Below are 144,179 nucleotides of genomic sequence, written 5' to 3'. Positions count from 1 at the left end.
AAATAGAATAGCAGCTCAGCCAACCAGATTCCAAGAGCAGCTACTGCCGTATACACAGTGAGCCAGTGAGCCAGCTTTTTATTTTCCCCAATGTTTTGTCTCACCTGGTGTAACACATAACATTTTTGTTGTGAAAATGGAGAGGTAAGTGTTAAAAGGGCCAGAGTGTGGCCCCTGGAGAGAATGAGAAGCACCAAGCATCAGAAGTCGTCCCGTCGGGGTCTGTGCTGAGCCGCACTCTACACGCCACTCAAAGGCTGGCCTCTCAATCTCTCAATGGGCTTTATGTCCCCAAAGAATAGCCTTGATCTGCTAATGTAAATTCTGGAGGAAGCATCAAAACCTTAAGGCTGCAGTATAATTTTAAATTGACCCGGAATTTAAATATACAATGATGAAGCTCCTAGCTGGGAAAATGAACAGTAGAATGAAAGGCTAGTTTTGAGGATCAATTTTGAAGGAAACACGAAAAATTGTTTTTAAAGACATACTTGCTGCAGCTTTTGTCTTTCCTTTTACATTACAGTGAATTTCTTTTCTCACAGTGGGATTTTAAATTAATTTGTAATTATACACACTTGCAGGGGATGAGAGAGAAGTGACCTAATTATAGACCAAACGCATGCCCTCTGGCTATCCCGCAATCCGAGCTGGGGTGGTGGCCGGGCTTTGTCCTGCTGTAGTGGATTCAGTGTTAGCCTGGCAGCGAGTCTTGAAAGCGGTTCACATGGCCCACAGGGTAATGTCCAAAGTGCGCAAATTATTTGGATGAAAAAATAAACAGGTAAAACCAAAACTAAGCTTGAAAAGTGATTGTAAAACTGAAACTTCTCCTGCCCCGAACAGATATACGCACAAACTCCCTGATCAAGGGAGGAAAAAAACAAGCCAAGGGTTTTACTGCTGTCTCTGTATCTAACTAGATTCTAATTAGTTACAATTAAGCTGCCAGGGATAACAGCTACAGTGACATTGAAGAAGAAATTGCCTAGTTCTGACATAATTCCCACCATTTCTTTAGATTTCTCTTTCTTGCTGAGATTTAGTTAGAAATGGCAGAGGAAGCAGAAGGTCTTAACAGGTATCTAACAGGGTCACTGAAGCAGCAAATTCCCTTTCAGTAATTCCCCAGCCTTCTCCCTCTTGCTGTACACTCTGCAGCACGGGCAATAATTGCTTTTACATTGTGCACTCAATTCTGTTCCCTTCTTCCAACCAAGGGGGCATTTTCCTGCCTGTTCTCTCTGTACCAGCCCCAAACAGGACACTTAACCTGTGATTTGAAAAGAGCCATGTTCTTTGTCTAGTTAAAAATATTCTGGCTGATGCGAAGTTCCTAAAACCCACATGAAACGATTAGAAAATGATAGAAATGACATGTCACTGAGTGGGAGGAGAAAGAGAGGTAGAAATGTACTTTTTATGCATTGGGAGAAAATCGACAGAGCAGAATACTGTCTTGGTGTGTGCAATGGCTACACGGACCATATCAATGAGGTGAGGAGATTGTGGCTTAGGATTTGTGATATGTGTACTGACATGGACGTGATGGTGCGTCACTGCTGACTGCAGAAGGCAACTCTTGCATTTCAAGTAATTAATTATTTGGGGCCTTTTTCTATGTTTTCTGATATGTACAATGGGATTATCTAAAGCTGTGGAATAGTCAATATTTAAGGGATGAATATTTTTATAGAATCAATGATACATTCATGTGGTTTTGTTAAACAAAACTATGTAACATTCTTTTAATGAAATTATACATATTTTAGTGAGAGCTCTCGGTTAAAAAATAATTTGTCTGGATCTTCCAGCTAAAATTCATGCAGTACTCTTTCTTTTGGAATAATAGAAAATATTTTCAAATGTTTACTTAAGTCTCATCACTTGAAATCATGAGAGATTCTGTTCTCAGATTCCTATATAAGGGATATATTCTAAAGAGAAGGATCATTCAAGCAAAGCAGAGACATAGTTACTTACTTCAAAGAATGGGAGAAATATTGAGATTCAAATGATGGCTTTAGCTATAACAAAATGGAGTGATCTGAAAATATGAAAGAGTAATACGAGATGAAAAACCTTCACGGAACTAAGCAACTCCATAGAAGCAATGAAGAACAAGTTGGACATCTCAGAAAACCAGATAGGTAAATCTGATGGCTATTCATCTACACAATATTCACAATTATTTATTGTGTGCCAAGTGTGTGGTGGGAAAGGCAGAGCGTGGAGCTTAGAGTCTGTAAGGTGAGATGACCTCAGACTCTTCCAACACTCACACGAAAAAAGATAGTGATGGAGACCATAAGACAAGAAACACAGATTCTGGTTCCATTTCCATGTTGCTAAATAAAAGTGCAAATAGATTTAAAGATGAAATAGCAAGTGGAATAAAAATCGAAAATGGAACTTCCGAATCAGAGAACGCTGGAGTCAGATCGCCCCGTTCCGCTTCCTGACTCCACCGGTTACGAACCACTCTCCTTGGGTGGCTGTGAATTGTTTGTGCATCAGTTTTCTCCTCTTTAAAATGAGTATAATAATGGTACCACCTTACCTGTTGTGAGTATTAAATGTGTTAGTATTTATAAAACATTTGGAACTGTACTTATCTTATTGGAAACCATTTAATAAATGTTGGCTGTTACTGTTACAGTTAGGGGAAGGACAAATTGATTGGGCAAGAATAATGATGCTTGGCACGTGGGTGCTTAATAAATATTTTGAATGATCTAACGAATGAATGTGGAAACATACAAGAAAGTAAACAAGATATTTGAATAAAGAAAAAGATAGGAAGACGATAAAACAAGCAATTATTGACATAAACATAAGTAGAATATATTACTCTATTAAAAGACAAGGACTTTTATATTAATAGAAAAAGGTTCAGATGTCTTCTGTTTTTGAGACACGGCTCTTGAAACAAAATGAAAGAGTAGTGTTAAAAATATAGGACAGACCATGCTATATCATGCAAATGAAAACCAACAGAAAGAGATAAGCAATATCAAAATCAGACAAACAAGAATTGGAACTAAATACATATTAAATGGAAGAAAATAATGTTATCTTAAGATAGCAGACATGATTTGCCATGAAAAGGAGCAGAAGTGTACTCTTAGGAACCTAAAATATTATACCATATTTAAAGGAAAAACTCATACAAATATAGGAAGAAACTACAAGATCTCATGGTAAGAAGATATAAACACACTTGTCTTGTACTTTACCAATCAAGTGGACAAAAATGATTATTAAGCAGTGATTCTCATAGTTTTAAAAATCAATGCTTCTTTTCGAGAAATATAAAAATTTCACACCCTGTTACTAAAATTTCAAAATAAATTGGATTATTATTAAAACAAAATTAATGGTAGATATAATTTTTCAAATTATAGACACTGCACAATTCAATGTACTAAGTAGTGATTCTTTGGCCACAATTTGAAAAATCAGTTGTGTAGTATCTGAATAATATGGTCAAATTAATTTAATAAATATGCAGATAACCTACTTCGCTAACAAAACAGGTTATTTGAAAATATTTATGAGACATTTACAAAAATTAATGATAAGGAAAACTGAATACATTCCCCAATGTATAGTTTGAAACATACAAAACTGTAGTTTTCACAAATCATAAGCAACTTCACATAGACCAACCCAACCAGAAGTAGACATCCTGTGTCCTGTTACCCATGGAAACAGAGATGCAAATTTCCACTCGGAAAATATTTTTTAAATACCCTGTAAATGTTTATTGATTCAATGAGAAAACAAAAACTCACATTTCAAGCCATTGGGAAATTCCCAGAAGCGGGAGCTGCAGAGGCGTTTGTCTCTAGTGAGGGCTGACTGTGTGATTCCAGGTCTGCTCCAGTCTGTTTCTGCCAGCACATCTCTGCCCTTCTTCTCTTGTATTAAAGCTCTTGATAGCAATCTGTTTGAATAAAAAGTTCCAGTACTGAGAGTCAACTCCAGAACCTAGAGAGAACAATTTATTAATTTAGAAAGGAATAAAACAATAAATATAGGAAAAATTAATTAAAAAGGAGACTAAGGTAGGGCTGATAACTAAGATTCAGAGTTAGAAAAAAACCAAAAAAGCCAAATCAAAATTTATGTTCCAACATCAGGAATCAGATTATATAGAGATCACTAATAAAAAGCAAATATTAATTTAAATATTGGACAGATATATTAGCATGTGTGTATGTTGTGAAATATGTGTCACTAAAAGTAACGCAATAGAGGTAAAAAGAAAACCCCCAAACAAAACAAACTAGAACAAAATAAAGCACTCCAGAGTACAATGAAAACTATAAAGAATGAGAAAAGTCATGAAAGAACTACCCCCAAAACTTTGGTTTTAACAATGAGTTCTGTCCAGTCTTCAAGGAACAGATAAATTCTATGTTATTAAGATAGTATTGAAAGCTTTTCAATTTCCTGAGGATGGATGCTTCTAAACATCAATATGATAACACAGAAAAGAAAACCATAAATTATCCTCCCATATGAATATAGATGAAACATTTTTAAAAAGTCTTTAGCATGTTGAACCAGATATTGTGTTTGAAGAATAATACGTAATGCAATTCAGCATAGTTATTGATGTGGCAGGACACACGCAAGGCTGACACAAGCAGGTAGACATAAGATATTGGAGGTGCTCTGTTCCTAGACCTCGTGGAGATTTCTTGAGAGTTCTTTTTGAGTTATGTTTTATAACTTACACATATACTACTTACGTGCTTTGTATGTATCAACTATTACCTTAATTAAAAATAATGGAAGACAAAAGAAAAGAAAATTATACATAATAGAGTTTACCTAGTCCAAGCATGCAATCTCATTTAACACTGCAAACAGAATAATGTGATTCCTCATGTTAATGAGACAAAAGAGGAAAATGCATGGCCACTGTGACAAATTAAAAAACAAACAAACATTAGATACAATTCAGCATCCATTCTTATAAAAATTTTACAAAAGACCAAATCCGTGGTAAACCAGGAAGAGTTATGTGCTAAGATGTTTTATCTGAACCAAGAGCAGACATCCTGCTGAAGGGATGGATGTGCTCACGGACTTGCTATCATAGAGAAAAATCTTGCATGTGACTCATCAAATTATAGGTATTATGGTATTAAAAGATAAGATAGTATTATGACCCATAATAAAAAATACCAAAAAAAATCCATAGGCTACTAGATGCAAATTGGTGAATATATGAACCATGTTCCTGAGGAGTAGATGTTCCTATGCATGGCCAGCTGCAAAACCACAGGAAAGATGTTCATAGATTGGCAACAACCATAAATAACAAAACTGTTAAATAAAAAAAAGGAGATAAGACAAAAAATTTCAGAATGGTGGAAAACCACTATAAACAGAATTAGAAAGCAAACCACAAATCTAAAAAAAAAAAATTCCAGTGTATATGATAGGCAAATGACTAATTCCGATGTGTAAGAATTTCTTTCAACTCAACAAGGAAAAGAGGAACATCTTAATGGAAAATTGAGCAAAAGATATAGTGTGAAATTTTAAAAAACGTATAAATTGTGCAATAAACTGATAAAAAGATGTTCAGACGCAATAGTAGGCAGAGAAATGCAAATAAAATCGAGATATTTTCCATCTATCATATTTTCACATGAAAATAATTAATAGTGGTATAATCAGGATGCTGGAAAGTAGCCAACCTTCTTTTTTGTTAAATTTTTAAAATTTAGGTATAACTGGCATACAACATTATACTACTTTCAGGTGTACAACATAATGATTTGATATTTGTCTATATTGCAAAATGATCACCACAATAAGCCTAGTTAACAGTCATCACCACACATTGTTACAGAATTTTTTTCTTGTCTGGAGAACTTTTAAGATCTTCTCTCTTAGGAACTTTCAAATGTGCAACACAGTATTATTAACTACAGTGACCACACTGTACATTACATCCCCAGGACTTAATTAATTAATTTAATTTAATTTTTTTGAGGAAGATTGGCCCTGAGCTAACATCCATGCCCATCTTTCTGTACTTTATATGTGGGACGCCTGCCACAGCATGGCTTGCCAAGCAGTGTGTAGGTCCGCATCCGGGATCCAAACCGGTGAACCCCAGGCCACTGAAGCAGAAGGTGTGCACTTAACCACTGCGCCACCGGGCTGGCCCCCTTAATTTATTTTATAACTGGCAGTTTGTATCTTTTGGTTCCCTTCACTCATTTTGCTCAACTCCCAACCCCTACCCCCTGCCTCTGGTGACCACCGGTCCGTTCTCTGTGTCTACGAGCTTCCTTTGGTTTCAGATTCCACACGTAATGAGACTATATGGTAATTTGTCTTTCTTTGTCTGACTTATTTTCACTTAAGCATAATGCCCGCACGTTCCAACCATGTTGTCACAAAAAGGAAGAATTCGTTCTTTTTTATGGCTGAATAATTTTCCATTGTGTGTATACACCACATCTCCTTTACCCATTCATCCATCGATGGACACTAAGTTTGTTTCCACATCTTGGCTGTTATAAATGATACTGCAGTGAACATGGGGCTGCAGACATCTTTTCAAGTGAGTGTTTTCGTTTTCTTCAGATAAGTACTCAGAAGTGGAATTGCTGGATCATATTGGTAGTTCTGGTAGTTCTGTTTTTAGTTTTTGAGGAGCTGCCATACTGTTTTCCATAGTGGCTGCACTGGTTTGCATTCCTATTAACAGTGCACAAGGGTTCTCTTTCCTCCACATCTTTGCCAGTACTTGTTATTTCTTGTCTTTTTATAATAGCCATTTCAACAGGTGTGTGGTGATATCTCAAACTTCTTTTGTAAACTGATGAAAGCTTTCTAAAGGGCAATTTAAAAATAAGGATAATACTCATTCCCTTTAATCTGGCAATTCCATTTGTAGGGATTTCTCCTAAGGAATGGTCTCCCCAAAGCCTAAACGCATGAATGTACACAGTAGGATATTTATTATAAAGTTTAGATAGATAGATGGATAGATAGATGGATTTATATATATATGTTAAGGAATCATAAATAATCTAAGTGCTCAATAGTAGCAGTTTGGTAAATAAATTGTCTTAAAGGTAAACAGTGACCTAATATATAATCCTAACAGTTGGAGATGATGAAAATATGTCAATGGATAGAGGTGAACAAACAGATTATAAAACAGAGTGCCTAAAGGATCTCATTTTTATAGGAAAATAGAAATCTCTCTCTCTCTGTGTGTAGCCATGAGGAGCTTGATGGCATCCTTAGGCCATTTTGTCACTGTACAAATATCCTAGAGTGTACTTACACAAACCCAGATGGTACAGCCTACTACACACCTACACACACACCATATAGATGGTACTAATCTTATGGGACCTCTAGTGTATATTTGGCCCATTATCAATTGAAATGTCATTCCATGGCACGTGACTGTACACATGTGTAGGTATGTTATGGTCTGCACTGTGCCCCCTCAAGATTCATGTGTGGAAGCTCCAACCCCCAGAACCTCAGAATGACTGTATTTGGGGACAGAGCCTTTAAAGAGGTGATGAGTTATAATGAGATCATTCGGCTAAAATCTGACTGACATCCTTATAAGAGGAAATTTGGACACACAAAGCAACACCTGGGATGCACACACACAGAGAAAAGACCATGTGAGGACACAGTGAGAAGGGAGCCGCTTGTAAGCCAAGAAGAGAGGCCTCAGAACACACCAAACCAGCCCAGACCTTGATCTTGGACTTCTAATCTCTAGAATTTAGCAAAAATAAGTTTCTGTTGTGGTATTTTGTCATAGTAGCCCTTGCAAACTAATGCTATATGCGTGTATGTGTGCGTATTTGAAGGGGTGGGATAATATATCCCACAATGTCATTAGCGGTTATTCCTAGACAGTAATTTTATTTTTTAGTGTTGTTTAAAGATGTTTATAATTAGCATGTGTTTTCATAAGAACCAAAATAAAACCATTTTAACTTGCATAAAAAGAAAACAAACTCAGTACTCAATTGATTCTTGTTTCTCTTTTATAATATCTGGTATAGTGCCTTATGCATACAAAAATAAATATTTATTGATTAAAGCAATTAAAGACCAGATCATAAGAACTGACAGATTTCTGTTAAATGACTCTCGAAAAGACAACAGATCTTCCTGGAGACCCAGTATCTCCAGATTCTATTCATGTGCATCCAGGCTGATATTTTCCCAGTGTTCTCTCCCTTTCCTCTCCAGGAGGCAGAAATATAGGACTAATATTTGGTTCTGAAGTATGTTTACTTCTATTTTTCTTTTGAGCAGTTTCAGTTCTTTACTAGTTATAGATTCTATTTTTAAACTTGGTTGTCCTCACTTTAATTTTTTTCTGACATTTGATTTGTCTTTTTTTTCTGACATTGCATTTTGGTAGACTATGTGTGGTCTTGGTCAAATGGTTCCCCGACCTTCAGGTTTCTTCTCCATCATCCCTCTGTTTCAGCTCTGAAGCTACCATGGCATATTGACAAGTGAGGATGGATAAAGCCCCAGCGTCTATCAAAAACAGCCTGCAGGGGCGAGCCCCAGGTCCAAATAGGTCTTGTTAGATCTGTATAGACACTTTAGCACTCCTCTCTCTGAACACACATTTAATCATTGTACAGATGCAAGCCGCTTTCCCTTTGCCCCTAAACTCTGGATCCTGAGACCACAAATCTGTACCTCCTGCAGGCATATATCTTTTATTAATGGAAACATCAAAATTCTGGTGCAGCTTTGGCAACTCAGTTTGCAGAGAATTATTAAGCTCTTTCGAGTGCTCCGGAGAAGTAAGATGCATATCTGGAGTTAAAAACATCATACAGATAAAGAAATTCTAATCAATTGTATTTTGAAGGGAGAAACAGCCTTTGCATTTTAAGTTATTAGTGAAAGTATTTAATAGAAACGAGTTATGTCTATGTGTAATAGAGACATTATCAATGAATAGCTCCTGGGTTTTCAGTATCTTCTATCTAAAAAAATTCTTTGTCTTTGGACTTAGACTCTTAAGTGTCGCCAGATGAATTTATTTTCCCCTTTTTGGGCTTGAACATTTAAGCTCCCTCAAAAATACATTAGATAAGGTAATGCAATCAAGGCTGTTCAAGGAAAGGGAATTCTTAGGTTTCTCTGTCAGTTCGAAACAGAAACAGTACAACTGATGCCATGTATCTAATAATATCCATTATTGAAATTCATGGACTCTGGGCTGCTTGATGCAGTTGGGACTGAAATGGAAAGATCTCCTCTTGGGGAGTGTTGTTTCTCAGGAGTCTGAGCTCGGCACTTCACAGGAAGAGGGAAGCTCTGCATGTAACATGTGCGACTGCAGGCATCATGTTCTGAAAAGTCATATTTCCCCAAATATGACCTGAATTTGTCTAATTTCCCACAGCCTGTCCGGGTGGTTTTGCTGGAGTCACTGTCTCTGCAGCTTCATGGTCCAGCATTGATGGGGTTTCGGTTCAATGGCTTCACTGATGTGGATCCTGCTGTACTAGACTTGCCTCTCATTTTGGCATAATTAGTGAAAAATAGGTATTTCCAATTTTCTGTTATGTCAGAAAGAAGACTGATGGAGATTAAAATCCTAACAGCTTTTATTAACAATGTGGGAGATATGAAATGGAATGTTTTAGTTTGGAATAAAGACAGGTTTTCTAAATGGGAGCCATATTAATGAAAAAAGTTCCCTTAGAAATATCCTGGGAAATATATGGTTAGGAAATTTACACTGGATCCTCTATTCAATCTAAATACTGAGGCTTTGAGCCCTGATGGCCTAGTGGTTAAAGGTTGGCATGCTCTGCTTTGGTGGCCTGGTTTGTTTCCCGGGCGTGGAACCACACCACTCGTCTGTCAGTAGCCATGCTGTGGCTGTGGCTCACATACAAGAACTAGAAGGACTTACAACTAGAACACACAATTATGTACCGGGGCTTTGGAGAGAGAAAAGAGAGAGAGAGAGAGAGGAAGAATGGCAACAGATATTAGATCAGAATGGATCTTTCTCAGAAAAAAAATAATCTAAATAAACAAATATTGAGGCTTACAGGCAAAACTCTTGTAGTAGGTGACACTAAATGCTTACTGTATGGCTAAGATTAACTACCTGACATCACATAGTTAATTAGTGATGGAACCAGGTTTGCACTTGCTTAGTCTGATCCAGAGCTCTGTTAACTAAGTTGTGTGATTCCCTTTTAATACCAAGTGAGGTGAGATAGAAAGCTACTCAAGGCAGTGAGTCATGAACATACCTCCTGGCCTACTAGAATCTCTTTTAGACCTCAGAGGCCTTTGCCACCACATAGCTTATGTCTTATAAAATCATATTTGGGTCAAATGTACAAATAGATGTGGCATTATCACAAGCTAGTGTGGATGGTGCAGAAATTAGCCAAGGGGAACAATTTTTAAAAATTTTTAAGAGGTAACTATAATTCCTTTCTTTCTTCCATCCTTCCTTGCTTCCTTTTTTTTTTTTTTTAACATTTAACATTTATTCACTTACTATGTGAAATTGAATTGTTCATTTCACCAGTGTCTCTTTCTTTCTTTTTTAGGAAGATTAGTCCTGAGCTAACATCTGCCCCCAATCCTCCTCTTTTTGCTGAGGAAGACTGGCCTTGAGCTAAGATCTGTGCCTGTCTTCCTGTACTTTATATGTAGGATGGCTGCCACAGCATGGCTTGATAAGTGTTGCGAAAGTCCACACCTGGATCTGAACTGGTGAACCCTGGGCCACTGAAGCAGAATGTGAGAACTTAACCGCTGTACCACCGGCTGGCCCCTCTAATTTTCTTTTAAAAAAATCATTAGACTTTATTTTTTTAAAGGCAGTATTAGGTTTACAGAAAAAAGTGAGTAAAAAGTACAGAATTTCTACATAGTCCCTCCCGTCCATCCCCAACTTCCCCTATACTTAACATCTTGCATTAGTTATGGTACATTTGTTACAATCCATGAGCCAATACTGATACATTATTACTAACTAAAGTCTGCAATTTCCCTTCCCCTTGAGCGTGGACTGGATGTGGAGATTCACTTCTAAGGAGTAAGGTGTGTTAGAAGTAATGGTGTGTGACTTCCGAGGCTGGCTTGTAAAAGGCACTGTAGCTTTCTCCATGCTCCTTCTCTTGGATCACTAGCTCTGGGGGAAGCCAGTGGCCATGTCACAAGGACACCATATCAAGCAGCCGTCTGGAGACATTCACAAGGCAAGGAATTGAGGCCTCTTGCCAGTAGCCGTGTGAGTGAGCCATCTTGGAAGTAGATCCTCTGGTACTAGTTGAACCTTCTAATGGCTGCAGCTGTGGCCAACATTTCAATAGCAACCTCATGGGAAAATCCCAGCCAGACCGCTTAGCTAAGCTGCTCCCAAATTCCTGACTCATACAAACTATATAAGATGATAAATGTCCATTGTTATGTAAGCTTTTGGTTTCAGGCTAATTTATTTTACTGTAATAGATAACCAATATGCAAGGAGAGATAATTTTTCAGAAGAATTTCTTCTAACTCTTGAAATATCATAGAAAAGGGGGAAGATTGGAAGAAAACAAAGAAATAAGGTCTGCAGTGTGTCGAAGCACAGAAAGAGATGGAGCAATGGAAAGAGGAACACTGGCTTCAAATTTAAATCATGTCAAAAGATCTTAAGGATTAGTAACATTGATATTCTAGGCAAAATATTGTTATTTTAGGCTATAATATTTAAAATTTTAAGAATAGTTTTCCTTGCAAACTTTATTGGTGTTTAGATTATCTAAGGAATCCATCCATCCATCTAATTTCCCAAGTCATAAACCTGGGAGTCAGGTCCACTCTGTCATTTAACTTGCTCTTTTTTGCTAATTGGACACCAAGTGCTGTTGATGTCACAACTTAATTATTTTTAAATGTCTCCTCTCTGCTCCTTACCTCTGCCGTCTGCTTTAGACCCAGCACTCATTACTTACACTTAGAATTCTGCAGTAGCCTTCTGACCACCTCAGTGTGTTCTTCATGGTGGTATCAGAGTAGTCTTTCCAGAATACAAATCTAATCTCATCACTCTCTCAGAGTGAGGTTCAAACTCACTAACTCATTGTAGAGATGCTTCATGATGCGGCTTCAGACTGCTTCTTGAGTTTCATGTCCCAGTCTTCTCACAGGCTCTCTTGTGCTGCCAGATCTAAAAACCTGACAGTTCTCTTAATGCAATTAAGGGATTGGTTCACACCTCTCCACAGGTGCAAATCCTGGCTCTGCTGCTTACTTGCCTGTGCCCATGGGCTCACTCCTTACCTACTCTACCTCTCAGTAGGCTTGTCTATAAGACAACGGTAATCATGGGATATGATCAATAGAGCTGTTTTGATGATTAATGATATAATACATTACACTATTTGGATGTGTGTCTGATGCACAGTAAATGCTTAATAAATGCCTATTATCAGCATAAGGTGTTCCCTTAGCCTCCTTTCTTTGTATGGCTCACTCCTACTTTCTTTCAAGACTTAAGATATCAGCACCTTGGGAAGCCTTCATTCAATGCTAGGTTGATCTTGTTTCTATAGACCGATTGCCATGATATTGACCTAACTTTTGTTTTTATTATTTCTTTATTGTCAAGCTCAAGCTCTCTCAGTGTAGTTCTTATTATATTCACTCCCTAGCATCTGCCCATAGTATATTTAAGGAAAATGTTTATTAAATAAACGAATGCACTCAGGATGACCAAATGAAACGAAGCTGTCTATACTTGTACCTTAATTTAATTGTACTTTTGTGTTCTTAAAGTAGATGAAAATCAGTAAAGACTTACTGGAAGTACACAAAACTTGGTTTGAAAACATGTCTAACATAGGTTATAAGTTCTTGTAGTAACTATTATTAATCTACCCTGTATGGGGTATTTGACTTAACAATCCATCAAACAAACAAACTGGATGCCAGGAATCCAAACTTGAAGGAAATAAACTAATAGTCAAGCAACTATAAAGTTTTTCCTGTTATATATACACCTTAACATTAGACAATGTGGTATGGTAATTTATCTATAATATAAACGACATTAGCAATATTTTATAATGTGTATCATAACTATTAGATAAAAACTAAAAGTTTGATTTTATATAGAATGGTTTCATTTGTTATACTTTCTGAAATAAAGTATTTAAAATTGACAAAATTAAATAATCTTGTGTAAACAGTCCATTACGTTAAGTCTCTGTTATGTATGTTTATACGTAACTCAAAACTACTTACTCCATAGGTGCTTGTACCTGTACTATCCAAATATACTGAAGTGGCTGAGGTGGTGTGCGATCTTGACCCCCTTCAGAACTAAAGCACTCATTCCCTTCACTGGAAGACCCCTCTAGGAATTGCTGTTGGCAGAAGAAAGCTACCTTTCCCAAGGTCATGCCCTGACCCAGGGGTTGACCTGCATTCAGTGATTGTTTCAGTCAGGGGTCTAACATCTCAGCTCTCTCCAATTCAAGTCAATTCTGAAGGACCATGGCAGCTTCAGAGCAACCAGCAGGGTCTATTGAGGCCCTTGTTGTTCCTGCAATGCAGTCCCACCCAATCTCATGTGGCATTCTTCCTTTCCCCTACAGGTGTTAATCCCCAAAACTCTTCCTAATAAACTTCCTCCATGCTGATCCCTGTCTGGGTGTTGTCTTCCTGGGCAGTCTTTCCTACAGCATGTATTAAATCCTCAAATCGTTATTACGATTGCGTTTCTATAACAACAACATATTTGACTTTTTATAACACACATGCACTTATTTGAGCACACATTCCATCACTCATGAAGTCACTCACTCACTAATTCATCTAATGCATAAATTCCATAATTCATCTCTTCTTTTGTGATACTACCTTCTGTGGTGTTTCTAAAAGTATGTACAAAACCATGTAATACTACTTGGCTAAAATCAGAATTGCTCTATTTTGTTCATTCCAAAATGAACTCTTCTTTTTTTCCACATTGTATTTTCTCTGCAGTGAGGGTGCTTCTCATAGCTGATGACATTTCACCATCCCTCTTGGCCAGACAAATTCGTGTGGTGGTTGTCATTGCCTGTAAAAGTACACACCTGATTGCTATTCTTGGTAACAGACTAGACAATTGAACTCCCCACCCCCAGTAATTTAGTTGATGTATCATTTAGAGACTATTGGAAGCAAGATGAATTCTAATTGTAGACTATATACCTTTTTTGTCATTTTTTGATAAGATCAAGAAACCATCAGTATCAAAACTTACAGTATGATTTCTAACTTCTAGTATAATATATGATTTAGGCAGAGGATATTGATGAATACTAAAACTGTTATACAGGAGATTGTTGGGGAAATGTAATATTGACAAATCTTAGAATATGTCTCAATAGATAGTTATCAATTTTTAAGGGGAGTATTACCTTTATAATGGGGATTAACCAAGTAATTAAGCTTAACAATACCAATAGTGGATCAAACGGACAGTATTTGCCTCCTGAGGTGATGTACTCAAACATGTATGGCATCACCTATGTGGCATTTTACCAAAAATATTTAACCTGAATACAGTCATGAGGAAACTTTCAGGCAAATCCATAATGTGAGACATTCTGCAAGACGATAGGCCTGGACTTTCCAACACTGTCAATGTCACACATACACCCCCCTACCCCCAGAATATGTGGAACTATCCCAGATTAGAAGGGACTCGCAGATATAATAATCCACTTGACTGGACCTTGGATCAGTGGAATAGAAAGCCACAGAAGCCTGTTTGGGGACAATCAAGGAAGGTTAAACATAGATTGTATTGAATGCAATGTAAATTTTCTTAAATAAGATAATGGTATTGTGGTTATGTTGGATAATGTTCTTATCATAGGAGATGCACAGTAAAATATTTAGGAGTGACATGTCATGATGTCTATAACTTATTTTCAAGTGGTCCCTCAAAGTTCAAATGGAGCGGGAAAGATAAAGAAACTGAGCTATGTATGCAGTATATCAGGGTTTATAGGTGTTCATTGTACAATTCTTTTAATTTTTCTATAGGCTTGATAATTTTCAACATAAAAAGCTGGAGAAAAATACAACTGTCTTTGTAGAAGATACACACAGATACATACATGCAAACTTGCAGAATGGGTGTCAGCAGCTTGCAAAAATATCCTGGAGACAATAGCGGAGCACTCCCAAGAAATATTGCATCATCAATGCTCTTCCTGGTATGGAGGCTGATATTGTGTGTAAAATCATAGACATCAATAACTCTTAATCAGACCAAGAGGTAAAGAATTTTCAAGAACATTTTAACAAATCTATTTTGTTTATATTTTCATTTTTGTGTATGCTTGAGTGTTACATGATAACCATGATGTCTAAGTAATCCTAAAAGAGCTTTTAATAAAATAAAATATAAGGAAGCTAAAAGGAAAATAAAATATAAAGGGATGAGAGAGCATTTTGAATAGTTTAATTGGCAGAGTTCTCTCTTAGTGATACATAAACTAAGAGTGTGTCTTACAGTTAGTTGATAGCATCTTAGATTGGATAAACTCTGATCAAAGAACTCCAATGTACAATTCTTCTCAAATGATATTGGTCTATGAAATACTGGCCTCATGGATGCCATAATGACAGAATATTTTACAGAATGAATTGGTGATGTTAATCTACGTAACTACATAGACAGCATCGGTTGCCAAGCTGTGATTAAATTATGTGGCAGGGGTTATCCATATGCAACGGAAATTGTGATTTTTTATTTTGAATGAGGAAAAAGAATTAGCAAAAGGAAAACATAACAAAACCAAAAAGAGAGAAAACCATAATAATAATAGAACCCATCATTTCTTATATTTAACATTTTAGTGTGAACATTTTAAGACATGCACATTTGTAGACAGAACAGAATAATTAAATCCTACGTACATCATCCAGCTCTGACAATTACTAATATTTATCCAAAGTCCACCGCCTCTTTTGAAATGACTCAAGAAAGTGGCCTACTTATAAACAGGCGTAGGGTCCAAAGACTTCTCAAAGTTCCTTCTGGATCAATGATTTTTAAATTTGTTGCCTTAGTGGATATTGAATGACTATGTATTTGCAAGATATGCATAAATATATATGTCTACATACATATATGCTTATATGGCTATAGAGATGAAGACATATAAATATAACCACATACATACCTATGTGTATATGTATGGTTGTATTTATATTCTGTGGGTCCTATTTTGTTGTGAGAAGCTGAAGAATGGAGATAAGTTGGTCTAGGGAATTAAGATATCTAAGCTGGATTTAGAATTATGACCATTCTAAGCTTTCTTCCTTGAATTTCCTGAAATCAAAGGCAATGAAGATAATTCAGAGAAAATCTTACAGTAAATAAGAAAATGGATAAAATAAAGATATATGAAAACGGAAGCTTCTGTCGAGAGAGTTAAAAAATCTGAAATAAGCAGTCATTACCCCTTGCTTGAACATTCAAAACTGCTGAGTGAAGGCCTCGTACAGTCGAGGACATTTTACTCTGAACGGATTGACCTGGTTCCACCTGTCGCCCTCTCCCTCCTAATACTTAATGTGCTTTCCTCTGACTCCAATTACAAAGAGTCTATAAATTCATTTCTGGTTATCTGGATTTTTATTCTTGGCCCATTTATATATATATATATATTTACCTTTGCCTTTGTACTATGCTCTATTTGGTTAATATGCATTCTTCCATCTCAAGGGAATTATTGATTTGGATGTAGTTAGACCTTTCCAATATGAGTCAGTTTGAAAATGCTATTTTTATACAGATTAAAGAATTTGGAATTCAACAAGTCAATAGCATATGGAGGATGTCAGGCTGATTTGCTCCCTGAGTAGTCTTTTCAGATACCCTGGGGTGAGGGATAAACTGCGTATAGATTATTCAGGTCTGACTGCACAGCATCTATTTTAATTCCACTTTACATTAATAGCTGTGCAGAACGGCTAAGAGCAGCAAATCAACTGAACTACAAGAGATATATTGAATCATTGATTTTGAACGCAGCAGTGCTAGTGCTTTGCAAGACATAAAATATTGATTAAAACAAACAAGCGATTTTCTCTACTTTCTTCATTTAAAGTTCTTTAACATTTTGATTTCACTAGTTGGATGAAGATGTGCAAAAATTGTGAGATATACTTGAGACTATTTTGAGACTCTTTCAGTGTTCATCAGTAAGAACCTATGAGACTTTTATTAATGTTTCAAGAATGACTTTTTCTAAATGTTCAGCTTTTTATTGATGAGTTGTGCAGAAATAAGGTCCCTATTGATACTTATTTGGCTCTCAGTCTTGGCAGAGAGTGGGGTCTATTAAGGTTACATTAAAAAACAATTCTTAAAAAACTGTCACATAGAATCATAAATCACAATTTTCTTGACAGTTTCACAATGTAGTGAAAGAGATTGATTGTTAATCTTTACATATTAATGGAGACGTGCATCTATAGAATGCACAGTTTTAAAATTAAATTGAAATCTTCAAAATAAGCACACTATCAAAATAATTCCAAGTGTTTTAGAGACATTGAACAGAGGTTAAGGCCCCCAAATCATTTCAGAAACGATAGTTTCCTCTTGGTCCGATTAGGCACCCTGAACGTGGTTGTGTTGTTGTGGTTCTCAGGACCCTAAGTGCGCATAAACTCTCACTCCAAATCATAACACATGTGCTATTTCTAAGTCTTTCCATGCTAAACAAAAGACGAATTATTAAAATGTGATGAGATTTCATGCAGAATTGGCAGTCAGCTTAGAGGGCAATAATTTAACACTTGCTCCGTGAAATTAAAACTTACCTCCACTCAGTGTAATTCCACTGACCAGCAGCAGGCAGTTGTATTTTTACTTTATTTTACTTTTATGAGAGCAGAGAGATTTAATGACTCCAGTTTAAACAGAATAGGCTGCCACTGCCTATTGACAGGGCCTCTGGTGCTGGGCAAATTATGGCAGATAATGTTACCGTTCCAATGAGCTTCCTGAGGGGCACCCTGGTCTCTGCTCTGAGCTGAGCTGAATTGAGGGCCCCGGGGGCAGCGGCTTGGGGCTCCTGCAGAATACTCACCTTTGTGCTAAAAAGAAAGGTGCTTTGAGGATCAGATTTGCTGCTCAAATCTCCTGCCTCTGTAATCTATTGCTCTCCCCTTTTGTAAATTCTTGCTTTTGATTGAAGACAAAGTTTTGTCCCTTTTCTTTGTTTGTACAGAGTAATAATAAGAGTAAAGTGTAATTTCCTCTTAAATGAGAAATATGGACAGCTAAATACACATTTTTTGTTAGAGGAAATCAATCATAGCTTGGCTTTATTTAGGATAAGAATGGTCAAACTCCCTCCCCCAAAACAAACACTCAAGCAGATTTATGGCAGTGTATTTTAAAGATTCCTTTTTCCCCAGTGGCTTTTCCTGGAGTGGTGAACACTGTCTTGATTCCCAGCTAAACATGAAGTCCAGATTTTATTACTGTTGAATTGATGTACAATTCAGATTACTGTGTCTGAGCAGAATAATATGGAAAGAATTACGCTCACTGTAAGCATTTGCTTTACAACCACATATTAAAAATAAACTTTAAAATGTATAAATGAATACCATTATGTATTTACTTTTTAAATGAGTGATACTTTTATAGAAAAATACAGATGAGGGACCTTGTTTCCCTCTATCTGAGCGAGTGACATTTTATTGCTTCTTAGCTATTCAGCTGTTCGAAAGGTTCCCCCAAGGCAGCGTCATGGGTGTGCGACCTGTGCAGTCACACAGGGCCCCGTGCTTTAGAAGGCCTTCACACTGGGTTTAATACTTTGCTGTCCCTCTCTTGAAATTCTTAACAATTTTTGAACAAGGAGCCCTTCATTTTCATTTTGCACTGGGGTCTGCAAATTCTGTAGCGGGTCCCCCGTGTCCCTCACCGTGTATGAGCTCACGCTGTAGTTCACAGGCTTAATTTTTCCCTTCTCCTTACTCCAAGTGTGTTGTATGGTTCTTGTCTGGGTTATGGGGTTTAGCCTATTTTTACCTTTCTGCACTGCTTCTTATGTTCCATTTTCACAGTGTTTAGATTACAGCAGACACGAACTTCCTGTGTCTCAGTGCCGACCATGAATCAGGCTGGGAGCTGGGACCACAGGGCTGTCAGGGAGCTGCCTGGTTCCAGCTTTAAAATAACAAGTACTTGACAGCTTAGTTTACATAACTGCAAAAATTGTGGCTCTATTCTACAATGCAGTTACATGTGACATAATAACTAGGGACTTAATTTATTTAGACTTTTTCCTTGCAATATAATTTCCAGTAAATAAATCTCCCAGGGGTAGGAAGACATGGCATTTCACAATGCTCACATTTTCCTCCCTGAGTTTCGACCTGCTTTCCTTTCTCGGTAGTTAACAACATAAATCCTACACCTCGTAATTCCACTGTTACTCCACTTGCAGCAGCTCATGTGCGGGGCTTATGAGACTGTATAGAGTTTTCGTGACTCTGTTAGAACAAGTGTCATTTCATTTTTCATGTTTTCTTTCTGTTTTATTCCAATAATTTTTTTCTGAGTATCCGAAGCAGCGTTGATGATGATCTGCCAAAGTGTAAGAGAAATTAAAAATTTCTTTAAAGCTTTATAGCAATGTGCAGAAAATTAGGTTTAATTTGTACATGCGTGTTTTTTGGTTATTTTTAAATTAAAGTTTTTGGTTGAAATGTGTAAATGAAACGAGAGGAAGGTGAAAGTAAATAGTGGAAAACATCCCCTTCCCTCTAGAGGAAAGAGCAGTCATTGTCTTGATATTACTTAATATTTATATGAGGCAGAGACATCTAAGGCCAAGCACAATGGATGAAGTTGTGCCAAAGATGAACACAATCCTGCCTTGAGGTGCTTTCTGCTTAGGGCTGGGTCAAGAGTGCATTCAGAGGAAGGAAATGAGCTGAAGAATCTAGAATTCCACTATGTGGTGACTGCCAAGCCACCTGTGGGCTTTGAACAATGGCTTTGGCTGGGAAATGTTGGAGAAATTCTTATGCAATATAGAAAAGTATATGGTAAGACTTGAAGGTTAACAATTATAATGAGTGTGTGTGCCTGTGAACAAGTGGACAAGGATGAAGTTGTTGTTAGTGTTTGACAAGTGCAGATTCTTTGGGCAAGAAGTTCTTAAGATACTGAGAGAAGGATCCTGTGGATAACCATTAAGATCTCGAGCAGAAACCTAACCAGGGCTACTTTAGTCAACCAGACTGCAGTCTCTAAGCTGAGTGAGTCGTCAGTCAGTGAGGTCATCAGTGAATATTCTAAGGGTCTGAATTTCTCTACAAAAGGGAGCTCTGTGGGATTCAGTTTTCTTCTCGAATTGTAACCTTGAGGCTTCTATGTGGAATGAATCACGTTAGACTGAATAAAACTTTTCCTTTCTTGTCTCCATATTTATAAGTGCTTAAGTTATAGAGTGGATGAAAATTTTGGTGGTGGGAAGAGAAACAAAGGCACATAAGGATAGTTTAAGTTTCTGTGCAGCTCTTCCATGTGTACTTTGTTGTCATTGGAGATACTCATAATCAATCAGTGCAAGATGCCTTAAGATGCAGAACAATATAGTAAGTAAATGGTAGAAAAGAGCAAGAGAGAACAATTTCTGGATGCATAAGTAATTGTCCGTTAAAGAAAATTAAGATGTAGTATAGGAAGAATGATAAATTCAGCTCTTCAATGCAAGGGTTGGATACTTTGGGAACTCTCAATGGATTCTTAAAAAGTCATTCATCCTAAGGGAGTCCTTTGTCTACTGTTTCCAGTCCATACAGTACCCACTAATCTTATTGATTCTATTCTGGGTATTCTACTTGGCAAGAAGTAACAGACACCTTCTTCTCATTACTTTGCTAAGTCTGCATCTTTTAAAGGTTCTAATTCTTTACTTTATTTTTTTTCTAACACAGTGCATAGTACCAGCATATGTAGTTTCTGAGTACACGGAAAATAGTAAAAAAGGATACGGGTAGAATAGAGAACAGATATAAACTGTTGCATATCTGGTCAAAGGGTTTTCAATGAGGATGCCAAGACTGATCATTCAATGGGGAAAGTATAGTCTTTTCAACAAATGGTATGGGGAAAACTGGATATCTACATACAAAAGAATGAGGTTGTACCCTTATCTTACATTATATACAAAAATTAACTCAAAGTGGATTAAAGATCTAAATATAAGAACCAAAAACTATAAAACTCTTAGAAGGAATCATAGGGGAAATCTTGATGACAATAGATTTGGCAATGATTTCTTGGCTATGACACCAAAAGCATGGGCAACAAGAGAAAAAAAGAGAAAAGTTGGACTTCATCAAAATTAAAAATGTTGTGCATCAAAGGGCACTATCAAAGGGCACTATGTCACAAAGACGTCCCACAGAACGGGAGAAAATATTTGCAAATCATATATCTGATATGGTATTAATATCAAGAATATATAAAGAATTCCTACAACTCAACAACTGCAAACAAAAAACCCAATTAAAAAATGGGCAAAAGACTTGAATAGACATTTCTCCAAAGAAGATATGCAAAAGGTCAATAAGTACAGGAAAAGATAATCAACATCACCAGCCATAAGGGAAATGCAAATCAAAACCACAATGAGATACCATTTTTCATTCATAAGAATGGCTATTATAAAAAAAAAGAGTGAGAAATAAAAAGTGTTGGCAAGGATGTGGAGGGATTGGAACACTTGTGCATTGCTGGTAGGAATGTAAAATATAGCCACTGTAGAAAACAGTATGGCACTTCCTCAGAAAGTTAAGCATAGAATTACTATAAGATTCATTGATCCCACTCCTAGGTCCACACCCAAAATAACTGAAAGCAAAACAGACACTTGTACGTCCGTGTTCATAGCAGCATTATTCACAAGAGCAAAAACATGGCAACAGCCCGAACGTCCATCCATAGGTGAATAGATAAACAAAACGTGATATACATATACAATAGAATAATATTCAAATTCATGGAGACAGAAAGGAGACTGGTGGTTGCCAGGGGCTGGAGGGAGGGAGGAACGGAAAGGAAAGTTTTTGTTAAATGAGTTCAGAGTTTCAGCTTGGGATGATAAAAAATTTCTGGAGACAGTTAGTGGAGATGATCACACAACATTGTGAATGTACTTAATGTCAACAGACTGTATACCTAAAAATGGTTCAAATGTTCTAAAAACTAAAAAGGGGTCATGGGAAATTTTCTTGGAGACATATTTCTGTTTTTCTTGCGTTGGAGGTAATGCTGATCTGTCCACTTTTTATTGTTGTGAGTAGGAAACCGGAGCTGCATATTTGACCATGAGACCATGCTACCTGCTGTAACCATATTGATTTTATTGACTAGCTTACCAATCCATAACCTACATTAAAAATAAAGCGAGTTCAGTTAAATAATTAATCTGTACATTTAGACATAGCCTGCAGATCTTGACTGCAGTTTTAGGACCAATTAAGTCTAAATATCTCCTAAAACATAACAGTATGTTACTATTGACTGCTCATCAATGTTGGATTGAAACGATAAGATCCCAGGCAGTATGTGAGGTAGACGTGAAGAGAGTGAAGAGAGATGTGTCGAAGAGGTGATTTGACATTTTGTGTGTGCAGGTCCTAGCTCCCCAACTCGACTGTGACTTTGCTGAGGGGGTGTATGGCAACATTTGGGATCCCCCACAGAGTTTAGCACAGAGCTTTGAATTATTAAATATTCCTCACTCATTCATCTCCCCACCACTTACCAAAGAATTTTCTGCTCAAGGTGTTGGATGAAGGATAGGGAAACAAAAATGAAAAGACAGAAAACAAAACCTACAAACCCCCAAAGCTCCTGCTTTACTGGCAAAGACACACAATGACAGTCCTATTGCTATGGAGAAGGGGTGGACAGAGGTGCTACAGAAGAGCTCTGCTCAACCCAGAACATTTTGGATCATAGTTTTCCTCAGGGATGTGGGACCCAAGCAAGTTCCAAAGGACCAGCAAGTCTAGCCAAACAAGTGGAGGTAACGAAATGAGCCACAGACAAGTTATGGTTACCCAGGCCCATGAGAGAATCCCGCCTCAAATTTCTGCTTCCCGCTAGAGTGACGATTCATCAGAAGTCTGCTTTGAATAACAGTGATGAAACGCAACCACTGAACACAGACTACGTATAAAAGGGTTCTAAAATTTATCTTCAAAAGTCATTAATTGAAATTGTTAACAGGGTATGCCCTTTGCCCTCCCTTGCCTTTTTAATGCCTGCTTTAAATGTGGTTTCTGTGTCCCACAGTGCCACCTGGTTAAACGTGACAATCAGCGTGGAGGAAGAAAGGAAGCAAAGGCAGACAGTTAGGGGTGAACTGACAAGTCAGAAGATTGGCGGGTTGTATGAGATGTGTAATTATACTGTTTTTTCACAGGGCTTTAATGAGCTAGGCTGTATTTCTTCTTTACTAATTCTTTTATCATTAAGTGTTTACCAAATTACCAAGTTGTCTTCTCCAGAGAGGAAATGGCCAGGTCTAACCATAAACAAATCAATGCTTGCCTGGACACGAGTGAACAGCTTCATTTAACAACACACAAATACATTCACATATTGCTCCATAAAGACCTTCAATTATGAATATTGGGTATTGTGGCATAAATCTCTTGGATAAATAACCTAGAGTAATTTAAAGTATGGGTGGGCTCTGATAAAATTTTAGATAGGCCATGATGTACTTATAAATGCAGGATTCCAAGAACACATGTGGAATTTAATGTTATTTTGAAGAAGCTACTTGGTTTGAAAATAAATGAATGGATTAAGGCGATATGCCACATAATTAGAATAAGGATACCAAATATGGACTTTGAGCTCCTGGCATAAAACACAATGAGTCTTTTCTTTTTATCCGTTTATTCAATGAATATTAACAGGTACCGTGCTATTGCTGGGGTAGCAAATGTGAATGAGATGCATTCTGGATTCTGGGAGAGACACTAACGCAAATATGTATATTACAGTATGGTATGAGTAGAATAAACAAAGCACGTAAGAGAGGACAAAGCTGATTTGGTAGGCAACCCAAAGGAGACTTCTCCAAGGATATGGCATTTGGGCTGGACTGTGACATGTTTCTAAGAAAGAAGAGAAGGGAAAAAACATTGCAGTCAGGAAGGAGGTGGATCTTAGAGTTGCCGTCAAGAAACTATAGCAGTTTATGCCTCAATAATGGTGTTGATGCTGCTACTGCTGCTGAACTATGAGAGTGTTTACTGATAATTTCCTATATGGCAGACACACTTCGAAGTATCTTATATGTGTCACCTTTTTTTAATCCTCACAATAGCTCTGTGAATTAGATGCTCACCTCAGTTTTCTATTGTGTTCTACCCCAAAACTTAGTGGGTTAAAACAACCACCATTTGTGTCGCTCTTGATTCTTTGCGGGTTGGCAATTCAAACTAGAAATGATTGGGTGATTCTTCTGGTCTCTCTGGGCTCCCTCTTGAGTCTCTGGTCAGCTGCTGGGTCATTTGGGGGCTGGCTGGTCTAGAAGGTCCTCAGCTGTGTTGTTTTCTCGGCTCCGTGTGGTAACTCATTGTAAGCATTCCAGCCTAAGCTTCTTCACGTAGCAGCTGGGCAGATTTCTATGAGAAAGAGTGGACAAACCCAAGATTATTGAACCCTATGTACAAAACAGGCAAGTGGTCATATCTCCTGCTTTTCTACTGCCTAAAGCAAGTCACAAGGCCAGCCTCAATTCAAAGGGAGGGGAATAGACTGCACCTATTTGGGAAGGGTTGATGGGAAGGATTGTAAGCTCACATTACAATGAGGCAGAGATCCAGGAGGAGTATTGTGACCAAGTTTACAAATAACCTTCCATAGCACTATTATTGTTTCCACTTTACAGACGAGGAAATGGAGGCCCAGCCAGAGAGACTATAAAGTAGCTGAGCCGTGAATTAGGCTTTGAGCTACCTAATACCAGAACCTGGGCTCTGCTATGAAATGAATTGAAATAATACTATGGGCTGGTGGATGGAAAGAGGGATGGGTAAATGGACAGATATGTGATAAACCAAATAGTGTATAATGTTAACTGGAGCATTGAGGTGGTCAGTATCCCATGTAAAATTGTTTCAACCTTTTCATATCTTAGAAAATTTTCATAGTGAAATCTTGGAGAACAAAAACTTAGACTCTGGGTTTTGATACTAGGATTTGAAACTACGCTCTGGATTTGAATCCTGGCTCTGCTACTCCCTAGCTGTGTGATCTTGAGAAACTTCCAGAATGTTCTCAAGCCTCAGTTCCCCCATCTGTAAACTGGAAAGATGTTGACATCTAATCCATAAAATTGTGGATTAAATCGACATAAACATTCAAATAACATGAAGATGTAAAGAGCTTTGCACATTGTGTGGCAGACATCCGGCTAAGAAGCTCGCATGCAAGCGTTTCAATGCATAATGTCTTCAGTGAGTAATAACTATCATGTGAGAACATGAAACATGCCTGGAATGCTTTCAGTTGTAAAAGTTTCTCCCAGAATATCCATAATAAATCTTACCCTATTGATTCCTTCAGGAGAACCAATCCTATTGAACAAATAGTCATTTTTATTTTTACTGAACATGTAGTTCTGTTGATTGATTTCAGAAGGAGAGGATGTCTTACTTGACTTATGCATTATATTTTTAAAGCAACAGTTAGCAAGATACAGAAAAATTTAGAATGCGAAGAATTTAAAAGCAACATATTTTTGAAGAACCACTGTATACTGAGATGTAAGATACTTAATAGAATTTCATTTTAAGCCATTTAATAAGGAGACAAAAGCGAATTCAAATCTAGATACTGAAAAAGGCTTTCACTCAGCCACTAAAAGAAATGAAGTACTGATACGTACTACAACACGGATGAACCTGGAAAACATTGCGCTAAGAGAAAGAAGATAGGCATAAAAGATCACATGTTACCTGATTCTATTTATATAATGTGTCCACAAAGGCAAATCGGTGGACACAGAATATAGGTTAGTGGTTGCCCAGGACGGGCGGTGGGAAGAAGGGATGGGAGGTGGGGGGCATAGCTAAAGGTATGGAGTTTTGTGTTAAGGTATTGAAAATGATCCAAATTTGGCTGTGATGAGGGTTGCACGTATCTGTGCATACGCACATGTATAATAAAAACTATTGAATGGCACAGTGTAAATGGTCATGGGATACGTGACATATCTCAACAAAGTTGTTACCAAAAAAGTCTTGGACCAGAATACATAGCAGTGAACATTATAACACGTAAATGCTCACTCTTTTTTTGGTTCACATGTTTTTCCTCAAAAATTTATTCTTATTAATATAGTATTTCTCTGTGGCACTCACATTTAGTAGTAGTATTTTAAGGGAGATAATCTTTTCCCTATTTCACTAATATATTGTTTGTAGTTCAATCTACTATTCTAATATCAATTTGAATTAACCTATACAATTAATATAAAATTCTAAAGGTTTCTTGTGAAATGTGACACTAATTTGTGCTAATTAAAATGGAAATACAGGAGGAAAAAAACCCATCCAGTTAAAATGGTGATTCAAAATGACTTCCATTTTAAATTAAAATAGGCAAACCCCTCAAACATAATAATTTTAAATATAAAAAATAACATAGTATTTTTATGTATAAACCTTTCAATTATGTTGGCTGACAATACATTTTCATAGTTTAAAATAAACAAACTTAAATTTAGATTCTTTGCTCTTCCATACCATAATAGAAAAGTATTTATTTTAACAAAAATAAACAAGGAAACTCTGAGAAGGGAAAAAACCTAGAGAAAAGATAAAACAAAATATGGTTAACTTATTAAATTATTTCTCAATAAAGAGACTAGAAGTGTAGGAGGAAAGGAGGGAATGGAGATTTCTGCAAAATTCATCAGCATTAAGCAAGTCTACAAATACCGTAGGCTCAGTACCCCAGACGGTCAGCTTGGCCTCCAATCTTTCCCCTGGTAAAGCTTTTCCAAGGTTTGCTGAGTGATGTCAATGCAAAGTTTTCCCAAACTTCCTGGAAATTTTACAAGCAATTCACTGGAGATACAAAAAATATCTGGGGCCTTAGCCAAGAGCATTCCTCTCTGAATACTGGCTCTTGGTTTGCTTCTTATTTTTCTTAATTGGGGTTATGCAATCTTAAAGATTTACAGTTAAGGAGACAAGCAAAATATAAGATTTAAAGAAGAAGTAACAAATATGAAAATGATAATCCTTTTTAACTCTCCTGTGGACATGGTTTTTATATTCCTACGTAGAAACAGCCTGGATTTTTCTACACAAGCGCCCTTTTAATTAGCTCTAGTGTATAATAAATTCCCAGATTAAATCTTATTGAAGCTTATTAAAGGAATGTTTTAATCTAATGGGTTAGTGAGCAAAATGTAATTAATGTCATTTAAGAAAAAGGGCACATTTCCTGAACTGGGAGGAAAAAAGGTAAAAGAAAAAATCATGTCATATTTTTCTCCAAAATTCAGGGTTTTTAAATCATCAGCATTTTGTTCACTGGTTTTCCTTCTCGTGTCCTCTAATTCCATTGTCTGGACATGTCTCACTGTGAGTACTAAGTATGAGACCAACTAGGCGTTTGCTGCCCCTCAGACAAAATCTTATTCTGGGTTATTAGACAGTGTCTGATGATGCCGACTTCTTCTCACGGGCTTAGCAAGCACGGTCTCTGGGAAAGGCTTTTTTTTGGGGAAAGATAGCTCAGGAAAAATGCGTGTCCTTCTTGACGAGTCGTTCCAGGTTGGGCGTCCCTGAAAGTATATGGAGGTGGCGTCCCTTTAAGCACAGGAAAGGGCAGGTCCCGCTGTTATCCTTGACCCTCTGACAAAATAGTCAGGCGCTGTTTGTAAAAGAGCCAAGTAATTAAAAGTATCCCAGGGTTATGGTGAAATAGGGCAAGTAAAATACGCTCCTGGATACCAGCTCTCTTTCAGGACCAGCTCTTTTGTATTTTCTCTTTATTTTGTTTTCTTCTTTATTTCAATTTTTCATGGCACAGTTTCTCCTCTCCTACATTGTTCTTTTCTGCTGTCACTGGTAAAATGATAAGTACCATTATTACTGCTTATCTAGCTTGAGGTCTATCTGGAACTATATGCTTCCAACCCCCAAGTCACCCCCAAACTCCTCAGCTGTATTTTTCTTTTTAATTTCAGAACCAATTATTAATATGAAATGTAATGTGGAAGGGTACAGAAATAGAGTGATTCAGTTACTCAGGGAAAGGATGAGATGATTCTCATAATTTCCTATGTGTTTTCCTTTATGATGATGTTTCTAACAGAGAGGAAGACCCAGGGCGCGCTCCTTGGCTATCTCTAGGTTGACCATACACCCCAGTTACCCTAGAAGAATCTGGGTACACACCTGGGTATATACAGGCACATGTCTGTCGTGATGGCTTCATTATTAACAGTATATCTTTTCATTCTCCAAAGCGTTCTGAACTAGATGATAGACTGTGCAGTCATCCTAGCTATCTCTCTTGTTGAACTTCTGAGTAACTGCTCAATAGTAGAGAAATTAGTTCTAATTTTGTTTAGAGAGTTCATAAAGCCATTCTCTGCGTAGTCACCCCGGCTTATATTGTCAACTACTATTTGTAGTGTCATAATTTGAAATGGAAACAATTTGTTACTGTTCAGATATTCCCCATATTTCTAAATGGTATTAGGAAGGAGAAGAAAACGTGGGCTTTGTCTCAGGTAGGATGGGTCGGAATCTGTTATGCCACTCAATGGCTGTATGACCTTGGGCAAATCATTTAACTTCTCTGAGCCTGTTTCCTTTTCTGTAATATGCACAAAATAATTTCGTCTCTGGCTTATCATGAGGATTAAATAATAGCTGGTTATAGTTATACAATTACACTGATACACATCCACCCCTCCATCCGTACAGATATTTTATGCTTCTATACATTATTTAAGCGCAATGCCTGGCACTACAACACAAAGTGGTTTAAAATAATAAGAACGTGTTATGTTGCTTAAACAAAGGTCTAAATTTAAATAATGCAAGGTTAATCAATTCATTTTCTAAGTCGAGTTCATCCTGAGGCAGTTCTAGGCATCACATCCACACGCAACGACATCCAGGGGCAGGAAGAAGTGCTGCCTCATGCCTCTATCTTAAGTCTTTGTGGGGAAACCTCACCCAGAAGCCCTTCAGTGTACCTCCTCTCCCTCCTTCTTGGCCTGAATTACACGGCATGCCAATGTACTTACCTATTGCTGGGAAACGGGTGGGATCCTCAAGGTAAGCTGGCCGAGATGGCCCTCCTTGGCTGAATACAATTGGGCGTCTGACTGAATCGGGGATCTGCATGCTGGCAGGAGGGTGTGCATGTGCCCAGGGTGGATAGAGTATGCACATCTCAATAGCTGAATTGCAGCCAAGGATGCACATTAGACCGTTTCACAAACCTGAGAATGTTACTTTACCATTCAGGCTTCTATTTACCTGTGTGTAAGATGTGGCATTGTCTTCCTAATTAGTGCAAGGTCTCTTCAACTATTAATATTCTGTTTGGTCTATTCAAAAGCCATAGTCCTAAATTCACGTGGACAGCCTTCCTATTTCATAATCTATTTCAGATTCACCACTGAAATTTTAGTGTCTGATGAACTGCTAAGGACATTAGAGTAAGAGTTAGAAGACCGGGTTTCAAGACCTGGATTTACTGCTTAACAATACTGTGACTGCAGTTCACTAAAGAGAACGCTGTTTGTAAGCTATAAAGAGCTATACAAATCCAGAGGGTGACTACAGTGCATTTGACAAACTACTATGACTAAACATCTCCTTTCTTTTTTTAAAATTCAGGGCCCCTTTTGGAGTTTAGCTTGTATAACTAGCTTGGGGATGGTAGCCCACTCAGGACTGTACCTTGAACTTCTTTCCACATCTGCTTTCTGTTCCTTGCTGAGAGGGGATTCTATATAAAAGGAAAAGTGGAACTTTTGCCTAATCCACTATTCTCAACAATTTCACTGTTTACAAATTAATTTCATACACTAAGTTCAATCCTAGAACATGAAAATGTTTTCATGACTCATATAAAGTTATAAAATTAACAAGTGGTTATGACATAACCTGTTGCCAGGTACCATGCTCTTTCTACCACTCTTGTGTCATTGTCCTTTAGTGCCCAAGTTTAGACATGGCATTCATGAAGTGACAAAACAGACATCACGTTTCCTTGGAAGACTTCCCATGGTGGTGTTTCTTTTTTCCAGCAAAATCAGAGTGAAGAGGGAGCAAGGAGTGTGATGCTGTGCAGGAGCACATGTCTTCCCTGGTGGAGCTCTGTGGAGTGACAAAGTTGCATCTCAAGAACTCCTTTAATTACCATCTTCAGGAGACTCACATGGGGGCATGAGCACTGAGGGATGAGTGCACTGAGGCGAGGCGCTTTAAAAAGTCTCTGAACCTTGGCTTCCACATGAACGATGTGTGTGTGTGTGTGTGTGTGTGTGTGTGTGTGTTGGGTGTAGACAGGGGTGGAGGTGGGATATGAGAAACCAGTAGATCTCTAGCTTTATTCTAAAATGTTAGGTTCTTTGAAGGAGCCGCCCTGTAGAGGTGTTGCAGAGGTGGAGAGAACTGTATTTGTGCAGAATCCAGAATGTGCGTGATCAAATGACAGCTGGAGTGAAGGACAGGCGCTTGAGAGCTGGTAAACACGACCAGTGGGCGCCACCACGCAGGGCAAGTGGGCAGCTGCTGAGAGCTGCACACCTGCGGGGAGGCTGCCCGGGGACCACACACCCGCTGGAGGTGCTGCTGGGGGGTCAGTGACAGGAGCCACCTCTGAGACTGTAACTGGGATGTCACAGAGGGCAGCAGATTGAGCTCATGCCAGGGAATGCTGACGACTTAGATGTTTTCAATCGTTTACAATTTGTTGTCTTTCTAGAAAGTGCCAAGATTCTTCTTTATGCTTCATCTTTCTTTCTTCTGATTTTGAATGCCTGAAACAATTTTTAATAAGTGATCATATTTTACCTATCTTTTTCCTATCCTGGTGGGGGAGGGTCTTGAAAAATAAACCTTATTAAAAAATTAAACCACTTCTATTTATTCAAGAAGCTCCCTGAGAAGGTTAACAAGTGGCAGTCAGTTCTCAGCTGTCACATTCTTTGTTATTATCCTAGTGCTTTGGCTATTTTATCCTGTTTTCCGTCTTCTGGTCAGTTTTCTGCTCATTAGCTACTTGAGCTTACGGTGGACAAGAAATGAGATGGAATTTTAAACCCGTCAAATTGAAGTCTGGTTAACAGCCGTGTGGAGGTACAACGGGCAGAGAGAAGGAAATAAATTCTATGATTTGGTAGGAATAGAAGTTGCAGTAGAAAAATCAGTCTTAATTTACTTTTCCTTCCCTCATATTAGTGACTGACTGTGACACGGTCTCCACTGTCTCTATGGGTGACCTTTATTTTTGAAAATACAAGTTCAAAGAATTATAGATAACAGAGTTCCAAGATGGCATGCCTATCAACCAAACTTCTTGATTTATAGATGAGGAAGCTATGACCTAAAGACATAAAGACACTTATTTTTAGCTATTGGAACAGTTGCCATTTATTGAAACCTGGTGAGGATTGAGGTCAGGGTCCAAAACCCTAATTTCCACCATGCTACCTTGATTTGCTGAGGGTCAAAGTGCTTGTGACAAACCAGGACCCAATTGAAGCACATATGTTAAAGGCTGTTTAAAGCAAAATTCTGCTTTTTGTAAGTTTTGTAGGCTTTTTGTAAGTTGTAATTCCTGTTGGGGTAAAAAGGGTGTCGCTAATCTCTGTGTTTCCAGGGCCAACCATAGTTCCTGGTATGAAGTAGATTCTCATTAAATATTTGGTTACTTAAATGAATATTTCGTGTCTTCTTCAGTTAAAGATTTTTAAACTATGTACATATCAAGATTTCATAATTAAGTACACCTAGAATTAGAAATATTTATATTTTTAGTATTAAGAAAGTCAAGCTGTTGCATGGATTGTCCTTTTTGATGATGCAGTTCTGTCATTGTGTATGAGGCTGTGTCCTTGGTCCTCCCTGGCGTGTTACGGTCGCGCCAAGACTGCTCTGTGTAGCACTGTCCCCCCGCAGAGCAGATTCACAGCATCATTCATGTCGTTTTGTTTTACTTTTATACCCAATACTGAAAATACTGAAATAAAAATACTGAAAGGGCGCCCAGCACCCTACCAACAAGCTTTTCTTTGGATAACGTCACCATCATGATTTTAGTATTTAACTGGCATTACAACTCTGTGAAACAGTCATAATTTTTTGACATCATTTCATATGCTACTCTAAGAGCATCATGGTGTGCTAGAAATTGCACAGACTTCGAACTGAAAACATACTGGCTTCAAAGTTTTGCTCTACCACGTACAGGCTGTGTGCCCTGGAGGAGCCTCAGTTCCCTCCTCCGTAGAAGTGGAGGCTAGACCCATACTCACCCCAAGACCAGAACACAGTGTTATTTTGAGGATTAAGTAAAATAATCACAGTAAGTCTTAGAAACATACCATGAGGCATGCTGCCTAGCACATAGCAAACACCTAATAAATGTCTGATGAATAAATAAATGGTGCTCAATAAATGCTATTTCTCTTGTCTTCCTCACTTTTCCAAAGTTCTTAAATTGGGTAGCAATTTGGCTGCAGCAGAACCTACCAGATAAAGTACCATTTTTTTTCCTCTGCCTCTAATCCAGGCAGGTGAGTGATCCCTCCCCTGTCAGCGATGTTAGGAGGGAATACAAACGTGAAACACATTCTCCATTTAGCCTTCACCCCAGCTGGGCTGGGTGGAAATGCAGCCTGGCTTCTGGGATTTTGCTCTTTTGTCAGACCCTGGAGGAAAGAGATGAGTTTGACATCTGTTCTGGATGCGGTAACGTTCGGCTGAGGAGGCGCATCTCCGCTGGAAGACACTTGGGTCTTCTGGCTCTCGGTCAGAACGGCTTTTCCTCTGGATGCTCAGTTTCACCCTGGAGACTCATGCTTGAGATGCTGCTTATCACAGATGTGAGAGTGAAAGCAGCTGATGGAAGAAGCAGACTACAGACACTCAGGACCTCATATCCCCAAACAGACTCTAATTGCCTGATGAAGAAGGATGGCTGAGCATGCTAGACGGAACATCTAACTCCTCAGCACCTGGCAGGGGCTCCCTCACCAGCTGGGCAGCACCAGGCACAGCAGGGCCCGGAAAATGGTTTATGCTTCAAGAAAAAACTAGCAATGGCAGCAACCTCCTGGTAGCTCACCCAAAAGCCTGTGTGGTTTTTATGGGGCTCTCTTGGGGTTTTAGTCGAATGTAGTCAGAGTGGTTGGACGTCGAGTCCACCTTTCAGAAAGAGTATCCTGCGCATCATGGAGGGAAGAAAAGTGGAAATAAAGCCATCTGAAGCCAAAGAAAAAGCAGGGGTTTTCACTGCGTTCCAAATTTGAGACATGAGGCAGAGGATGGAGCTGAGCACTCGCTGCCTGGGGCAGGACAGGGGTAATTGGAAGAGGCAGGCTGGGCTGTTGCTGACATTCCCCTCTGTTGTGTAAATCCCAGCCCGGCAGAAGGGGTCCTGCGAGACAGAGAGGCAAGGGTGAGAAGTGCGCATGAGAAGCCTGGGCACTGGGCTGTTCGGCCTTCTGCGGAATGGCTCCACTGGTGCTGGCGGCTCCATGGCTGTGGGGGGACGAGGTGTCCTCAGCCAAGACTGCTCCTCACAGCTGCAGTGAGTGCCCCTCCCGGCCTCCCCACCTCTGTTCCATTTCTTGCTGGAGACCATCTGAAAGGGGAGTTTAAATTACTAAATGTCTTTTGGGTAAAGAACTTTTACTTTTCCAGACGGAACTGCCAAAGACCTTAAGGAAATTAAAGAAAGAAAGAAAAAGTGAGCTGCTATGTCTGGTAAATGGCATTTCTCTAATTCTGTGGCTGGACGGTTATTAAGCTGGAGTTGTTGGATATTCTGAAGTGTTACTTATTTACCTTGGCACACAGAGTTAGAACGCTGAGCAGCAGTGTGAATATGGTGACAGGATATGGGTAATGAGAGGAAGCAAATCCATTGTAAGATAGCTGGGTTCTGAAAATCTTAGAGAATTTGTTTCCTCAGAGGAGGGAAACAGGAATATTACTTCACTGCAAAACAGTCATTAAAACATAATTGAGTGCTCCACAGATGACAAAAGCTCACAGTTAACAATGTTTAACTTCATTTTTGGTGAAAATTAAAATTAAAATCGATACCCTGATGCAAAGCAATACCACCAATTAGAGAACAATACCAGAAAGCTTTTCTGGGAGGATTTAGAATACACTTTGGTTAAAAGGATGAGAAAGGGGGTCGGCCCCATGGCTGAGTGGTTAAGTTGGTGCGCTCTGCTTCAGCGGCCCAGGCCCAGGGTTTCATCGGTTCGGATCCTGGGTGCAGACATGGCACCACTTGTCAGGGCGTGTTGAGGCAGCCTCCCGTATAGCATAATCAGTGGCACTCACAACTAGAATATGCAACTATGTACTGGGGGCATTGGGGAGAAGAAGAAGAGAAAAAAAGGTTGGCAACAGATGTTAGCACAGGTGCCAATCTTAAACAGAAAAAGCAAAAAAAAAAGAAAGAAAGGAAAAAGAAATCCTTACCGTTACTCTTCATAGAGTGTCGTCTTGAGCAGACGTATCTGGAAGGGGGCTTGTTAAACAGAAGGTCTTCCTGAGATAGATGCAGGGGATCTGCAATATTTGTGAGCTGCGAACTTCTGGCCTCTTTCCCTCCTTCCTGCAGACTCCGCATCCCCACCGAACTGTATGAAACTAGAGGAACCTGGAAGCAGCAGTATGCGGTCTTATCCACACATACACACCATCATTGCACACCTTTTCAAATGTGTATCAAAGAAAAAAGGTTAAAAATAGTTTTTAAGTAAATATTTATAAAGCACATATTACTTTCAGAGTTAACATCCCTGGATATAGTTGTGGGACTTGAATGGATTGGCAAAGTCAGTATTCTTCGACCAGCCATAGAGGATTAGCTAATTTGAGGCTGTCCTTTCCTTGGTCTTCTGTGATCCTACCCCATATTTTCTGACTGCATTGGTCATCCCTCAGTCATTCATTTACTCCCTTAGTGAATGTTGTCAAATGCCTGCAGCGTGCCAGGTTCAGTGCTGGAGGAAAGACAGTCTCCGCCTTCCCGGGGTCTGTAGGAGACGGGGGAGGGAAACATCACACTGCTCAACGTGTAAGCACAGAAGCCGGGGCTGGGCCCTATGGAAGAACGTAAGAGGGCCCTTAGCTGGGCAGCAGGAAGGCTCCCCATGGGAAGCAGCCCTTGTGCTGCACCCAGAGGCAGAGCAGAGCAGAGCACAGCTTCAGCAGAGGGAGCAGAGCTTACAGACAGGACACAGCACAGATCCAAATGCTTTACTGCAGGTGCTGGACAGACACCGCATGATCAGACTTAACCATTACAAAGAGTATTACATCTGTTTGGAAATGTTCTTGCTGAACTTTAAATTACCTGGAGGTCTGGTTAAAATGCAGATTTCGATTCAGTAGGTCTGGGGTGGGTCCTAAGACTCTGCATTTCTGATAAACATCCAAATGATGTTGCTAATCTGAGGACCTTTTGAGTACAGAGGGACCAGATAACCCAAGCACCTCCTGCTAAAATACTTAGAAACTCTGCATAAAATATATTTGAAAAAATACTTTTAAATGTGTAGCTGAGCCCCCAAGAAAATAAACAAAATCCTCATGGATCATGAGATAGAGGACAGAGAGAATATGAGCTAGAGAATGAAAAATCAAAGCAGAAGCAAGCACTCTGGCAGGGTTTGCTAGTCTCTGGGACCTAGGAGACCTGCAGGCAGGAGCCAGGCCCTTGGACCTGCCTGGACTGAGTTAGTATCCTCATGTACAACCAGGACCTCTGAGGGGTTCAAACATCTGTCAAAGTGTACACGGGAAAAATTTCCCAGGGATACAAGGTATAAAGAAAACAAAGAAAGTAGCTCAGCTTATTCTGTGTAGTGTGTGGGTGGGGGGAGGAGCGGGGAAGCTTTTTCTGAGCATTATAGCTGTTGCCTTTGCCTCCCATGGTTTTGGGTTCCAATTTGTACACCCCTCACTGTCTTGAAAGCCCAAAGCTAAGAAATAACATAAACATGGTCCCAGGCCAGTGATACCCCTGAAGCTGAAAGCAAGCCTCACTTCCTCAAGTTAGGCCAATGAGAATCCAACAGATAAAATGTAAATGTCACTGAAGATGAACTTACAATGGGAAAGTTATAGAAACTTTGAGTAGGTGATATAACAGGAGCAAGAGCCAGCAAACAGTAAACAGCAGGATTGTACCTGCGAGAACTGCAAATAATAAAGCTATTTGAAGCTGTAAAATAAACATGTTTAAAAGGATTAAAGACATCCAAGAAAGAATAGAAATATGAGAAAAGAACTATATACTATGTTGTTAATATAGATATGTTTGAAAAATAACCAAATATAGTATATAGAAGTAAAAAATATAATTGTTGAAACTGAAAAAGATAATTGTAGCTACATTAAAAAAATAACTGATTAAACATAACTAAAGAGAGAATTATTGTGATGGAAGACAAAGCTAAGGAGGCTGAGAAATTGGCAACAGGAAGGGCAGACTGAATGTTTATATTTTTTGTGTCTGGGAGAAATATTAGTTGAGAGAGACTGAAGATGCAGAAAACGAGAAAATACCTGATGGAGCAGAGACCCAAAGGAGGCTGGCAGGTCGGGCTCCAGATACAGGTGGAAGGATTAAACTGGGTCAGAAGAGCAGTGCCTTCCAATTATACAAGAATAAAGGAAGCAAAATTCAGTGTGATTTAGATCATTCATAGGCAGAAATTGAGGAAATTCTTAAACAATGGCTTCACTTTTCTCAGTGAAGTAACAATAACTTATTAAGCATGAACAATGTGTCAGGCACTTTTCAAAGTGTTCATTACATATTTTCCCATTTACTCCTCATTCCTAACAGCAGAGACAGATATTGCTATCCTTTCCCTTTTACAAGTGAGGAAACTGAAACCTGGCCAGGTTAACTAAGGTGCTTGAGGTCCCACAACAAGTAAATGGAAAAGAAGATTGACATCTAGTGAGTCGATGGTGTGGAGAGAAGATGCCAGGCCACATGCTGAGAGGAGAGCCGGGGCAAGGGAGGAAAGAGAGGGTGGTTTTGTCTGCCCAGCTGTGTGTTCTTTCTACAGTACCCACTGATCTGTAGTGGAGTCTCAAATCATGTGGTGGAAATGTGACTCACAATCTCGCAGTCTTCCACCACACTCTCCACTTGCAACCTTTCCTGGAACCACACCATTTCAGCCAAATGGTTGCTCTCATGCTGTACCCAAATTCATTTCAATCTGTACACCTCTCTCCATTTCCTGCTTTGATATTGTCCAAAACATCATCCTGTCTTATCTGGACCCAAACAATAGCCTCCTTACTGGGCTCTCTGTTTCCACACATTCCCACTTAAATCCACAAAGAAGTTCGCCTGAGCTTTTAAGAATATAAACTAGATCAAGACATACTCCTGCTTGAAACCCTCCCATAACTTCGCATCACATGTAAATTAAAATACACACTCCTTTCTCTGGTCAATCAGCCCGTGCTCCATTTGGTTCCTGCCCAGTCTTCAGCAACAGTTTATCATTTTCCAGGCATACAGGCTTTCCTTCTGTTCCTCGGAACTGCAAGCTTGTTCTTACCTACAGCCTGGATGAGGTGAGCCAACCAGGCTCCAAGGGCGTGCCATTTAAGGAGGCACTCACTCCAGGGGCTGCCCCTGTCCCTGCACAGCCCTGCGAGTCAGTGCTGCTGAAGATGGAGATGCTGAGGCTGCAGAATGAAAGCAAGTGCTGACTCTCAGCCTGTGCAAGTGCAAGCTCAGCCCCTGAGAGTGAGTGCCTCTTCGGGTTGTATATCCTCGGTGCCTCGCCTCCCTCCCCTGGTCCTGGCCCTGCTCCTACCTCAGGGCCTTTGCGTCTGTGTATTCTCTTCTGGGATACAACTCCTTCCTCACTGTCACTTTCCTGCCTGCTTTCTCATGAAAGCTTCCCTAACTGTCACATCTTAGTTCAAATGTTAAATGTCATACCCACCGACAGGCCTTATCTGATGTACTCACATGCTGTATACCATCATCCATGTGTGTTTTTTTTTTCCTTCAAATGCCTATCACCATCTGGAATTGTTGTTTTATTTATTTAGGTGCTTGTTCCTGGCCTTCTGACTAAAAATAGAGAATGGGCTGACATGGAAGGTTCAGTTTCAGGGAACCAAATTGGAATACTGATTTCACGGAAGTGAGGGTTTCAAACCCTGCACTGGGGGAGGATGTGATATTCCAGAAGATGGTCCGGTTGGGGGAGGAGCACGAAAGCTGGCAGGTGGAAGTCTGTCCCTGGTCTCTGCGTCTGGCTGGGCGGGGCTACTGAAAGGGAGAGATGCGCCTGCTCTGAACACGGGAGGGTGACAGCGGAGTTGGCAACCTTCATTTTATCCTAGAGAATTTCGGGGGGTCGTGGTTTGGAAGTTAGAACTAAATTAAGAGAAAAGATGGCCTCAGCGATAGAAAATGAGGAAAATAAGAGTGTCTGAATATCTTAGGCGTCTCAGAGCAAGGAGGTGAACAGCGCCACCTGCGTCTGAGAGGGGCACCGGGGCCTTAGCGGGCAGGAGTCCAGGCCCCTGCGCCATATGCACTGGACTGGGAATTCTCAGAGCTCAGGGATTGGGCGTGTGTGCGCGTGCGTGTGCGTGTGCGTGTGCACGTGTGCTTTTTCTCCTGAAAACTACCTAGAGAACCTGGAACTCTATTAGCACCTTCAGAAAGCCCTAAATATTAAAAGAATTGTGGTGTCCCCAACATACGTACCTCAAAATGATACTAAACTGTAAGAAGTAATCCCCAAATTTTCTCACGATGATTTTTTAAAATTAAACTTTATCTTTCAATAAAGTTGTAAACCCACAGTTGTAAGAAATTACAGCTTGTAATACATTTACAACATACAGTTGTAAGAAGTTGGAGAGACCCTGTGTGTTTTTATCCGATTTCCTCCCATGATAATACCTTGAGAAGCTAGAATACTGTATCACAACCAGGAGATCGACATTATACGGCCCATCGATCTGGTTCCGATTTCTCCAGGTCTACTTGAACTCTTGCGTGTGTTTGCTCAGTGCTATGCAACGTCATCACATGTGTAGCTCTGTGTGTCCACCATCATCGTTAAGATACACAACAGTTCTATCAGCACAAGGATTCCTCGTGGCGCTTAATGCTTCTCTTCGACTCTGGGAAGTTTCCTTGCTCTGGAGTTTGTTCTGTTTGAAATTAATATAGCTACTCCCACAGTCTTCTGATTAGTTTTAGTGTGGTTCATCTTTCTGCATCATCTGACTTTTACTCTACATGTGTCTTTATATTCCAAATGGGTTTCTTGTCAACAACTTATAACTGGGTCTTATTTCTTGATCTATTCTGACAATCTCTTTCTTTTAGTTGGTGTATTTAGAACATTGATGTTTGAAGTGATTATTGATATAATTAGATTGATATCTATCATATTTGTTATTGTTTGCTATTTTTTGCCCTTGTTCTTTCTTCATATTTTTCTGTCATTTGTAGTTTTAAATGAGAATGAGAATTTTGTATTATTTCATTATCTCTCCTTTTTTTTTTTTTTCTTGAGGAAGATTAAGCCCTGAGCTAACATCTGCTGCCAATCCTCCTCTACTTTGTATGTGGGACGCCTAGCATGGCTTGCCAAGCAGTGCCATGTCCACACCGGGGATCTGAACCAGTGAACCCCAGGCTGCTGAAGCAGAATGTGAGAACTTTGCTGCACCACCAGGCCGGCCCCCTCCTTTCTTTTTATTTAATTTTTTATTGCAGTAACATTGAATTGTAACATTATATAACTTTCAGGTGTACATCATAATATATTTCAAATTCTGTGTAGACCGCATCATGTTCACCACCCAAAGACTAATAACAATCCATCACCACACATATGCGCCTGATCACCCCTTTTGCCCTCCTCCCTCCCTCTTTCCCCTCTGGTAACCACCAATCCAATCTCTCTTGCTATGTGTTTGTTTGTTGTTGCTTTTATATTTTATGAGTGAGATGATATGGTGTTTGACTTTCTCCCTCTGACTTATTCCACTCAGCATAATACCCTCAAGGTCCATCCACTGTCACAAATGGTCGTATTTCATCATTTCCTATGGCTGAGTGGTATTCCATTGTGTATATACCACATCTTCCTTGTCCATTCGTCCCTTGATGGGCACCTAGGTTTCTTCCAAGTCTTGGCTATTGTGTATAATGCTGCAATGAACATAGGGGTGCAGGTATCTTTATGCCTTTGTGTTTTCAAGTTCTTTGGATAAATACCCAGCAGTGGAATAGCTGGATCATATGGTAGATCTATTCTTAATTTTCTGAGGACACTCCATACTGCTTTCCATAGTGGCTGCACCAGTTTGCACTGTCACCAGCAGTGTATGAGGGTTCCCTTCTCTCAACATCCTCTCCAATACTTATTATTTCCAGTCCTGTTAGTTATAACCATTTTGAATGTAGTGAGGTGATATCTCATTGTAGTTTTGATTTGCATTTCCCTGTTAGTTAATGATGTTGAATATCTTTTCATGTGCCTGTTGGTCAATTGTGTTGTTTTTTGAAGAAATCTCTTCAGATCTTTTGCCCATGTTTTAATTGGGTTCTTGGGGCTTTTTATTTGTTGTTTAGACATATGAATTCTTTGTATATTTTGGATATTAACCCCTTATCTGATATAAGATTTGCAAATATCTTCTCCCAATTGTTAGGTTGTCTTCTTATTTTGTTGATGGTTCCTTTCCAGTGCAGAAGCTTTTTAGTTTGATATAGTCCCACTTGTTTATTTTTTCTATTGTTTCCCTTACCTGGTCAGACATGGTATTTGAAAAAATGCTGCTAAGACGGATATCAGACTGTACTGCCTATGTTTTCTTCTAGAAGTTTCATAGTTTCAGGTCTTACATTCAAGTGTTTAATCTATTTTGAGTTTATTTTTGTGCATGGTGTAACATAGTGGTCTACTTTCATTCTTTTGCATCTGGCTGTCCAGTTTTCCCAACACCATTTACTGACGAGACTCTCTTTTCTCCATTGTATGCTCTTGGCTCCCTTGTCAAAAATTAGCTCTCCATTAAATCTGTGGGTTTATTTCTGGGCCCTAAATTCTGTTCCATTGATCTGTGTGTCTGTTTTTGTGCCAGTATCATGGTGTTTTGTTTACTATAGCTTTGTAGTATATTTTCAAATCAGGGAGTGTGGCACCTCCAGCTTTGTTCTTTTTCCTCAGGATTCCTTTGGCTATTCAGGGTCTTTTGTTCTTCCACATAAATTTTAAGATGCTTTGTTCCATTTCTGTGAAAAATGTTGGAACTTTGATAGGGATTACACTGAATCTATAGGTTGCTTTAGGAAGTATCAACATTTTGATGATGTTGATTCTTCCAATCCAAGAAAATGGAATATCTTTCCATTTCTTTGAGTCTTTTTCAATTTCTGTCAACAATGTTTTGTAGTTTTTGGTGTACAGATGTTTTACCTCTTTGGTTAAGTTTATTACTAGGTATTTTATTTACAATTGTAAATGGGATTGTATTCTTAATTTCTCTTTCTGCTACTTCATTGTTTGTGTATAGAAACACAACTGATTATTATATGTTGATTTTGTATCCTGCGACTTGACTGTACTCATTTATTATTTCTAAAACTTTTTTAGTGGATTCTTTAGGGTTTTCTGTATATAAAATCATGTCATCTGCAAATAGTGACAGTTTCACTTCTTTCTTTCCAATATGGATCCCTTTTATTTCTTTTTCTTGTCTGATTGCTCTGGCTAGGACTTCCAATACTATGTTAAATAAGAGTGGAGAAAGTGGGCATCCTTGTCTGTTTCCTCTTCTTAGAGGGCCAGCTTTCAGTTTTTCTCCATTGAGAAAATAGTCCAGGAATGACCCCTGTATAGGCTACATGTGTCCTTCTGCTGCAGCAGGATTGCCATTACTGCAGGTACCCAGGGAGCCTAGGCCTTCCCCGCTTCTGGCTGTTTGTACATCAGGTTTGGGGAGCCCCAGCACCATTTCCTGTAAGGTCTAATAGCACATTCTTGTCGCAGTTTTTCTGTTACATTAGTAGGCTCCCAGTGTAGGTGGTTACTAGGTTCAGGGGCTTACAATTGTTGTAGACCTCAGGCCTGCAAGGCTGTTGTCAGCTCACTTAGGATTGCAGCTGAGTGGGGCTGGCCCCACTCACAGGAGCACTCCATTGTTTCAGGCTTTGGAAGGGGGTGCCAATCCCCTTTGAGGCTGTTTGTGAAGCACAGGTCTTCTGCCACTGATAAGCCCCACCCTCCACAGGTCCATACACACCATCAGCACAGTCCTGGCCTGTGTACACTTCCCATCCCCCTGGAGTGTACCCATCGTCCCACTGCAGAGGTTTCCACCTCTCCACCAATGCTCCACACAGTTCACCTGGTCCTCACACAAGCCCTGCCTGACAGAGGTGGACACACTCGCCTGCCTGTAGAGGATCAAGGCACCTAGTCCATGCAGGCTGACAAGTAGACTGAGGGTTTGCTGTTTGTTAGGGCCAGTCCCTAGGGCTGCTGCTTGCCCTTTTTTGAGCTGGGTTAAATCTGTGCTCTAGTGGGTGTGGCCGACCCCTGGCCTAAGAGGCCAGGGGAAGAATTCCAATGGTGGCTGCCAACCTGTGTCAGCACGTCCATACTAGATCACAAAAATGGCTGACACCAACGTCTCAGTCTCTGGAGAGGTCTCATCTCTCACTAAGATTCACCCAGAGCCTACCAGGCAAGTCTTTTCACACCAAAGGACTGTGCACCTTTCTTTCTGGTGATTTTAGGTTGCTCTCTGAGTCGGGCGAATTTGTGTGGGGGCCCTTTAAGAGCTGGCTTTATTCTGCTCATGTCGATAGCTTTTCTGGGGGTATCCCTGGCTGCAGTTAATAGCCAGTAAAGCCAGATAGTAGGACACTCATCTCAGTTGTAGTGAGTCTGAGGAAGCTTATAGCAGTAATGTGCCCCTGCTAAGGTCCCCACTTCTCCAGGGAGGGCTGCGTACCATAGGGTGGCTCCCCCCTGGCCAGCTGTGAAGCTCCGCTGCTCACAAAGGTAGCTTTTTTCTCTCCAGAAGGAATTTCTGCCTCTTCCACCTCAGTCAGGACTGACCCTTGTTGTGGGGGTTCTTTTTGTCCAGTTTTCAGTTCTCTCTTTGGCATAATTTTTCCAAGAATTGTTGTAACCTGGTTGTGTTCATGGAGGACATGAGTTCAGAGTCTGCCTATGCTGCCATCTTGATGAGGTCCTCATTTTCTCTCCTTTATAAATATATCAGTTATACTTGTTTAGTTTTGACTTTTTTTGGTGGTTGCTCTGAAGCTTAGAATATGCATTTGGAACTAACCCAAATCCAATTTCAAATAACACTATCACCTCACAGGTAGTGCAAGTGCCTTATAATAACTGGAGATTCCTAGCTCCTCCCTTCTCACTCTTCTATCATTGCTGTCATTCATTTTATTTATACATAAGCATACATAAACATGTGTATGTATGCATATATATGTGTGTGTGTATATATATATACACACACACACGCAAAACACACTCACACACTCATTGGAATGCACGGTTGCTACTATTATTTTGAACAAACTGTTATCTGTTAGGTCAACTAAGTATAAGAAAAATAGAATTTTTTTAAATTACCTTTACTTGTTCGTTCTCTGGTGCTCTTCCTTTCTTTATGTAGTTCTGAGTTTCTGACCTATATAATTTTCCTTTTCTGTAAAGAACTTCTTTTAACATTTCTTGCAAGGCAGGTCTGTTGGCAATAAATTCTTTCAATTTTTGTTTGTCTGAGAAAATTTTTATTTCCTCTTCACTTTTGAAGGATAATTTCACAGAGTACAGAATTTGAGGGCTTTTATTTTTTTTGTCTCAATACTTTAAATGTTTCACTTTACTCTTTTGTTCCCTGCATGGTTTCTGAGGGGAAATCAGATATAATTCTTTCCTTTGCCCTTCTATAGGAACAGTGTTTTCCTCCTCTGGCTTCCTTCAAGATTTTTTCTTTCTCTTTGATTTTCTGCAGTTTGAACATGATGTGCCTATGTGTAGGGTTTTTAAAGTGTCTTATTCTTTTTTAGCATTTATCCTGCTTTGTGTGTCTTGATTCTTGCATATGCGGTTTGTGTCTGATGCTAAATTTGGGGAAATTCTCAGTCATTATTCCTGGAAATATTTCTTTTGTTCCATTTTCGTTTTCTTCTTCTTCAGATATTCCCATTACATGTATGTTATACATTTTATGGTTGCCCAACAGTTCCTACATATTTTGTGAGGTTTTTTTACTCTTTTTCTCTTTTCTTTTCAGTTTTGGAGATTTCTATTGACATATATTCAAGCTCAGAAATTCTTTCGTCGATCATGATTAGTCCCATAGTGAGCCAAAGGCATTCTTCTTTTCTTTTACAGTGATTTTAATCTCTAATTTTTCTTTTGGATTCTTTGTTGTTGTTTTTGAGGAAGATTAGCCCTGAGCTAACATCCACTGCCAATCTTTCTCTTTTTGCTGAGGAAGATTGGCCCTGAGCTAACATCCGTGCCCATCTTCATCTACTTTGTATGTGAGATGACTGCCACAGCATGGCTTGACAAGCAGTGCGTAGGTCTGCACCCAGGATCCGAACCAGCAAACTCCAGGCCACCCAAGTGGAGCATGCAAACTTAACCACTACACCACTGGGTGAGCCCCTCTTTTGGATTCTTTACTAGAATTTCCACCTCTCTGCTTACATTACCCCTCTGTTCTTTCATATTATCTACTTTTCCCTTAGAAAAAGAGGCCTTAGAATATTAATCATAGTTCTTTTAAATTCACAATCTGATAATTCCAGCATCCCTTCCATATCTGGGTCTCGTTCTGATACTTGTTCTGTGTCTTCAAGCTGTGTTTTTTCCCTTTTAATATGCCTTGTAATTTTTTGTTGAAAGATGAACAGACACACTGGATAAAAGGAACTTGGGTCAAGGGACCTTTCGTCATATATGTGTATGGTGTGGGAGGAGTAGAAGCATTCTATAGCTCTAAGATTTGGCCTCTGTCCTTTACTGAGCCTGTGGTGCTGGGCAGTGAACTTCAAAATTGCTTCTCAGTTTGTTTTTTTTTTTTCCTCTCCCCCAAGGTGAAACAGAATAACTGGAGGAGACTGGAGTTGGGTATTTCTCTTCCCCCAGGATAATGAAGCTCTGATAAAATTTCAATAGTTTAGGCTTTGGTAAAATAGTTTTTCATGAGGGCAAGCCTTGTTAATAGAACAGTACATTCTGAAGTATTTAAAAATGGTTAGTTTTCCCTTCCCCTAGCCAGAAGTCTGAGGGGATTTTTCTCTAATTTTCACTGTGAGAACCTGGTAGAGCTCCTGGAGATAAAACTCACCAAAGTGTGGGGGCACTTTCATAACTTGGGTACCCCTGGAGTTTTCAGCTCTGCAGCTTGTCCACACTGATCCTCTTGCAATTTCTCACCACACTTCTGGTTTTGCTCCCCAGTACTGGTTTGCACACAGGTTTCTGCCCGTAGCTTTTTCTCTGGAAGGTTGTGACTCTGTGTGTGCCTGTCTGTCTCTCCAATTTTTCAGGCAGCAGTTTGCCATGTGACCTCACCTTTCTGACAGATCTACAAAGAGTTATTGATTTTTCAGTTTGTTCAACTTCTTACTTTTTGAAGGAGTGGGAACTTCTAAGCTCCTCACACACTGGAACAGAAATCAGAAGTCCCTTCATTGTTGTTTTAATTTTCGTTTCCCTAGTGAGTAATGAAGTTGAACATCTTTTCGTGTTGCTATTTGCAATCCATATATCCTCTTTGGTGAAATGCTTTTTATGTTTTTTACCTATTTTCTGAGTGAATTTTTAAAAAACTTTTGAGTTTTGAGAGTTCTCTGTATATTCTTGATAGTTCTCCTTTGTTGGAGTTTGATTTGCAAACATTTTCTCCCAGTCTGTAGTTTTTCTTCAGCATCCTAATGGAGTCTTTCACACAGCAAGTTTTTAATATTTATGAGATTCAATTTATTAATGTTTCCTTTCTGTATCAAGCTTTTTGTGTCAAGTCTAATAACTCTTTGCCTATCCCTAGATTCCATAGATTTTTCTCCTATCCTTTTCCTAAAAGTTTTATAGTTTTCTTATTTACATTTAATTCGCTGATCCATTTTGAGTTCATTTTAGATAAGGTGTGAGGTTCAGGCCAATGTTTATTTTTTTTGCCTGTGGACGCCCGATTCTTCAAATTTCATTTGTTTAAAAGGCTACCCTTCCTCCAGTGAAATATTTTGCATTTCTATCAAAAATGAGTTGGACATATTTGTGTGCATCTATTTCTGAATTCTCTATTCTGTTCCATTGATCTGTGGTCTCTCCTTCTAGTAATGCTGTACGCTTTTGATTACTGGGGCTATTTAATGTCTTGAAATTGACTAGACTGACTTCTCCTTTATTTCTCTTTTTCCAGATAGGTTTAGCTATTCTAGGGCTTGTGCCTTCGCACATAAGTTTTAGAATAACTTTTTATTTACCAACAAAATTACTGGAATTTTAATAGAAATTTCATTAAATTTAATATGTCAATTTGGAAGAATGGACATCTTTAATATATTGAGTCTTCAAATCCATAAATGTGGTGTCTATCTCCATTAATTTGGGGTTTCTTGGACTTATTTTATCAGTATTTGTAATTTTCAGCATATGAATCGTCTACATTTTTGATAAGTGTTTCATGTTCTTTGGAATTATTATAAGTAATATTGTGTTTTTCTTTTTGGTTTCCACATGTTCATTGTTCATATGTAGAAGTACAATTGACTTTTGTTTGTTGATTTTGTACCTGCAGACTTGGTGAACTCACATTAGTTCTAGACTCTTTATTTTTGGTAGATGTCTTGGGATTTTCTACATAGACACTCACATCGGCTGCAAATAGGATAAGTTTTATTTCTTCCCCTCAAACCTGTATTCCTCTCATTTCTTTTTCTTGCCTTATTTCAGTTACTTAAATTTACATGGTATTATGTTGAGTAAGAGTGGTGAGAGCAGACATCCTTGCCTTGTTCCTTATCTAGAGGGCAAGAATTTTGACATTCACCATTAAGTATGATGTTAACTTCAGGCTTTTGAAGATGCTTTTTATCAAGTTGAGATAGTTCTCTTTACTCCTAACTTGCTGAGAGTTTTGTTATGAATGGGTGGTGCTGGATTTTGTCAAATACATTTTCTGCGTCAATTGATATGATCATATGATTTTTCTTTTTTAGTCTAGTTTGATATTATAGATTGCATCAATTGTTTTTTGAGTATTAAACCAACCTTTCATACCTGGAATAAATCCCATTTGGTCATGTTGCATAATTTTAAAAAATACCTTGTTGTATTGGTTGGCTATAATTTCCTTGAGGATTTTTGTGTCTAAGTTTGTGAGAGATATTGGTCTTTATTTTTATGTTTTTGTACTGCTTTTGTCATGTTTTGGTAATACTGATTTCATAAAGTGAGTTGGCACTTGTTTCCTCCTCTTCTGGGTGAGACTGTAAAACTGGTGTTGATTCCTCTGTAAATGCTTGGCAGATTTTCTCAGTGATGCCATCTGGGCCTGAGAATTTCTTTTCCAGGAACTTTCCAATTACAAATTCAATTTCTTTAATGGCTATAGGGCTATTCAGGTCATCAATTTCATTTGATTGAGTTTTGGTAGATTGTAATTTATGAGGAATTAATCAGTCTTTTCTAAGTTACCTAATTTATGAGTGTAAAATGTTTGTAGGATTTTTATATTATTCTTTTATTGACTGGAGGATCTGTAGTGATATCTCCTGTTTTATGCCTGATATTGGTGACTTGCATCTTCTCTCTTTTTATCTTAGTTAGTCTTGCTGGCTATTCATCAATTTTATTGAAATATTTAAAGAAAAAGCTTTGGATTTCTTTGATTTTCCCTATTATTTGACAATGTACATTTGGAAGCCAAAATGAAAAACATTTACAATTGAATTTTAACCTTATTGATTTCTGCTCTTACCATTATTATTTTCTACCTTCTGTTTGAGTTTATTTTGCTAGTCTTTATCTTGTTTCTTAAGATAAGAGCTTAGGTTATTGTTGTGTTATCTTTCCTCATTTCTAAGGTAAATATTGAGTGCTATGAATCTCCCTCTCAGTACTGCTTTAGTAGCTTCCCACAAATTTTGATATATTGTGCTTTCATTTTCATTTAGTTCTGTGTATTTTTATATTCCCTTTGAGACTTCTTTTTTAACCCTCATGTCTTTAAAAAATGTTTAATTTCCATGTGTTTGAAGAGATTTCTGTTTTCTGTCTTTTATTGATTTCAAGTTTGATTTCATTATGATTGGAGAACACACTCGATATAATTTCAGTTCTTTTGCATTTATTGAGTTTGTTTTATGACCAAGGATGATCCCTTTTGGTGAATATTCCATGAGGACTTGAAAAGAATATGTACTCTGATATTGTTGGGTGGACACTGGTCTATAAATGCCAATTACCTTTTGTTACTTGATGACATTATTCAGTTCTTCCATATCCTTGCTAATTTTCTGTCTGACAGTTCTATCAACTGCTGAGAATTCAGTGTTGAAGTCCCCAATCATGATGATTTTTTAAAAAAAATATATATTTCATATAAATTTCAAATTTTTTCTGTTTGCCATTCTGTTGCCAGTACCTTATGCACATGCTTGGTTGGGCTATTGGATAACCAAGCACTGATCCTGATTATAAAACCACACTTCAGACTTCCCATTTAGATAATTGACTAGTGCCTATAGTGGACTTCCAGTTTTTAACACAATTTTAAAACAATGCACTTTGGTTACATAGCAAGATATCTTATTTCTTGATTGTTTCTCATTATTTGTAGGCTTTTAACTTTTTTTTGTGTGTGAGGAAGATTGGCCCTGAGCTAACATCTATTACCAATCTTCCTCTTTTTGCTTGAGGAAGATTGTTCCTGAGCTAACACCTGTGCCAATCTTCCTTATATTTTATAAAGGGGACACCACCAGAGCATGGCTTGATGAGTGGTGTGTGGATCCGCACCCAGGATCCAAACCTGAAAACCCCGGGCCACTGAAGTGGAGTGCGTGAATATGGTGGCATAACCATATGCCACCAGGCTGGCCTAGGGTCTTTTAATTTTTTGAAGTTTTTAAACTAAGCATATTTGGTTATGTCAGACAACGCCTCGTGGAGTAAGATCAAACTTGAAGGTTTTTAATGGACTCTCCCCGATTTGATCATTTAGAAATGATCAAGCATCTTGTATAATGATTTAAGATTGTATATAAAACCACCTACATAGATAGATAGATAGAGTGGTAGATAGATATTTTCGTATACATCTATCTATCTCTATATATACCGATATCTATAAATCTACATCAGTGTTCACATCCACAGTCAAATCTTGTCTAATTGATATTCACAATACTTTGTCATTTGGTAAAATGTCTAACTTTTCATTAAGACATCACATGACTAAATTTGACAGTTTTCTTTTTAAAAGGAGTAAAATGGTTGTGCTACTTTTCATATTAATATTATAAACTTTTACCTAATTAAGGAAAAATGTTATCAATATTAACTTTAAAGTGAAAGTGGAGTTTGATAGACACACTGCTTTAGGATGATATTCTTCAACATAGTGATTTTGATTTAAGGCTGACATACACTTGATTAATGGTTTTTCAATTGATTCTAATACATATTGATCACTGGACAATATATCTGCAACATGTGTTATTGTGTTTAATAAATAACTTTTAGTCAATCTTAGTCAATTGCAGCAGCATTCAACATGTAATATTATATTTCTCATCACTAACTATTTTAACTTGTAATTTTTAACTATTTTACTTTTGGCGTGTTGGTTATTTTTCAAGTTATAAAATCCTTTTTTATCGTTTGTGCCTCCTTACTATTACTGACATGATATTCATAAGTTCTCTGACTAGAATAGAGGTTAATTTTTTGGCCAAGGAAAATCCCAATGCCTACTTGTGACTATGTGTTTATACTCCGTATGTCACCTTTACTTTCTAGACTTCAGTTGAACAGCAGAATTGGTCCTTGTGGGGATCATTACCGTTGCTATTAGTAGAATGTGCTCTTAACCAGCAAGACTGGAGTCATGGACTGTCAGCACCAAGCTCTCAGGACTGCTTTGAAAATTTACTAACTAACCCAGGTCTATTGAATCCATTGATTTTAGTATAGTCTTATGTATCCTTTTATCACGTTGTAGTTTTTATAAGTTAACTTGGAGAGAACTATTTATTGACAATGTATCATGCTTGTTTCTTAGTTATTTTGGTAGCAGAGAGATGTGGCCTCCCTTTATGCAGTGCATAGTCTGGCTGGGAGAACATGCATGAAATATTGAAAACCAACTGATTTACAAATCACATATATGCAAAGATGCTATGAAAGAGAAGTAAACGGTAAAACACAAATGAACAACCTGATCAGGGAAGTCCTCCCTGGCCAAATGACAATTAAGCTGATACCTGAAAAGTAAATGGAATTAACCGGGCAAAGTGAAGAGGACAGAGTCTACCATGTGCATTTACCATGGCAAGAGGAAGAAGAGAACATGGCATGTTCAAGGAATTGAATTCAATATGGCTAGAGAGGCAAAAGCAAAGCAAAGATGTGTTTGGAGACAGAAACAAGGCACAGCTTATGGGGCACCTGTGTAACATATTAAAGATTTTGATTTTAATCCCCAGCCAATGCAAAGTGTTTGGAGATTTTAATTTGGGAGTGTCATAATCAGATTTGCATCATCAACAACAAAATCACTATGGCTCCAGGTGAGGATTGTGAAGGAAGAATGCAAGCACAGAAATATATTAGAGATTATAAAGGCATCTGTGTCAGAGGCAATGGTGCCCTGTAGTGTACCAGAGTGGAGGCAGTGAGGATGATGAGAAGAAAGAATATTCAAGAAGGTTGTCATGAGTGCCATCGAGTTGATTCCTGTTCCTAGTAGACTCCTAGTGACCCTGAGTCCAGCAGACCAGACCCCTCCTGCCATCCTTTCACCTTCTGGCCTGTATCACAAAATACTCCACTGCTATTCACAGGGTTTTCACAGCCAGTGTTTTTGGAAGTGGGTGACCAGGTCCTTCCCCCTAGTCTGTCTCAGTCTGGAAACTCTGCTGACACCTGTCCACCATGGGTGACCTTGCTGGTATTTGAAATACTGGTGTCAGAGCTTTCAGCATCACAGCAACATGCAGCCACCACACTATGACAACCAACTGACTGGTGGTGTGGTTCCCTGACCAGGAAACAAACTTGCGCCTTGGTGCTGAATCTTAACCATTAGACCACCAGGCAGCTATTCAAAAAGGTACCATAACCAATATTAAGTGTTAGGCAGAAGGAGGAGATAAAGATGGGTCTCGGGTTTCTAGTGTGAATAATTGAGTAGATCGTGGTGCCATTTACTAAGACTGAAAACTCTGAAGAAGGAACAGTGTGGGGTGATTTGAGAGGGTAGGAGTTCAGCTGTGAAAAGTCATGACACAAATTAGAACAATTTGAAAATTTGAAAAATAATGATCACATATAAAAAGGAAAAATGTAAAAGTGCTTTGTGTTTATTTCCATCAAATATATGCCAAAAAAAGTTTACTAAATTTCAAAAACAAATAAAATTTGGGTTCCCAGGGTATTGAAAGAATGTGTGAACTTTGACAGCAGGAACTGACCTAATTAATAGTCATCTATCCTCAGGAGTTTCAAAATCAAAGCGGTTACATTCAAAACTGTTGTTCTTATCCTGTAGTACTCATTATTTTCTTATATTCTTTCCCCGCTGACTGTCTCTAGACTCCTCCCACTTCCCTTATTTTTGCTAATCTCTTCTTTTTCCTCTCCTTTTCTGTAGTCTTCATCCCCAACTTCATTTTATTTTAGAAAGCATATATCTTTTCAGCTTAAATGATTCTTAAAATCATAAATTATTTTTTGTATCTGATCACTTGACAATGAATGACCCAAATCTACATGTGCAAGTGGCGGACCCCCTCCCTCCTTAATCTACTGATTCTTTGACTGGATTAATTTGTTGATTTTATGCTACACTTTTTTTAACCTCTGTTTCTTTCATTTGCTTTTGAAAATTAACATTATGACAAAGAAAAAATGTATCCAGAGGAAAGTAACTCCTGTTCATAAAAACATTTATGTCAATGATTACCCAGATATCGTAAAATGGCCAGGCAATGGGGCAGTCTTCGTACCTATGTGGGATGAGTGGCCTGGGGCAGAAGTCAGTGGGCTGATCAGGAAACTTTTTCCCAGGGTCCATCTCTTCTGTGTGGTGCAAACCTGATGGCCTTCCTCTCCTCCACTACCAACAGAAAAAGTTGGGATTGGGGCCGGCCCTGTGGCTTGGTGATTAATTCTGGCGTGCTCTGCTTCAGTGGCCTGGTTCATGGGTTTGGATCCTGGGCGGAGACATACACCACTTGTGAAGGCATATTGTGCCAGTGACCCACACAGTGACCCACAGATGTTAGCTCAGGGGCAATCTTCCTCAAGCAAAAAAAAAAAAAAAAGAGGAAGATTAGTGTTAGCTCAGAGTGAATCTTCATCACAAAAAATATGTCAGAATAATGTGTTGCTTTTCAGGGCTGGTACAAAGTGAAGAGTTGCATGTATAAGGTATGATCTGAAGGAGCTGAGTCTCCCTCTGCTTCTTATAGTTCTGGAGATGCCCGAAATCTCCTCATTAAAGAATCCTTTGATGACACTTATCTTTCCAGAAGCTCTTTTTTTTGTGCTGGGCAGTATGTGTGCCACAAGGACAGTGGTGGCAGTCAGACTGCCTCAGTTCAACTCCTGGCCTCACCTGCTACCAGCTGAACAAAGTCGGGCAAGGACAGAGCCTCCCTGAGTATCAGCATTAGTGTTGTCATCTGTAAGTGGGGATAAAAGTTATATCCAAATTAGTGGGATTATTGTGAGAGTTAAATGAATTAAATTAAAAACAATTAAAAGAACTCAGCATCGACTACATAGCAATTATTCAATAATCTTCAGCTATCATTTATGGAAACTTTTTATATTGTCTAACTATATCATATTTAAAATCTCTAATCCTGACAACATTCTCTTAAGATAGGGTTGTTCTTTTCCCAGATGAGAAACTGAGTCAAAGTGGTATTCAGTAACTTATCCATGGTCAAACAGATGGTACAAAGCCAGTTTAAGGGTTGAATCCAGTTAAGCTTCATTCTGTAGTTAACACTTTCCTTTACCCTCTCAAATGTCTCTGGAGACATGGAACATTAAGCTGTAACCCTTCATTGTGAATAATCACATTAGATGATGTTAAAAATAGATATACATGGGGGCCAGCCCAGTGGCGTGGCGGTTAAGGTTGCACGTTCCCTTTCGGTGGCCCAGGGTTTGCTGGTTCAGATCCTGGGTGCGGACATGGCACCGCTTGTCAAGCCATGCTGTGGCAGGCATCCCACATATAAAGTAGAGGAAGATGGGCATGGTTGTTAGCTCAGGGTCAGTCTTCCTCAGTAAATAGAGGAGGATTGGTGGCGGATGTTAGCTCAGGGCTAATCTTCCTCAAAAAAGAAAAATAGGTGCACATGATAAATTTTGTCTTCATCAAATGTCCTATTACTTTGTAATAATTACCAATAATTAAATCTACTTAGAAGCCTATGGCAAGTTGCTCCTTCCCATTTTTACCTAGTTTTTTCTATTTTTAAAGCAAGCTTTTTTGAATGCATCACATGTGTCTTCTTTTTGTTTTCCTTTGTTGTAGACAACAGACTCATGACAGGTTCAATGTTGCATTCAATATTGTTGAAATTTATTTACGTGCCCAGTGAAAGTCTGCTCAATTTACTTTCTTTGATATAATAATATACCAGCAGGATTTTATCCAGTGAATCTACTCATCTACCTGATTTAAAGTCTAGTCTGTTTCTACCCATAACCACATAAGTAAACATTCAAGGACAAATGCAATGAGAAGCCTCAGTATTTCCTCTAGCTGAAACTGAAAATCATGTTAAATATTTAAGTACCTCTGAGAAATTGTATATCTATCAATTGCTTTCATTTCTTTTCAGCAATTCAGGGGACCTAGAGGAACTTGGCTAAAGATTAATTAAATTGATGTACACTTTACAACTGCTGGTGCTTTCTCAAAATGTACATTGGAGAGGAAGATTTGTATGGATGCTGTGAAGAGAATTAAAGCTCATCAAGGTGTCTTCCTAAGGTCACTGCAGAGTGAGATGAGAAGAGTGACCAAGAGTGTGTCTCTGCAATTCAAGAGAGTGAACACCAGAAACTTCTCTAGGGCTTGCTGCCTATCAGTATCCACAAGACAGATGAGAGCACTGCACCCCAGACCCCAGCTCCCAGGGTTCTCCAGCTATCCAGTCCCGTATTGATGGTATAACCTTTGGCAAGTCACTCAGTCTCCAAGTGTGCTCCCTTTTCCATCTATACAGTTTGTGTGGGCGGTGTGTGTGTGTGGACAGGGGCTGCATTTGTGGTTCATGGAAATAAACATCAAGGACAGTTTTAAGCTGTAGCTTATGTAACTCTATGGCATATGTCACAAATCAATTATTTCCATGAAATTGCTTCTATAAATGATTTTAAACTCTAGAGACCCTTATTTGGGAGAGTCTTATCTGCTGTTCTTGTAAAGCAAGGTCCAAAAAAACAAAGATGGCGATTACCTTTGGAAAGCCTTGAGCACCTCTTGGTGCAGAGGTGTGCCTACAATAATTTGTTTTGCCAAAATTTAACAGCTGAGTTCTGGTTGCAGAGAAGAGCAGAGTGAAAACCAACTGCTATTTTCCCCCATCAGAGTGAGTTTCACTTGAGTTTTACAGAAGAAAGCATAAGACAGGCAATTATTTTTACTTTTAAAAAGCAAAGTATATTAGAAACATTTTTCTTATTGATGTTTCTTAGGGAATCAAAATATCTTGGTAAGATTACAGCTTCTGGTAGAAAGCCATTTATCATCTTCATATAAAAAAACCCCCGAAAGTGTTGGATCTTTGAAAGCTAGCAAATCAAAATTCACCAGTTCTGATTCGAACATTCATATTTAACCTCTAAATGCCATCTTCAATATTTTCCAGTCCTTTAGTCTTTGTTGTCTTTTTTGTTTCTAATGTGCTGGAATTTTATGTATATGTACATGAGGGGGTTGAAGGCTATTGGCTAACAGGCCTACAGGTCAAACCCAGCCCACCTTACAGTTTCTAAGCCGTATAAGCTAAGAATGTTTTTTACATTTTTTAATGGTCAAAAAACATCAAAAGCATGATATTTCATGAAAGAGGAAAATTATTTGAAATTCAGATTTCAGCATCCACAAATAAAATTTTATTGGAATACAGCTCAATCATTTCCAGCAGACTTGAATAGCTGCAACAGAGACTCAAAGCTTGAAATACTGTCTAGTTGGCTCTTTACAGAAAAAGTTTGCTGGCCCCTGATTGTTTTTTTCCTTTCATGGTGTTTTCTCTCCTACAAATGGTTAAAAAACAAAGAAGTTAACATTAATTTGCAAAATAATTTGCTTTCTTTACTGTGCACAAAAACTAGCATGCAGAGTATGGTGTGCTGGTGTGTGGGCAGCAGAGCTGGGGTAGGGAAGACAGTAACGCTGGCTAATGATTGACATACTAAGGAGAGATGGTCTCTGAGCCTACGGAAAACCTCATGTGATGCTATTGTGAAAAACATTCTAGCCTTCTCCCTTAAACATATACAGCTGGTGCTATTTTGTTACCTGATTTAAAATACAGCATGTAATTGAAAGAACTAATACGATATATTTTTGAAAATATTCCATAATTCATATTTCCTATTCATTCAAACTGAGCATTCCTCCTAACAATTAGTGTGAATTAATTAGTCTTTGTTATATGGGTTGTACATAGTTTTCTGTCTTCTCTAAATATAGGCTGGTCATTTTTATTCATTAGTGTTCTGAAGAAAGAAAGAAAGCAGCTGTATCAAAAATTACCATGAGGTTACAGTTTATGTAATCCTTAACTAACTATATGGATTATTCAGAATGTGCTAGAGAAAAAACATTGAGAATGTAGACGATAAGATCTCAGTACTTGAGAATTAAAACCTCTGTTAAGGACAGAGAAAGATTTTATTAAAGACACAGAAGTGAAACAATCAAACAAAAACATAATAAGGATGCCAGGTGTCTGAGTTGACCAGAGCAGCAAAAATTCTAAGTCTTTAGACTTTTTTTCTCATTTATTGTCATATGGTCACAGTAGAAAATATTTTACAACTTGGCTGACTCAAAGATTTAAGTTAGTGTTGGCTTTAGAAATATGATTCGATATCCCACAGAAAGGTAATTTAATCATGGTGGGGTGGAGGTAGGAATATGATGGTTCACATCCAATCATTTGCTGATCAAAAGATGCAGACGTGCTTACTCTCCCCATTAATGTCAAGGTGACAGTTGTTTCCGTGGATGAGATTCCGCGTTTCAACAAACAGATTTGGTTGTAATCTGTTAGGAGTATCAGTGGTTTTGAATAGTTCTCAACTGAAAAGCAGCCTTCTCAGTTCTTACGCTTCTCAGGGAACTACTATAATAAATACTCCCTCTGAGGCTTTCACGATGCAGAGTAGCAATGAGGCTCTTTCAGATAGACAACTTTAAGCATTAAGACAACACAATCTGTTTTCTGATATTTTAAAAGTTACTCATGCTTTCAGTTCATTTAAGCTAGAAAACCTAGAGATATAAATATTTTATCTCTAATCCGCCAACATAAGCAACGCCACTAAAATAATAACTTTGGACTTGGATTTCCTGAGGCTTTTACTGACTTGCGCTCACGGTTTCCTCTGTCGAGCTCACTCCTTGGGAACTATTTTACTTTACGGAGTATGATCATCGCCCTGTTTGTTCTGCAGCAGAGATCTGACATTCTGTGGACTGTGTCTGCTGCTTATTTGTAACACAGAAGTATATTGTCAGCCCTTGGGCCCAAGTGATTAGGCTAGTGCCAGAGCTTGTGTGTCTGCGTGTGCTGGGAATAAGATATGAAAAATCAGGACTATGCGTGCTTTGGATCAGGTTTTCTGTTTTGTCGACTAATGAATCAGATTTGTATTTTCTAATGTTTTAAATGGAGAAATCTTGTTTTTCCAGAGTTTAGAGTGGTAGTCTTTTCACCCAATCTGAAATAAATGCCCTTTCACTCTTGAGGGAACATCTCTTGGGTTAGGCTGAGTCCACAAGTCTGATTGGGCAAAAGATGCTGTTGATTGCAAATGATCAGCCATGTGGGGTAATTTTCATCTTCTGGTTATTTGCTGTATAGTGGAATGGAGAACTCACTTGACAAAATATTGTAATAAATTCTGTTGAGTAAGTAGCCGTCTAGATTGAAGGCATGTATTCAACATAACACAATGTTATAGTCTTGAAGGAGTTCCCTCTCAGCAAAACTTGTAAGGTTACTTGGCATTCGTGTCTGAATTATCATTTCATACTCTTGATGTTTTTTCCTTTCTTTTCCACTTTTTTGTAAGCTAATCTTAGATTCCCCCTTATTGTGCTAATAAGATATTAGTTACTTTGGTCTCTTAAAAAAGGTCCTTTCGCCACTGGTTACTTGGTGTTATGACCGATGGATACTCAAACTCATCTTTAAATTCTGCCAGTTTTACCTTCAAAGTGTCTTTGCGTCTGTCCACTCCACTACTTCTCTCCATTTACCTTGACCAGACTGCTGTTGCTGTGGTGCTTGTCTGGACTCAGGTAGAGCCTCTGGAGACTGAATATCTCTGCACTGAGGTCCCTTTCCAGTTTGTTCTCCACACTGCTCCAAAGTAATATTGAAAGAAGCAAATCTGATCATATTACCTACCCTCCCAGAACTCCTTAATACCTTCCATTTGCCATTAGAATTAAAGAAAAAAACACTCATTAGAGGATTGTGTCAAGATGGTGGTGTAGGCAGACTCTGAACTCACCTCCTCCATGGACACAACAAATTTACAACTACTCTGGGAAGGACTACCCCTGAGAGAAAACAAAAGCTGGATTAAAAGAACCCCCATAAAAAGGGGCAGTGCTGACCGAGGGGGAAGAAGCAGAAATTCATTTCTGGAGAGAAAAAATCCACCTTCAAGCTGTGGCACCTCAAGGCCAACTGGGAGCAACCCTAACAGAAGAGGCCTTCCCTGGAGGAGTGAGGGATTTGAGGGGGAGCATTACCACAATAAGCAGCTTTTGGAATCAGCACAACCAAGACGAGTGTCATAATATCTGGCTTTGCTGGCTATTAACAACAATGAGGAATATCCTCAGAAAAGCTATCAGACATAAGAGAAAAAAAAATCTGCTCTTAAAGGGCCCACACACAAATTCACCCATTTTGGAAAACCACCTAAAATCACCAGAAAGAAAGGTGCACAGCCCTTTGGTGAAAAGAGACTCTCTTGATAGGCTCTGGGTGAATCTCAGTGCGTGGTGAGACCCGCACCACCGTCTAGGACCACCTCCCCAGGGACTGAGACACTGGCAGCAGCCATTATTGTGACCTAGCACAGCTGTGCTGACACAGATGCTGGCAGATACTATTGGCATTCTTCACCTGGCCCGTTAACCCAGGAGTCGGCCCCACAGATTAGAGCACTGACTTAATCCAGCTCAGCCAGCACAGGCAGCTCACTCTAGGGACTGTCCCCACCCAACAGCAAGCCCTCAGGCAACTTGTAGGCTAGCATAAGCCAGGTGCCTGGAACCACTGCAACCAGGCCAATTGGTCCACGTCTGCGGGGCAGGGCGTGCACAAGGAGAGCACCTGCAATGGTAGAGTGTGTGGATAGAGTTCATTGGGATGACAGAGTCCACTTCAGTGGGTTGGGGTGTGCACATGGGGTAGGACTGTGTTGACAGGGTGTGTGGCCCTGTGGGTGGTGGGGCAGGTCAGCTGCAGCAGACTTGTGCTTCTTAAGCAGCCACATAGGGGGGTGGCCCCACCTTCCAAAGCCTGAAACAATTGGGTGCTCCCATGCCAGGAGCCAGCCCCACTCAGTTGTAATCCTGAGAGAGCTGACAACAGCCTTGCAGGCCACAGACCCATGGCAATTGTAAGCCCCTGAGCCTAGCAACCAGTCATGTGAGTGACCTACTCACTTAACAGAAAAACTGCAATAAGAATATGCTATTAGACCTGGAAGCCAACCATGCTGGGGCTCCTCATGCCCAATCAAGTGACTGAAGGGTTCATAGCAGCTGCATGCAGCTGAGCATTACATTCAGTTGGCCAGGGGAGCAGCCTAATCTCCCCAGGCACCTGCAGCAAGAGGAACCCTGCCACAACAGAAGGATATATGTAGCCCACATAGGGGACACTCCTGGAACATTTGGAGCTGTTGATGAGAGGAAAATACACTGCTGGGCCTCTTAAGGCATCTCCTACATAAGGCCACCTCTCCAAGATTGGGAGACACAGCTGACCTGCCTAATACATAGATATAAGCACAGAGAAAGAGGCAAAGTGAGGAGACAAAGGAATATGTTCCAAAACCAAAATCAGTAGAAGGAAGGAAATAATAAAAATCAGAGCAGAAATAAATGAAATAGAGACTAAAAAAAAAAACAATAGAAAAAGTAAATGAAACTAAGGGCTGATTCTTTGATTAGATAAACAAAATTGACAAACCTTTAGCTAGACCTACAAAGAAAAAAGAGAGGAGGCTCAAATAAATAAAATCATAAATGAAGAGGAAAAATTACAATGGACACCTCAGAAATACAAAAGATTATAAGAGAATGCTACAAAAAGCTATATACCAGCAAACTGGACAGTCTAGAAGAAATAGATAAATTCTTAGAATCATACAACCTTCCAAAACAATATCAAGAAGAAATAAAGAATTTGAATAGACCAATCACCAGTAAGGGGATTGAAACAGTAATAAAAAGAACCTCCCCAAAAATAAATGTCCAGGATCGGACAGCTTCCTTGATGAATTTTACCAAACATTCAAAGAAGATTTAATACCTATCCTTCTCAAACTCTTCCAAAAAATTGAAGTGGAGGAGAAGCTTTCTAACTCATTCTATGAAGCCAACATTACCCTGATACCAAAACCAGCCAAAAACAACACACACACAAAAATTACAGGCCAATATCACTGATGAACATCAATGCAAAAGTCCTCAATAAAATACTAGTAAAGTGAATACAATACATTAAAAAGATCATACACCACGATCAAGTGGGATTCATTCCAGGGAGGCAGGGATGGTTCAATAACTGCAAATCAATCAACATGATACACAACATTAATAAAATGAAGAATAAAAATTACATGTTCATCTCAATAGATGCAGAGAAAGCACTTGATAAGACACAGCATCCATTAATGATAAAAACTCTAAATAAAATGGGTATAGAAGGAAAATACCTCAACATAATAAAGGCTATATATGACAAACTCACAGCTAATATCATTCTCAATGGAGAAACTTTCTCTAAGAAGAGAAAGCAGACAAGGACGCCCACTTTCACCACTCTTATTTAACATAGTATTGGAAGTCTGAGCCAGAGAAATCAGGCAAGAAATAAAAGGGATCCATATTGGAAAAGAAGAAGTGAAACTGTCACTATTGTTTTCTTTTGAGGAAGATTAGCCCTGAGCTGACATCTGCTGCCAGTCCTCCTCTTTTTGTTATATGTTGCTGAATATGATTTGCTAATGTTTTGTGGAAGATTTTTGTGTCTGTGTTCATGTGGAATACGTGTGTGAAGTTTTCTTTTGATGTCTCTGGTGGATTTTGGTATTAGGATAATGCTGGAATTGTAAAATAAATTGGAAATTTTCATTTTCTTGTCTAATTTCTGAAAATGAGTATGGAAAGTTGATATTATTTGTTCAAGTATTTTGTATAATTCATCAAGGACACCACCTAGCCCTGAGGGTTTCTTTTAATATTTTGGGTTTTTTTTGTTAGCATTGTTTTTGGTTTTTGTTCACGAGAGTTTTAACTATAATTCCAATTTATATACTAGAACTATTCAGATCATCTGTTTCTTCTTAAGTGAATTTTAGTGGTTTATATCTTTGAAGGAACTCATCCATTTCACGTAGGTTATCTAAATGTCTAATTTCTGAACATGGAGTTGTTTTAGCATCCTCTTATTGTTTCTCTCCAGCATCTTTAGTGACATTACCTCTTTCATTTTTGATATTCGTAATTTATACCTTCTTTCTTTTTTTCTTGAATAGTATGGCTTGAAGTTTATCATTTTTATTGATATTTTCAAACAATCAGATTTGGGTTTCAGTTTACTTATTTTTCTTTTTTTCTATTTCATTAATTTATGCTAATTTATATATTTTTTGTTTTTACTTTTACTGGTTTTGAACTTCTTCTTTTTCTAGTTTCTCAAAAGGAAGCTTGTATTATTGATTTGGAACTTTTCTTCTTTTCTAACATAATAATTTATTGCTACAATTCTTCCTCTATGCTCTTCTTTAGCTGCAGCCCACAAACCCTTTTTTATTTTTAGATATTGTATTCTTTATTTTGAAATTTAGGCCAGGGATAACCCCAGTTTTGGAAGAGAGGGTTATAACTTCTCAATCTGCTAAGAAAATAAAAAAAGAGAAACATCACACAGCACACATTGTTTTATACTACTATCTGTATTTAGAGTTCACAGTCTAGCCCAGGACAATAATTCACATAGCAGACAAACTCACTTGCCAAATTTTGGGTGTGTCTTGGAATAAACTTGCATATCTTCACTTCAAGACATTTTGCTGCATACTCTCCATGAAAGCGCTATGGGATGGCACAAGCAGAACCTTGCCCCATTTAGAAACTTGATGGTCTCTGACATTTTTCTGAGACATTCCTCAGAAAGATGAGGAGGATCTGCCATTGCAATGTCAAAACTATTTGCAATTTTTTGAGGGTAAATTCAAAAGATTATGGTAATTGTAGAAAATAAGCTCATTCCACATATGACAAATCTTTTGACAAATTCAAAGCTGGGTCCAGAAAAGTCTTCTTTCTGCACCTCCGTTTCTGGTAAACCCTGGGGGCGTTTACACATGCTAGTCTGCCTCCTTCTCTAGTAGCTTCAATTGTTTCATTTGCAAACTATAAAGTGGTTTCCTGACTATACCAAAGCTGGCTCAATTGAGTTCCGGAGGCTAGAAGTCTGAAATCAAGGAGGTGACAGGATTGGCTTCTTCTCGAGGCAGTGAGGGAGAAACCAGCCCATGTGTTTCTCTTAGCTTCTGCTGGCTCCTGGCAATCCTTGGTCTTCCTTGGCTTGTAGGCACATCACTCCAATCTCCGCCTCCATCTTCATATAACCTTCTTCTCCCTTGTGTCTCCTCTGTGTTTATGCCACAAATTTTGATATGTTGCACATTCATTTGGTTGATAATATTTTCTAATTTTCATATATTGAGGATATTTATCTGATATCTTTTTGTAATTAGTTTCTAGTTTATTTCTGTTATGGAAGTTGAGGTATTTTCAAGTTTATAACTTCAATACTCATCCTAATTTTTTATTTTGCATTTTTTTACTTGTCTCTTTTATCTGTGCTTATTGTTTTCCCTTGAGTTTCTTTGGATTTATCATTTTTTTAATTCTATTTTTCAACTATTGTTTGGAAGATATAATTTCTTTTAAATTCTTTTGATCATTGCCATTGAAACAGTAATATGCACACTTCATTGTGTCTAAAATTAATTGGAATATTTACTCTATCCTTAAGTAATACAAGGGCCTGGAGACACTTTAATTCTGGTCACCATTCCCTTTCTAGTTTTATACATTAATGTTATCCAAACAAATTCTTTAAAGATTTTTTTAAACCCAAGAAATTAAATATTATTTTAATTGACTTATATAGGCAATATTTGTTTAGTCTTACCCACATTTTTTTTCAGGATGTGTTCTTCCTTCTATTTGTCTTGCTTTTAATATTTTGGGCATTTTAATGGAGAATACATTGCTTTCTTAAATTCTGCATAAGTTTCAGCCATTATCCATTTAAATATTGCTTATTCTTCATTCATCATGACAAAGTTATATTTTCATTTACTGTTCCTTCATGCTTTCTATCCATTTTTGTTTTTTGTGTTACACATTTGATAGAATTTTTCCAGCTTTAAAAACTTCTTGTTTATAAACCTCTCTTCAGTTGTGTCTAATCAGCTAATTAAGTCTTTTCTTGTGTTTTGAATTTCACTATGTGTGTATATATATGTAATGCATGCATATGTGATGTATGTATCTATATATACACATATATATTATATATTTATAATTTCTGGACATTCTATTGTTTTGATGTTTCTAGCAATTCTGATACTTTGATAGTCTTTTGTTTGTGAATCTTCAGTTTGAGCAGGACTCAGTAAGAATACCTCATCTCCATTCCACCTGACATTGGCTGGGTCAACTAAACCAGAGCTATGGTATCTAGTCTTTTTTCCTTCTGTAGATTTTTCTCCACGTAGATGTCTCCACAGGGCAGCTTGGCTTTCTCAGAGAATTGTCTGAGTTCCAATAAAGAGTGTGTCAAGATATAAAAAGTTAAGTTCTCAGTTTCTTAAGGCCTGGGCCCAGAAACTGGCACAGCATCACCTCCACTGGCATTGCATTGGTCAAGAAATCAGAGCCCAATCTCTAGGAGAGGACTTTGCCCTCACCTCTCAATGAGAGGAGAGTCAAAGAAGTTTAGGGATATGTTTCAAATCTTCACACATGCACTGATGTGATACTATTCATTCTAGACTTTGAAAATCAGAGAAATATGGAGCAAAGGATGTTTTTCTAGAAGCTTAAAATGGATAATTAGAATTGTTAAAAACAGCACTAGCTGTTTGACATCATAGCTCTGGATGCTCTCTTTGGGCTAGGTACATGAAGAAGATTGATGTACATAATTCTATGTAGCTTCATCTTTGCCAGAGTGTCCCTCCCCTCCATTTGTCTGTTCTTAAAACATAAGGAGTGTTTATACACTTGTATTAAAAATATTTTACTTTCATTTTATCAAGCACATTTCAGTATCCCTAAGAGCTCAGTGAGTGTTTGCTGATTAGCTGGAGAAACATCAGCACATACAATACAATACGACCTTTCATGAAGGAGATCCATTGCTGAATGAGTGGAAAATGGCAATACATACAATTTGATAGTAAAGCTCATTTTTTGTCATGAAATACTTATAAAACTTTCTGTATACTTGCCACTAGACCTATTGATATATAAGGTAGTATTAAAAGTTTTGGAGGTACAATTTCTCCCAGGCAGCCATTTTAATGTCTTCGAAATGAATGGTTTTATGTCCAGATGAAATTTTCTGATTTCATCCTAGTCTGCCTTCTTTTACCATAGAACCTCTCAAGTTGAGTGTGCAAGTGCTAAATTTCATCTTGGGCTTCATGTTTCCACTAGATTTAAACATGGCTTTGGAGTTGTCCTGCTGACAGGGCTTCAGAGACACAATTATACAAAGGTCGTCAGCTGGTTACATGATCAGGGAAAGCAAAACAGGCCTTGGGTGCAATTTAAAGCTGAGCATCCTGAAAAGAGCTCTCCAGAAGTGACTCATAAATAGTTTCCAACAGGGCTCCAGTCAAATGATGACAAAAATCTTTTAAGTCACAAATATGTGCAAATGAATCCAAATGTGGCTTTGAATTATGCTTTTCCTTTTATTTGATTCATTTTGAAAGTCAGCATAGTGTCATCATTGTTTCTCTCAGAAGTAGCAAATACATCTAAACTCAGACATATGGAATTAGTGTGCTTCTGGTGGATGAATTAATCCCCCCAAAGCTTGAAAACCTAAAAGCCAAACTTTTGGCACATTTTCAACTAGACTCCAAGGCATCAGACTAAGTGGATCTTAATTTAAATTCATGGATATAAATCTAATAGAGAAGGCTATTTATGCATATTATAAATTATTAGTGAACAGTGCCTGAAATTCAGTCTGAATTGTCCATTGAAAACCCACATTCAGGTATTCAGAATGAAGTACTCAGACTTGTTATGCATTCACTGCATAAGTGTTCTTTTTCCATGGGGAAAGAAACACACATTTTCCATATGCTAATGTAACCAGGTAGAAAATTATTTTGCAGCCACACTGACAGATGAAGACTGTTTCTCCATGCACAATGACAGCATTCTTCAAGTATTGTTCTGTTTTTTATTTAGCCTCTTTCCCTCTAGTCCTCTTACATAATTTTTTGCTAATCTAATATCTTAAACTGATCATGTTCAAGATAAAACTAGTCTCTCCCATCTCTCAACTGCTTACTTAAGTTAGAGCACTCAGAGACCGGCTTGGACTCCTCTGCCTTCCTCTCCTCTCACCTATGCAGCTCATATCCTTTTGACTTTGCCTTCTAAGGGTTTTAAAGTCACTTATTCAGTATCAATTTCTTCTGCCACTGACCTAGTTCAGCCTGTTCTCACCTTCTGCTTGGAACCCATGCTTTAGGCTCCTTGCAAGTCTCCTGGCTCCATATTCTCCTTAATTTTTCAATAAATCCTTGCCATTGTGGTTAGGTTTTTATCCTTTAAAAATACAAGTCTAATCATGTCACACATTCGTTTATAAAGGCATTGGAATTTTCTGTTGCATACTACAGAATAAAATCCAAGCTGCAAAGGCTAGCTCCAATATTTCCAGTCCTACTTCCTGCCACCTTCATCTATACACCATCTCAAGCAGATTATTTGCAGTTTGCTGTGCATTTGTGATTTGGCTCCTGTTCTTTCTTCTGCTTGGCAGTAGATCTCAATTTTTCCCTGTTTGACACTGTCCTATTCATCTTTCAAGTTCAAACTCCAGTATCACCTCTTCTCAAAGTCGTTTTTGAGGCAAAACAAAGCCATTCCACTTTTATCTTTTTTTCTTACTTTCTTTTCTTTTTTTGAGGAAGATGAGTCCTGAGCTAACTGCTGCCAATCCTCTTCATTTTTTTTTCTTTGCTGAGGAAGACTGGCCCTGAGCTAATAACCGTGCCCATCTTCCTCTACTTTATATGTGGGACGCCTACCACAGCGTGGCTTGCCAAGGGGTGCCATGCCCGCACCCGGGATCTGAACTGGCGAACCCATGGCCACTGAAGTGGAATGTGTGCACTTAACCACTGTGCCACCGGGGGGCCCCCTATCTTTCTTTACTTTTAACACTCTGGTATTATATTTTCACATACGATGAATAGTATTGTCTAGCACTGTTGAGCACTTCCTATTTAATACCGTGGTGTCTCAGTCAGCTTGGGCTGCAGTAACAAAATGCCAGAGACCTCGTGACTTGAAACTAAAATAATCCATTCTCACAGTTCTGGAGACTGAGAAGTTCAAGATGAATTGCCAGCAAGGTAGGTTTCATTCTGAGACCCCTTCTCTTGGCTTGTAGGTGGCCATGCCTGGCTGTGTGCTCACATGACCTCTTCTTTCTCTCCTTGGAGAGAAAGCAAGTTCTCCTGTCTCTTCTTATGAGGGCACTAATCCCATCGTGAGGACTGTACCCTCATGGTCTAATTACCCTAATTATCGCCCAAATGCTCCACCTCCAAATACTGTCACCCTGGGGATTAGGGCATCAACATATGAATTTAGGGGTGGACAAACATCCATTCCATAGCACACAGCAACTTTATTCTACAGCTAAGGAGACTGAGGCTCAAGGAGTTCATGTATGGTCACACAGGTGGTAACTGGCAAGTCTGCCTCTAGAACCTACAGTCTAACCATTTGGATAAATTGGCTTTGTAACTTCTTCGGTATGCCTTGCCTTCTTCTACTCATCTTTATATCCTAATGCCTAGCACACGCAAGATAATTGCCCTAAGCTAGATTCCTGGGTGAAAGAATCTAAGATAGAGACTTGCATGCAGGACATTTATTGGGGAGTGCTTTTGTGACCCCTTTTGTGTAAGGGAAGAAGGAGGCAGAATTGGACAAAGCAAGGAATTGAGCTGTGATGCATTTGTAGCCAAAGCCTCAGCTTATCCTAAAGAGAGCTCTGGAGCTAAGATGGCTTTTAGGATTCATCTTACATTGAGGCAAGTGAGTTGGACTTTTCCATCCTTCCTTTGACCAGTTACTGGATGTGGGCTGTCACGAGAGACAGAGTGTAAACTTGTGGAAAGTATCTTCCTTCAAGAGTGGGCTATAAATAGCCACCACTTTCAGCACCTGAGGGAATGAATACCTCAGTCCTGAAAGGGGCTCCTGGGGCTCACAGCAGCACCCATAATAGTTACGCTTGCCATCGGTGTCTTCTCTTTTTACACTCTCAGATGGATTGATCAGGCTTCTCTTCTCTACTTTATTTCCCACTATTCGTTGGGAAATTATACATTCAATATTTTTAGTGGATACTCTTACATTTTTAATATACATACTTGACCTATTTGTGTTTGAAGTTAATCATTATCTCTTCCAACTCCCAATTGGCACAAGGACCTGAGAATACTTTGATTACCTCCTATCATTTTATGTAATATTGTTCAGCACTTTACTTCCACTGTGTTTCTCTACACTATAATTGATCATTATGATTACTATTGTATTGGGCAGATTTTCTAACATGTCTTCCATTCATCAGTTCTTGTATCTCCTTTTTCTGGGTTCAATGTCATTTTCTTGATATCTCTTTTAGTTCTTCTTTCAGCAAGGATCCACTAAATGTAAATTCTCTGCACTTGTCTGAACTTCTTTGGTTTGCCCTATCCTTGAAGCATCATTCAGCAGATTGTAGAATTCTAGAATGATAGTTATTTACTTTCAGCACTTGAGCATGTCATTCCCTTTCTCCTGGCATCTACTATTGCCTTTGAGAAGTCTTCAGTTGAGATCAGTTCCTCAAGAGGATCTCAGTGAGAGCCATCAGCCCCAACATTCCAAGTAGCTGGGGGCAGTGAAAGTCTCAATTCTGGAAGTGGATCATGGCGGCACACCATACCATCCCCTAGGGTATGTAATCTATTCTAGCGAAGAAAGTAGGGCAGGAAGAAGAGATGGAGGAAAACTCCAGCTAATTTTTTCATGTCACAGTTAGAACTTGGGTGATTCTGCAAAGGCTCTTCTGCCAGGAGTCTTTAGATCAGTGGCCAAATATACTAATTTTTAATCTTCTTTCATTTTCTGGGAAGTGCAATATCATTTTCTGCCTCATCTCTAGTATCTCAACTAGCCCTCGAAGCAGCATAGGGATTAGTTATTTACACTCTGATTTAGCACAGGGTAAATTTTAATTTCCTATAAACTCAAAAGGGAAGGCTTATGATAAGACTTGTAACCCCACTAAACTGAAAGAGGTTTAGACTTTAAGGAGAAGAACAGACAAGTTCCTCATTAGTGAAGCCTGGATAACCTCAGCAAACTCAGTGCACTTAATTTTTCCCTTCACTCCAGGAAATTTCCTTAGAAGAAACTCTAATACTGGTATCTCATTATTTCTGTGAAGCAGAATGGGAGGAAATACTTTCTCAAATACACAATGTAGTGGATGGCCACAATAGAGTAACATGACCAAGATTTGTCATATTCTCTCTTATTCTGGTTTGGTGCTATCTATATATTCTATGATCACTAACCATGAATATTTATTGAATATTACAGTACATAGAGTCTATCTTGTAACTTATACCTTTCGCTTCCATAAAGGATTTGAGACAATTTATATAAACACAGGAAGATTTTTTTTATTTCAGTGAAAGAAGATGAGAGTCAATTAATGTGATAGTTAATACTCACAAATGCTTACCCCACAGCTTGACACAGTTAATAAAGGCGAATCCCCTCACTACTCTAGGGTTCTGACAACTCATGATAAGAGAAAATCTAACAGGTACAAAATTACTCTTTAGATAATGACGTGTAGCTGTTTTCCTAGTATAGAGGGTTGTATGAAAATCTTCCATTGATCTCCTTTTCCGAAATAATATTAAATGGTTTAATATCGTACATTATTTAAGGTGTTATGCTAGAGATAGAAATTATATAGTATTTTTGCCCATAAAATAGGAACTTAAACTCTGGTTTGGCAGATAGGTAAAAGAATAAGAAAAGGAAATACAGTGACTTTCACACCAAAATGGCAAATGGATAACAACAAATACTTTCCTTTTTCTTGACTTTCCCTTACAAACCTCATGAAAGTGTTAAAATGAAAAATTACAAAAGCACTGCAAGCTTTGAGTAAATATTGTAGGGTATCTGTGGCTAGACTGAGAAAATTACGACAGCTAAGCAATTCTTCCAGTTCTATAACTTGACCTAGAACTGAAAGTGAAAATGCAAAGTGTCTTTTCTATCCATTATCACCATACATATTCCACTTTATCCATGCAGTGCCTACATCAAGAATATCTGATGGCTACTCATGTTTTCTCTTTCACCTTTCTCAAAACTCTCCATCCCTCTCTGCCTACACTCACCTGTCTTTCGATTATGTATTGCTCTAACTTCACTTTGTTGGTCTTTGCAAAGATGCCCTTGTTACTTGTTTTACCAGATCTTTCACATAGCTCAGAATGACTGTTGCAAACGTCTCAGGTCAGCCTTCAGATCAAGTTGAAACTCAACATGGCAACCAAAACTCTGTACATTCTACCCTTGCTTTTCTAATCTCATCACCTAGGATTGTTCTTTTGCAACTTGTGCTTTGACATAAATTTTTATGAAAACTTTCATGTCTCTTGGTCATTGCACATGCTGTTTCCTCTACCTGGATGTCCTTCTCTGTTGTTCACACAGCTATCTCCTACTTGTTCTTCAAAGTGCATTGGAGCATCCCTCCCAAGAGGCCTTCATGATGGCCCCATCTCAATTAGGCCTTTCTGCACTGAATTGCAGCAGTTCTCCACACATCCCTCCAACAGCTGCTACTTTCACGGTTCCCAGGTGTGTCCACTAGACCATCCCTTTCCTGTGTTTTGATACTGTTCTCTACTCCATAAGAGTTTACCAATCCATGAAGGGAAGAAAGAGAGTGAATTCAGATTAGTATTTTGGCTCTAATGAATGGTTGGTGGGAAAGAGAATCAAACTGGCCAAAACAACATTTAGGTTGGTTCTAGAATTGATTATTCCAAGTATTCCATGATTACCTTTATTATGAGTACTTGAAGGTAAAAGTATTCTCTAGTGGATAACCTTTTATGCAACTCCTGCATGTTCTCTTCTTAGATATGATATTAACTTGTTGTATCAACTTAGGCAAGTCAGAAAAATTCCCTGCTTATTCATCATTAAGTGAAAGGGTCATGTCAGAGATTTCTTCTGCAGATCTTCTTCCTCAGGTTCTGATAAGTATGCAAGTAAATTTCTGTGACATTACTATAACGTAATTCTGTAATGTATTGTGTAACATTAAAATTCTGTAACATTTCAATTAACATTCTGTACATTATCAGGCTGTGCCCTTTTCTGAAAGGATTTCAACATACTGCTTTTTAAATTTTCCTCTCACCCTGAGCATGCCTTAAACATAGGTTTAGTTTGATAAAGCCTCATGTATTTACTAGACCGTTCCATCTACCTTCCAGGAAAGAGTTACACAGGCTCCTGAGGAATCCATGCTCTACCACAATGCCTTCCTTGTTGCCATGAGGTGTGACTGGCAGCAGACACAGAGCAGCATGGATGGTCTACAGTGTCTGAGTCTCTTCTTAGCACTTTGGAATAACTCAAGGCTAAGTAATATTTGGTTTTCAATGGTTGCCATAGAAATACACTGAGATAAGGTAATTTATATCATGATTTCTGACAGGTGACCCAAACCAGACTAAATAATTAAAAATCCATTTTTATCAGTGAAAATATAGAGTAGAAAGGTAATAACTCCAGTACAGCAAGAGTTAGTGCAGATGGGCTGGATCATACTTTCTCCAGCACGCTTCTGACTTCTCTTCTGGCCTATGTCATGCTGGCCTCCCAAGAAGAGACGAGTTCTCTTTCCTTCTTTTCCTTTGTTTTGTGTTTTTTTCATCCTTTTCTTCTTTTTCTTTTCTTTACTTCTGTTCTCTTTCATGTGGGCTTGGTGAAGACGTTCTTATTTTGGATTAGCCAGACTGTTAGAATGTGAGATGAAATGTTATTTTCCCATTAGTCAGGCTGAGTCAGCATCATACAACTTTGTGTTTTTACCTAAAGATATAACTTCAGTAAGGCTATTTCAAAAATTTCCTGTGTCTAAATATATAGTCCAGTTTATACTAGAAGGTTCTTTAAAAGAAAAATGTTTCAAATACAGATTTATTTTATTTTGTCATCTCAAAGCAATCTAGAAAATGAAATAATAAATGGTGTGTGGGTAGTGAAAAATCTAGATTTGTAAATTACATAGGTTAGTACTACAGATTGGATGGTGATTCATCACAGTTCAAGCATTTTCTAATTTGGCATAAATATTTTCTAAAAACACTCTGGAGCAGTGACTAGACACGTGGATGAGGTGAAGGCAGTGGGCATTTGTGAAGCATCTGCTGTAAGTTCCAATCTAAGGCTCACGATACCCGTACAGCGCATGACAGAGGCAAGAAAGGAAAATGAGGACTGTCTTTCTCTGACCTTCTAATATTTTTCACTAAGTGTTATCATAGTTAACAATTTTGTGTGTATTCTTAGGGAAAATAATATTTTTTGTATAAAACTTTATAAGTAATGCCCATTTCATATTTTCAAATGAAATCACACTATTTGCCCCACACTGCGCCTTGATTTTTCAACTATTAAATAACAAATCTTAGAGATTTTCAATGTCAGCATACACAGCCCTATCTCATTCTTTTAAATACAACATAGTGTTTTATTTTATGGAAATAATGTATTTAATTCAATAATTTCCATACTGATGTACATGTAGGTTGTTCCATATTTTTCCTACTCTAAATTATCCTGCAATAAACATTCTTGTTCATATATCTTGAAATACTTTTCTAAGTATATCCATAGAACCAAATGCTAAAAGTGCAACGATGGGTCAAAGGATATATGCACTCAAAACTGTGGTGGACACCATCCATTTGCTTGTCAGAATCAATGTGGCAATCCTACGCTTCCTGACCCCATTCCTCATGTACTAACTCTACATCCTTACTCTCATTCTATACCCAATTTATAGATGCAACTCCAGAACCTTTTTGAAGGTCAGGGATCTAATGGTAACCTGGTTAATGGTAAGAACCCAGCTCAGCATGACTGAAAACACATCAAAAAGACACCTCAAAGTCATTTAAATTCTTAGGATTTGAAAAAAATGAAAAGGGAATAATTAGGCAATAGTATCAAAGTGCTGAATGGAAAAACTAACAAAATAATGTTAGTTTGTAAATTCAATGTTAGGTTAAAAAAATTTCTTGAGTAGATTAAAAACTCTAAAGCAAGATAAATACGGAGAAAATTTCTTTCTGGGAGAATGAAGAAGACATTGAATGGAGAAATCATGAAGAAGAATAGGCCAAAAAATGTATTCTTTTACTTGTATTTGATTTTAACCAAGTACTTATTGGGTTGCTCTTACTGTGAATGAGGCATTGTGCTAAGGGACACAGAAATTACAAGAAACTAGAAGAGGATTGTGATTTTTTATGGGTTTACAGTTAAACATTCAGGAGTCGAAAAGCAGTTTAAGAAAACACTGGAAAAGACCCCACTAATCAGTATGATTGTCAAATAAACAGCACCATAAAGGAATGCCTAGGAATTCAGATGTGAGAGATGACCTACAGAGAAGGCTTTACCAAAAAGATAAGATTTGAATGGGGCTTGAGGAGTCTCTCGACTCTGCAGAAGCTGGGCAGGCAGGGAGGGCACTCCTGGGATAGAGCGGATCCAGCCACTCACCCTGAGGTTTCACAGCGGCCTTGTTCAACAGGTTAGATCCTGCGGAACCGAGTTGCTTAGAGACACTCATATTTCTGTTTTTACATTTTTTTATTCTGCCTGGGGCCAAATGCAGAGGGGAGTTTGTTTAGTTTCTTTTCTTTTCTTTTTTTTCATACAAACATAATTTTGTGGAATAGCTTTGTAGATGAAAACTGGCAGAATTTAATAAAAATTCGAACTGTTGTTATCACAATATATTACATTGTTATGCTATGTTATATTGTGTATTTTACGTTCCATGACTTCTTTTTTGTCAGAGTGCTTGTGACTTTTATCAGCAGTGTTAAGAAAACAATGCCACATGTACTTGGCTGACCAGTGTATAAGGTCAGCCTGAAATAAAGATGGAAATCAAAGAGTATTAAAGGGCCTTCATTTATCCAAGTTACCCTTCGTCGGACTCCCATTTTTTCTCATTAGCGTCTCTCTTTGGGGTGGGAGCATAGTCTGCTAACTACAGCCCACAGTCCAAGTCCGATCTTTAAATGGTTGGAAGAAAATTAAAAGAATAATATTTTGTGACATACAAAACTTTATGAAATCCAAATTTGTGTCCATACATAAAGATTTTGAAACTTACTTGCTACACAACAGCAGAGCTGTGTAGTTGCAACAGAAACTGTGTGACCCACAAAATATAAAATATTTACTATCTGGCCCCTTACAGAAAACATTTGTTGCCCCCCAGCTTAGAGGATGGATTTTGGAAGCTCACAGTTGTACAAGACAGGGGAACGAGGACCACATTAGCATCCATGCTAAAATTTCCTGAGTCTGTGCAGAAGAAGAGATGCCTGTGTTTACATCACTGGCTTTCTCCCCACCTCCCTTCAGCCTGCTGCTTTCACCACAGCTCCTCTTGTAGGCTGAAAGTCAAAGGTATTGGAACTAATTTCCAGTCAGCTCAAAATTTCCACTCTCTCATTCTGTTTCAGGACTGGCCCTGATAAAATCCTCACATGATTAAAATCTTCCAACTTTCCAGATTTCTTCTGGGACCTTCCTTAACTGTTGGTCCTTCCTGGAAAAGCCCCTCTTCTCCAAGTTTCTTAGCCCTGAATATGCTGAGAAAGGTTAAAGCATGAAAACCCTAGACCAGAGGTTCCCAAAGCCTGGTCTGTGGACCCCTGGGAGTCTCTGGGAACCTTTCAAGGGATTCAAAAGGTAAAACTATTTGCATGGCAATGCTAAGATGCTATTTGTTTTCCATTGTGCACCTTTGCTGTGACGATACAGGAGCAACAGTGCCTGAATCAGCACAGTGGCCCTAACTGTACTAGCAGTCTATTCTTCACCACCATGCACTCTCAGTAGGAAAAAAACATCTGGTTTCTCCTAAGAATTTCCTGGGAGTAGCAGTAAAACTATTAATTTTGTTAAGTCTTAACTCTGGAGTCCATGTGTTTTCAATGTTCTGTGTGATGAAACGGGCTTTACATAGAAGCACTTCTAATATCAAAGGACAGCAGTGTCTCTAGGAGAGCACTGTGTCATTACTGGAGTTGTAGAATTGTGGCCCCTTTGTACACAGAACACCTTTTTACTCACAAGAACACCTGAGAGATAAAATATGTTTATTCAGACGTGGATATTTGGCAGCCATTTTCTCAAAAATGAGCAAAATGAGGCTGTCACTTAAAGGAAAACAACTGATAATGTTTGTTGCCTGTGATAAAATTTGAGCTTTTCAAGCGAAAATTAGAATTTTGAAAAACTTGTATCTGCTCCCATGATCTTGACAGCTTTCCAATACTTCAAGACTTTTCTAACAAGATTCATGACGATATTAATGAATGTGATCTTTTAATATTATTCAGTGAAATATGTTAATATTCAGAAGAGATGCATAACTCAGTGAACTGATATATCCCATATGGCCAACACTACAAACCATGCATGAGTAAACTTACTCCTTCAAAGTGCAAAACCAATGGATTTTGATGCAGCAGATATGCAAAATTCATTCACGTGCTTTCACATGGCATGTTGCATCTAACCTTTAACAAACTATTACTTTTTACGATTTGCTGTATTACCACAATTATCTGAAAACCGTTAAAATATCTCTTCTCATTTTCTAGGTACATATCTGTGTAAGACCAGGTTTTAATACACTTCAGCCAAACTACATGTCACAGCAGCTTGAATGCAGAAGCAGTTATGAGAATTCAGCTGTTTCTTATTAAGCCAGACATTCAACATTGTAAAACAATGGCAAGTTTCACTTATTTTTTTTATAGAAAATGTGGCTATTTTTAGAATGTTATTTATGCTAATACATTTATTATTGGGAGTTTATTCCTGATATTTCTATATAAATTAATGCATAAATAAAAACATTTTCAATTTTAATTTCCCATATGATAAATACCAATCACTCCAACCCACCTCTGAAGAAGCTCTTTGCAGTCCTCAGTCATATTTAGGATTGTAAAGAGGTCCTGAGACCACAGAGCTGTGAGCCACTGTCCTTGGGGTCGAAGAGGAGAACTGGAGCAAGAGGAAATTATAATCGCCTTACAGCTGAGGTAGACACAACTGGACTTCAGTGCAGAGTGTGGGCTGGGACAGGGTTTAATTCAAGAGATACAGAGCCCGTGGGGCCAGCTCCAGGAGAAGCTGGGATGCAAAGAGAAGGAGAAGGGAGGCAGGGGAGGACTTGGGAAATGTCTGGATGGGAACTGCCAGAATCGGGGCAGAGTAGGCTCCAGGTTCTTGTACTGATACGTAGAAAAGGCTGGTGAGTTTTAACTCACACATTTTTCTGTAGTAGTACCTCTGTGCAGGAGGTCTTGGAAAACAGCATTTTGAATCTCTCTCCATCTCTCTGGTTTAGGGGAACCAAGGTTGTAGAAAAAGATGAGAACCTTTTTTCTCGCCATCCCCCAGCCACTGTGATGTGGAAAGTATATTTGTCATCAGGGTGACTCTAAAGCAATGTTAACTTCGGGAAGATCTTACTTGCCCTTAAATTTAACCCTACAACCTTGCTCATGTCTAAAATACAAATAACATCATTTTGTAATTGGAGTAAAAAATTTTAAATCACAGGTATGATCAGGACCCTTTGACGTCCATGCTCTCTTCTTCTTTCTCCCCTTCCCCTTCCATTCCTCTTCCCCTCATCTGCTCTAGATACATCGCTTTGCATGTTGTCTCAATTCCTGTGGTGGAATGAGGTAGTCTACAAATAATAATAAAGTCAGCAAGGCAGGAAGTAACACTGCTGTGCAGGCGTTTAATCTAAACTGTAATCAATGATATTCAACTCTTTTCTTTTCCCGTCATGTATTTTGCATTTTCTTCCCTTGATGTTGGAAACGTTATGATTTGATAGTTTTGTTACAACATTAAAAACTAATATGGTGGTAAAATATTTAGGAGTAAAGAAAGAGAGGACCTTTTATATGAAAGTAATGGAGTTTGGTAATCAGAACAACAATGTATTAGTTAAGTGTTTACAAACCAGCCTTTGCACTGCAAATTTCTCCTGATAAAACCATTTGAGGATGTATTTAAATTGTCCTGCATGTGGAGGTTGGCAAGGGAAAGACAGTAAAGGTACAAGTCTGTCAGGCCACTCAGAGGAGTAAGGGTGGGCGGTAATAGCCACAAAAAAGTGGGTGTCTGCTTTCCTCGTTTTCTTCTTAGGTTTCTCTCTTCCTCATTGAGAGGATGACCAAGAAGATGATGATGCGACAAGTCCTGTGTGTGAAAGTTATGAGGAAGTAGAAAAGGGCAGGAGCCACTGAGAGTGATTGTATGTTCCTTTGAGGAAGAGGATCAGGTCATAAGAAGACCTTTAACAAGATCTTCTGATAAGATGTCATTATATATGTATATGTAATTGCTGATTGTTTAGCCTAACTTCAACATTTTGTGTGAAAAATGTATTCTTTTCAGCAAATTTCTTATAAAACAAGGTCCATTTGTAATTATTCTTTCCTATTTGAAGTTGAAGCATTATGAAATGCATCAGAGCTTATGTCTTGAGTAGTACTTTGTTGTATTTGCAGAAACTAGTAATTCACTGTAAGTCCACCGTTCAGAAAACTTGCCCATTGTGAAACTAGATGACTTCCTTTTCCTTTACACTAAAAAAAAGTTTGTAGCTCTTGCTAAGTTATATACCTGCCACATACACGTGGTCTGTGTCTATGGGATGCTAACACAAGCATTAGGGGAGTGAAAAATTGCATCCAACCAGTGATTTATTAGTTGTTTTATTGAATTCTATTTCTTTCCTTCACATTTGCGTTTACTTTCACTCTTCCTTACTCTGTGAAACAAGTTCAAACACCCAGCTTGTGTTTTTGCGATAGGACTCTTTAGAACACTGCTGGCATATTTCCCACCTTAAAATTTTTAAGTGAGTAATTGGGCTGACTTCAAAGATCAATTGATTTACCTTCTTGAGGGTTTCTAAACTGACAGGATTTCTTCCTAAAATTCAAATAAAATTTATGTGATTTCTGCTGTGCAGCAAAAACTAGGTCTGTCCCATTTGCATTTCCGTGGCTCTCCTGTGCTTATGAACGCTGTCTTGTCCTGTGGGGGTGGGAGGGGAGAAGTTTACACGCCATCACTAATGAACACCTGGCAAGGGCTTGTGAGCCAGCATCTATCTGGGCAGATCGAAAAGCTGCTTTTAAAAACATACAGTTTACAATCCAATATCCAGGGGCCTGCCCCATGGCTGAGTGGTTAAGTTCCTGTACTCCGCTTCAGCTGCCTGGGGTTCACAGGTTCTGATCCTGGGCACAGACCTAGCACCACTCCTCAAGCCATGCTGTGGTGGCATCTCACATAAAATAGAGGAAGATTGGCACAGATGTTAGCTCAGGGGCAATCTTCCTCATTAAAAAAAATCCAATATCCATTTTTGAAGTTTTTTATAGATGTAAACATTAGAAAAATGGACAGAATTGAATCTGAAATCTCCTCCATCTATCTTAATTGAACTGTGTTTTATTTCTCATATTCCAATGGCACTGTGCTATTCTAAATGCTTGGTTGCCTTTTATGCTACTAAAGTATTTGAAACCAACTTTTATGAAAAAATACAAATGTCTGGGTTTTATCATTAAAATCCCCTTAAATCATGCCCACTACTGATGTTGAATAATTGACAATTAAGGAATTTTAAAATGTTATAATTGATTTACTATCTTAAAGGAATTTTTAATATTTCCAATCTGAAAAAATTCCTAAATGCTGATGTCTTTTTGAATACAAAATAATTTGACTAATTATAGTTTAAATAAGGCTCATAGTTTGTGTAAGTAACAGTTTGCTGGAATTGTTGACTTCTAAATCGGTTGTTCTGATGTTATCTTGAGGCAAACTAAGATACTTTCAACCTCAGAATCTTTAAATATCTAGAAGATTCTACTACATCCAAATATGAAAATAGTAGAAAATTTAATTGGTTTGGGTTAATGTGACATAGAGTTGCTCATACATTTTGATTTTTTTAAGTGTTTTTTTTCTTTTGACTCAAATACGCCTTCTGGGACAAATGAATGGCTTTCATGAGTAGATTTTTACATAAACTAAGAAGGTCTAATTGAGTGACCCTGACACTGAATTGTAAGTCCTGGAGCTCAGGACTAAGTAGATGCCAGTGGATGTTGGGAGGAGCACTGAAGCCAGAATCGATTTAAAGGCTGATCTAGTTGCCACACTGGTCAAGTGTTCCCAGGCACCAAAGATCAAGAAAAATGCAAACCCGAGGACAAGAATAAAGTAACCAAAATAAAGATGTCAAAGAAGTGTAACCCCTGTGACTTATCTGAATGTTCTGTAGTTGGTAAAATCACCTTGATTGATATCTTTCAAGTCTTTGAATTAGTAAGGCTATCTTTTTTTCTTTCTTTCTTTTTATTTTTTTTGCTTGAGGAAGAGTAGCCCCGAGTAACATCTGTGCCAATCTTCCTCTATTTTGTACGTGAGTTGTTGCCACAGCGTGGCTTGACAAGTGGTGTAGGTCCGCCTGGGTTCCTAACCCACACACCCAGGTCGCCAAATGGTAGCAGGTTGGACTTAACTGCTACGCCATAGGGCCGGCCCCAAGCCTGTCTTTTTATATTGAAGACATTTAGGTTGTCCTCAAACTTCAATCCTGAAATATTTCCCTCCAATATAATGAAATATTCAACCAAAATTTACGTTTTTAAAAAAGGGAAATCCGGTTTGCATTGGTAAGTACCAGTTAAAAATGATAGAAAATTCTTAATAATTTTATAACTATTACGAGAAACTGAGTTCCTAGTTGGATACAGGTATTGACCCTTAATTAACTAATAAGCATAGACTTTACTAAAATTAAAGAATTATGTGGAGGCGACTCAATGTCATGTCATATATCTAAGACACCGTTTTTGTGGTTGAATTAATTCTTTCATATTAAAAAATGATTAAGATACCTAGATCCTAACTACATATTGTATTCTTTAAAAAACTTTAAAATTATAATTGATGATGCCTTGAGTAGAGAATAGAAATAAGACAGCCTATAGCTGTTGGCTCATTTAGACAACTAGTCAAGACTTGCCTTAAAGATTTTTTTCTTTTTTTGAGCTCCTATAGTTTTTTAAATATGCTTTCCATTTCCTGCCTTGTTTGGCTAATATCCCAAACTTTTAAAAAAATGATTTTTTACGGAATAAAATCAATTTGTATTACCTCAAACAGAACCATCCTATCTTTGTAATAATTTATCCACAGCATTTTTAATTAAGAAGCTGTTAGAATACTCAGACTTTAGGAACACAACTAGGAGAATTTATACTTTATTAATTTATTTAAGCTTATTAAAAAGAAAAATTAAGTTTTGCTCAGTATTAAGATCACATTAACATAAAAATTTAATATATATTTTGATCCTCAAATATTATTATAGCCTGAACCTGACTATGCATTTTTCAATGCTTGTTTTTAATTTTTTTTATCTAAATTCTTGTTCCATAGGTCAAAATGGAAAGGTTTTGCAAGAATTATAAAACAGCAGCTACAAATCTGTTGTTAAACTCACAATAATGAGAAACAAATGGTAGATCTCCTTAAATTCTGGAGTTCTACAATTCAGGGTAAAAAGGTGAAGATGGACATTTGGGTGCTTATTGCTGAGTTTATCACTTTTTGGAGACTAAGACAGGTTGCCAAAAATTAAAACATGTCAATTTATCTCACAATAGAATTTGATTACACATACCAACTGCTCGTTATGTGTTATAAGCGCTGTCTCACTGCGTAGTCAACTACTTATATTTTCAACATTAGTCTTCGCATTTCTGTTTACCTCCTTTCCTTGGTATGTAGTTGCTTAACAAGTTGCTTCAATGATATGTGAGACTTGAACTTAGTTGTTCCCACCTAGCACTATCTTGAGATTTTAGGAGGCTGGGCAATTAGGACCTCTTTCCCCCTCCTTAGTTAAAAATTTTGAGAGGGAGAGAGGAGAGGCAGCAAAATTAGGCGGATGGAGTTTAAATTTTCGACTGTTAAAGCCTGAGCTTAGAATATAAGGCTCTACGTATTCCACAACGGGCTTCCCAGCCCTCTGCGCACCCAAACTGCGCTTGCGCGTCGACGACAGGACAGGCTGCGCCAGCGGCCCAAGCGCCTTCTCCAGCCGCGCACAAGGAGCACAGGCGCCTGGGAGCTCTGCACCGCCCCGTGCAGAGGAGCGGAGCGTGTGTATCCTGTCCCCCCTCCCGGGCTCCCGTCAGGTCGCCTGCTGTCTTTCCCAGGGAGAGCGAGGGTGGAGCGGGAGGCCAGGCTTGTTCAGGGAGACCCCTTCGTGCAAACACAGGTGCAGGGCAGATATCAGCCTAAGAGGCCACTTCAAGTCTCTTTTTCATGTGGGCTCCATGTTATCAAAAAACCGTTTTTACCAAAGGAACTTCATTTGTTAAATAATAGATATAATTGCCAATTTTAATTAATCAAGGCAAATAAAACTAACTGCCAAATAGAGGGGATAAGCAAGAGAAAACCAATGCTCCCATAAATGAGCTAATATTATTTCAAACAAAAGCAAAGAAATTTGGCATATTATTTAGCTTCCAGTAAAGTGTCCTTTAAAATGTTGAAATGTTTCATCTAAGGTTGTGATGATAATTACCGCTCTCGGACTCCCCAGGGATCAGGGACACACTATTCCCCCTTCATCCTCAGCGAGTGTAAACAATTCTCTATTCCTTTTACTCAGGCAATTAATGTTAATACAAATTAAATGTTAACACAAAACAGCAGAGCTTCCCATTTTGCGACTTTCTTAATAAAGCCACATCCCTCGTAATAAGTAGTCATCAACCATATCACATGCTGAGTTCTTGTTTCAAGAAGATTCTATAAATAATAATAGCAATACTAATAGATATTCATTGTGAGCCCACAGTGTGGAAGACAATAACTGGGCTCTTAATATACTCTCGGTAATTTACTTCTCCAACTAAGATTCAGAGAGCTTAAGTAAATTGCCCGTGGATGCACAGCTTATAAGTAACAGATCCAGGACCCTAGTCTGTTTTATTCCAAAACACATGCTGTTTTTACTATGCTGCTATGACGTAAAGAAAGCGCTACTTCTGAATTTGTGTAGCAGTGAACTTTTAGGCTTTTTTATTGCATATATATAACAAAGGAAAGGAGAAATATTTTCTGCTATGAAAGCTTAAGAATTTTAACTTACTGTAAGTAAATTTCTTTCCATCTCTTCTTGCTCACTCTTCCTCCCAATTTTCCTTAATACTATATTTTAGTAATCTGTTAGTAATAACTTTTGTAATTTTAAATATTACTTTTAAACTTTTTTTTCATCTATCAAATTTAGATGATGTTTCCTAATACCATTATATATTTGCGTCATGATTTCTTAAACAGGTTTTTGTTTTCCCTGGTGTTTCCAATTGCCTTACTTTTTCCTCACTGATAAATGGTCTATGCCTTCACCCTACCACTAAAGTCATTCGAGTTTTTAATTATAGTATTTACTAAAGTAATTCTTCTTGGAGACATTTTACTTGGATTTAGGTTAACTGACCACTGCCAACTTGAAATTACTTTTCTTGCAATCTTGAATTAAATCTACTGTTTCTTGGTTACAGTGTTTTCTTTTTCTTCATTTTGCTGGAGGGTATTATAATTTAGATTTTTTTTCTTTCAGCAACAGTCTGGAAAAATAAACCTTCTAAGTCCTTGCACTTGCAAAAATACTCTTATTTTTCTTTCATACTTGATAGTTTCATGGGACACAGAATTTTAGGTTCAAAATATTTGCCATCGGGACTTTGAAGGCATTTCTCCATTTTCTTTTAACCTGTAGTGTTGCTGATGAGAAATCTGACAACAGTTCGTTTCCTTGTTGATAACTTGTTCTTTCTCTCTACCGGCTTATATAATCGCACTTCTTCCTCTGTGTCCCAGTGGTTGACGAAGACTCCTGCAATAAGTGTCCTTGTTTAATGTCCTGCTGCTGTCTGGACTCGCCTTTCACCAGAAGTGCCTTCCCATGCTTGCTGCCGCTCTGCTGCAGACTCTCGCCTGTTCCTTCTGCCCCTGGGCTTTTTAAACTCTGCTTTATCTATCAGTTCTTCAGTCTGAAATTCATCAAAATCTCAAGTTTCCTCATCACTTCCATTCTCATTCTCAACGCTGTAGAAAAAAATTTTCTTTTGTAAACATTACTGTCATTTCAGTAGGACATTGGGAGGAAGGCAGGTAAACTGGTGTGCCTGGTCACCCTTCTTAAATTGGCATGGGTAGGATTTTGATAAAGTGTAAATAAAGTGAGAATGAATATTGCAGGAAATTATCAACTGTATCATCAATGCCATCCAACAATTCCTCTAAAGTTGCCAGATCACTTAGGCTTCCTATTTGTCATATTCACAATTCTAAACCTTGTTCTATTTCTCAGACTTCTGACTTACACCTCCCCAAGGATTCTAAGCATTCTCCAGAGAGAAAATAAAATTAATTAAAGGAGTTTCTTTAACCTCTCGTGACTAATCTGTACCTTCCCTGTGTGCACACCATGCTTTTCCTCCTTCCATCTATTACATTGGGAAAAGATGTCCTTTCTCCTCTCCCCTGTGCTCTGGATCTCATCTCCTTCATCTCCTGGGGGCCTGGTTCCACCATCATCCTCATGTTCTCCCTTATCTGCAACTTTTCCTCCTGACTGCCTCCTTAGTGTCAACGCTTAAATAGCCTCATCTCTAATCTCAACCAAGCCAGCCCTTGATTCCACATTATGCAGCAGCAATAACCCCTTTCTCTCCCTTTGCTTTCATGACCACTTTCTAGAGAGGGATGTTCATACTTTTTGTCTCCATTTTCTCATTTCCATTCATATATATATATTAACATATATGTTTATTTAACATACGCAATATAACATATAAGTACGGTAACCTACTATACATGAAGTGTTTGCTTTTTTCACTTAACGCTATCATTGAGGCAATATGTAAAAAGCACTTTTTGACGGCTGCAATGTACTCCGTTCTACGGTTGTGATGTAATTCATCTAAGCAGTTCCCTATTGTATGCCATTTAGATTGTTTTCCATCTCATATTATTACTAACGTTAATGTAAAGAATATCACTGTCCGTATGTCATTTCGTGTATGTGTGCCTATATAGAGAGTAAACTTCTTAAAAGTGAAGTCAGGTTGAAGGTGCATTTTTAATATCGACGCATATTGGCAAACTGCTCACCATAGAAATTACTCCAGTGTCCTTTCCCACCGGCAGTGTTGAGAGAACCTGTTTCTTTGGGACTTCTGATAGTGACTCTCTTGGCTTTTACTTCTCCTCTTAACTCTCCTTTGTGGGCCCCTCTTCCTCTTTCATTAAATATTGATTTTCTCAGTGTCTCTCCTGGACCTCATGTTCTTCTCACTGTATGTGCTTTCCCTGTGTGATATCATCTTCTCCCATGGCTTTATTTCCAATCTAATTAATATATTGAAGACTCCTAAGTTTTTATCTTCAGCCAGAACGCTCTTGTGAATCATATGTTAAATTGTCTCTCAGATATCTTCACGAGGATGCTTTTCAGGCATTGTAAACTTAATTATTCTGAAACTAAACTCAGTTTTCCTCTGGAGCCGTTTGCTGTCAGTGTTCCCTCGCTTAGTGAAGGTTTCCTCAACAGCTAGTGAGGCTCCAGACCAGAGATGAATCCTTGAATTCTACTTTCCTTTATCAGTCTCTTCCCTTCACTTCCCCTTCAACATACCCCACAAAGTTCTATGTTTAGCTAGTTCTATTTTCCAAACTTTTGGCAAATCACCCTATTTCTCTATACTCCCTCTGCCACTACCCCCATCCAACCCTCCATTAACCCTTGGGATGTGATTTTTATGACCTCCTCACTACTCTCTCATTTTCTTGCCTTATAGTGCATGCTATTCTCTCTGTCTGGACCATACTCTTCTCCACTATTAAATTTCAGCTGAAATGTCATCTCCTTAGAGAGATATTCCTTGGTTTCTATAAAATGGTAGGTCTCCCTGAACTTTCCCCATCATGATGATTTAGCATTTAGCATAACACTTGCTTAATGCCTGTATTCTATTTTAGAGTATGTTTAATAATACCAAGGACTATTTTTGTCTTGCTCACCAATATGTTCCTAATGCTTACTTAGCACAGTGTCTTGCACACAGTAGACAATCAAGAAATGCTTCTTCAAATATATGAATGAACAAATGAGTAGTTTCCTTTGTTGGTGGACACAAGATGGTGAGGCAAAAAGTAAGACAAGAGCATTAAGCTGTTTTCTCAGAGATGTGGATGGAGTCATACTAATCTATTCACTTTCGTCTCCCTGTGATTCACTGCATATATTTCCAGGATGACTGGCTGGTGGTGTAGATATACAGTCTGTGGCCTTGGAAGACAATGGGACAGCACACTCACTGTGGGTAGCACCCGGGACCTGATGCTCATTAGCACGGCTGTGTAAGGAGACCAGTAGGAGTACACAGCTGTAAATGCTTTTTTAGCTTTATTGAGGTGTAACAAATTCATCTGGAAATTTTTAACTAGTACAATTTATGTAAAATTTGATGAACTCTATGCAGAAAATCATTCCTACGTGAGGGGTTAATAAATGATTTTTGATGATTGCTATTGCTAGAGTAGATTGGCCAATTTAAATAAACTGTAAATAAAGGTTCACGAAGCCTTGATGTCACCAATTCCTTTAGTAAGTTAATATTTTTTTCTTCTCTCCTGTGTGGCGCCTGCCAAGAGTGGGAGTGAAAAATCTGGATTACTTGGCATTTATTGGGTAAACAGCATTTCATTTTTACACAAACGTTGACGTTAATTAAGTCTTTCAACATCTGGGATGTAGGTAAGCGTTCTGCTAATTTTGCAGAGGAGGAAATGAAATCACAGTGGCCTGGCCGATTGCCAAGGTCACTGAAAAAGTCAGTCTGAGGACTGGGAGTACAACACAGGCATTTTGGGCCGTGAATCTTCTGTGCAACGAAACTACACTCACAAGGGAAAAGCGTACTGGGGATATGTTCCTGTTTTTATGTTTCCTATCAAACCTGAAGGCCCAGCAACCTCAGGAGAATTCTTGTTTCCAGTCTCAACTTGATGAGCAAGTTCACCATAATGAGCATCACGCAAGCATCTCCAATGTCACACATTCACGTGAGCCAGAGTTTTGAAAACTACTTTTACTTTCCCATTCCTTTTTTCTCTCTTTTCTTTTCCTTTTCTTCCTTAAAAATTTATTTTATCTCACGGAACCCTACTCTTTAAAGAAAATTATTGTGATTACAAAGCTAATGATATCCAAGTCAATGTCACACTTTCTTATTTCTAAAAGCATTTTGTAGTATATGCTGTTTTGGTCATATTGCATAAATCAAAAATATAAGAACACATTTACCCATCTTTGAAAGAAAAATTGCACCATAATTGCTTAAAAATTTGTAATTACCCTGGTAATATAAAATAAGTCAAATGTAAAATCGATCCACCCCCTTTTTTTCAGTAGTTCTTTCTGATTCATTCAGGGTTGCTGTGGACAGAGGGAGACTCACGGATGGTCTATGGCAGGGCCCGGGGCAGCCCAGCCTCTGCTGAGGGTGGCCCGCAAGCCCCTGCCGTGTCGGCCCCGGATGCTGAGTGACCCTGGCAGATCTTTTCACCTCTTTGTGCTTCACTGTCCTTGTCTGTAAAATGGAGACACCAAAAGTAGTCACCCCACGGGTTATTGTGAGGATTCAATGAGTTAGTCTCTGTAAAGCATTTGGAAAAGCATTTACGTTTAATAAGTGTAACACATTTAGCAAGATGTCCAGCACACCACTATGCTATTAGGTATCAGTTATTAATGTTGTTTGAGATGTAATTGGTACATTTTTTTTCTAAAATTAGTCTGAGATAAATGTTCCCTGCTACAGAACACATGAAGCGCTGAGGGGGAAAGAAATGTTGTTAGAACAAGAGAGAGAGAGAGACGCAGCTTGGCAGAAGGCCAGGTTTCCATTTGTAGCTTATTCTGTAACATTTCCATAAACTTCCCTGGAGTACAATGAAAATCTGTGTAAAGTGATCCTCCTGGCTTTGAAGGAACCTGCGGCACCAGGGAATTCTCACAGCGAGACTGGAGCGGCTGGCGCAGAACGTCAGCCCCTTTCCCTCCCAGCACGGATGCAGGAAGAGGCGGGCCCAGCGTGTGCAGCGTGTGCAGCAGTTTTCAGTTGCTCTCAGACAGTAGCCCATTTTGATAAACATTTGCTGGGGAAGGGCAAGCACGGCTGCGCTTTACATTTTATTGGCTCCATGAAAGCCTGATCTTCGGGGAGGAGCAGCTTTATTCTGTCACTTCGGAGACAGGGACAGCTGACGAAAAGTGCTCCTTGATAAGGAAGAAAATGTTTGTAGAGTGCACACGTTAAAACTACAGCTAGATGAGCCCAAGCAGAAGTTAAGGAAGAGAGGAAGAATTTCTTATTTAGTAATCACGTGTAGGCTTGAGAGTTAAAAATATGGTTCCAAATTTGGGGTTGCTATGAAATTTTAGCTCGCGTTTCAAGCAAGGATATGGAAGACAAACCGGAAATCTGAGAGTGTTCAGTGTGCTGGTGTATGTTACAAGTGTGGAGAATCAGGTAAAAATTGAGAAAAATTCTGTAGTGTATACTAAAGTTGATAATATTGTACGACTTTAGAGAAAAATCTAAACTTAGAGATGTCCTTCTGTTTTTAATCTCAGGGACAGATGAGCTAGTGTCCCCTTGAGTTTTCACATTCCCATATAAAGTTGTAACAAATATGGATTTTAGTGAGGTAGAACACAGTGTTTGGTGTAAGAAATAAAAGGCGTTATGTGTCAACAGAATGAAATCGGTCGTTGTGACACACGGCTGGCTCTTGCTTACCAGGAGTGGTTTTGCAGCACCGTTGAAAAAACTGGAAATAACTGTGCCTTACTCAGCACTCATTTTAGGGTTGTAAAGTTTCCAACAAAATTTTCTCCAGGCATGGAAATTTAAATGATGAATTAGGAATGTATTGAATCATCCCATGCTATCGCCTCTGGGGTTTTGTTTGCCAAACTTCACCTTCCAGATGGAAAACTCTACTCGTGAAACTTCTGGTAAGTGGGTCTGTGCTTTCAAAGGGCAGTTTGGGAGATACAACAGGTTTTCAATATGCCAATAGGAAAAACAAGAAACCTTTAACAACTGTATGCAACTTTCAGGAAGAAAACCCAATTTTCGTGTTTTAAGCATCATTCAAATTTTTAGTCATTTTGCAACTAAAGTTGAACAAATGCAACTGAATACAGGGATAGAAAGTCAATCTTTTTTTTTTTTTTTTGAGGAAGATTAGCCCTGAGCTAACTGCTGCCAATCCTCCTCTTTTTGCTGAGGAAGACTGGCCCTGAGCTAACATCTATGCCCATCTTCCTCTACTTTATACGTGGGACGCCTACCACAGTATGGCATTTGCCAAGCAGTGCCATGTCCGCACCTGGGATGTGAACCGGCAAACCCCAGGCCACCGAGAAGCGGAACGTGTGAACTTAACCGCTGTGCCACTGGGCCGGCCCCTAAAAAGTCAATCTTATCTCTTCCTGTTTCCAGGACAAGAAGACCTTTTCTGGGTATTGCTTTATTGGTTATTAGATGTTGATTCTGTGCAGCCTAAAAACTAAAACGCCTTTGAGACCTTTTCACAAATTTAGCCCAGCCTTCTTGTCAACAGTTACCTCAAATCAGTTAAAAATCCATAGAAAATCCAAGCTTTAGTTGAAAAATCTGCCCCTGTTTAGAGTTTGCACTGTTCATTTTCAGACACTGCATTGAAACTGGGTCTCTTTTGAGCCATCAGTAATGATAGGTGGTCCCTGGTCGGCACTGTTACTATCACCTCTTGGAAATGCAGGATCCTGGGCCCCACCGCTGTTTTCCTGACTAAGAATCTGTTTGGACAAGATCCCTGTTGAAGACTGAGAAGCGCTGCTCTAGGCAACTCACACCTAAAAGAGGGTCTGGCTCAGAACAGGTGCTTAAGAAATGTGTTGATCGACGAACTGACTACGTGAATTAATGGTTTCCCGGGAAACTGGTCGTTAAGAAAGCATGAGGCAAAATAAATAAATAAAAATAACAACAACATACTTCGAGGGAAAATTCTAGTCAGTGCATAAAACTTGGTATTTTATCCTGAGGTGACTTAAGTGGATGCAATGCTAATTCCCAAGGCAAAGACAATTATTGGCAGTGTTCTCTTCGTGTGTAAGGCAGGAGCTCTTTCCTACAGTCTGCTACTCAAAGCCATCTTCCAATGCCTCTGCGAGGAGGGAGAGGGGTAAGGACCCCTAAATGGACTTTAGGAGCTATCTCTAAGTAGAATGTTTATCTTTATAGTTGTATAACTCATAAACTTTGGGCATGTTAGCGTGTTTTTTTCTGCCAGGGGTGGTGGTAAATTCTGAAAATAGGTTATTTGACAATGATCGGAGCAGTAAATGAATATTAAGATAGTGTGTTGGCCTGTGATTTGAAAATGACCCTCCCAAATCCTCAGCAGGGCATATGCTTTGAGCAGCGTTTCCTGTGGGGAGACCCTGCGCGCTCCAGGACAGGCCTCCTCTCCCAGCCACTGTCTTTGGACACAGGGCCAAACTGAGGGTACAGTCAGGGCACGGAGCAGCACACTGCTAACTGGCTCCTCAGGGAGTCAGAGCCATGGCCCAGGGCTCCACTCCAGGACTCCAGCTAGCCTCACTCTCTGGCCGCACGGTGGGCCAAAAAAGGATTTACTGAAGAGATGCCAGTGTGTAAAATGGAGGATGTGAAACAGTATACACTGCATACACACAACATTACACAACTCTGTGCTGTGAGCACCATTGTTCTTTAAGGTTAGCCTGTGTCTGAAGACAATAGCATCAGTCAGTGATTCTCAAGGAGACATATAAATTCACCAAGCAGTATCATATGACATGATAAAATGCTTGTGGTTAAGAAAATGTATTGATTCTGTAACAACTAAGATAAAGTCTGTTTTTGAATGGTGAAATTTTTCTCAAAATATTTCTTTATCATAGTAATCTTATACTAATTCCCTTGTTTAAAAATATAGGCTGTTGTGAGAATCAGACAAAATAATTATATTATTGTGCTATGTCTTTTCTTAAACTACTTAGTCAAAAACTATCAAAATATTTACAGAGAAAAGGTAAAGATTTCTCTTTTGGCTATTAAAGAAGATAAAAGAAAACAAAACACATAACATGTAGCTTAGACATCATCAGTGTGTGGCTGCTAAGTGAAATGAATTTAACTTTGAGTTTGATTCCCAAAATAACATGCTTGGGCATAGCTTTTCCCTAATTAGTGTCCATGTGCAACCCTGTGTCACACCCTCATTAGTTGTGAACCTTTTAAACCTGTACCCCTCCGCACACCAGCCCCGGATCAAGCTCCTGGAGGAGGAAGGGGCTTAGCAGTGATCACTGCGTTCATTCAGGAGTCGTCACGTGCCACACATTCACTCAGCTCCTTTTATGCATCATTTCAGGTAATGCTCACAACATCTCTACATTTTTATAAAAGAGGAAAGTAAGGATTAGCGAGGAAGGTAATGTGTGCAAAGCTCCCAGCTGTCAAGTGGTGGAGATGGACATGACACTTACACCCAGGATCTGACTTCAAAGTCTGTGTCCCGTCCTCTTTATGTCACTGCTGGTCCACATTGTCTTCGCAAAGAGATGGAACCAAAGACATCCCTCTCTGTTCCAGGGGTTAGGTAGTTTTAGTTTCACTTGTAGCCATTCTTGCAATTACAAGAAAAGAATATGCTGCTCTGTTAATATTTTGCTGGATCCAAAGCCAATTCCATTGATTTTAGAAGCGAAGAGAATAGTCAATAGCATTTGTCCACATAGCACTTGCTGGGAATCTGCTGTACTCTGGGCCTGGACTAGAAACATTAAAAGCTACAGAGAAGAATCAAACAGCCCATGAACTTTGGTCCATTTGGGAAATACATATGGTAATTGATATGGTGATGAATACTATGATTTTAAAATAGGAAACAATGGGCTGTGGAAACACAGTGGAAGAAGTGACTAACTTTGCCTGGGCCATCCTGGAATATTTGAGAAGGAAGGTAAAAGTAGAAGGGTGTCTTGAAGGATGAAGAGGAATTTCCAGAGCAGGTAGAAGTGGGATAGGTTGAGAGAATGGCGTGCACAAGATGTGAGGGTCTAAACAGATGGTGAACTGGGGGAACTAGAAGCAGCTTAATCCCAGAAGGATTGAGATTTATTCCAACTGTACAGACAATTTGTGGAGAATTTAGCTGAACTGTCTAGGCATAGTTCATTTGGAAAGAAGAAGAGATACATTTTGATTTGGGGATAGGCCCGGTTGGAGAAAAAGAATCAATACTTGGATAGGAGATGGGGGTTCCTGAAAGGAGGTGGGGTTATTGGGCAGAACCCTTGACTTGTTTTGCAGATTACTCAGAGATGGTACTAGCTGGAGCCAACTACGGAATTGCAACAACAGGATCAATCTGACCCTTGTGGATCTTCTCTTTCTTTCTGTTATCCACTGAGGAGTACTCCTGCTTAGGTAAACTTCAGAATTCATCTTCACACCTGTCCCAATAAATGGTTTCTAAGGAGGGAGGGGAAGAATTTAGAGGATTTGAGAAAGGAGATCTTGCTCAATTGGCTTCTCCCATATGACTTCATAAATATTCAGTTTGTTTATGTAAAAGTGATACTGATTATAGCTGTAATGAAACACCAACATCTGTAGGATGCTGGCAATGTTCAGACTTCTGCTGTGTCATCTTATTTCATTCCTTAGTAACTCCATAACATAGGTACTAGGTGTACCCCCATTTTGTATGAGACTGAGTCCTAGAGAGGTTGAGAAACATGCCCAGATCAAGCAGTCTGTCAGGAGCAGAGCTGAGATTTGAGCTCAAGCCCAGCTGGGCGTCCAGGAAAGTAAACTTTGCTACCTCCATATGGCAGACTCTCCTGTGTATCTCCAGCTACACAGCAGCATGGTAACAATTATTCAATACCACTAAATAAATACTAAGCTTCTCTTAATTTTTTGATAAAACTGAACTCATTTCACGCAGTCATCACTTTCACAGAGTTTTGCTCACTTAGCATGGCTGAGCAAATAGAATTTAAATAGGTTGAAAGGAACCTTGGCTACAGTGGACGATTTATGACTTTGTCCAGGTTTCTGCAGTTTACAAACTGGAAGCAGCCCTGTACTCACTCAGAAACTCTTTCAATGTTTGAAAAGAGGTACATATAAAATGCCATTACTTTTATCCCTTTCGAGCTGTCTACTCATGAGTGAAAAGAACCAGGGTGAGCCTTGATCGAACAGTCTGCTTCAGGTGGAGGAGAAGAGATGGTGGAGCGCAAGGTTAACCCTGCGGACATGCAGCTCTCCCACAAAACTCTCGTGCATTTGCTGGCTAAAGTATAGAATAATAGTGCAAGCTTCTTAAATTTCCATCCCTAGATTCCTGGAAACTAATTTGGATAAAATAAGAACGCTTTCATGTACCTTTCCAGAAGGTAAAAGTTAGACATTAACTCTTTAAATGACTTTCACATTTATATTTATTTGAAGTTATTTTTCCATTTTTAAAATTTTCTTATATAGCCATGATATTTTCCCACAGTTCTTTGATCAAAATTTAGTAGAATTTATGATACAAAATATTTTGAAGCAGAAGGCAAAAACGCTGGATCAGAGTTTTCCGATTTTTGTTTATTTTCACTGGCATATGCTGTTTTGACTAAAAAAAAAAATGACAGTAGTAAAAGAAAAAATCTTATATAAGCCTGAACTTTATGAACGCATGAAGAAAAGGTCCATGAAAGGCTGCCTTCTCCTTCAACTGCAAGGGCATAGCTCCTAGACCGTGTGGACTTTGAAGGTCGCCTCGTCCAAGAGCCTAAAGGAAAATTTCCCATTCTCTTTCGGTGTGCTGCCACTCGAACAGGAAGTCTAGTGGAGGAGTATTTATTTGCAAAACAGCCTCATAATAATCCTGAACTGATCTGATCTGAGAGAAAACTAGTGCTTCAGGACAGCCAGTATGATATGTCTCAATAGTAAAACCAAACTTTAATGTATCTATTTATATGAGCTAAAAAAATATATGGCAGTTTGAAAATAAACTTTAGGTTTTATCTTGCCACAAGCTCTAAGACAATGGTGTGGGAGAGTAACTCAGTTTTCTCCATTCACCCTGGTTTGTAGGTAAATATCAGTTATCTGAACTGACGGTTATTTAGTCCCGAGAAGGAGGCCCAGTGTAGAGATGTCTCTTGGATGTTTATTTATCTCTGAATCTCTTTTACCCTATACTTTAACTGGATCCCTTTTTGGAAGCCTGCTTTAAACATTACGAACATCAGAATAGCTTGTCATGGGGTAAACATTGCTTTTGTAACGAGAGGCTCAGTGGACTTAATTCCTAACTGTGCTTCCTTACTGAAAGAGGGGGCGTGCTCTGCTGCAAAGAATGCAACTAATATCTGTTTTGAAGGGTAAAATAGAACTGTTTATATTCTAACAAAAGGACGTTCAACAGCTCCGTTAATCTACGGTTTCTTCTATATATCCTAAATCCACAAACTCTGCCAATTTTGAACACCATAAGTAAATAGAAGACAAAGACATTCTAAGTCTTAAACCGTCTGAAGCCAAGAAAAAGAACACATGTAAAAAGGAGCCAAATGCAAACATAATTATACATCCACTGTTTTCCATGTTTTGGGTTTGGAACGAAACTGCTGCACAATCCACTCAGGGAATCTTTACGTTTCTAGGTCCATCTTTGTCCCCATCTACTATTTCTATTCTATGACAGCCTACCATTTTCAGCTTAACTTGTAGAGAGAAGTGAGTTTCCTAATAACTTAATTAGGCTATATTTATCATCTACCAACCAGAAACTGACAGTAATGACAAGAATTTCTTCACCTATCTGCACTTTATTCATGTCCTTTAAGAACTTCTGCTACATTTTAAACATCTCAGCAGTGGTGAGATACACAGCTATCTATCCATCAATCTATTAACAATCCACCCATCCAACATCTAGATAATTGAGATAATAATATTTGAAATCAGAAAATGATGAAAAGAGACCACACATTTTATACTCTGAATTTATATAAAGAAAATTTGTTATGCTTAACGTTCATGGACATAGATATTCAATTCATACATATCTCTTATTTAAGGTTCATCTTTATTAGCTGGAACACTAATATACCTGCACGTTGTATCCTCCTGAGACAGTGACTAAATTAACATCATACTGTTGCTAGACTCTAAGTCAGTCCAAATTCAAACAGAGAGTTCTGGTTAAACGTGGAGTATTGACAACATGTGTCAACCGCCTCTTCCTACTAAAACCCAAATACAATGACAGGAAAGGAATTTTTCAAAAAATCTATTAACCTATAAAGACAACAGGGAGATTTCAGGGATAAACATTTACACTCATTTTGGAAGGACAGAGTTGGAGGAGTGATGTGTGACTTCGCAAAGCAGGAGGAATTATAGAAATTATAATCTGAGAGCCTGCAGATGTGCATGTGCCCACAGAACCTCTGAGAGGGTCATCACTCCAAGGCACAGGCCTCACACGGGGTGGCTGTGAACTGGACGGTGACTGAAATCTAAATACATCGAAATATACCTACTTGGAAATTATGTACCCTAATCTGACAATTCATCACTTAGGATAGTCTCTTGACCATGAGGAAAATGTTTACTTCTGTATTTTTTTTTAAAGATTTTTTATTTTTCCTTTTTCTCCCCAAAGCCCCCTGGTACATAGTTGCACATCTTAGTTGTAGGTCCTTCTAATTGTGGCATGTGGGATGCTGCCTCAGCATGGCCTGATGAGTGGTGCCATGTCCGCACCCGGGATTCGAACCGATGAAATACTGGGCCGCCTGCAGCAGAGCGCAGGAACTTAACCACTCGGCCACGGGGCCGGCCCCTTACTTCTGTATTTTTGATACAATTATTGTTTCAAAAGATGTGGATCTAGATTAAATGAAATAATGTAAAGTAATATTTATCATAATTTCATTATACAATGATAATTAGCCATTTAAAAATTAGTAAATCATAGTGATGGTTGCGTAACAGTGTAAATGTGCTAATGTCACTGAAATGTATTCCTAAAAATGGTTAAAACAGTATATTTTCTATGTATATTTTACCACAGTAAAAATAATTTAGTAAAGACAGAAAATTATAAAGAATCAAATAAGAATCAAGTTTATGACATCACGAAGGATTAAGATTTTTGTTAATTTCCTCCCAGACAAAAATATTTTCTATACTTGATAAATATTGCATATTTGGGGTCATATTGTAACCAAACTCAATGGATTCGTCCCTCGGTGAGTGAGGAGCTGAAAAGCACAACCAAGTCAGAAGCAGGTGAAGAAAGGTTTATTGCTTGCACAAGCAATGGAGAACACTGGGGGACAGCTCCCAAGGCAGTGTCTCCCTGAACAGGGATTTCAAGGGTCCTTTTAATGTTAGATCAGAGGAAGTTCATGAGTATTCAGTTAAGGAAAAGGAGGGAGATTGGGGTGTACTGCATAACAGCTATGTCTTTTAAGGTGCATGCAATGCATGTATACATGCTACTTCTTTCGTTACATGATCTAAAGATGGCTGCTTGGACCCTCCTAGAGGAGGAGAATTTAAGATGTTAATGAAGGCAGGTCACTTCAGGGCATTAGAGCTGGTGTAAGCTGGTGTGGCTATCTCGCAAGAGATTGCTGTTGGATTCTTCTTGTTCTTTTCAGAACTTTGTCTGAATAACATCTGACAGTTTCTGCTAGTTGTTAACTGTGTTCTCAGTAACCCTTTTCCTACCTATCTTCCTAGCTACGTGGTTACAATATTAAATGAAAAAATTAATATTTTGCGAATTTGTTCATAATTCTATTCTGTCCATTCTCTTATCATGCTGTGAATTCTTCAAAATCATTTTATAGACTATCAGTCAATAATACATCTGTACCATGGTTTATGTCACTGTGCCCTTACTGTTGGACATTTAGCTCTTATTTCCAATTCTTGCCAGCACAGATAGTGCTGAAAATATTCTTTCACTTACTCTTTGTCAACATCTCTACTTACTTCTGAAGTATATTCCTAAAGCATAATCTTAGAATTGGGATTATGGGATCAATATATATGATCTATTTTGGACCTTCATACGTGTTTTGTAAATTGTTTTCCAAAAACTTTGTCACAATTTACACTCTCACAGTATACTGGTGCTTGTCTCACTACATCCTTAATAGCATATAGTATTACCTTTACAAAAGAATTTATTCATGAAGTGATAAATGATATCATAGCGCTTAATTTATACTAGCTTCATCATGAGTGATTTTATATGCTTATTGGCCATTGGTCATTTTTCTTTTAGAAATTCTGTCCTGATTTTTGACCACTCTTCTGGAGTATATGCTTTTCAGGTGAATTTGCTAAAACTATTTATATACTCCAGATATTATATATGATGTATTATGCAAAAACATTTCTCAGTCTTTCCTAAAAAATTTTTGCTTATTGTACGTATTTGAGTATTGAAATTTGGATTTTTAAAACATTGTCTCCTAAATTTTAAAAAGAGATAAGTCAAGAATGTAAGTGTTTGGAAAGTATTGTATCTTGAAAACTGAATTTGCCATGTTCATGACTTCTGCTTTAGATCAATTTCCATTTTGAAAGTGAAAAGGCAAAATATTAAAAATTTTAGGACACATCCATATATCTAGAGAGAAATTTATAGATTTTTTTATTCCTATATTGGGAAAGAAAAAAATTCAATAGCGTTAAGTTTTTTTCTTAAGTACCTAGAAGAAGAGAAAATTTTACCCAAAGAAGTTGATGTAAGGATATAATATGGGTAAAAACATGAATTACTTAAAATACAAAACAAAATTACATAAAATTATAAAGCAAAAAATTCCAAAAAATGCCAGTCGAGAATGAAAGGATGTTACTGCAAATCTTTCAGATATTAAAAAGAAAATGGAGAAATTTTATGCGAATAATTGCAAGAATGTAAATGAAATAGACAAATCTGTAAAAATAACTTGTCAAAATTGACATGAACTAGAAAATCTAAACAGTCTCTTATCTATTAAAAAATAGAATTTGTTATATAAAAACATCTTCTCATAAAGAGCACAGCAGGCTCAGATTAGTCATTAATCAATTCTATCAAACATTAAGTGAAAAATAATACCAATCATATGCAATATCTTTTAGAAAAAAGTGACAGTAGAATCATTTTCCGTCTTGTTTTATGAGGCTAGCGTAACTGTATCACTTTTCTACTGCTGTGTTGTGAAGCATCACAAAAATCAGTGGTGTAAAGAGCAACGGTGTATTATTTCTAGGATTCTGGTCCCAGTCGCATGGTACTGCTCACTGTAAAGTGAGCTGGCGTCACTCCTGCCGCAGCACTCAGAAGCAGGTGGGCAGGGCTGCGAGGGCCCCATTAGCCTACCCTTCACGTGTGGGGCATTAGCAGGGATCACTAGAAGGCTGCAGTGATTTTCTCTCCATGTGCTCTCTCATCACTGAATTACCTGGAGCTGGATTCCAACAGATCGAAAGCGGAAGCTGCCAGCCCAGCAGTCATAAACAGGGAACTGGTATGGTGTCGCCACATTCTAGTGGTTAGAGCAAGACACAAGGCCAACCCTGACTGACGAGAAGGGGACAGAGACTGAGCTGCTAGATAGTGGTGGTAGCATTCATGTGTAGAAATTATAAGGGTTGGGGCAGAGATACCTGCAGAAAATTTATCATGACGACTTTGATATCAAAACCTGACAAAGACACCTCAAGAAAAAAAATTAAAAACACAAATATCTCTCAGGAACTATATGCAAATGTCCTTAACAAAATGTTAGCAAAATACGCAAATGTTGAATGCAAAAATATAAAAAAAATTACCATGACCTAGTGGAGTGTATACAAAGAATGCAAGTTTGGTTTAACATTTGAAAAGCAATCAGTATAATTCATAATATTAATAGATAAAAGGAGAAAATGATTTCAGTAGATGTACAAAATGAATTTGACGAAACAATACCTATTAATGATTTTTAAAAATTAGAGAACTAGGCACAGAAGGGAGCTTCCTCAGTATTCCACACTAAAGGAAGCATCTACAATTAACATTAGGCTGAATGCTGAAAGTCAGCATTTTCCATTTAAGATTGGGAATAAACATTAAATGTTGAAACGAAGGTCCTAGTGGGTGTGATAAAGCAAGGAACGAAACAAAATAATGCAGACTGAAAAGGAAGCAGGGAAGGTCTCTCTACTTCCAAGAGATCTGATTGTTTACATGGAAAATCCTGTGGAATCTACAAAGTAACTACTAGACTTAACAAGTAAATTAAGCCAAGAGGCAGGATAAAGAGTCAATAAACAAAAAACAATTGTATTTCTAAATACTAGAATGCTCTACTTGGAAAAAAAATTTTAATGTCATTTTCAATATCCTTAGAAAACACAAAATACTTAATAAATTTAACAAAAGCAGAGCAAGACTTCCACAATAAAAAATATAAACCCTAGCTGAGTGAAAATAAGTAATACCTAAAGAAAGAGACATATGCCACTTTCAGGGATCAGAAGAGTCAATATTGTTAATATGTCATTTCTCCTCAAATTTATTTATAGATTCAATGCAATAGCAATCAAAATCCTCAAATTCCTTTGTAGAATTGACAAGTTGATTTTAAAATTTAGGCAGGAAACAAAAGACTTAGAATAGTCAAAGGAGTCTTGAAAATTAAACAAATTCAGAAGAGAAAACACCCGACTTCAAGACTTGCTGTCAAGCTGCAGTAATCAGGACCGTGGTGCCAGGGCGAGGATAAGCAGATGGTGCCACTGGGGCAGGATGCACAGCCCGTGGGTTTGCTGACGCATGCGGGATGCACTGTTTCTCAGGACAGCCATCAGGGCGATTCTGTAATGAAAGTTCTGTCAACAAATGGTGCTGGGGGCTCTGGAGCCACAGCCTGTAGCTGTACTACAAACAGAATTCCTTTGACACGGATTATCCAAAATATAAATGCTCAAATTATAAATCTTCTAGAATAGAAGAATATCTTCAAGGCTTTCATGTAGAAAATTATCATGCGGGGCACAGAAAAAAGCAACCAACAGAAGAAGAAAAATTAATAAATTAGACTATATCAAATTATAAGCTTCATCAAAAGACATCATTAAGAAACAGAAAAGGCAAGCCATTAACTAGAAAAAGAAAATAATCTCCAAACATAATCTGACCAAAAAAACCCCCAAAACTTATTTTCAGAATAAACAACTCCTATAACTCAATAGCAAAAAAAGTAAACAGTAAAAAATAAGCAAAGATTAGAACAAGCATTTCACAAAAAGTGCTCAGCATCATTGTAACTAAGAAAATCCAAATTAGAACCACAATAAACTGCTACTACAGGGATGGGCCCAGCGGCATAGCAGCTGGGTTCACACATTCCACTTTGGCGGCACGGGGTTTCCTGGTTTGCTGCCCGGGTGTAGACCGGCTTGTTAAGCCATGATGTAGCAGGCGTCTCACATATAAAGTAAAGGAATATGGGCACTGATGTTAGCTCAGGGCCAGTCTTCCTCAGCAAAAAGAGGAGAATTGGCGGCAGATGCTAGCTCAGGGCTAATCTCCCTCAAAAATAAATAAATACGTAAATAAATAAATAAATAAGCTACTACTACACATCCACTAGAATGGCTGAAATTTTAAAAAAAGACAGTACACGAGAGTAAAGATGCGTTGCTGGTGGTTGTGTAAAATGTTACAAATACCAACGAAAATGGTTTTGCAGTTTCTCGTAAAGTTAAATATACACCTACTAAACCAATCTATATGCAAATGAAATAGCATTGTTTACATATTGGTCCATTCTGTTTCCTGTGAAACCACAGAAGAAAACAATTTAATTTTTTTCTTCTTTTGCTGAGGAACATTTGCCCTAAGCTGACATCTGCTGCCAGTCTTCCTCTTTTTCTACGTGAGCTGCCGCCATGGCATGGGCACTGACGGACAAGTGGTGTGAGTCCACACCTGGGACCCAAACCCAGGCCGCCAAGGCAGAGCGTGCTGAACTGAACCGCTGGGCCACCTAGGCTCGCCCCACAATTTAATTTTTTAAAACATCAAAATAGTTTTCTAATTTCCAGACTTTTTAGCTTTGACTTGGGTAATAAATGGTTCTGTTTCATTCTTCTTAAACTTGGATCACTTTACAGACGTACCTTACAGTGAGAGTATTACAAGGGGACCTGGACACTTTGATTGTAAATATAGCAAAGAGTAACATGAAATGATTAACACACCTAAAGCAATTCAGAAAAAATGGACTATGTGTTGGGTTATAAATTAGACAAGAGCTCAAATAGTATAATTAATGTCAAACAAATGTAATGTCTCTGAATGAACGTGCCGTGGTGGGGGGGCACTTTGGAAAGTCTGAAGACTGCTCCAGCTCACAGACCGGTGCAGCAAAGACAGACCAAACTGAGAGGTTTGTGTATCTGACCTTCCATGTGAGAAGAAACAAGGAACAGCTATTTTCTAAACTCTAGCTCCTAAATGAAATTATGTGGATGATTGCCTTTAAAATTTTTTATTCAAAAATTTATCTGCAAAATATATAAGAAGTAAAATGTGAACTTTTGCTACTATACAAAGCTGTTTCTTCTACAGTGATTTCAACCCTTGTAAAGCGAACAGCAGATTTTGGAACTCAACAGCATGCGACTTTGAGGCTTTCCCATATGTTAACATGAAATTACCAAAATGCGGAGTAGAAATTGGGCTAAACCGATATATTCTCTAAATGGTATTGGCAGTAGTCAGGCTACCCATAGGCTGCTTATATTTTAAAATAATTTTAATTCTAGGTTAGAAATGCAGAGAGCAGATGTGCCCTATACTCTACGTTTGACAGACTGGTTTGATTGCGGAGGCCCCGGATCACGTGAAGCTGGGCTTGGGACACGAGTCTGGCCCACGCCAGCTCTGCTGACACTGCAGACAGAAAGGAGAGAGGGGAATTCAGGGTGTGCTCAGGCCACAGAAAAATGATCTAGCCTGCAGCAGTCAGAAATGCGGCCTGACCCTGGGTTCTGTGGAGAGTGCAGCCTGCTCTCAGCTCACGGGAGGGAATTCTATTTTACCAGAAATCCATGTTACTCCGCTTACTCTTTTTCAGTAAAAGCAAAACAAAATAATTAGCAGTTTCTAACAAGGGAGTTGATGTTTGATGTCTTGATTTTTCAGTTTTGTTGCTCCCTAGTTTTTCTTGTTTTCCCCTGGCTGCCTTTAAAAGGGTTTTAAGTACCGATCCAGGGATCCAGGGACATACTCTACAGCGTGTGACACAATTCAGAATGCCTGCAGTAGTACAGAATAGTTGCTTTGCGTTCAACATTCCTGGGGGTTCTCTCTATTAACAAAGAATTTGTTGGTGAAGATAAGAGAAGAACACTGATATTTACTTGGCTTCTACGATGACTCTGCTAGGTGATCCTGTAACATTTTAATATTTGTGTATATAACTAAACATACAGCAAACATTTCTGGTTGAGGAAGCCATGTCAGAGAAGCCAAGACAACACAGCAAGCGGCCAAGGACTGAAACCCTGCACTCTTGTCACAGTGCCCAACTGTAAGCTCTCAGCCATTGGTTCCATGCAAGTGAGGGGATGAGCAAATGGATGAATTAAGGAATGAATTAATGTGTGGACAAACTATGAAATGCAAGAGGTTAAAAACTAAGGTGTATGGAGCCGGCTCCATGGTGCAGTGGTTAACTTCCCATGCTCCTCTTCAGTGGCCTGGGGTTCACAGGTTCAGATCCCGGGTGCAGACCTACACACACTGCTCATCAAGCCATGCTGTGGTGGCATCCCACACACAAAATAGAGGAAGATTGGCACAGATGTTAGCTCATGGCCAATCTTCCTCACCCAAAAAATAATAAATTAAAAATAAATAAATAAAACTAAGGAGTATTTCCCAACCATGAGGAGTTTATAATGTATTAGGGCATGTGAAAAATACATGCACACAACTATACAGTGAAACAGGATATGAAGAAGTGTCTTAAGACCAAAGATCCATGACTTCTCAATGAAGCAAGAAATTATGTCAAGCAAAGGTTTTATATGGGAGACGGGTGACTCTGAGATTAATAAATGGGAGGGTTTTAGGAGGCAGCACAAAGTGGGCATTTCTGGAGGGTAGCAACCTTAGCACAGAGATTCCTAAAAAATCGTGTATCATATTTCTGTCAAGAAAAAAACAAAAGCACTAATTTATGGAAAAGATTTTAAAATACTCAGAGTATATATATAAATATATAGATATAGATATAGATAGATCATATTGTGCTATATGCAAGATACGTTGAAGAAATGTAATATGAGAGAAGAACTGACAGGGCAGAAATGACATCAATAAAAGATATTAGAAATGTAATATGAGAGAAGAACTGACAGGGCAGAAATGACATTAATAAAAGATATTAGAAAGGAACAAATATCTGGTTTTCTGTGGAGGAAGTGGTCATTCATTTTTGGTGTTATTGGCAAAAATGGTATGATGGTAGCAGATATTTGTAGAACTTTACTATGTACCACATTGTGCTAAGTATTATCTCAGCCTTTAAAATAGCCTTCTGAGTAAGTGTTAGCTCCATTTTATGAAGAGACAACGGAAGCTGGAGAAGGTACGTAACTGGTCTGGAGTCGTACAGGTAGGAAGTCAAGGTCCAGGCGGGAAAGGGTTTGAGTTGGACTCTGAGAGACGGGTAGAGTTTCAGTGTGTGAAGATGGCTTGTGTTGTTCCGTCCACACTGGGGAGGTGAGGTGAATGAAGTCCTAAAGTTGAAGGAAAAATGCTTAGTTTATGGGAACACAAGGAATATTTGGGGAATAGGGAGAGAACCTAAGGGTAGTTTGGAATAAAGAAAACAAGCAACCATAACAACAGCAAAAGAAAGACAGAAAGAAAGAGCAAAAAAGGAAGCTCTTGTGTCTGGTTAAAGAATTTGGATATGGGCACCAGCCCGGTGGCACAGTGGTTAAGTTCACACGTTCTGCTTCTCGGTGGCCTGGGGTTCACTGGTTCGGATCCCGGGTGCGGACATGGCACCACTTGGCAAGCTATGCTGTGGTAGGCATCCCACGTATAGAGGAAGATGGGCATGGATGTTAACTCAGGGCCAGTCTTCCTCAGCAAAAAGAGGAGGATTGGCAGTAGTTAGGCTAATCTTCCTCAGAAAGAAAAAAAAAAATTGGATCCCTAGGAAGCAGTGACTATAAACTGGATTAGGCATGGGGCCAGTGGCTGTGTCTTATGTATCTTTGTTTCTTCTTATAATATCTAATAAAACGCTTTGAAAATGTTTCCATGAATGGAAGAATTAACAACCAGAGATGAATTTTAGGAAGCTTAATTTATAGGGGCTGTGTGCATGGATAAAAGTAGACAAGTTTTAGAGACTACTGTGTACTCCTTTCACTTTCTTAAAATTTTTCTAGGCCGAATTCACATTTCATGTCAGAAGAACAGTACCTTTGTCGTCAGAAGATGGGAGTCCAAACAGGCAAGCTTTTTGTTCATATTATTTCCCCCTAAGTTTCAAGCATTGTTTCTGTTCTTGTAAGTTCTAGTTGTTCTTAAACCAGTCCTTTACACTGTGTTATTCACTCATAAGATATTTTTCATGCGAGGCATAACTGGAGCCCTGTTCTTCTCAGGCTTGTGATATCGACATGTAATCCTGAAGGTCTGCTGTCACTTCTGCTTCCTACTTCCCTAAAAAGGTTAAGATGAATCTGAATCACACCCAATTCTGCATGAGCAAATGTTGTCTGGAAAATTCCAGAGTTTTTACATTTTCTGTGTCTCCGGCAAGTCATTTGGCTGAATTGCTCCCGAGTCCTGCCTATATCTGTGTTTCCCTCCTCCTTTCTGGGCTCGACCTGTGGGGCAGTCTTTCAGGGCCCTGACTCTCCCACAGATTCTGTTGTTCTAAAGTGGCTGAGCGGTCTTGTGCCTCAGCCTTAGATCTAGAAAGGACTCTCATTCCCACTTTCTGGTCATTATGGCTTAGAGAAACGCAGAAAAAAACCTTTATAAAGATGATTTAAATTTTTTAAAAAGAAATTTCTCCAATAACATAATATTTTGAATATTCAAAATATTGATCAGTATTACATTTGAGTTTACTGGGAATTTTGACTATATAATTCATTCAACTAATTATATTATTGTCTATTATAATTGCAACTAGAGTTTCTCTGTATCCAAATGTATTTGAAACAAGAAAAATTAAATATAAAGAAAAATTAGGGTAAGTAGGAACAAAAATAGGTTGATATAGTTTGAAGAAAGAAGAAGAAAGATACTAGACGCTAAAGATGGTCATTTATATGGTTCATTACTGAATCTGGCTTTCATTTTCCTGGCTGCTAAGTGAAAGGGAAAACATGTCATATTGCATAGATTCTATTTCCTGACAGGTAGATGCACACACATTTGTCTGCAGAAATAACATTTTTCTTAATTTAAACACAAACAGAAATTTTCTGTCTAGCGTTATAAAAAGATCTTTGAGTTAGATAGTAAATTATATTTTCCATTACAATTTAATAAAATTTTATGAATAATCGTTTTTTTATAGACAGCACAAATGGCCTACATTGCCTATTTTTTGCACACTTTCATCTGGATAATAAAAACAACTTGGAGGAAAAATATAGGGGAGTGGTTTCTTCAGGCCTGACCTGCCTTTTATTCTTATCTGCCACGGGGTCTGAACAAGAGGAGTCAGAATCAAATCTATAAAGCGATGCAAATGGAGGCTGGCTGCCTGTGATGGGGATTGATAACACCTACAGTGTAAGTTCAGTCACAGAATCATGGGGGAGTTGAGCAGAAGAGCAACTTAGGCTGGATAAGTCCAGTCCCTTCATTCGCAAGTGGAAAAACTGAGGCCAGGTGCAGATGGGACCCCAGTTTGTCCAGGGCGTTGGGTGTGCCAGTGTCGCATCTGGACAGACCCACTCCTGTCTTTCAGAACAAAGGATGGCACGGGCTCTGTTTTGGCAGGTCTCCACTATCCTACCCAACCTTACTACCCCATTCTTTCTCTTACAGCCATTGAGAAGAGATTACACATAAAATTCAGGAATTGAAATGAAGCTTAATAGAGTCAGTAGAATCCTAAGTGTACAATTTTGTTTAAAGTTAACATGACGTGTGTCCTTTATAATCTCAAATCAAACGTTCATGATGAATTTCGGGGAAAAGTCTCAATTTAATGCAATATTCTCTTTTCGTTAAAGGTGATTTATACAGTATATAACTAAAGGTGACTGACTTTTACTTATTCCACAAGTCGAAAAAAAATAATTCATCAAAGCTTATGCCTAATTCAAGTTTAGTGGTTATCGTCATGACACTTATCAGATATTAGGTTGAGTGATATTTTCTTCTACTTAATGTGAAGACATTTACATCAGGGTGCAGGTTCTCCTTGCTTCACCCAGCCTCAGAGTGTCAGTGATCTAGAGATTTCAGAATAGGGTTTAAAGGGGTCCCTGCTTGTAGTTTCCCATTTTCCTTCTTCTCATCCTCACCTTCCACCGACTCCAGTGCAAATTGCCTACAAAGGCTGTTCTCTGTTGAGGAAGGCTGTGAAAACATCTTCTCATTACCTCACCATGCCGACTAAGCAACTGGAAATTAGCCAGTTCTGACATTAAGCTTCATTACCACTTTTTAGTGCATTCTGTCGGCTTGGAGTCTAGCAATTCTTATTCCACACAAGAAAGCATGTGAGGGTTACTTGTTTAGTTAAAAACGTGACACTGAGCAGCTGTTCCAAGAAAGCCCCCAAAATAGAGAAAGCTCTGTGTGTTTGTCGACATTTCTTTCTTCTTCTTTGCCTTGCTCCTTGGCTTGCCGACGCACAGATGCTGGGGTTGGTTATTTAAGCCACTATCCAGAGGGATTATTAAAATCCTCCTGAGCCAAATTTTCAAGAAACAAATGGGTTTCACAAATGTATATTAATCTGTTTAGCTTCAGATAATGAAAACACACTACTCTGGTATGAATCATATGGCATGTGAAGCCGAAGCCGCTCCCCCCGGAATGTGACCGAAGGCGCTGAGGTGTTGGAATGTGGCCTTGCCGTCAGGGTGCTTCATGGGAGGTATTCAGAACGCAAAAGAACAGATCCAAATTAGGGACAGTTCCATTTTGGAATGACAAGCTAACTTCTGGGCTCTGTGTATCCTTAATGGACAGCAGAGGACACTTTGGGTCATGCCTGAATTTGTGGACCCAATCTTCCCAAGGACAGTATTTTAGGGCTCAGCAGATGGCTGCTGAGTCCCAATGGGCACATGCAGGGCATATGTGCCCTTGGTTCCCCTTTGTTTAGCAGCTTGCTGGGCCTCTGGTGACCACCACACACAACAGGACAGGGTAGGCCCTTGGTTCACGTGCACAGACTTGCAGCCTATTCCAGTGGGTTCTTTGCAGAGTCCGTCAATGCTCTGACTCTGAGAGTGAAGTCAGCCCTGGGACTTTGTCAATGGTTCGTTTACTGAAGGCACAGAATATCCAATGTGTGTAGTGTTTTTGTGTTTGATGAGGAGCATTTTGCCTACTCTTGCAGAGATTTTGCCTTTAAAGACTTTTCTTTTGGATTGCCGCCACGTGGAATATAAAATCTGATGGTGTGGTAAACGGCTACCCACCCTCAGTGCCCATTAACTGAATGCATTTCCAGAAATTACTTTGGATTATCTAGAATTTCTGGGAAGACACAAGGTGGAGGGAAAATCCTCCTGATGGGGGAGTCCTAACAACCGTGGTTAGGCCCTTCCCCCACCGAAAGCTGGCTGGTGACCTTCAGCAATTGACTCAACCTCCAAACGCCTGTTTCTTCTTCTGTAAATAGAGAAAATAAGTACCTGTCCTACAAATTTCACAAGACTATTCCTTTAAAATAAATAGATAGTATGTAAATTACTTTGCAAATTTTAAAGCTATAGGAATTTAAGGAATGAGTTTATACATTAAACACAATGGAATAATCATGAATATTTTAAAAGTACAAAAAATAGAAATATAATATTTTAGAGATTAAACTGACTTATGACAAAATGGATATAAATGGAAACAAACTATATTAGGTCTATGATTTAGACCCATAAAAATATTTTAAAGTACATTTATTTTTGATGACTTGGAAGATGAAATTATGTACTTTTCAGTAAAATACTGTAATTCTTATATATTTTCCACAATTTCACCACATATAATTGCTCACAGATCTTACAAACTGGTTTACACAGGAATTTCTGGTTTATCACATACTTGTTTTTCCTTTGGTTTATGTATAACATCTGCATTCCATGAACCCTGGGGCAGCAGGATCACCCACTGATAAGATGGATAAAGTTGAGGCTGGGTATAAATCAGAATGATCTTTACCCACGATAACCTCTAACAGAGCATCAACCTTTAGCCCTCTGCACAATGACTAGATCCAGTTCACTCCATTTCCCTGTAAATTCATCCAAACTGATCTGAAGGCCTTCATTTCAGAGACTTTACACTGAGGCCATTTCTCAGTTGCTTGTGCTGGAATTAAACCAAACCTCTACGTTGGGGAATGTTCAGTTGGTAAGGTTCAGGGAAGAGAGCGCCAGTGTGCAGACCTCACACCAAGTGATTACACAAGTGAGACACATGCATCAATCCTGCCCACCGCAGTCATCCAAGAAGGCTGTTGGGTTTTGTCACTTTGCTAAGTGCTGACTTCAGATCCCATTTGTAAACTGAAATGCACCAAGTGTATCTTTGCTGAGACTTTTGGAGCTGCTGCTACAGGTTTAAATATTTAGAGTCAAATGTGTCTTTTCAAGCGTAGCCTATGTGACACGTCCCATTGTGTTCGGTATTATTGGTAGTGGTAGGAGAGCTAGCACTGGTCTGGTCGTAAGGACAGAGGAAGCAGGAGGAGGAGGGGGAGGAGCACCATCTTTAGTTCAGCACCCACCAAATGCCAGATACTGTGCGAGGAGCTTCACGTTCATTACCAATAATCCCATGAAAGTTTGGCAAGATTTATTTTATTATCTTTATTTTATTGATAAGAACACTGTCAGCTGATTTGAGCCTGCATTCAAACGACTCCAGATCCCCGGCTCCTTCTAACTCTGGTAACCAACTGCAACACTAGGAGCAGCTCCACAAATACCGATGAGCCATAAACATATACCTGACTTGCGTGGAGGCAGGCAGATAATTCCAGAAGCTCGCAGGACCTGTGAAGGATGCTGCTCTCACAGGCCTCTGCGTCCTTCCCCGCCCTTTTTAATAATGCAAGGCCCTTCAGGTTGTGTTTGTGTGCAGCGTTGAAGCAGATATTGTTCCAGTGGCTGGTGCTTTGGTTGAGCCCGACTCTCAGCCCAGAACTGATATAACGTGACAGGCAAAGACCTGCATGATGGACATGGCTTCTACTTCCTGCAAGGGAGTCAGCAGTTGTGCCTCTGTGGGCCTCTTCTCTGGGTTGTGTGGACCGCCCCTGACTCCTTTCTGCAGCAGTGGAAAGCTAAGCTGCTCCACAAGTGCTCCCTGTGGCAGGAAGCCCCAGGCACTGATGGTCTTGGGGTTAAAAAGATACTAAGGAAAAATGCGAAGGAAGACAGCTCTGCATAAAACATTTGGAGCCTTACTGCTCATCACAACCTCCCAACTCTGCCTATCTGAAGGGCCCCAGATGGAATGGGGAAACCGGTGTGTGCTTTAAGATACCCAAAGTTTCTGAGGCACTGACAGCTCCAACCATCATCAGCGGGTGCACAGCTGTCATACAGCCATAGCCTTCTGTAGACAACGGTCAGAATATATTCGGGACAGAATGGCACAACTAAAGTCAAAGTCAATTTTTATTTGGGAGAGGAAGCCATGTGAATAAAGCAGAAGCATTCCTGATAACAGGAAACAAGAGAGAATCTAGCTCTACTCGCTGCATGAAGAATTAAGGCCGTTAGATTTGATTCACACCCTATTTATCTTCCATTCCAGTCTTCATGAAATCACTCTGAGAATGCAACACTGAAGGAAAAATCTGAATTAACCCTGGAAGTTGGAGAAGAAAATTATTCAAATACCAGCATCTTTGCAGGCTTTCTCCTATGCATCACCCTGGCGGGACATTAAAGAATGGAGGGCTGACCTGAACATCACCTGTCAGAAGTAGTGGCATAGCTCCTCAGAAAGATGTGAGAAAGACCCTGGACTCACAGTCTTCCCTTTGTAGCAGTACAATTTGAGTGCTGATTTTGATTATTGCCCTCACTTGGAAAGAAGTGTTTGAATCCATAGTCTTCATCGGTTGTGATGACAGTAGAGCTCAGGGATATAGGTCTTTGAAATTGTAAACAAAAAACATGAAAAATAAAAACACAATTCCCCTGTTCAAAGGCAGAAGCAAAGTAATTAAATTCTTACTTGAATATAAGAAGACGTGGTTTCCATTAGAAAAGATGTAAATGATGAGATGATAACAAAACAAATGGAACTAAACTTTGGCTGGATTAGAAACAAGGCAAAGATAAAGAGGGGGCTAGCAGTGATAAAGAAAGAATATTCTGAAATAGATCAGAGGTGAATGCACTTTTAAAAGGCATTATAGGTAGTCTGATTGCAAAGTAAAATGGACTGTGCAGAAAATAAAGTCAACAATAAAGATCCATTACCTTTATTTACAGAAACAGGCAATGGGCCCAATTGGGCCCACAGGCTTACTTAGTGCATCCTTGAGCTATACTGTGCCACAGGGCTGGTGTTTTAGATTTGGTGGTTCCTTGATGCACTTCTTTAACTGTTTACTTCACTATGACTTAATGATAGGTAACACGCATCGACTTACTGGGTTCCAGAAAAGGGGCTGAGTGTTTTAGATAAATAATTAAATTTAATGCTTGTAACTACCCTATGAACTGACAATCCAAGGGGTCCAATAAATTGTCCTAAGTGACCAATACTTGGTATCAACGTGAAGATATCATTCCACGTCCATGGGACTCCCAAGTTGAGTGCTTAACCATTGTGTACTTTATCTCCTCTTGCAATGTGGCATCTATGACAAATGTAAAACAAAGATAAATTTGTCTCAGATGGTGGGATACATAAATTCTAGTTAGATTTTCCTGAAACATAAAGTCAGAATTTTCTTTAAAAAAAAAGCCAGAAATTACAACAAAGTGGGCACATAAAAAACAGGAAACATGAGACAGAACAGACAAGCATACTAAGGGGAGTCTTGAGAGTAAGAGCTTTCCTGGGCCTGTTGAGCAATGAAAACATTGTAAACAGCAAAAAGATGTAGTTGTGTTGATTCACTACTCATTTATACTTGTGGATTTTGTCTGTGATACTGAACATTATAAAAAGAAACGATTAATTTAAAAAAGGAAATGTTAGACCAATTTGAATAGAAACAGAAAATACTTTTACTTAATGAGGCCATTTTCCCCCCTTCTTTCTTTTAGTAAGAAAGTTAAATTATTGGTTTAATCTTTTTCTTTAGTATTTAAATATGTTGGGTTGGGATAAACCCAGATTTATTTTCCAAGCACCATTAAACCTTCAATGTAAATACATTCAAGGAAAAGTAAAAACATGATATTTATTGAGGTTGTTCTTAAGTTATCAAACCATTGCTTGCTGGGACTACTTGATATCCAAAAAAGAAAAAAACGTCAGTATTTTTTCTTTCTCTCTCTTTGCCAGGATGATATGCTTTTCTTGGTCTATGTAAGACTTCCATAAGAGGATGAATCCTGGCTGTAATTGATTTTAGTGTGGGTTACACACATCACAGACCCATCCACACACTCATAGTCCCACGTGGAATCCAGGGTCCTACTGCTCTTTATTCTATCCTCTTGCAGCCCATCTTTTGATTTTTATCTCCTTTTTTATTTTGAACACTGGGAAGATAAAAAATCAAAACAGTTTCTTTTACTACATTTTCTATTTTGGTTTAAAAAATTGATGAAAGATGCAAGATATTAATTGAAGAAAGACGGAAGACAATTGTTAGTTGTTACATAACTGTTAATATTTATAATATATAAAAATATAATTGTTAATTATATTTAATGAGCTCTTAATTATTTGTGCCAACACCTTTCCTCCGTAAACATTCCAGAGAGAGCAGAAAGAGTCATTGAGGTTTTGACGTTACCCTGTGAGACAGGGAATGGTTGGTTCTAAATGAAGATGATAAATGAGTGAAGGGAATACTAGCTGATGCGTAGAAAGATATTGGTTGAGAATTAGCATCCACGCTTGCTGCTTTTGGCAAAAGCAGTCACTGATTGTTTGCTAAAGTAGATTCAATTTGCACTAGAAATAATTTTTACTTGTATTTTACACATGTGTTAGCCAGCAGCAGGTTAGAAAAAGTGCTGGCTCAAGACCAGTCTCAAAATTTGTGTAACAGTTACTTAATTTAAACTGAATACAAAATAAATTTTAAAATGCCCAGGCAAATGCAGAATGTAGGATGTACCTATGTAACATTTCCCCATTTTTATAGTGCTCTTTCCTCATCACACCAATGTTGGTTATTAATCTTATTTTCGCAAATCCCACTTTCTCAGCTGCCTTTTGTTCACTCTTTCCTTCCCCATTGTCACAGGTATGAAAACACCCCAAACCTATTTCTAGACTGAGCTGTGGAAGAAAGATCTTTGGGTAGATTTTCTGTGCCTTTCTCCCACCTCTGGACGTTCCATTTTCCATCAGGAGGAAGCATCTCAATGTTTTGCTGCTGTTGTTGTTGCCGCTGCTGCTCTGGTTCCTATATAACTTCTCCATTCATTTATTGTTCATAGTTTTCACAGAAAACATACTCGAAATAAATCTGAGGAAAGCTTATTATGAGGATTTCATGTTGACAGAGATGGACTCAACCATAATATGCCAGGCATTTGGTACAAAAATCCTTCTATCTGAGCTTAAATATAACTTACTTAAGATGGCCACTTGTTTTCAGTTTATTCTTTCCAAAGAAGAGATGTGAAAACCGTATCTTTAGCAAACTTATGGATTCTTAGAAGTTTAATAGATACCTTCCAGTTTTCTTTAAATTAAACGGTCTTTCCCTAAAGATTGACTTGCTCTTCTGTTCCCGAAAGAGTAACTAGCCCACGTGGTGTTTTCGTCGTTCCTATATCCCTGGGGGATCTCAGAGAGCATTATTTGAGAATCTTACATTTCAGATGGCTGGTGATAAAATACAATTTAAAGTATGAAAATCCATGTCAAAATTTGAGGTCCTTACTGTCAGCAATTAGTTATGTAGACAACTTTTTATGTTTAGATTATGTGGACAGCAGAAGTTATAAGAATTGAAAACAACAATTTCATAAGTAATTTAGAAACCAGCATAGCATATCTGGGAATAAGAATATTACATCCAAACCTATGTGTCTAAACGAGAAACAACAAAATAGATTTCTGTGGAGTCAGCCTCACTACCTTAGTCAGATTTCATAATCTAAAACTCTTTTAGCCAAATGAAACTGAGTCATGCTGATTTCCAATGTGTAGTCACTCTGAAGAATTCTTTGAAAGGAGGGGTCCAAATAATATATTCAGTATCTTCTCTTTGCTTATTTATCACTACCTAATGTGACCTCTCTTGGACTGATGTGTATTATTTTGTTTTTGCTTTGGTCCGTACACAAATATCACCATATTTCCTTTAAGGAGAAAAATTAAAACTGAAAAGATTGCTTCACTCTCTTGCTGAGTGTAGTTTAATGGATATCAGTAAAATAATCACATAACTACATTGATTATAAAACCACTCATAATCTGAGGCAAGGCAGCCGATTCACTGGGTGCTAAAGGTTAGAAACTACAAAATCCGTAGAAAATGTCATGATTTTCTTTGGTGATAAATTAATAAAATCTTGCAAACTATTAGTGTATTACTTGGTTCTCTGAATACAAATCTATGAGGAAGAAAAAAAAGTAAAACATCTCTATTGAATTCCAATTATGTCAACTAAATGGCCATTTCTTCTAAGTTAAAAGTTTTTAATGGCTAAAGATCGATCATCCATTCACATTTACTCACCATCTACTTTGTGTCAGATATGGCGGTATCTTATTACACAAAACTGAGTAAGACTGGGTATTTGCTCACAAGATGCTCTTAATCTTTGGGGATATGAGGATTCTTTCTTCTTTTCCAGACCACTTATCCCTTAATAATGACAACCACAGTAATAACAGGAAGATCGATAGCAGTGTAAAAAGCAACAATACTTTATTTTTAGTTCACCTCTCATTCCTATGACAGATAATTTTTGTAATGTGTGTGTGTGTAATCTAAGGAACTGGACTTGAATTTTAATTCTCAAGATACAGGTCCTAGTGATCGATCTTGAACAAAACATAGCAAATTCTGGGGGATCTTGAGCAAGGTACCTGAGCTCCGTATTTCTGCTTTTTACTTAATGAGGATTTCTTTAATAATAATTCCCAAAGATTCTGTCTTGCCACTACACTCTGTTGCTGTCTTAAGGTCAGTCTCTAACAGATCTTTATTCTGAGAATTCAAAGAAGGAGAAGACCTTTGTGGACTAAGTTGGAAAACCACCCCAAGAACAGCAGATAGGTTGCATCACTTTGCTTCCGTGTAAATTAAAACAGATTGTGTTTTCCCCACACCCCCAACAGAAAAATAATATTACTTAGCAATTCCAGTCACATCTTTCTTTCAAGATACTCCTTGAAAGTCCCAGAATAATTGTAAATGAAATTCATAAAGAGAGAAAATCGCAGTTATTAGGCGGGTGTACATCAGCATGTGGCAGGATTTAGCAGGGCCCCTTTTTCCTATTGAAGAACTGATCAGACGCCTTGACAGCTGGAGTTTACATGATTGTTGTACAATAAAACAGGATGACAGTTACCTTTTGCTGTGTTCCAAATGCCAAGTGCAATTTTGAATACTTCTTATTCTTTATAAAAATATGTTCTCTTCATAAAAAGAGAGGATAGATACATGTCAGAAGTGGGTGTGTTCCTACAGAATCCAACGTGCATAAAAAATTAAAAAGAAATTAAACCTGTGACATATAATTAAAAAAGAAAGAAAAAACCTATTGAAGTTTAATGGCTGGGTTGTAAGAGAAGCCACACACAACACAGTTGGCCCTCTGAGGTCTGAGGTAAATGGATTGCAGGATGTATAGTTGGAGCTCAGCTGTGAACACTGTGATATTTTGAGAAAAAAGGATTGAATGCACATCGCTTTGTTGAAACTCCCTCAGAAAGCCTAACAAATCTGACCATTTCAGATGCCAAAGATGGCATTAGGACATGTAGAATACAAAATAGAAGTAATATCCAAAACATACACTAGAATTAAGTCACAGTTCTTGCATAGATTTTGTTTCACCCTTTTATGTTAAACCTTCTTTTTTGGATGAATGAAAAGAGAAACCCAAATAAATTCCCTCTATTTGTATAGGGCTGTGATGACATGATTTGTAACTTTTGTGAAACTGTGAATAGGATAAATAGATACTTTTAGTTCAAAACCACCTAGAACTCAAAATTGAGTTTGTGTTTTTCCTAGGCTGTTAACTGCTTCAGTGTATGTTAGAACCTCTTTACAGATGAGGTATATTGAATGCAAGGATACAGTAATAATTAACCTATTTTTTCCAGTCCCTGTAATAACATGAACACTCTCACATTCATTCATTTACTAATTCAATATTTTTTGTAGCACCTACATTTTACTAAAAACTGTTTTAGGATAGTGTAGAAAATAAAATATATAAACATCCTGATTACATCCTATAGGGGGAGATAGAAAGTTTAAAAAAGAGGGAATGGGGAGATAATGAATAAATTATGTTAAGGGGGAAAATAAAGCACAGGGATGACAAGAAATGTTAAGCGTATGAGTTGAAATTTTAGATTTGATGGCTAGTCATTGAGAAAATGAATTTTGAGTGGCAATCTAAAACCATTAGAGCTAGCCACAGGGATATTTGTTGGTAGGGCATTCCAAGCTGTGGGACAGCATGTGCCAAGGGCTTGATGTAGAAATGCGCCTGAAATATTTGAAGACCAACAAGAATACCTGTGTGCTCAAGGGTGGAAAGAATCAGCTGGAGGACAATAATGGATATGGTCAGAAATCTAATGTAAAACAGACTTTATGGGGTTTGTGATATATGGTACAGACTTTGGCTTTTACTTTGAGAAAGATAGAAAGTCTACCTTATCTTTTAAGCATTGCACACTTCTTATATGAAGGGTTAGATATTTAGGCTTTGTGGAACAGACAGTTGTAGTACAATTCCAAGCTCTGCAGTTGTAGTGTAAAAACAGCCAGAGATAATACAAAAATGAATTGACTGCATTACAATAGAACTTTATTTACAAAAATAAGTAGTAGAGTGGATGACATCAGCAAGACAGAAAAATAGGAAGCTATACACCCTTAGCGAATGCTAATATATGAACAAGAATACCTCTGTGAGAGCTCTAAAGACCAATTGTAGCATCCAGGTCATTATAAAATCAAGAAGGGGGGCCAACCCCATGACCGAGTTGTTAAGTTCGCGTGCTCTGCTTCTGCCGCTCAGGGTTTCCTCAGTTCAGATCCTGGGCGGAGACATGGCACCGCTGGTCAGGCCATGCTGAGGCGGCGTCCCACATAGTACAACTAGAAGGACCCACAACTAAAATATACAACTATGTACTGGGGGGGATTGGGGGAGAAAAAGAAGAAAAAACAAAGAAGACTGGCAGCAGTTGTTAGCTCAGTTGCCAATCTTTAAGAAAAGAAAAAATTGAAGGGATTCCAGTGGAAGGGGTAGGAAAATATGCAACATTTGTCAGATATGTCTGTGTCCTTTACCCTATGCAGCCTAATACAGAGAAACTCAGAGGAAACACTTCACAGGGGGCTCCTTACTTGGAATGGAAATAAAAGAATGGACCATATATCCAACATATGGCTAGTCTGGGGGCTGCCTGAGGGATTGATTTCTGTCTCACTTGACTCAGAGCACTGAAAGTACCAGTGCAAGAGTTTGGAAATAGAGGCAAGTAAGCAGCACATTAGAGTTGCAGCTCCTCAGGCAGAGGCCAGGGAAAGAAAGATGTGAGAAAAGGCTTCAGAGGTCCCAGACCCTCCAGCTGGGCTAACTGGTGAATTTCTTCCCCTGGTCAAAACCAGTATGCAAACAGTTTTTTTAAAATCTCCAAACCCTAGCAAAAGATCACAAGACATAGAAAGAAACAAATTAGCATGGCCTAGTCAAAGGAATAAAACAAAACTTCACAAACTGACTTTAAAGAAACAGATCCATGAACTCTCTGACAAAGAATTTAAAATAAAGATGTTCATAAAGATGTTCAATGAGCTAAAACAGAACACAGATAGGCAACTAAAAATCATCAGGAAACAATAAAATTAAAATATCAACAGAAACTATATAAAAGAACTAAACAGAAATTCTGGAATAAAAAATAAAATAACTGAATTGAAAAATTTGTTGGAGGGGTTCAATGGCAGACTTGAGAGGCGGAAGAATCAGTGAACTTGACTATAGATCATTTGAAATCATTGAGTCAGTGGAGCAAAAAAGAAAAAATAATGAAGAAAGGAAACATGATCTAAGGGACCTATGGGATACCATGAAGCTGATCAATATACACATTATGGGAATTCCAGAAGAAGGGAAAGGGAGAAGGGCATAGAGTTTATCTGAAGAAATAGTGGCCCCCAACTTCCCCAAATCTGAGGAAAGAAATGGCCATATAGATTCAAGAAACTCAAATAATTCCAACAAGGACAAATCCAAAGAGGATCACATTGAGACACATTATAACCGAACTGTCTAAAGGCAAAGACAAAGAATCTTGAAAGCAGAAGGAGAAAAGTGGCTTATCACATACAAGTGAGTTCTCATAAGACTATCAGTGGATTTCTTGGCAGAAACCTTGCAGGCCAGAAGGGAGTGGAATGATATATTCAAAGTGCTGAAAGAAAAATAAAACTGTCAACTAAGAACACTGTATCCAGCAAAACTACCTTAAAAAAATGAAAGAGAAGTGGAGACTTTCCAAGATAAACAAAAGCTGAGAGAGTTTATTGCCACTAGACCTGTTCTGCAGGAAACACTCAAGGGAATGCTTCAGCTGAAGTGAAATGGTGGCAGACAGCAACACAGACTGTGTGCAAATAAAAGGTGCTCTGGTGAAGTGCATCTCAGCTTGGACTGACCAAATTTCAAGGGTTCAATAGCACAAGTGGCTGTCCTATTGTATGGCGCAACTCTATAGAGATCAGAAAGTCTAATTTTTTTCTTTATTTCTCTTTCAATTGTCTAGCATTGAAATATGCTTGTATATGTTTGTAAATAAATTGTTCTGGGAGTCACGAGAGCTCACATGAATCCAGATGAAGCCAGTACCTAAAAAAAAGAGTGGTAGAGGGGGTTTGGCCTGTGGGCGGTAGTTTGCCAAGCCCTTCTGCAAGCTACATTTGTGATTCGCTTGATGGATTAAATAACCAAGTCCCAGAACACTTAAGAAAAATTTCGCAAATAAGCTAACCAGTTAGAAAGGCTGCTGGGACTCAAATTCAGATCAGTATGATTCCAAATTCTTTCAACTATGTTATGTTGCTTTCATAAAGACCTTTTTATTGTTGTAGACCAGTGGTTCTCAAAGTGTGGTCTGTGGAGCAGTTTCAGTGGTTCCATGGGGTCAAAACTATCCTCATAATAGTATAAAATCTTTGTCTTTTTCACTGTGTTGACACTAGTAATAATGATGCAGAAGCAAGGCAGGGGAAGGGGGCTAGGAACCTGCTGGCACTTGAGCACAAATTCAGGGCAGGAGCACCAAACTACTCTACATGATCATTGTGTTTGTCACCACCACACACTCACAGGGATGTAAAGAGCCAGTTTCATTTAAGAATGCCCTCGATGAAACAGTGAAAAAAAAAATGTTTCTAAATCTCAACCCTTGAGTGCACATCTTTGTAATATTCCATGTGACCAAACGGAAATTACTCATAAAGCACATGGCAGAATGGTGGCTTCTCCAGGAAAAGCACTGGACTGGCTGTCTGAACTGTGAGCTGAACTAGCCATCTTTTTTTTCACGGAACACTATTTACTTGAAAGAATGAGTGACTATTTTTTTTTTTGAGCTGGAGTTTTTTTCAGCTTTATTGAGGTATAATTGCCAAATAAAATTGTGAGGTATTTAAAGTGTATAGCATGATGATTTGGTGTGCATATACATTGTGAAAGGAACTCCCCTATCAAATTCATTAATGCACCTATGACTTCACATTTAATTTGTATATTTGGCTGACATTTTTGGATAAAAAAAAGAAGTGAGCCTGTTACTTCAAGAAAACAGCTGACAGTATTTGTGGCCAATGACAAAATTAGAGCTTCCCAGTGAAAATTAGAATTTTGGGAAATTTGTATCTGCCACTGTGAACTTGACAGCTTCTCAACACTTAAGAGCTATTCTGATGAGATCAGTGTCAATATTAACAACTGTAATTTTTAAATATTAGATAGTGAACTATGTCAACATTTGGAAGATCTGGATAACTAAGCAACCAATGTTTTCCAAATTACCAGTGCATGATGTTTCAAAATCATGTATGAGTTAAAAGATTCCTTTAAAGCGTAAGACAGACCATTGGATTTTAGTGTAAGAGAGGGCGGAAGCTGATTGAAAAGGCTTCAAATCTAGGTTGCAATGAACATTTAAGAAACTACCACTTGTCAAGTGTTGATGCAATATATAAGAAGAATTTCCATAAAAATTTATTAGTAGATCATTAAAATGATCCTCCCTATATGTGTGAAGCTGGATTCTTCATATGCTTTAAACAAAACAACATACTATAACAGATGGAATACGGAAGCAGATATGAAAACTTTGATGTCTTCTGCTAAACCAGGCATTAAGAGATTTGCAAAACTATAAAACAATGTCATTCTTTTCACTAATTCTTTTTGTCTTGAAAAATACAGTCATTTTTCATAACAGGTTATGTTAACATGTAATATATTTACCATTTTTATTCTTAAATGCATTAATATAATTTTAAAATTTCTCAGTTTTAATTTCTAACATTGTAAATATATCTTAATATAACTCCATAAACTCAAGCTTATTGTGGTTCACAAGAATCCTTAAGGGTAGTAAGGGAACCTGATGCCAAACCGTTTGAGCCTTACTGTTATAGAAAATTAGAGAGAGAGAGAAAGAGAGAGATGAACAGTAAATTCTCAATCAGAGGAAGGAGTGAAGATTGTCCATTAACTGGCCTGTGTTTTCTTTGATCAAATTTAAGAAGAAAATAGAAATAACAAACCATATTAATGTTAAATGTCCTCTCAATATGCCATCGACATAAACTGCTACTTGCCTGACTCCACGTGATCAATTCTGGTCCAATATAGGATAGTAAATCTTGTCCTTCCCACTTATAAGGATTGTTATATGAATAAAGAAGGACACAGGAAAAACTGAGAATTTGATACAAAATCTTCTGTTGCATATGAAAATAATGCAAATTTAAGTCAATAGGCGGAGGCATTTCACAAATGTTGATCATGAGGAAGATTTAGTTACTTAACACATATTTATCTGGCGCCCACTCTTTGCTGCCTTTAAACTCTACATACTAACACATATGCTCGTTATGCTGTTAGTATTTATGAAGATTTTCAACTATGGTTTAAGAAAAATAAGGTGCTATGTTTGGCCCTTGGTTAATTATGCCATTTTATTTTCTAAATCTTTGGGTAAACACTTTTCTGTATCATAGATTGATGAGTCATGGTAGATAAGTCTATTTAAACATATTCTCAAAAATCCTAACCATCTGAAATTGTATATTTAGTGTCATAAAACAAGTTATATGCATTAGTCCCTCTGAAGTCCTGGATTTTTTGACATATCTCTCTTGGAGAGAAATGAATGGAAACTAGTAAATGAAATAAGCAGTACCGAAATGACTGACACCAACAAAGCTTTGAAATATCTATCTTTCTACCTAATCAATCTTCGGACTCGGACAGAGGGAGTGCTCTTGCTGTAGGTTCATCCACAATGGCTCATGCGCCTCAAGTCCATCGCCCTAATATCCTGGAGCCACTCCCACTCTCCTGCCTAGGAAAGAGTTTGCTTTGAATTGTGACACTGAAGTCTCATATTTAGCCTGAAAGAGCAGATGTTCTTTTGCAGACTCCTGTTCCGTGTCTTTCCTCCTCCAGAGCCTAAAAGTCATGTTTTGGGTTATGCTTCCTTCTGTTTTCAGAAGGACATAGGGTAGCATTCTTTTTCTGTGTTTTCATTTTTAGCATGCACAAAGCAGAGGCTCTGCTTGATGTGCATGTGGGAAGGTGGAACTCTTGGAAGTGACATGAGAGTTCAGAAATAGCCTCAATTTTGGAAAGACAGTTTCAACATCTTAAGTTTCAGAGGTTTCCAGAACATTCAAAGGCTTATTTGAATATTTAAATTATCATCTATCAGTTCAATGAACTGCCCCAGAAAGCAATAAAACAAGTGAAAATGACAACTTCATTCACTACAAGAAATCTGCCTGTGTCACAGGGTATCCAGAATACGATTCTTGTAAGCTGTCTTTAATTTTATCAGCACTTTGCAAAGCATTCAAATCTGATCTGGCATAAATTTATTAATTAATTTATTTTAATTATAGCGCCTGATTGCAAATGAATCCTCTGCAGACGGGAAAGGACTCTTACGGAGGAATGGCGCAGAATCAATAGAGAAACGCTGATTATAACTTAGGAAGAAAAGCCGTCGGCTTGCCTGATGAGTGTTTTAGTCTCAAACACAGTTTCTTTTCTTTCTGTGCCGAGAGCTCATTAGACAGATGAATTTTCCCCATGATTACAACACCCACAAAAGGGCCAAAGCAGAGAGAAAATCCACCTTTGCTTGGTTTCAAATTATTCTGAAACCCTTTAGGCCCCAGTGGGTGCCCAAGGCACATTCCTCACCCATGTTATTTTTAGTTTAACGCTATTCTTCTGTTACTGGCAGCAAGATTGAAAACTGTCATGACTCGGAGCAAACCTGGTTATTTCAGAATACAGGCTTTCACAGCATTTCCCTCTAATGGCCCAGATGAGAAAAGAAAGGTTGTTTATACGTTTAAAAGGCCAAGGTCTCCTGAACCATCAAAGCAGTGGCTTGTGGTTTTAGAGCAATACAACTTCCTGCTGTGTGTAATGGGTGAGTGCCTACAGACTGCGCTGGAGCTGGGCTGCCACTGGGCACTGATGCTAATTGGCGTTCTGTGAGGGACACTCAAGCAGTGTGTGAGCCTTACCACTCCATTCCGTTTGGAGTGAAATATACTGTAAGTAACAAAAGATACACACACCTTCAATGCCTTCTATCTGACTATTTTTCTTTCCAGTGGATGGACTCATAGACCAAATGCCATTTGTCACCTTCCATTTCTATACTGACAACCCATATAATGTTTAAGCAATAATAATGACAATTAAAAAATAGTTCTTTGTAATTCGAATTTCACTCTTTGTAAGGATTTATAGGAGAAAGAATATGTTGGATATGTTTTTATTAATCAAAGTTTTGCTTGCAGAAACTGTAAACAGGAAAATGCGTAAAGACACACACATCTCCTGCCAGTGTCTGATGATCTTTCTGACATTCTGTGCAGGCTGGTACTTGCTTATAGTAGTCGCCCCAACCCCTACACCTCTGTTCACCTCTTCTGTGCTTTGTGCACTAGTGGGCGAGGTTAGGTACCTGTGTGTCTTGTTATTGTTTCAGAATTCATGCTCTGCTTATTTCCTTAAAGTGATCATCCATCGACCATAATCTCATGATTATTGGGTGAAATAACAGTATCCTTCTCAATGCAGCAGATGCCCAGCATCCCACAGCATCCAAGAGAGACTTTTGTCTGAAGAAAGGAGGGAAAGTCACAGAACAAAGAAGTCACAGCCTGAATTTGAATCTGAACCAACTCTTAAACTTGAGGGGTCTTTCTATCTGAGGCAAGACTAGAACTGAAGAAACCGCAATTGGAAACTACAAGTATAGCTTCACTTATGAGATAATTAACCAAAAAACTATTTCTAGTCAGTTATTTCATGTTTGGTGCCAATAATTGATTCTTTTCTAAGTATGACTCTGGGTAAATCACTCATTCTTATGCCAGGGCTTGAACGATTTCTAAGGTACCTTCTCTTTAGAATTATTGCGATGGTTCTATAATTTATGAAGTGTCAAAAATATTCTTATCATGTTGGCATCTATTATTAAAGTTCAGATCTAATAATAATCTTTGGGACAAAGCAACAAAATAATTTAAGAGTCAGTTTCTATTCTCAACAGTTAAGATAAACCCAGGTAGTTCTCTCACTCGTGCCATACACATTTGGCAAATTTAAGAAGCTATTGCTCACCTCATATTTCAAGAATTGAGATACTCATCCCAAAACAAAGTTAACTTAAATTCACAAATATTTTAAATTAGTCATATAGTATTTTTCAGAAAAAGGGAAAAGTATGTCATGAAATTTAGGAATTGTTACTTGGGGGATTAAATCTATAATGCTTACAAATGCTGGCATAATTATTATAAGAGGAATAATTTTTCATCATATTCCATCTAGGCTTTCTTTTTTTTTTTTTTTGAGGAAGATTAGCCCTCAGCTAACATCCATGCCCATCTTCCTCTGTTTTATATGTGGGACGCCTACCATAGCATGGCCTGACAAGTGGTGCATAGGTCCACACCCGAGATCCAAACCGGCAAACCCCAGGCTGTTGAAGTGGAATGTGTGAGCTTAACCACTGCGCTACCGGGCCAGCCCTCCATCTGGGCTTTGTATTCAAGAATTTTAAAGCTGACCCACTTAATTCCCTCCACATGTTTCCTGGGCACTGGGAGTGTGACTGAGGTCAGGAGCCTCCAGCACTGAGTACCGCCTTTGTCCTGAATGACATGCACCCTTGTCTATTCTCCATTGTCTACCAATAAACAAATGATTTTAAAGAAATGTAGATTTAATCCTGGAAAATTTTGAGCATATGTTAATAAATTTTAAAATAAAAAAATGGAATTATACAAATATATACGTGTGTGTGTGTGTGTTGCTTGAGGCTGAGTGATAAACAGAAGTAAAAAGAGGTTAAGTAGCTTCAACAGTGGCACACGGATACAAAGTAGTGGAGTATGGATTCAAACTCCAGCCTGGGTATTAGGTACTGGCCTATAACTTATTTAAGATCCTGGTGGACCCAATTTTGATTTAGTAATGAAAGAAAAGCAAGTATTGAGACATTGTAACATATTTATTACCTTTAAGCCTCATGTATCTCTGCACAAGTGTATCCATAGGTAAGACTATTAAAAATTATGAGGATGTGACCCAGGTATTGTGGGGTATTTTTACATTTTCATAACTCACTGGAAGAGATGTGAGTACTTAAATGGTTGACTGTACACTACACATGGACACAAGTAGCCTCACCTTGTTTTTGAGAAAGATTAGCCCTGAGCCAGCATCCACCACTAATCCTCCTCTTTTTGCTGAGGAAGACTGGCCCTGAGGTAACATCCATGCCCATCCTCCTCTATTTTATACGTGGGATGCTGCCACAGCATAGCTTGATGAGCGGTGCATAGGTCCACACCCGAGATTGGAACCAGTGAACCCTGGGCGCCAAAGCGGAGCACGCAAAATTAACCTATACACGACCGAGAGGGCCCCAGTCCCATCATTTTCAATGTCTGCATATCAAACTCTGTGTTATAATAAAGCCCCATCTCCTTGGGACACTTGCCTGGTAAATTTGGGATGCCTGCACTTCCCACATGTGCCAGTTGCTCCAGTGCTACCCAACTCTCCCTGCCTCCGTAGGGAAACATATCTCTCTTATTTTGTTAGTTTTTTAGGACAGTTCTCTGCATTACTGTTCTCACCTCCTTGCATTTGTGCTGACACCAACCACTGCAGTCTGATTTAGCCCCTACTTGTCTGTTGAAAGTGCTCTCAATAAGATCAAAAGAGTGCATGATTGTCTTCTCTAACTCCGTCTCTTTCAGCATTTAACACTCTTGACTTTTCTCCCCATGCTGTCTAATGTGGACTTTGGTGGCACAATTCTCCATTTGTTCAGCATTTACCTTTCTAGACCATCCTTCTCATTCTCCCCAGTGCATTCATATCTCATTGCTGAGGAGAACAAAGGCTGCATAGTCATCGTGTTGTCTCATTCTCCTCTGGGAGCCAGGCAGAGAGGATGGCCTCTCTGAAGCATGCAGGTCACAGTGGCAAAGGGAAAAGTGATCCCAGCAAAGAAAAAACCGGCCACTAAAGCTTCTACCACTTCATTTCTATCACATTTCATTGGCCAAAGCCAGTCACATGAGTGAGCCTGACTCCCATGGGTGGGGAAATACAGTCCTCTTCCTGGGAGAAGGGGGAAAACAGATACGAGGTGATGAACACTGCTACCTCCACGCTCTCTTCTTGTCCACTGGCTTAGTGTCAGCCTTTCCTTTCCTGGGTCTCCTGTTTTCTTATGCACATGGTCCTTGTGGTAGAGTTTATCCACAGCCAGGGTTTGAAATCCTCCTGGAAGCTGATGAAATTTCTACCTGCGACCTCCATCTCTCTTCTGAATTTCAGTCACTTAGTCCAAGTGCACATCCATCTAAGTTTTAGTGATCCAAGGGATAAGTGCTGGGTCTGTGCTGAGGAGTGAGAAAGTGGGATGACACTGGGGTAAGGGTGGGCAGGAGGATGAACGGGAAGATCCCAAGGTAATACGAATAAAACATTCACATGTTTGACAGTTTTACCCCTGAACTGGAAGCTTTATTGTAACACTTCTATTTATCTGCAAAATGGTACTAATAATTCCTGCTTCATAGGATGGTTCTGAGAACTGCATTCACATATGTAAAATGCTAAGAATAATGGTTAGCTTATGTAATCATTTTTCACCTTGGAGTTTTAGCACTAAGAGGCAGCTTAGGCATTATCTAGTCTAACCCTCTACTTCTACAGATAAGAAAAATGAGGTCAAGAAAAATGCAAAGATTTGCACAAAGTTGACAGCTAGCTGGTGGGTGGACCAGCTCCAGCACTCAGCCTTCCCAATGCTCCACTCATCCACATTTTTGGGATACCATACAGCCATTTTTTTCTATATGGACCATAAAAATTTAAAGGCAGGGTTGCAGACCACTGTCCTAGCGTAGATTTTCTTCTGATTGTACTCCACTGCTGGATTTGGACACGTCTCATTGTAAGTACTCCCCATAGAGGAGTCATGTGCTGGAGAGTTTTTGCTCCACTGAGAGAGCCAAGATCTTGTGGCAGGATTTGGTCTATTGGTTTAATCTGGAAAGTTGCACATAACTTTCTGGTATCCCACAAATTAAAGTAGAGTTACTATAATTTAGTTCCTAAGTGTACTATGTAAAATCAAATTATATTGCATTACTATTGCTGTAGCTATCCTTAAGAAATATTCCTATTTCTTTTAAAACCAGTATCAATATGTGGAAAATCTCAGAACTAGTCAAACACAGCCAAAGTTTCTGTTTGTCATAAACAGAGAAGAATGTCTTGAATGTAATAAGTTGTTTGGGCAAATCTGTTTTTGTCTGCTGTGACCGACTGTCCACTATATCTGTGTCCATTATGGACAGCATATAATTTAAAAACAGTGGTTTGTGAAGAATGAGGCAGATGCCAAGGTTGGGAGGGAAACCTGAGTTATTCTGTTAACCAAATACATCTTAAAATACATTTAATTTTTCAAGAACCTACTAATCTCCACATATTTGGCTTTGCAATGTTACAAAATCAAAATACTTTATTCAACTAAAATATACACTTCATGTGGGAAGAAAAAAAAGATTTTCCCCCTAAGAATACTTAATTTAGGAATTCTGTGTTGAGAAGATTTCAGAGAAATGTATTGGGACCCAGGACCAAGAATACAGATCTAATAAGTTATTTAATTGAAGACTATAAAAGAAACTATGAGAATGTGGAAGAAAAACACATTGACTTGTTTGTGTTTACTTTCTTTTCATTTCTGTAGAAATAACAGAAAATGCTATTTGTGCTTTTTTCCCCCTATATTGTGACTTTTCCATTCCAAAAACTTTTTTATTCCTTTTCCTCTTGTACATTCGTAGGGCATAAAAAGTGTTTATTGGAGACAATCACTTATGTTTCTATGAAAGCATAGAAGAGGAAAGCGTCTGGGAACGGGAAAGAGGGAGTGTTTTCAGGGGTGGGTGGTGAGAGCAGGAGGAAGAAGTTGACGTCTCCCAAGGCTAGGGCGAGGGTGGATGTCTGCAGACTCCTCAAGGATTGGAGACTGTTTCCTGGCTACACTGCTTTCTGTCCCAGTGCTCAGGGGGATGATGCGGGAAGCATCCAGGAAGGGTGTCTCCAAGACGCCTGAACTCGCAGCCTCAGCAGAAGGTCCAGCGGCCAGGTTCGCACAAGAGCAGCAGTGGTGTGGACTTTGCTGGGCGCCACGGGCTTCGACGGGAAACAGTAGAAGTGATCACAGTGACCTGGAGATCCAAAGGTCCTGTTTATATGCCTTACTCTGCATTGCACAACTCAATTTTCAGAAAAGAAAAAGCATTGTGAAGGTAGACAAGGAAACCCAAAAAGACTGTGGCTGTAATTCTTGCTGGCCTAAAATGGGCCTGGAATTAAATTCCCAGAGTAAAAGATGGTCTAAAGAGAAAGGATTTATGGAAGACAGATGTCTACAAAATGGATGCTCCAAAATATACACATAAAGCTAAGATGTTTTACCCTATTTAAATTATGTTACAGTTTTGTTGAGTTTGAGGGATTAATTAGCAATTGATCACCAGAAAATTAAGCAATATTACAATATGTTAAAAGTTAATTCAAATGTTGAAAATATAGGTACATCTAGCTTTATTTTTGTTAATATTTTTATCAAATTTATTAAAGTATAAACTAAACATAATGAAATTCACCATTTTAAATGTAGAGTTTAATGAGTTTTGATGAAACATACAGCTACACCACCACAACAATAAAGGTATGTAATATTTCCATCACCCCCAAAATCCCCTCCTGCCCTTTGGTAGCCAATACCTCTGCTTAACCTTCGCCCTAGGTAACCACTGATGTGCTCTCCATCACTGCAGTTTCCTCTTTTCTAGAATCTCCAGTGTGTAGTCATTTATGTGGCTTCTATCGCTTAGCATAATGCTTTTGAGATTCATCCATGCTGTTGCATTTATCAGTAGTTCTGTAAAGAACTGTGAAGGGTTTGAAATTTTACACTGCTTGCATGCTAACAAGTGAGCCTGTTACACATCTGACAGAAGACACTAGACTGCTGGGTCAGAGATGAAGGCCTTTAATTCTCATGACACAGCAGAGAGCCTGAGCTTCATCATGTGCTCATTTCCTCCCAAGTCCCCAAGTGTACTGGGTCTGTGTCACAGCGGAGGAACTCTGAGCTTGTGAATCTGCCAGCAAATCTGCTTGAAAACTTCCCTAGCTTTATCCCCAGAGGAAGATATTCTGTTCATTATGCTAGTCAGGAAACAGAGTGCCACAATATAGACACTATCTCTGTCCTCCCAGGCTGTTATTCATACAAACATCTTTTAAATGGCAGTCTGGGAAAAAGTTGTCACAAAGAGCGTGGAAACCCCATGGAGAATTGACGTCAAACACGTTCATTCCTTTTTATTGCTGCATAATATTCCATTGTATGGATACACCACAATACATTCACCCATTCACAACTTGATGAGCATTTTGGTTGTTTCTGGGTTTGGCTAATAACAGTTACTTTAAACATTCGTGCATAATTCATTGTGTGAGCATATTTCCTTCATCTTGGTAAATAGCTAGGTATGGGATTTCTGGGTCATATGGTAAGTCCATGTTTAAGTTTTTGAGAAAGTACCAAAATATTTTGCAAAGTGGTTACCATTTTGCACTTCCAATAGCAAAGTATGAGAGTTTCAGCTGCTCCACATCTATGCCAACACTTTAATTTAAATCACTCTGGCACATATGAAGTAGGATGTCATTGTGATTTTAATTTGCATTTCCTTAAGGAATAACAATGTTGAATTTTTTTATGTTCTTATTTGTCATTTTATACCATCTTTGGTTAAGTTTCTGCTCAAATCTTTTTTTAAAAAAATCTGGATAGATCTGGTCAAGATGGCAGTGTAAGCAGACTCTGAGCTCATCTCCTCCCATGAACACAACCAGGTTACAACTATTTTTGGAAAAATAACCCTGGATAGAAAACTGAAAACTGGATAAAAAGAACCCCCACAACAAGGGACCGTCCTGACTAAGGTGGAAGAGGCAGAAATTCCTTCTGGAGAGAAAAAAAAGCCACCTTCAGGAGCAGTGGAGTTTCTCAGATGGTCAGGCGGGAGCCACCTTAAGGTACGCAGCCCTCCCGGGAGGAGTGAGGTCCTGAGAGGGGGTCAATACTGCTACAAGCATCCTTCAGACTCAGCCCAACTGGGACGAAGTTCTTACTATCTGCCTTCACTTGCTATTAACTGCAGCGGGGAATACCCCCAGAAAAGCTATTGGATGGAAACCAAAAAGACCCAAGTCTTAAAGGGCCCACACACAAACTCATCTGTCTCAGCAACCTAAAATCACCAGAGAGAAGGCTAACAGTCCTTTGGTGAAAAGAGACTAACCTGGCCGGCTCTGGGTGCATCTGTGAGAGGAGAGACACTCCAAAGACTGAGGCATTGGTGGCAGCCATTGTTGTGACCTAGTCCAGGCAGGTGGACACAGACCTCTACAGAAGCCATTAAAATTCTTTCCCTGGCCTGTTACCCCAGGGGTCTGCAACACCCACTAGAACACAGATTTAATCCAGTTCAGCCAGGGCAGGCAGCCCACCGTAGGGATCAGTCCCACCAAACAGCCAGCACTCAGGCTAATTGTTAGCCTGCATTGATCCAGTGCCTTGATCCTCTACAGGCAGGCAAATGTGTCCACCTCTGTAGGGTAGGGACTGTGTGAGGACCAGGTGAACTGTGGGGGCCATTGGTGGAAAGGTAGGGGCCTCTGCAGTGGGGGATTGGGGTACACTCCACGGGGGTTGGAAGTGTGCATGGACCAGGACTGTGTTGATGGTGTGTGTGGCCCTGTGGGGGGGGGGGGTGAGGCTTATCAGTGGCAGAAGACCTGTGCTTCACAAACAACCATAAAAAGGATCAGCTCTACTGTCCAAAACATGAAACAATTGAGTGCTCCCATGCCTAGGGCCAGCCCCACTCAGCTGCATTCCTAAGAGAATTGACAACAGCCTTGTAGGCCTGAGGCCTATAGCAACTGTAAGCCCCTGAGCCTAGGAACCAGCTACACTGGGTACCTACACAATTAACAGGAAAACTGCAACAGGAGTGTGCCATTAGACCTTGTAGCCAAAGGTGCTGAGGCTCCCCAAACCAGATTTATAAACAGCTGGCCAGGGAAGGAAAAACTAGACTCGCTGGGTGCCTGCATTAAGAGCAAGCCTGCCACAGCAGAAAGACACAAATAGCCCACAAAGGGGTCACTCTTGGATCATTTGGACCAGTGACGAGAGGGAAGCACACTGCTGGGCCTCAAAAGACATCTCTTACATAAGGCCACTTCTCCAATATCAGGAGACATAGCCATCTCACCTAATACATAGATACAAGCAGAGAAAAAAAAGCATAATGAGGAGACAAAGGAATACATTCCAAGCAAGGAAACAGGACAAACCACCAGAAAAAGGACTAAATGAAACAGAAATAAGCTACCTACCTGAAAAAAGAGTTCAAACAAAATCTCATGAGGATGCTCACAGATATTGGGAGAAGACTGGATGAAGACAGTAAGCTCATCAACAAAGAACTGGAAAATATAAAAAAGAATCAGTCAGAAATGAAGAATACAATACTAGAAATGAAAAATTCACTAAAGGGACTCAATAGCAGAGTAGAGGATGCAGAAGAACAGATCAGCAAGCTAGATGAAAGACTACAGGAAATCACCAAAGCTGAACAGAAAAAAGAAATTAGACAGAATAAGAACAGTCTAAGGGAACTCTGGGACAATATCAAACACACTAACATTTGTATTATAGGTGTCCCAGAAAGACAAGAGAGAGACAAAGGGGCAGAAGATTTATTCAAAAAAATAATAGCTGAAAATTTTCCTACCCTAAGGAAGGAAACAGACATGCAACTACAGGAAGCTCAGAGAGCTGCAAACAAGATAAGCCCAAAGAGGCCCACACCAAGACACATTATAATTAAAATGTCCAAAATTAAAGATAAAGAGAGAATCCTAAAAGCAGCAAGAGAAAGGCCACAAGTGACATACAAAAGGAAGCCCATAATGCTATCAGTGAACTTCTCATCCAAAACCCTACAGGTGAGAAGAGAGTGGCATGACATATTTAAAGTGCTAAACAGAAAAAAATCTACAGCCAAGAATACTCTATCCAACAGGGTTGTCATTCAGCATGGAAGGAGAGATGATGAGCTGCCCAGAGAAGCAAAAATTAAAGGAGTTTATCACCAAGAAACCAGTTCTACAAGAAATGCTGAAGGGACTTAAGTGGGAAAGAGAAGACTACAAATAGGGATAAAAAAATTATCCAACCCTCCCCCCCCAAAAAAAACAGGCAATAAAATCACTGGTAAAGGCAAAACTATAGTAAAGGTAGCACCTGTGAAGATAATATGAAGGTTAAAAGACAAAAGTACTAAAATTACCTATTTCAATGACAAGAGGATAATAGGTAGACACACACAAAACAAGAAATTAGATATGATATCAAAAACATAAAATGTGTGAGGAGGGGAGTGAAAAGATGAGCTTTTAGAAAGAGGTCAAGCTAAAGAGTCTGTCAACTCAATATAGACTGTTATATGCATAGAATATTTTATAAGATCCTCATGGTAACAAAAATCAGAAACCAAGAATAAGTAAGCAAATAAGTAAGGCAAAAGAAATCAAACATATTTCTAAAGAAAGCCATCAAAACACAAGCGAAGAGAGCAAGAGAAAAAGAAAGGAACAGAGAAGAACTACTAAAACACCCAGGAAAAAAGTAACAAAATGGCAATAAATACATATTTATCAATAGCTACTTTAAATGTCAATGGACTAAATGCTCCAATAAAAAGGCAGAGGTAGCTGATTGGATAAAAAAACAAGACCCATATATATGCTGCATACAAGAGACACACTTCAGACCTAAAGACACTCACAAACTGAAAGTGAAAGGATGGAAAAAATGTTCCAGGCAAATGGTAAAGAAAAGAAAGAGGGGGTAGCAATACTTATATCAGACAAAATAGACTTTAAAACAAAAAGCTGTAACAAGAGACAAAGACTGGCACTACATAATGACAAAGGGACCAATCGAACAAGAAAATATGATACTTGCAAATATCTATGCACCCAACATAGGAGCACCTAAATATATAAAGTAATTATTAACAGACATAAAGGAGAAATAGTAACACAATACTAGTAGGGGACTTTTTTAACACTCCACTTACACCAATGGATAGATCATCCAAGCAGAAAATTAATAAGGAAACACTATGCTTCAATGACACATTTGACCAGATGGACTTAGTGTATATATATATATATATATAGAACATTCCATCCAAAAACTGCAGAATACACATTCTTTTCAAATGCACATGGAACATTCTCCAGGATTGATCACATATTAGGCCACAAAACAAGTCTCAATAAATTTAAGAAGATCAAAATAATACCAAGCATCTTTTCTGATGACAAAGGTATGAAACTAGAAATCAACTCAAGGAATAAAACCAGAAAAGCCACAAAAATGTAGCGATTAAACAAAATGCTACTGAACATGATTGGGTCAATGAAGAAATGACAGGAGAAATTAAAAAATTCCTGGAGACAAATGAGAATGAAAATATGACATGTCAAAATCTATGGGATACAGCAAAAGCACTTCTAAGATGGAAGTTTATAGCAATTCAGGCCTACCTCAACAAAGAAGAAAAATCCCAAATAAACAACGTAAAAGCACATCTAAAGCTACTGGACAAAGAAGAACAAACAAAGCCCAAAATCAGCATAAGGAAGGAAATAATAAAAATCGGAGCAGAAATAAATGAAATAGAGACTAAAAAAGAATTGAAAAAATAATGAAACCAAAAGTTGATTCTTTGAAAAGATAAAAGCAATTGACAAACCCTTAGCTAGACTCACCAAGAAAAAAAGAGAGAAGGCTCAAATAAATAAAATCAGAAACGAAAGAGGAGAAATTACAATGGACACATCAGACACACAAAAGATAATAAGAGAATACTATGAAAAGCTATATGCCAACAAATTGGATAATCTAGAAGAAATGGATAAATTCTTAGAAACATACAACCTTCCAAAACTGGATGAAGAAGAAGCAGAGAATTTGAATAGACTGATCACCAGTAAGGAGATTGAAACAGCAATCAAAAATCTCCCAAAAAATAAAATCCAGGACTGGTTGGCTTCCCTGGTGAGTTCAATCAAACATTCAAGGAAGACATATTACCCATCCTTCTCAAACTCTTCCAAAAAGTTCAAGAGGAGAGGACACTTCCTAACTCATTCTATGAAGCCAAAATTATCCTGATACCAAAACCAGACAAGGACCACACAAAAAAAGAAAATTACAGGCCAATATCACTGATGAACATCCATGAAAAAATCCTCAACAAAATACTAGCAAATCGAATACAGCAATACATTAAAAAGACCATACATCATGATCAAGAGAGTTTCATTCCAGGGATGCAGGGATGGTTCAACATCTGCAAATCTATCAACGCGATACACCACATTAACAAAATGGATAATAAAAATCACATGATCATCTCAATAGATGCAAAGAAAGCATTTGACAAGATACAGCATCCACTTATGATAAAAGGTCTAAACAAAATGTGTATAAAAGGAAAATATCTTGACATAATAAAGGCCATATATGACAAACACAGCAAAAATCATTCTCAATGGACAAAAACTGAAAGCTATCCCTCTAAGAACAGGAACCAGACAAGGATGCCCACTGTCACCACTCTTATTTAACATAGTATTGGAAGTCCTAGGCAGAGCAATCAGGCAAGAAAAAGAAATAAAAGGGATCTATATTGGAAAAGAAGTGAAACTGTCACTCTTTGCAGATGACATGATTTTATATATAGAAAACTCTAAAGAATCTGTTAAAAAACTTTTAGGAATAATAAATGAATACAGTCAAGTCGTGGGATACAAAATCCACATACAAAAATCAGTTGCATTTCTGTACATTAACAACGAAGTAGAAGAAAGGGAAATTAAGAACACAATCCCATTTAAAGTTGCAACAAAAAGAATAAAATACCTAGGAATAAACTCAATCAAAGAGGTGAAAGATTTGTACACCAAAAACTATAAAACATGGTTGAAAGAAATCAAAGAAGACACAAAGAAATGGAAAGATATTCCGTGCTCTTGGATTGGAAGAATTAACATTGTTAAAATGTCCATACTTCCGAAAGCAATCTATAGATTCAATGCAATCCCTATCAAATTTTCAACAACATTTTCACAGAAATAGAACCAAGAATCCTGAAATTTATATGGAACAAAAACAGACCCCGAATAGCCAAAGGATTCCTGAGAAAAAAGTACAAAGCTGGAGGTATCAAGCTCCCTGACTTCAAAATATACTACAAAGCCATAGTAACCAAAACAGCATGGTACTGGTGCAAAAAAAGACGCACAGATCAATGGAACAGAATTGACAGCCCAGAAATAAACCCACACGTTTATGGACAGCTAACATTCAACAAGGGAACCAAGAGCATATGATGGAGAAAGGAGAGTCTCGTCAATAAATGGTGTTAGGAAAACTGGACAGCCACATGCAAAAGAATGAAAGTAGACCATTCCCTTACACCATGCACAAAAATCAACTCAAAATGGATTAAAGACTTGAATGTAAGACCCGAAACCATGAAACTTCTAGACAAAAACACAGACAGTACGCTCTTTGACATCAGTCTTAGCAACATATTTTCCAGTAGCATGTGTGACCAGACAAGGAAAACAAAAGAAAAGATGAACAAATGTGACTACATCAAACTAAAAAGTTTCTGCATAGCAATGGAAATGATCAACAAAACGAGAGGACAACCTAACAATTGGGAGAAGATATTTTCAAACCATATATTAGATAAGGGGTTAATGTCCAAAATATACAAAGAACACATAATGTCTCAACAACACAAAACCAACAACCCAATTAAAAAATGGGCAGAAGATATGAACAGATATTTCTCCAAAAAAGATGTATGGATGGCCAACAGGCATACAAAAAGATGCTCAATATTATTAGCTATCAGGGAAATGCAAATCAAAACTACAATGACGTATCACCTCACTCCGGTCAGAATGGCTATAATCAACAAGACAGGAAACAAGTGTCAGAGAGGATGTGGAGAGAAGGGAACCCTCATACACTGCAGGTGGGAATTCAAACTGGTGCAGCCACTATGGAAAGCAGTATGGAGATTCCTCAGAAAATTAAGAATAGATCTACCATATGATCCAGCTACCCCACTGCTGGATATTTATCTAAAGAACTTGAAAACAGAAATGCATAAAGATACATGCACCCTTATGTTCATTGCAGCATTATACACAATAGTCACCTAGGTGCCCATCAAGGGATGAATGGATAGAGAAGATGTGGTATATATACACAATGGAATACTACTCAGCCAGAAGAAATGATGACATCCAGCAATTTGTAACAACCTGGATGGACCTTGAGGGTATTATGTCAAGTGAAATAAGTCAGAGGGAGAAAGTCAAATACCGTTTGATCTCACTCATAAGTAGAAGGTAAAAACAACAACAAGCAAACACATAGCAACGGAGATTGGATTGGTGGTTACCATAGGGGAAGGGGGGAGTCGGGAGGGCACCTGTGTGTGGTGATGGACTATGATTAGTTTTTGGGTGGTGAACATGGAGTAATCTACACAGAATTCAACATATATTACAATGTACATCTGAAAGCTAAAGAAAAAAATCTGGTTATCATTTTAATATTGAGTTGTAAGTGTTGACAAAGACTCTTCTTAACCAATCTTTAGAGAGATTCCTCTGGCCCTCTTTTTGGTTAGGCCTCTGTCTTCAGCCTACCTATGCCAGCTATGGCAAGAATCCTGCTAAGGCAGTTTAGAAGGAATCCTACATCCTTGATATCTAGGCAAATTCCTCATCCTGCACCCTTGGTATCTATACCCTTGGCCTGTCTTCAGCAAGAATCCTGTAAAGTCAGTTTAGCAAAACTCTCCCACCCTTGATACCTCCTCAAAGGAATTTTCCTTCCACTGACTCTTAGTCTGTTCAACATCTCTAAGTCTCCAGCTGTTTTTGCTTTATTGGAGTTGAGCTTAATTTCTCTCCCCAATTGTAATAGTCCTGACACCTATTGAAATAGTCCTGAATAAAGTCTTTCTTACTGTTTTAACAAGTGTCAGAATTATTTTTTAACAGTGTTTTTTATACATTCCAGGTACAGTTCATAATCAGATGTATATTTTTCAAACATTTCTCTTAGTCTGACTCGCATTTGCATTTACTTAGAATTGCTTCCTGGAGTGCAAAAGTTTTTAGTTTTACTGCAGTTCCATTTATGAACATTTTCTTACACAGTTCAAGCTTTTTGTGTCCAAGTTAGAATCTCTGCCCAACTCAAGGTTACAAAAATGTTCTCCTGTTTTCTCTAGCTCCTGGATTTAGGTTTAAATAAATTTTTATTTAATTTTCATATATGATGTAAGGTAATATTTGAGATTCTTTCATTTTTTCCTATGAATATCCAGTTGTTTCAGCATTATTTATTGAAAGACTTTTCTTTCATTTTTGACGTGTTTTACTGCCTAGTTCAAAAAATCAATTAACTATATCAGTGCCGTCTATTTGCTTCATTGACCAATTTGCTTATCCTTTCATTAGTACACACTGTCTTGATTATTGCCGCATTCTAGTCAGTCTTGAAAGAAGGTAGCGGAAGTCCTCCAAATTTGTTCTTTCTCAGTTTTTTCTAGCTACTCTAGGTTCAATTAATTTCCATAAAAAACTAAATCAGCTAGTCATATCTCCTAATGGTATTATGATTTGAATTATGTTGAATCTATGGTTCAGTTTTGGGGAGATTCGGTATCCAATATTGGATGCTTTCCTCCATTAACATGTTTATTTCTCTGTTCGATGAGGCCTTCTTTAATTCCTCTCAGGAATGTTGTGTAGTTTCAGTGTACAAGTCTTACACAAATATGGTGAAATCTATATCTAAGAATTTCATTTTGATGTTATTGTAAATAGTATTGTTTATTTAAAGTCAATATTTTTTTTCTGGTATTTGGAAATAAATTGATTTTTGTATCCTGTGACTTTGTTACACTCACCTTAATAGTTGGTTTGCAGATTCCTTGAGCTTTCCTTGGTAGACAGTCATGTTGTCTTCAAATAAAGCAGTTTTCCTTCTTCCTTTTTTATCCATACGCTTTTGGTTCCTTTTCATTGCTTTATTGCACTATCTGGACCCTCCAGTGCTGTTGTAAGCAGAGAAGATGGGAGTGGACACCCTTATCTTGTTCTCCGTCTTAGGGGTCAAAGCAGTCAGCATTTCACAAAGTAGGATGTTAACTGCATATTTTATGTTGATGTCCTTGATCATCTTCAAAAGCTTTCCTTCTATTCACATTTTGCTAGGAATTTTTATGATGAATACATTTTCCTGCTTTATCTCCCCAAACCCCCCCCCCCCCCCCCCCCCCCCCCCCCACGCCATGCACAGCTGAATATCTTAGTTGCAGGTCCTTCTAGTTGTGGCGTGTGGGACACCACCTCAACGTGGCCTGACAAGCAGTGACATGTCTGCACCCAGGATCTGAACCCCGGGCTGCCACAGCGGAGTGAGCAAACTTAACCACTCGGCCACAGAGCCGGCCCTGGAATTTTCTTAAATATTTTGTGCACTTAATGAGATACTCATATGCTATTTCTTTTAAGTCTATTATGACAGTGATTACATTGTTTTATCTTTGAATATTAAACCAACCTTGCATTCCTGGTATAACCCCCTCCCTTAGTCATGCTGAATTATCTATTTTATGTATTGCTGCATTTAATTTGTTAATATTTTGTTACACATTTTTATATTTCTATCATATTTTCCTTTTTCTTATTATGTCTTTTTGTCTGGTTTTCCTAGCAAGGTAATACTGGCCTCAATAAACAAATTGGGAGGTGTCCCCTCCAATTGTATTTTCTGAGAGAATATCTAGAGACCTGGTATACTTTTTCCTTAAATATTTCATAGACCTCACAAGTTAAGCTCCCTGGACTTGAAATTTTCTTTGGGGAATATTTTAAACTATGAATTCAATTTCTTTAATAGTTACAAGGATATTTCCCTACAGATTTTTTTTTTCTGTCTACATATTCTATCAATTACTGAGGGAGGAGTATTGAAATCTCTATTATTTGTCTATTTCTCCTATAAATTTTATTGGATTTTGAATTTTTCATGTCTGAAATTTTTATTTGAATCATTTTTATATCTTCCAGTTCTTTCCTCCTTATGTTCATATTTTCTTTTACATCCTTAGGCATATTTATATTTCTAATAGCTGTTTTAGTTCTTTGTCTTATAATTCCATTGTTTCTGTCCTTTTGTGTCTGTTACTAAGGGTTAATTTTCCTCCAGTTATGAGTATGTTCCTGCTTCTTTGGATGCCTGGTAAGTTCCTGCTTATTACCAGACGTGGTGAATTTACATGTCAAGCACTGGATTTTGTTTCATTCCACTAGGAAATGTTGGATTTTGTACTGGTATGTAGTTATTTGCAGACTGATTCCATCCTGTTAAGGCTTGCTTTTTCTCTCCGTTATGGCATGTGCACACCAGTCTCTACTCTTGGGCTAACTTTGCTCACTACAATGGCTACAGCATTCTGAGGATTCTTCCTATTGCAACAAGTATTATGAAATCTCTTTACCTTGGCTGAAGAAACACAAATTATTCTCATCTCTTTATGAGGCCTGACAATTGTTTGGTTGACCTTTTGCTCGACGTTTTTTCTCACCTTATGGAGATTCTCCCACATCTAGTAGGTTAACAGTCGGAGACACAAGGTATTCCTCCGAAGATCTTTAGAACTGCATGTCTGTATCTGGGCATGTTCCCATTTTTTGGTATTCTCTCTAATAACTTCTGGTTGCATCAGCTTCACTGAACTATCTGTGTCTCCTCAATTCAGCAAGACATCCCAGCTATATTTGGTTCTCCCTCCCTAAAAGGGCCTTGCAGCCCTAAAACTGCCCCCAGGAAGTAAGCTTGTTCCCTGCCCCCTTTCCTCCTGTGCTGCATGATGCCCAATGTCTGACCAGAGTTTTCTCATGTCTAGCAGAACTTCCTTATTTACAAATTCCATCTTGCTAGTTCATCAACTTGCTAAAAGATATTAGTAACCCCGAAATCCATACTAGCAGTGCTTTTGCAACACTTGCAGCCATGCGCAGGGTGGGGTCAGTTTGAGTCGCCCAACATACACTTTCCCGGCTGAAGGCCAACAAGGGCACACTCTGCCTTCTTGCTTCAGTTCTATTCCTATAAGCAAGTGTTCGTTTCTCAGTCTTTTTTGCATCATGTTCTTTGCTTTTTTTGTGGGTTTTTTTTGGTTAGTGGTGATTTTGCTGTTTAGAATGGCCCTCACGCATAGCGCTGAAATGCTATCTAATGTTCCTAAAAATAGGAAGGCTGTAATGTGTCTTAAGTAGAAAATACGTGTGTTGGGTAAGCTTCATTTAGGCATAAGTTATACTGCTGTTGGCCATGAGTTCAAGGTTAATGAATCAACACAGTGTATGAAATAAGACATCTTGAGACAGAAACACACATGAAAAAGGCTCCATACTGATGGGTGATGAAAATGTGACCAGAGTCTCTGGTTTGTGTTCTTCTTCCTTATAGAACATACAGCTATATTCTTTGTGGCCTAAAACTATATACAGAAACACATATGCATTAGGAAAATTTATTTTTAAAGAAAAATGTGTATTAACAATTTCCAGCTGGACCTCTCCTTCCCTCCCTCACAAAAAAAAAAAAAAACATTAACACTAAGTAACCTATTTAATATATGCAATCTCTCTATCTTTTTTCCAAATGTGCACCAGACATGCTATATTTCTTATTTCTTGACATGTCAGTAATTAGACTCTAAGCTGGACACCTCCCCTATCTGTCATCAAGCTCAATAATGATCACAGTTTCCTGCATTAATGACTGTCTCTGTTTAGTTGTGTCTATGTAACTAGATGTTTATCTACCTTGTCTTCTTGAGAACTGGGTCTTGTCTTCACTAAACAGGAGCTTTCCCCTCACATCTGGCAGAGAGCCTCCTCTTCTAATGGATAGTCCCTGTGCACACAAAATTCACTCACACACCTACACCGTGCCACTTCCTAAGGGCCTGGAAGACACATGTGTGTGTGCGATTAAATCAGGGATGGCCGTGTGCATATAAAATACAGGTATGAAAGTGAGCTGTTTTGTGGGAAAAGCACCTACCATACAGTCTGAAATCCTACTATTAAATCGTTCATTCCTTTGAGTTAGTTATCTGTTATCTAAAAACATCAAGTAACAGTTTATTATGTACAAACTTTGCCACGTAGCAGTATGGTGGATCCAGTATTGTGACAATCACATATTCTGATTTTCAAGGAGAGTTCTGTGTTCAAACAGTCTCTCTTTTTCACAAATTCTCCTCAAGCTGATTTGTCTCAGTGTCTGTTTCATAAAATAACGTTGTCCTCTGCCCAGTGCAAAGACCCCAAAGAGTCACAATGGTCATTTTCCTTCTAAGGGTGAAATGCAACTAGATATGCTGAGGAAACTGAAATTTTGAAAGTGAACATAAATAGCGAAAGTGGATTGCTATGTGAGGAAGGAGGCACTGTGAGGGCTCCCAGAAGACCAAGGATTCAGAAAGGCAGTGGATGCAGGGGTGAGGTGGAGCTATAAGGTGAAATAACAATTTTGAAAGGCATATAGAAAAGCCACAATTTCATTTTTACTAGAGCCCAGCCAAGCACATAATGCTCAAAATATACTAACAGGTCCCAATTTTTGCCTCTTTACACATTTGGCAAGGGAAATTAATTCTATAATTTTATGCTTCCAATCAAATAATTTCCAGGCGTTTCTGAAATCTGCTGTTGCAAGCTTGCTTAATATTTTGTTGGCCTTATGCCGTGTGGTGGTAAAGTGTGTCAGTCACCAGGCTTATGTATCCTTTACCAAAAGTATGCAGATACTTTGTGATGCGTTTGGTCATGTCTGGTCTCCCCAGTGGTTTAGGAATGCACTACAGAAAGAAGCAAGGGTATTCTGTACAGCTTTCTTTATACACATGAGCACAAAAGACATAACTTTGTGGCATTTTTTAAATACCCTGAATTTAAACATCGTGGATGAGCAACTCTGGTTCCCGGTTTAGGTGTATCCTGGAATCAAGCCCCTCACTCATCTGTCTTCACGCTTTCTCAGCACCCTCAGAAATTAGCTGCATAATTGGTGGTGGCAGTAACTGCTGCTAGAGTTAGCCAACGTAACTGACAAATATTCTCAGCCAGGTATATAGGCAAAATATTGAGAAGATCATCAGATTTCAACTTAGAAAAAAATTGTATTTGGGCCCAATTCTACCGCTGATTGAAGGCACAATGTTGGGGAAGTCCACAGCTTTTCTAAGCAAACTGTTACCACTTTTTGAACTAGTCCACTTCTTTCCATTTCCACTATTCCTACTTCTCTAGCAGATTAACATAGTGGTCTCTTACCCAATTTCCTACCCTCCATCTCTGTTCCATTGATTCTCCAGGCAGAATTCAGAACGATTTTTCCAGCATCTATTTATGTCAGTTTCCCTTTCCCTCTGAGAAAGACCAGTGAAATCATGATCTGATTCTTGCTTAGGTCTTCTGTCTCATCTCTAGACACTGCCTCCTCCAGTGAAGCTGATCTTTTAGTTCAGGTCTTAACTCTTCCTGAAATCTAGCACTATATTTTTATTTTATTTATTTATTTATTTATACCAAAATATAATACCTGGCCAAAGAGGAAGACTGTCGCTAACTAACATCTGTGCCAATCCTCCTTTATTTTTTGTATATGGGATGCAGCCACAGGATGTCTTGATGAGCGGCGTGTAAGTCTGCACCCAGGATCTGAACCTGCAAAGCAGAGTGTGCGAACTTAACCACTACACCCCTGGGCCACCCCTAGAACTATATTTTTAAGTGCCTACTGGAGTTTTTCTCCTGGCATTCTCACAGGCATCTTTTTGGTTTTTAATTGTGTAAGAACACTTAATATGTAATCTACCCTCTTAAATAAAGTTTTAAATCCCATAGGCATCTTAAACTTACATAGTCCAAAGCTGAGGTCTTTACTTTTCCCACCAGGTGTACTCTATTTCTATCTGCAGTGTCCATTCATCCAATGAGACTCTAAAGCTGGAAACTTCCAATTTAGTTTTGCAAAACTCTTCTTCACTCAATCATCAAATTCTCTCACTTCTATGCAAAAATGTCTTGATTCAATTTTCCCTTCACATTATTTTTAATTTTCTATTTTTGTATCCTACTACCTGTTCATCTTGTAAGCTCTTTGAAGGTGGGATCTGTTAGGCACTCGGATCTACGCCTGCTCTAGTGTAAACTCAATCAACAGTTGTTGAATGGCTCCCAATGCATATAAAGGGACGCACTCTGTTCTAAGAGATTTATCAGTTGCAAACTTCTCTCTTTTATGGCATATGAACAAGGCAAGGCAAGCCCTTCTTTGACCAACTTTGTTTCTACCATGGAGTAGGCTGTCCAGTGATGTTTTAAATGCTAAAGGAATTTGGAATCTCCTTATCTTAGATTATTAGGTTTATCCTTTATTAAAACATGTAAGAATCTTTTTCTTATTTATGAAACAAAAAGCTCTGAGATTTCATCATCAATAACAGCCAAAAATCAAATTTTAAAACTAATACTATAAACACCTGCAATATTGTTGACTAAAAAATCTTTACAAAATAACATTCATATTATGATATTTTGTCAAATTTAAGGCATATTGATGCATTTATGTATAGAGATATTTAGATGACTGGTCTTGAAGTATTTGCAGTAATTATCTCTTTGCTGTATAATTTTACCTTGCAGCTTTTGGGGGGATACATTTCTCTAGTTTAAAAATGTCTTATAATGAATACGTATTGTTTTTTGTCAACCAATAATGCTTTCAAAATATATATTGTATCCATCAATTAGTAATGTATTTGACAAACTCCAGAAAGATCTCTTCCTTTGCCCATTACTCTTCGTAACGTGAAAGAGGTGCAGTTGATGATTGTCCAATATTTTAAGCAGTGTTCTTTCATCAAAAGTGTGAATGGATTGTAGTTTAACAGTTAGCAGAGTAAAGGATGAAATTGGAAATTGAGAGTTACACATGTGAGTGGCAGGGAGATGGGTGTGTCTGTGCTTGTGTTCTGATGGGTGCATTTGTAATGCACAAAAGAGTGAGAATGAAGGAAAGTAAAAGTGTTGACAAGTGTTTTCCCTTTTCTGAAATTCCAATGATGCTGACACCCTTGTCTGAGCAAATAGCAGTTGTATTAAAAACGGAAAAGAGAAGAATAGACCAAATTTGTTTGGCTAAAATAAATCAGCTTGTTTAATAGGCTGGAGATCTACCAATATCATGGAATTTATTTTTCTTTTTCTCTCTACACTTTTATAAAAATTGGTTTAATGAAAGAAACATAAAATATATATAATATATATATAAATCTGAAAATATACACACAAACATACAATCACAGAGTTAAAACGAAGATTTTTGAACACAGACTACCATTTCTAGTCAGAATAAAAATTGCACTTTAAAAATTATGTCCCATAGTCAATATAAATATGTATGGAGGAAGTTATAAACAACTTTAAAATTTTCTGACATTAACAGAAGATGGAACTAGAGGCCTACCAGAAATAATACCACCAAATTAATAACCAAAGATTAATCATCCAGTTAGGAACTGTGGCCAGGCTGTGAGAAATGAAGGCGCTCCCAGAGTAATACTTTCTATCTTCTGCTCTTCCCTGGAAATTCCTTTCTCTATGGAGATTACTTAATTTCTTACTGTTTTTAGACTTCATTTTGAATTATTTTGGATAAGAGTGTGCTTTTTTAAAAAAATCATCTGAGCTCTTTCATGAAAAAAAAATCTTGCCTAGTTTCCTTTATAACTCTTAAAATCCCCCTACTCATAGCACAATTGTTTTCCTGAATTTGGTGGGAGATCAGGAAGTTGAAAAGGATTTTCCAAGACCTCCTATCGTATTTTCTTTGTGAGAACCCCAAGCAAGAACTACTTATGCTTACTAACAAGAATAGTTACCAATTCCCCTTACAAATCAAACAAAAATTATCTTATTGACTTTGAACTCTGTAACAGATAGCATTTCCCTTTTTCTTTGGTACTCTTAAGCTTGCAGCCAAATATTTAGCCCTCCTTGGGACTGGTAAATGTTTCAGAACTGGATCTCTGGGGAAAATGAAAAGCTCTGATCCACAGTGTTTGCCAATTTCTGAGGTATAAATTCTTCCACTAAAGCTGATATCAAGCTATCAACATGACGTCACAACATGCGGAACTGGGAAGAGATGTGCACAGTTGGATTTGAAAGCTGGTGTGAAGCAGCTCGAGGTACTGCTGCCCCCATCCATTGTGTTTGTGCCTTAACCATACCTTTTCTATGCATTTCTCCTGGCCCCACTTTTTCTACCCTTGTTTTTTTTTGTTTGCTTTTTGTTCTCCACCTTTTTATCCCATGTTACTCTGTATGGTTTATATATCTTTAAGCCACTTGAAATTCTTTCTGGAACAAGATAAAATAGATGAACCTCAAATAACATGA

At 38.4% G+C, this 144,179-nt stretch overlaps 1 long non-coding RNA gene and 1 pseudogene across 1 annotated transcript; one reads left to right on the top strand and one right to left on the bottom strand.

Moving 5' to 3' along the window:
* Positions 1–62,082: 62,082 nt before the first annotated feature.
* Positions 62,083–83,472, bottom strand: LOC124248670 (EEF1A lysine methyltransferase 1-like; annotated as a pseudogene).
* A 3,868-nt stretch (positions 83,473–87,340) lies between these two features.
* On the top strand, positions 87,341–103,550 carry LOC124248459 (uncharacterized). Its single transcript, XR_006891046.1, has 3 exons — positions 87,341–87,464; positions 91,326–91,442; positions 103,488–103,550. It is a non-coding gene; the product is annotated as an uncharacterized LOC124248459 (long non-coding RNA).
* The last annotated feature ends 40,629 nt before the right edge of the window (positions 103,551–144,179 follow it).

The sequence above is a fragment of the Equus quagga genome, chromosome 12, assembly GCF_021613505.1.
Source record: "Equus quagga isolate Etosha38 chromosome 12, UCLA_HA_Equagga_1.0, whole genome shotgun sequence".
In the NCBI taxonomy this organism is placed as follows: Eukaryota; Metazoa; Chordata; class Mammalia; order Perissodactyla; family Equidae; genus Equus; species Equus quagga.
The sequence above is the reverse complement of the archived record's forward strand: the minus strand, read 5'-3'. Positions and strand labels throughout refer to the sequence as shown.